Source organism: Numenius arquata, chromosome 14, assembly GCF_964106895.1.
Source record: "Numenius arquata chromosome 14, bNumArq3.hap1.1, whole genome shotgun sequence".
NCBI lineage: Eukaryota > Metazoa > Chordata > Aves > Charadriiformes > Scolopacidae > Numenius > Numenius arquata.
The window spans coordinates 11,905,731-12,049,909 of NC_133589.1; the positions used below are offsets into that span (position 1 = coordinate 11,905,731).

The 144,179-nt window shown below is 39.9% G+C and overlaps 3 protein-coding genes across 3 annotated transcripts; 2 read left to right on the forward strand and 1 right to left on the reverse strand.

Moving 5' to 3' along the window:
- Window positions 1–8,786: 8,786 nt before the first annotated feature.
- LITAF (lipopolysaccharide induced TNF factor) lies at window positions 8,787–11,267 on the forward strand. The gene is made up of 3 exons (XM_074158336.1): window positions 8,787–8,964; window positions 9,360–9,516; window positions 9,832–11,267. The coding sequence occupies exons 1-3, from the start codon at window positions 8,787–8,789 to the stop codon at window positions 9,938–9,940; spliced, it is 444 nt and encodes a 147-aa protein (XP_074014437.1). The 3' UTR covers window positions 9,941–11,267.
- An 8,601-nt stretch (window positions 11,268–19,868) lies between these two features.
- On the forward strand, window positions 19,869–111,723 carry LOC141472004 (uncharacterized). Its single transcript, XM_074158756.1, has 69 exons — window positions 19,869–19,929; window positions 22,077–22,127; window positions 23,699–23,859; window positions 28,591–28,728; window positions 29,320–29,509; window positions 30,547–30,674; window positions 37,090–37,193; window positions 38,715–38,880; window positions 40,286–40,468; window positions 43,523–43,675; window positions 44,969–45,113; window positions 47,703–47,861; window positions 48,555–48,557; window positions 48,610–48,728; window positions 49,804–50,085; window positions 51,108–51,263; window positions 51,711–51,895; window positions 52,691–52,873; window positions 54,260–54,351; window positions 54,544–54,713; window positions 55,982–56,141; window positions 57,223–57,302; window positions 58,499–58,679; window positions 59,797–59,952; window positions 61,916–62,049; window positions 63,043–63,201; window positions 64,291–64,471; window positions 64,714–64,925; window positions 66,638–66,826; window positions 67,718–67,857; window positions 69,258–69,420; window positions 69,531–69,617; window positions 70,664–70,783; window positions 71,563–71,780; window positions 73,515–73,708; window positions 74,341–74,643; window positions 75,436–75,665; window positions 76,715–76,876; window positions 78,069–78,353; window positions 78,947–79,303; window positions 80,357–80,707; window positions 82,561–82,692; window positions 83,646–83,795; window positions 84,273–84,389; window positions 85,817–85,990; window positions 86,797–86,896; window positions 87,692–87,804; window positions 89,223–89,335; window positions 90,369–90,450; window positions 91,049–91,186; window positions 91,924–92,086; window positions 93,856–93,977; window positions 95,297–95,437; window positions 96,720–96,833; window positions 97,222–97,350; window positions 97,849–98,010; window positions 99,124–99,288; window positions 100,389–100,554; window positions 101,882–102,066; window positions 102,675–102,767; window positions 103,049–103,253; window positions 104,199–104,386; window positions 105,118–105,215; window positions 105,626–105,810; window positions 106,844–107,046; window positions 108,084–108,273; window positions 108,933–109,042; window positions 111,019–111,138; window positions 111,580–111,723. The coding sequence occupies exons 1-69, from the start codon at window positions 19,869–19,871 to the stop codon at window positions 111,721–111,723; spliced, it is 10,893 nt and encodes a 3,630-aa protein (XP_074014857.1).
- Window positions 111,724–120,059: 8,336 nt separating this feature from the next.
- RMI2 (RecQ mediated genome instability 2) lies at window positions 120,060–122,253 on the reverse strand. Its single transcript, XM_074158705.1, has 2 exons — window positions 121,983–122,253; window positions 120,060–120,902 (listed from the first exon to the last, which is right to left on the reverse strand). The coding sequence occupies exons 1-2, from the start codon at window positions 122,251–122,253 to the stop codon at window positions 120,754–120,756; spliced, it is 420 nt and encodes a 139-aa protein (XP_074014806.1). The 3' UTR covers window positions 120,060–120,753.
- Between the last annotated feature and the right edge of the window lie 21,926 nt (window positions 122,254–144,179).

Genomic DNA, 144,179 nt, shown 5'->3' on the forward strand with positions numbered 1-144,179 from the left:
TGTGTTCTCAAATAGGTATATTTACATTATGTCTTGTGAAGTAGGAAAAAAAAAAAGGTCAGGTCCGCTAATAAAACCCAGCTGCCTTTAGACATCAAGATACTGATCCAGAATCTGGATTCTATTAGATGTACAACAGAATTTGGGCCAGAATGAGTGTTTAGTCGCCATATAGTTCCTATAGTTGCAGTCAGTCTCTGTACTTAGGATGAATTAGTTCTCCTCTGACCTGAACCAAGCAAGGGAGACAGCACAGCAATTAAGGCAGTTTTCTGGAGAATTCTCCTCATTGAAGAAATCATTAAAGCAAATGTTTCGTTTACATCATGACTTGTATCCTTTGCATCAGTTTTGTCATAACTTAGTATTTAGTCTTTAGCGTATGGATAAAAACATAACTGGATCTTTATAATCTTTTTCTAGTACAGTAACCTAACTTCTGTTTTCGGGGTTCTTATAGAGTAATTTAGATTGGATAAGGGATCTCCAGAAGTCGTTTGGATCAACTGCCTGCTTAGGGACCTGCTTAGGTGAGGTTGTTCTAGACCCATTGACTTCATATTCTGTTACAGCTTTCTATTCCAAAGTGTGTTTCCTACTTCTGTTCTTGTTGTGGAATTATTTACAGCCAGCTACAGTCCAAAGGGAAATTCTGTGTTATTATCTGACTGTACCTTTTGTTTGCTTTGAGTAAAAACTGTCAAGTCATAGCTTCTGTTTCCTTCCAACTGAGCCGTTCTTCACCCTTGTGTGTGTTCCCTACAGATTCTGCTGGTATTCTAGTATTCCCAGGGGGTGTTTCCTGGACTTAAAAGATCAGATACCACGGTCATCTATAGCCAGCACCTTTCTGCCCTGTGTAACAAACGTGCAACAATCCAAGTAAGTCAAACCTCTTTTTTTTTTTTTTTTTAAATTATTTTCTTAGTGCCTGAGACTTTCCCCCCCACCCCGATTCTCTCCCCACCCAGTGCAGGCTGTGCTGTACTCTCTGCTTTGAGGCCTGCTTACATAATGTCTTTCCAATTGAGGTGCATAGCGTCTTGGAATAAGCTTGGGCGGTGGGGATACGTAAAGGACATTATAGCCAGGAGGAGGTTGGTTGGGAATAGAGCAGCAGGAGTTTCTGAGACGCTGCAAGCTTTCGGGGTTGGATGGCAGTGGCAGGGAAACAGTGGCCTTGCTCTTGTGCTCCTGGCCACCATGCACATCTTCTGGTTTTGTTCTCTGTGTTGTCTATTCTCTCGCTCAGCTGAAGCCCCTTGCATGCCACACTGTGTTTCCAGCCTTCCTCTGGCCACATTTCTCCTGGCAGTGTCTCTGCTGTGCTTCCAACACGTGGTGCCCAGCACTCCGTCTTCATCCTGTGTAGATGTTAGTGTGTCCCTGCTTGAGATCTGCTGTCTTGCACCCAAATGTGAATGACCAAATTTGAATATGTCTTGTTTATTTTCATCCAACATATATGCCATTCAATAAAAGTCCACCCCAAAATGGAAACTGATAAGAAATCTAAGAAAATAATCACTTCTTACGCTCTCATAAAAAGTATGCTTTCTTGATGATACTGCCACCTTGTTCATCACTTGGATAGCCAGATGCAGGATTACTTTATTTTCTTGTCCTTGCCTTGTCTTGCACGGCGTCTTTGCTAGTGTGTTGGAAAAATTCTCTAGAAAGCAATTGGAGGTAATGTGTTCATGTAAATTCACATTCAGCAACATTCCTTACAGTGGAAGATAAAAATCAACTATGTACTTCTTTTCTAAGTCATTGTGATAAATGTGTGTAACGGAAATGTCCCTCCTCTTGCTGAGAGTGCATATATATTGATTCTGAGTTTTGGAATGATGCTTTATGAAAGTAAAAACAGATGGTCTGAGATGTTTGGTCTGGTTTCATGATCTGCTTACGTTCCCTTGCATTAGTGCTTGTTGCCATTTCCCCTTGTAACTCCAGCGTTTATGCTATTGTGTGGCTGGTGAGACTAAGGCACTGATGTGGCTGAAAACTCGCTCCTTAGTGGTAGGCAGCCAAAGTGGCAATTTTGGTCTTTCGTTTGGTAGAAACAGGCTTAGATTGATTTAGGACATTTGCTGTTGCAACGTTTTAGGGATGTAAATTTATTTTGATAAAAGCAGGAAAATTGTGAATCCATACCAAACAATGAAAGTGTTCTTAGTTCAAACTTTCATGTAGCTAACTATGCTTATCTTTTATAAAAATTTCTTATGACAGACACGCACTCTGATATAAACTAAAAATTATATTTTCTTTATAGTGAAATTTGTTTTGGAAAGACTTCAAGCAAATACAGACATAATTGTTTAGTTTCAGGGGAGTGTATTTAAAAGCAAGCAGGGTGTTTTTGATTTGTACCTGAGTGGCTAAGGAAGATTTCAGATAAGGAGAATTGTTCTTTAAGCTAGTAAGTGTATTTGCTCTTCCATTCTTAGAAAAGAAGTACTTGCTATTGCATTAAAAGCAGGTGAGGTTTGGCTGGGCAGGGAGAGAGGGATGACTACAGGTTTCTCCATCTTCTCCAGCCTCCCAGGAACAACACTTTGGTGCATAAGTTTCTCCTCGTGTGGTGTGTCAGTGTGGGGACTGCGCAGACCTCTTTTGTTCTCGCCTCCTGAGAAGGGACAGAGAGATTATCTACCCACAGTTGTCCTTGAGGTGATGTTGCTGTTACCTGTGTGCTGCTGTGGAATCCATTTCTACTAGATTCCTGTGCAGGTCAGGAAACCAGCTGGGATTAAAAAAATTGTTGCCTAATGATTCATCTGTAATTATTGGGTAAGGCATGAATGACTTGACTTACCTTTCCGCTTTTGGCTTGTTCCCCCTCCTGTTTTTTTTTCCATTTGTCCTTGGGCAAAAGGTATTTTTCTGCATTCTTAGAATACACATTTGCATCCTATCTTCAGAAAAAGGCTGCAGTTTTAAACTACGTAATGTTTACATACCGGTCTGAGCAATATCAAAAATTCTCATAAGTTGGGGGATGCATCCTGTGGTGAGAAAATGGTAATAAATATGTGTTCAGTTTTGGGTGTGGAGAGGACAATTTGTAGTTACGGTGATTATCACTAGGTGAAGATGCATGAAAGGCATATGAGCCAGACTCTGAGCCTGACTGGTCTGCGTCGTGAATGGAGCGTGAGGAGGGAAGGGGAAGATGACCACAGCCCTGTAGCTTTGCCGTTTCTAATTTTGGGAGTATGACACAGATAATGGCGTCCTAATGTTAGTAAATCTGCCCCTCGGGAGGAAGGAATCTTGAATGCATTTCCCTTTCTAGAACAGACAACAGCGTAAGTTAATGTGTGAATGTGTATGATCTGGCAGATGTAGCAGGTATAGGTTATCACAGGGTGTAGCTTCTGGACTGCGATAAACATACGTTCGTTCTTATTTTCCCTGTAATGCCTGTATGCATCTTGATGAGGAAGGTCAGAGTAAGAGTCTTTCTCACCTACACCAGGTTTTACAGTTTGATATTTCAATTAACATTCTGAAGAAGTTGCCCAACTTTTTACAAACCCATGTTGTGGGAGGGTGTACTGAGGAATGCTGTGTAGCTATTTTTAAAAACTATGTAGGTCATAGCCTATATTTTAATTAATTATGTAAACATTATTATTAGATAGTTGTCTTCTCTGATGAGATATAACCCTGCTAAATCCTTCTGCAGTGTGTTGCTGCCTCTGAGCATACTGCTAGTTTCAAGTCAAAGTTTTACTAAATCAAGTAAATCAAGATGATTTTAGTCAGATACAAACCCTGAAGCCCATGATAGAAGGCTGTAAGAATGTTGGCTTTATAATGAACGCTGGGTTAGTAAGTTCTTCAGATAAGTTACTCTAGCAGTTCTAATTACTTAATTCACTTTCTCCAATAGCAAGACAAAATGAAAGTTTAGCCAGGTAGTATCCTTTTTTTCAAGAACAGCCTGCAAATTCTCTGGCCGAATTAAAATGGGCAGTTTGGGTAGGGAGAAAATGCAGACCCTGATTCTGGTTTTAGATGGCTGCACAGAGTTAGAGTTTAGGAATTAATGTGGGTGGCGGTGGGGGGGTGGGGAGGTGGTGTTTGAATTAGCTGAAATGCAACAATAGCAAATACAACTAGCAAAATGCAAAACCCTGCAAAAACTGCTGCACACCATTGGGTGTTTTTTTAAGTATTCAATAATTTCAAAAGGCTTCCATTCCCCAAAATTCATGTGGCTTTAGTGCAGTTGTAGAAGTGACAGAGCCGTGCTGCACTCTCCGTTGGAGAGAAGGGGATTCATGCATCGGTCTGTTGGTAGTTTGTTACTTGTCTTCCTGGTTTCTCTGGCTAGCATAAGTAACTAATCTGGTTTCATTTGAATAGAGTGGTTTGTGAATGCTGTGGCTTTTACCAGCCTTTTTCCTGCCTTTATGCCAGCTTTCTTCTGTACGTAGAGCAATAGACCTCTGCAGAAAGGAATGAACTGGAAGGGTGCTTTGTTCCATGCCAATGTTGTTCCAGTATGTGCTTATGAAGGAAATGATTTGGGCTGAGAAGAGTGCTCGCAGCTCTAAGTACGCGTCTTTCTTTTTCTTGAGCGAATGAACAAAAAAGAAAAATCTGGAGGAGGGAGCTGGTGCTTTTGCTGCTTTATTAATTCTTCTCTGGAGTCTAGTGACTCATCTGCCCAAAGTCAGAGTGCAGCTGGGCACGGTGAGTCAATGTCCACCTTACCGTTGTGCACCTGGAATACAAGAGATTTTTTTTTATGAAGAGCAGAAGAATGATGTGGGATGGGTAGCTGGAGTCATTGGTTGTTGTCTGACCACATGCATTTCTAAAGACTCAAAGCAAATCAGTAGTGAGAGTGTGGGAACAGAAGCTAGAATTGCTCACTTCTCTGTGCTTAGTGGCGTTTGGATCTGAAACTTCCAGATGTGAATGGAAACTTCTTATGTATCAGCATAAAAGGCCCAGTCTTGCATTTAGTGTGCTTGTTGGTCTTTCAATGTTTGCATATCCTGGTTTGAGATAGCTTTAATGTTGCCTAATAATGGTTTGCATATTTGCTACCTCCAGATAACTTTTTGGTGTATTTGACTTCCCTGTTACCCGTCTTATCCTTTGTCTTTTCTTGCAGTCAGGTACCTGTCACCGAGGAGTCTTCCCTTTTGAATTATTTGGGAGCAGCATTTGAGAGTCTGCTTTAAGAAGATAAAACTTGTGAGCTCAGTTTCTGCTTCTGCCATCAACTTGCCTTTGTGCCTGTTCATCTTTCAGTTAGTAAATTGCTGCTGTTTCTTAAGTAGCTGGGTACAGCTTAAGGTGTTAGAAATTCAAGTCTTCCCTATCCTATATGGAGGCTTAAGATTCTGTATCACTTTTTATATGATTTGGGGTTGGTTTGTAATATTAATCTTTTCTCCTCCTTGTAACCAGGCATTATGCATTAGTTGCTCTTCCCAACATGTCTGTATCAGTACTATTTTATGTAAGAATGTATCCATAAAACGCACTATGGTTAAAGTTCTAAGCTGCTCTGTACCTATTTGCAGAGAGCAAAGTGCAAATGGAAACTATGGAAAGTCTATTGGTGCCTTAAGGTGATTTTCAGTTAGTTCTAGACCAGTCTTGCAATGATCTCTAGGGGCAGGAGCATGGTTTGCAAGCAGTTTGTTCAGGATTGGGCCTTACTTTCTTCAGAAGATGTAGTATCCCACTTCCTGAAACATACAGAAAAGCAGATGTTTACAATTAAAAGGCATTGCATTTATTTTCAAAAGCAAGTGTTGAAATAATAGAAAATTAAGTTGGAAGGGATGTGAAGAGGTTCTCTAATTCACTTAATGCTGAATGACATATAATTTCTGATATGTAACTGTCTTAAAACTTTCAGGAGGGAAGGTGTCACAACATTTGTCAATTTATGTAGTGCTTGAGTAGCCTTATTAATAGACAGAGTGTAAAGCTTATTAGTTTAAAGTTTTTCTTACAGTTTTCCTTCAAGTTTACACTCAGAGGAGTCTGTTCAGTTCTTCATTGCTACATGTCTGTCTGCATTATTCTTTCTGGCCTTTTGAAACTAAGGAAACTCAATTTCTTTGGTTTTTACTCAAAAGTCCTCTTTTCTAGCCTTTGGTTATTCTTGCTGCTTTTCTTTGGCATCTGTTCACTCATTTGTTTCTTAAATACTGTACTCCCATGGGGACTTTCCCAGATCAGCAGAACTTTTTCAGCTGTCATATAGATACTGGTTTTGCTTACACACCCCTGCATGGTGTGTGCCGTTTTCATGGCACTGTCAGCTTCTGGTCTGGTAGATCTGCTGGGTCCCTCTCTGCAGTCTGGCTTCCAAAGTGTTCGTGTTCTTCATTCAGAAGAACTGATATATTTATTGGGTGATAGGTGGAAAGGCATGCGTTTTAAACAGTACAAAAAGCCAGATTTTAGGAGACCAAAGGAAAAGGGGGGGTTGTTATGCAGTTCTTTCATAGGTCCCTAATAGTAGGCCTATATATGTTAATTTAGAAGTCCAGGATGCTTTGACCTCAGGGTAGCTGTTACACAAATGTCTTGAAATGGTGATGAGAAGATCTTTTTTCAGTGGAAAAGTTCCAGATCTGTGCACAAACTAGCTACGTTCTTTCCTGCATTGAATCTTGTTGATGCATTTGGTCGTTAAACTGGTGCTTTTAAGCACTACAGTATACTGAAAAGAGCAAATTAATTCTGTATTTCATCCGCATACATAAACAGAATAGGATGAGGTAATCTGGGAGAAGGCGGTTGTAGATGCATAGTTCACAATAGTTTTCTCTGCTTTGGAATACTAAATTCTCTGATACCGTAATCGTTCCAGCTTAAAAGTAAAAGGAATATTCAGGCCACTGTGGGGGAAACTATTGTGCACTTGGTCGTTGCACAAGAGTTGTAGGTTGGTTCTCCTCTGACTGTTGTTCCTCCACTGTCTGCTGTGTGTACGTATGGATTTCAGTGTGAAAGAAATTCTAATCTTCCATTTACTCAGGAACTAAATTCCCCAAAGGCAATTTAACAATTTTAAGGAGTAGCCAGGTTTTATGATGAGGTTCTTGGGTTTTTTTGGTGTTTGTCGTCCTCCTCCCCACATTGTCTTCTGGGCCAGAAAGCCAGCAAGGTCTTCATGGACAATGTTACTCTCTTTGATTCTTCACTCTTCTTTTGCTTGTCCTTCTGTATAATGACTCTGCATATTGGGCAACAAGTTAAAGCATACTTCCTGGATTGTAAAAATCCACAGCGTAGCTTGTGAGGTAAAGGATTGTTCACTGGTTGGCCTTGAGAGTTTAACCAGATCTGAACTTTGATCTTTAATGTTCAGCCTTCAATGAGCTCATGTCTGCACTTAACCACATTCCTCTTGGGTTTATTTTTGGGAGGAGGTGTCATTTTGGTATAAGGTAGAAAAGGAAGTTGGGTTGTGAACCTTGCAAATACTTCTCTGAAGCATGAGACTACCAAGTTAGCTAAGTTGTGTATGTTTAGGTCCTGTTATTACTATGCAATGCGGTGGTGTCCCAAGATGTGATACGAGCAGTGATGGGAATAGTTGAGTTTAGGATACCTGGTGTCTCACACCACAAGACATTGCATACATTCAGCAAGCTGCTGTTTTCAAAGCAACAAGCTTTGAAAGTAGTGCTATATTATTGTGAGTATTTTTATTTCTTAACATACTTTTTTTTCTTTTTTCCCCCCTCATCAGTGCAATTTATCTTACTCCTTTTATTCATACGAGTGCTATAATTAATTATAACTTCTATATTACTGTAAGAATATAGAATTAATATTCTGCATACAGGTTTCTCCTCCCAGATGGTACTGAGTGAAACGGCTTGCATGTATACAGAGGGATCGAATATGCATCAACAGAGAATGGAATGTGGTTCTCGGGGAGCTGTCGGATGGTCCTTAGGAGGAAGAGAAAAAGGGAGATGCTTAATCAGCATTCATGCTGTGAGAGTTTGTTGAACAAAGGAACTGGAGGGCAGAGAATGGGAACTGGGTAGGCAGGGAGAAAGAGAGGAAGTCTGCATTGAAATTGCAATCATTTCTTTCCACTTTGGGAAAAGGTAGTGGTTAGCATTCTTACACTCTGTTATGAAATAACAACCGGTGGAGGAAAGTTATATTCACAAACTCATTGAAACTTTGGTAAGCAGCAAAATTGGCAACCTTAGACATATTTGAGAGTTGTAAAAGCTTTGACTTGGACGTACTTAATTGTTTGGGGCTTCTTTTTCCTTCAATACAAACTTTTTAAAATTTCAAATAACAGCAGAGATATATAGTCTTTTTTAAATATTTGAGCTTCACCACAAATCAGACTTATGTTAGTTAGCGACTACTATGTGGCCTATCATACTCTTTGATTATTTTCTTTCAGGAGAACGAGAGGAATCTGAAATACTATTCTTGGAGAATTGGGAGAAACTGCCAGATAGCTTAGGATGCTAGTAAAGATGCCCCATGTCCCTGTTGTAGGATTTTTAATTTATAAAGGAAGAATTGGTGGTGTAAAAAAGTGCAAAAGCTACCCTGTGAAAAGGAAAAGGGAAAGAAGCAACAACAACAATGAAATCGAGGTTAATACTATCAGAAACAAATACCAGTCAATAAATTTTACGCTGGTAAAAGGTGCATTTTACTCTAGTTATCTTCTTGCTTTCTGTCTGAATAGAGCCTAATTAGTTGTCACTTGCCCTCGATGTCTTTTGTTATAACTTTCTCTATATTATATTTTAGATACAATGTCTGCTCCGAGTGGTGCCCCTGTCCCATCTGCACCACCTTCTTATGAGGAAACAATAGGAATCAATGTGAGCTATCCTCACCCCTATCCTGTCCCAGAACATGGCCAGAAACCAGATGGGAAGGGAATGAACCCTCCCCCATACATGGGACAGCCTGCAGCAGTGAATAACCCCGGTAAGCCTCAAAAACTCTGCCCTACCTCATGTTAAGGAGGTCTCAAGTGGCTGTGCGTGATAGGTGCTGTGCAGAAGATGAAAGATTGTGGTTCGCAGGCGCTTCCAGAAAATATTTTCAAAGGGAATGAGGTGAATCAATTCTTCGGAATCCTTCAGTGTGAACTAGTATCAATAACATCATTTGTCTTTCTGCAGTTTCTAATGCAGCCTTATTCTTAACAGTGTATTTCTGCATTAGGAAATACTGTGATGATTTCTCTTTATCATTGTGCATTTCATTGCTCTGAGCCTCAAATATTTCAGAGTAATAGCTGGCTCTAGCTCAGAGGAAGTTGATTAACTATCCTTTTTTCTTATTTATCCATTGAGTAAACAGCATGTTTCTCTGCTCAGTTACAGTTCAGACAGTGTATGTGCAGCAACCAGTAGTATTTTATGACCGCCCAGTTCAGATGTGCTGCCCCTCCTGTAACCAGATGATAGTGACACGTCTCTCGTATGACTCCGGAGCTTTGACTTGGCTGTCATGTGGTGGCCTCTGCCTGCTGGGGTAGGTTGATTCCAATTTGCACTTTATTTCTGTCTTCTTACATGATCATTATTCCTTAGAGCTATAAAAGAAGTTCTCAGGTTTGCTGCTCCCTTGTTCTGTCTGACCTGACCCTTTATGGTTTGAATGGCCTACATCTGCATTTGTCTTGTACAACCTTAAAGCAGCTCTAGTACACTAGAGTGATGTGCTCCATAGCCATGTGTGTTCTTACTGTAGCTTCATGGCACCAGTTTTACTGATGGCTTTTGCAGGAAATATATTTTTACCTTCTTGTGTATGTAACGCAGATTGTTTGTTTGTTTTTCTTTGCAGGTGTATAGCCGGCTGCTGCTTAATTCCCTTCTGCATTGATGCCCTAAAGGATGTGGATCACAGCTGTCCAAAATGTGGAGCTCTTATTGGTTCTTACAAACGCTTATAGGCAGTGTTTGAACACTGATAATTGATTGTTGAAGTTGGTTAACACCTCTACAAGACCTTTCTGAAGCTTCACGGAGACTTCTGGTTGTTTCTATGCATTCTGTCACTGGAAACCAATCAAAAGTAATGTTTATTGCTAGATTGTTTGAATAAGAATTTGCTTGAGCAGATTCTGATTTAGGTCTGTAAAAAATACATGTAATCTTTACGGGCCACTCAGTCCAGCACCAGCTGATAGCAACTAAATTTTTTCCTTTTCTGCTTTATGTAAAACTGGTTGGTGATGTTCTTCGGTTGATCTTGTCTCAATGATGTTGCACACTGGTGTGCTTGCTTACAGTCTCGGCACAGACCAAGAGGACAATGTCTGTGGAGACCCATATAATAGTCTCATGGTCGATGTTGATGCTTTTGCAACAGCACTGTTTACAAACTGGCAGGGAGCTGCTTGCCTCTGAGACAGGTGCCCCACTTTGACAAGAGAATTGATTTGTTGGCATCTTTTCACGAGCACTAAAATTCACTTTAAAACTTTCTTAGTTGAAAGAGAACCAAACCTAAAGGCTTCTTCCTTCATGGAAGCTGATTTACCAAATGGACAGCTCAGGTTATTGTGCATTAATGCTGATTCAATCTAGTACCTGAATTTCCTTGCCAGTTTCGAGTCCAGTCATATCTCTGCTCTGCAGTAAAGATTTTCCTACAGGAATTTTTAATAGATATTTGTTCAGTGAATTTTAGTTGGTTGGGTTCTTTTTACTGCTGCTTTATGAGTCTGTGAAGTGTTCTCTCCAGCCCAGTGGAGCCTTGGTTATAGCATTGGAAAACTTCCTTGTATCTTTACATAAGTCAACTGATAAATCATAAACAGAGCTCAGCCTTACCGTAAGGCTTGAATTCCACCTGTAAAACACAGATACCGGACCCGGGCTTGTTGATCTGTTTGTTAATTACTGTTTCTTCATTAAGAAAGTAACATGTTTGTTAAGAAGTTTCTCTCATGATTATTTAGACTTGTACTCTGATTTTTTTTTTTTAAATGATTTTTCTAAATGGGAGAGAAGTTCTGTTTTCAGAAACTTAAGATGGATATGCTTCTTTAAGACGATGATCACAAAAAATTAGGGAATGAGGCTCTAAAGGTTGAAGTATTTTACCATGTCATAAGCAGCAGACTTGGTCTAAGTAACATCTTGATGTATTTGAATGATACCTGTCTAGAAAAGGCAGACAGGTGATTGAACAAGGCTATGATGCTAGCACTGTATTAATCTCTGTAAAAGTAAAATGCTAAAATAAATACAAATAAAAATTATTGCATTTACTGTTCTTGCTGAATGTGCCTTCTGTAAATATTTGGTATAAGTTAACTTTTCAAAAGTCTTTCAACACTTCACATTTGAAATCCAGGAGTTTTGTGGACCACAAATACAACCTCTAGGCCTGGTGTTAATTAGTTTTTGGAAACTGCTGCTGATTGTGGGTCCATCTGCAAGTGGTTTAAGAGCTTCCTTATGCATTTGGAAAAGCTTTCTGATCATGTCTCCCTGTACCATAAGAATTTACATCAGTAGCTGCTAACTGGCAAGAGAATGATGGAGGTAAAAAGTTGGTAGTTTTGTAGCTTTTGTGTTAATGATGTGGCACTGTCTTGTGTGTGTCGTCTGCTGCAGCACCGTAACACTTTCCATGTTCTTGAAGGGCTGGGTGAAGCTCCATGGAATGTTCTGTTCTGATGTGACAGGCAGTGGTTCTAACCTACACAAGTCACGAGCGTTACTGTTGAGGAATATTTCCCCCCACTGGATTTCACAGAAAATGTAGTTCTTGTCAGTTTATTATCATAGCAAGACAGGAGGAAGCAGTGGAGCATGCGCTGTTCCCAAACTTGATGTTTGCTTGCATGGTGGGGAGGATTTTTAGTTGTTTTAGTACCCATGTCAGTCTGGCCTGGATAATCCTGCTGTATATTCATTTGGCAAGTCTTCAAATTGTTACTCCCTTAGGTCCCGTTTTCCCTGCAAAGTGATGGTTGGAAAATCTGAGGTGGTGGCACCAGGATGCAGAAGAACACTGACCAAAAAAGTAATTATGTGGGGTTTTCTTTGTTTTGTTTTATGGGCACAGTCCATTGCATGTCTTTAAATTCCCTGTATGGATTGAGAATAGGAGACATAGTGTTGGCAGCTATTCCATCTAATTAAGCATTCTGCAAAAGTTTCTGCTGCCCCTTCTATACTTAAATTTCCTTAAATACAAAGCCTATGTTTGTTCTCTTGTGTATGGAATTATCTACAGAATGCACCAAAGTAACTTGCTTTGCTAAACTTATTTTAGACAGACAAATGCAGGATATAACTTGCTTTGTGTGAAAGTGCATTGTGTTTGATTACGTTGAAGTTACTGTTTGTTTTTACGACTGATAATATTTAAAATAAAAACTTTGTCTTTTGTATCTAGTGCTTGTAATTGGAAAACTATAACATTTGGAATGTTTCCAAACACAGGAATGGCTGAAATGTTAAAACTAAGTCAAGAAATATAATTAGAGGGTGAAATTTTTCAGAGTCTCACTTGGGCCAGGTCTCTGATAAATGGCATTCTCTGGCCTGCAAACCAACTGTTTACACACAAAGCCACATCTGAAAATGTGTTGTTTTCCTGCAACTCGGGCCCTTTAAATATTTTTTTCAGTTAAATCTTTGGGTAAACCTTTCACTTGCAGTACAACTAAACACATAGATATGGATACGCTTTTACATACCTGTGACCAGCAGGGAGAGAATAGATATCAAATATCATGATGCTCAGTTGGAAAGAATCCCTATTAATCATGTGAGAATACCTTGCTTTTTTTAATGGCTGAAGCACTTTTTTCTTTCTTTTTTTCTTTTTTTTTTTTTTTTTGTGAGGCACAGAAAATATAGGAAGGCAAGATTAATACCTTAAACAATTTTGTTCTAATGCATTGATACATACTATTTTTATTAAGCAACTCTTTGGTTAATTTGTTAATAAGCAAGTAGAGTTGTGAACAAATAGTTTTTCCTCTTTGGATAGATAGAGAAGTGGTGTGCTGACGTCATGTGCTCATGCGGTTTCTACAAATAGCCGAGGAAGGGGCGTAGGCCGTCTGAAATCCTCCAGCCTCGAATGAGAATTTTGGGTGAAGCCTTCCCCTACTCCCACCTTCATTAACTTTCCAGGATGACATTGCTTTCTGTTACGCTTTGACAGTGTTATTTCCATTTGCGTTCTATGTTTAATTGACAGAAGTTGCGCAATGTTCAAACTTAGTTAATTCTGATGAGGCTGGAGCCAGAAGGAAATAAAATTTGTTTTGTCATGGAAAGAGGATCCAAAAGAAAAGCTGTTAAAACAAGTAAAAAGCAGCTGATAGCCTTACAAGAGCGAGTTGTTAAGCAAGAGCAGAGTGGTTTCAGAAAGCTGCTATTTATTGCAGCGTTTGTGAAAGCACTTCTGGCAGTCTAACCACAAGTTCTTTTTTGAAGAAACGAGTTGTGATTTGTGTACTCAAACCCAGCTAATTATTCTTCCTAACGGAGCAGCAAAAGGTGAGTAATGGAGTATACACTGTCATACTGGGAATAAAAACCAAGAAGTAGAAGCACTGTGACAAAGGTGTGAAGTGTTTATAGTTCAGGTGAATTGTATTTTATTGCAAATTAAACTTTGTGTTCCCATTTTCTTTATAAGATCCTGCAACGTGATACAAATTAATTATCTTTAGGATGGCTTTTAATGTCTTTTTGTGAGGTGAATACCCTTGTGTATGATGTGCTGGATGTGAATCCAGTGCAAATAAATTCTCTGATGAGTGTCTTACTACTTTCTCAAATCAGGACACCAAAAGGTGCATGTTCTGAAATCTGCTGATTTCAAAGGAAGTGCTTCTTATTACCACTTACAATTGATTTACTGATACAAATATTTTTTAATTTTTTTTAAAGAACCTGAAAATCTAGAGTCTGTTTGAACAGGTGGCTGTGTGGTTTGGAGATACTAAAAGTAGTCAAGCACAAGTCTAGAATAAACCAAGAGTGAGTAGGAGGCTTTTTGAAAGTCCTTTTGTGGTTGGATGTTTTGCTTCATGCAACATCTTGGTCTTTGCAACCAAGAAAAAAAAAAGAAAAAAAAAAAAAAGGAAAAAAGAAGTGCTGCTTCAATGAGCTCCAGAGGATTATTGCTTTATTGCTAGAGGGGTCTGGAGCACAAGTCTTATGAGGAGCAGCTGAGGGAACTGGGGTTGTTCAGCCTGAAGAAAGAGAGGCCAAGGGGAGACCTTGTTGCTCTCTACAACTGCCTGAAAGGAGGATGTAGTGAGGGGGGATCGGTCGCTTCTCCCAAGTCACAGGCAATGGGACAAGAGGAAATGGCCTCAGGTTGCGCCAGGGGAGGTTCAGATTGGATATTAGGAGAAATTTCTTCATCAAAAGGGCTATCAAGCATTGGAACAGGCTGCCCAGGGAAGTGGTTGAGCCACCCTCCCTAGAGGTATTTAAAAGACGGGTAGGCGTGGGGCTGAGGGACACGGTTTAGTGGCGGTTTTGGCAGCGTTAGGTGTGTGGTTGGACTCGTTGATCTTAAATGTCCCTTCCAAGGCAGGCGCTGCCATGCACGGCACACTCTGCTCCAGGATCCACAGCCCTGGGGCACGTGCGCGTGACAACGGGGACTACACAAAAGCATTGGGGGGGCGGAGGGAGACACAAGCCCAGAACAGTTTCCATCTCCTGTTCCACGAAGCCTGAAGCCCTTTCTACTGTCACGAGGCCTTTCTCCTGGCCTGGGCGGGAGGGGGGATGGCAGAGCCTGCCCGGCCCGCTCTGTCTCTCGGCAGCTCGCTGTACGAAAGTTCCCAGGTGGGCAAGATCCCCGTTTTTGGTGCTTTTCGGCGGCGGGTTCCGCGGGGGCTGCAGCCCCACCGTGCGGTCCTCGCTGCGGCTCGGGGCAGGGCCGGGGGCTGCGGCCCGTGTGGGAGGGCGGCCGCGGGACCGCGTCCCGGGCCGGGCCGCCTCAGCCCCAGCGCGGCCTTCCCGCGTCCTTCCCACGGCAGGTCTGTCGGCTTCCCCGGCGCCAGGTGAGGGCCGCCGTAGGGGTCCGCCCGTCGAGGAGGTTGTGTGGAGTGGGACCGCCGCCGCCCAGCGCTGCCAGAGCCCAGGGGAAGGCGGTTCGCCCCTTCATCGCTTCGTTTCTTCTTAGCAAACGGCCTGAAAAATGTACGTGTCTCAAAGTGCTTCTCCGTTTTGGGGCTTTTTTTTTTTTCTTCCCCAGGGAAATAATGTCTTTGGAACCCTTTCCCCGAAGCCCTGCTCCGGGAAGGGATCCGTTCTGTGAGGGCCTCCCCCGGCCGCGGGCCTGCTCCGGCGGCGGTAGGTGCGGCGGGGCTCTCGTCGGGGTTCTCAAGGCTCATTTTGGGGTGCAGAACTGGTAAAATCTGTCAAGAGAGCGAGCCGTTGTAAGAGCAGGTCGGCGGGCGGGCGCTGGGGGCTCGGGGGGCTGCAGCAGCCCCTGCCGCCATCTCGGGCGGCGTGTGCAGGTGTTGGCGCTTGGAGGCGCCATTTTGTGGCACGGCCCGGGGCACTTTGCACCTGCCTTTGGCTGTTGGGGTTAAAGGGGACCTTGTAGTAATATTAATTTAAAAGACCTTGTGAGGCCTTGTTAAAGCTCAGATTTTCTTGACAATACTAATGTAGAGTTTCCAGATGTCCATGGGCATCCTTACTCTCTTGTCTGCTAGATGGTATTTTTGATTAATTTTGCAACCTTGAGTACAATATCCATTAAAGTGAATTAATACTTTTCTCAGACTTACCGCCAGTATTGATCTCCTGTGTGTTGTTAACCCAGTGTCTTTGCAGCACACGTGCCTGATTTTCTCCAATATTGTAAGATTCCGTAGGGCAGCACCACGGTGGATATTTCTCTTTGGGAGATTCTTTGCCTGTTCTGGGGGTGGTGGATTAATTTTTTTCAGAAAAATCTTATCTGGGGGGAGGTAGGGAAAAAAAACGCTTAAAAAATGTTGAGCTTGTTTTTCAGTGTTGGACTGCATCTTGCACTTACCGGCTCCTCAAATGAGTGAAATTAGCTAAGTGCACAGGACACTAATGTTATGCTGTGTTTTATCTTAAAGATTTGGCTTCAGCATGCATTTAAGAGTCTACTGCAAATCAGACGTTTAATTTCTAGCATAGAAGTTTCAATGCAAAGGGCCCCAAATCTGTGATATACTGAAAAAAGCTATTTGAAATATTTTTGACAAAAAAGACCCTGGAGTTTGTTTGTGAGTTTCTTTGTTCTTTGATGTATGAAATTGTCAAGATTGAAGCAAGCTCAGATTTATAAATTCTTGGGTGTGCTCATACACCTGCAGTAAGATATTTTGCTTTGGTTTTATTAATATAGTTTCTTCCCTAAGAACTGGGAAGCCGCAAAGTTAAAGCTTGAAATTAAAATGCAAGTTCGATTATTTTGGAAAGTGAGATTTACAGCTGTACCTGACAAAACAGAGCAAGACAATTGGAACAAAATAGAAAATTAGATGCAGTTACTAGGTAGCATTGAATTATATTTTCTTTCTCCAAGCCAAAGCCCAAATCCTTGAGCTTCTCTGTTCCAGCAGGCCTTTCCATATATAACATACCTTGGGCTCACAGCCTGAATCAGAGTTTGAATGTGAGCCTGACCTGTGGGTTGACACGTAGCCCATTCCATAATTAATGTTTTTACATAAAAATTCACCATATCTCTTATTTTGCATCGATCTTCTATATCAGTATTCAATCTGTGGCTCCCAGTGTTATTCCTGGCTGTTGATCCTCAGCTTGGTATCAGGAAGGGAGAGTCTCAGCTTCGCTCTGGTCGTGCTGATGCCTGAAGCTGGACCTGTCCAGTTCTCAGACACTGGGATCACTGGTGTCTTCTGATGGAAAGTTCTGAATAGCTGCTGCTCTGTTCTTACAGGCATTTGAATTTCTCTTAATTCTGCTCAAGCATGTGTTGTGTGTCTGCCTTTATGTGATCCTTTACACCTAACAATATTGCTTGTGTATATATAATTGCATTAATGACCAATGTTTAGAAATGAAAACTGTTGCTCCCTCTTGAATCTTTTGAGAAAGTTTGTTTGCTGATCCTCGAAGAGAACCTTTCTAGGACACACCAGCTATTTTTGCGTGAAAATGTTGCTACTCTAGAAATTGTGATTGAAATGCTAATATCTGTAGCTAAATATTTGTCTTAAAGCTATAAAACACATCTTTTACTAGACACTGGCACCTTATCGAAAAGCTCATCAGAAGAGTCTGATTTTCAGAGTGTGATGCCCTTTGTGTAACCTCTTGGAAAGACTCGCCACGTGACAAGACATATGTGCAGTGGTGTTGGTCTACATGCGTGCAGCAGTTCTGAGGCATCCCCAGATCTAGTGTGCTGCAGTCTTGTGAACAGAGCTGACACATTTCGTCCATCTGGTTAGACCCTGCTTTGTTTCAGGGACTTTGGGCACAGACTGTCTCTCAGCAGAGTTCATACAACCATTCCTGGTCTCCCTCTTTCCTAAAGCTCCTTCCTTGTGGGAGAGGAGTTGCCCGTGACCTGCATGAATTATTCTGGGTGAAAAATTAAAAATGTAGCTGAACAAGAAAATGTAATTTTATTTTTTTTTAAATGAGAAACATGCCCACAGTGCTCTAAGGGAAGTCTAGCTATTTAGGGACAGAAGGGTTTCTGAAGGAGCTTCTGGTGTTTGAGTAGGGGATGAAATGACTAATAAAACAGCCTTGTTCCAAGAAAGCATTCAGATTTAAGCACATGCTTAATTTTTGGGGTGGGCTTATGCTTAAAATTAAGCACCTGTTTATGTACTCTGCTGACTCTGGACACTGGTGCCATCCATGAGACTAACATAAACTAAGTGGAAAACTTCCTGTAAAGTGCCAAATTTGTTAATGTATGGGTAGGGCTACAAATGCTCAGCACACAAACACTGCTTGTAATTTGTTGTTATTTGGCTGTGTGGTTCTTAGGAGAGCCATGATGAGGCAGAAATTCCCTCTAATTCCAATTTTGATATTCCCACTGAATACAGTATAAGTTTTATGCTTTTATGATATTTTGCAATAACTATGTGAAATATGTTGAAAAATCTTACTATATAAACAGTTAAAAGTCAGCCTACTGTGGAGAATGGGCAATAGTAGTGATTCAAGAAAAGAATTGTCACAATATAGCAATTTTCCAGTAAATTCATTGTGTTTTTATATTCATGCCCAGCTATTAACTTACCTACTTCTATTCTTATTGCTGATAGTAGGCCAAGAGCTGAATGACTGCAGGATGATTTACAGAGCACGTACTATGCCCAGATAAGCTGCAATCTTAAAATGAATCATTAGAATGAATACAAGACTGAGTAACTCAGCAGATAAAAATCACAAACCCAGTAAGTCGCAAGATTTCCATAGTGAAATCTCTGAAACAGTTTCAAAATTAAAATATTCTGAAAAATCACAGGGGAGATTGAAGAAGGTTTTTTCAGTTGCTTCTGTGGCTTGATCATAGGAAATCCAAGCCACTGTATGAAATCTGTAAGTTTTTTTGGTTTGTTTTTTTTTTTTTTTTTAAAATCCAGTTTAAGACCTCAGCTGTTGTGGAGTTTGGCATTTGGTACATCTGGGATGTTGATAGAGGGGGCAAGCTTTTGTCATGGAGTATTTTATTAACTCTTTAGACTTGACTTGCTCTCTCCCCTTCTTTGGTTATTGATCTATGCAAAGCATATGTGAGAAGTTGCTTTTTAAGTAAAATTCATAAGCATTTTGAACTGAGCAAATGTTACCTGATGGATAAAGTAAGTTCAGGCAAGAGACTGTGACAACACAAGCTTAGCGGAGGAGAGTAGTGGCTGGGATTGTTATCGTTGATTATTTCGATTTGTGAGTCTGGTTTGAAGCAAACAGTAGCTTGGGGTAAACCAGAGAGTCTTTACGGCAGCAGGAGAAAATAAATCTTTGTCTGTGCACAGCAGGTTCCCTCAGAAGGTCTGGCTTGCAAGCGTAGCTGAGTTTTGAGGGTGCCTTCGTGGTGTAAGCAATCACTGCTCCTGTTAGGTGTGGAGAGGAAATGTGGCCAAGGGCTGCTGGGGAAGGCGTGTGACAGAGCCCCAGTTCTAGGAGAAGGAGTCGGTAGGACAGGGGGTAGATGGTGACTCTCCCTCAAGCAGGAGTGGAAGGTCTTTATCACAAGTTCAGTGAACCCTGGAAGACCTATGACTGACGTATTGTAAAAACCTCATTGCTACCAGAAGGAACGTAGTTTAGTGGTTTTGTGTGTTATTTACATACAATTTCACCCATCTTAGGTTTGGGACTTTGACTGAAGGGATGATCTGCCTCACGTGAGCTTGCTTGCTCCCGATGGAAACACCTTGCATTCATCCCCAAAGCTTTTGCTTTCATCCTGCGTGCTTTTTCGTTGATTAATCATCAGGAAATGATTGCTAGGGTCATTTTAAAAATTATTTCTTTATTTTAAACTTACTGTGAGGAATTGTTCTGAGCATTTGCTTTGTTGTGATGCTGTATACTTAATTTATTTTCCTTGCAGTTTTGTGGAATTTCGAATAGGTTAGCTTTTCTCCTTTTTTTTTTTTTTGTAAAAAGGCTGAAATGCTGTTAGAGATTGGATAAATGTTTATGTATGTCTGTCTCTCCCCTTACTACGCACGCACACCCTCCCCTCTGCAGGCTGCCCTGCCAGAGCCCCTCCTCTGGCTGGGCGAGGGGAGTTGAAATAGTGAGCTCCTGCTTTGTGAAGGATATTTTCTTTACTGCCTCCCTCAGAGGTGCCTTTGAGAGGAGAACTGATGTGGTTTTTTTATCTTCTGGGCTGAGGAGGTGATTTCGATGGCCATGGAGCTGCACACCATCATTTTACTTTGTGCTGTTGTGGCAGGAGCTTCAGGGAGTAAGTAGAAGAAACTTTTTCCTCTCCTAAGATTGATTTCTCTCAATGGAAAATATTTCTGTTTAAGGAGTGATCTCACCAGCAAAACTTCTGAGATGTTGCAAATTGTGTTATTACTTGTAAGTTTGCAGTAATTCTTGTAGCAGCTTTGTCTTGATTTTCAGTGCAGTGTAGCAATTCGCTTTACTGAGCTCTCTGGGTGGTACTGGGCAGGTGGGAGGGCTCCCTACTTATAAAGAGTGCACTTAAATAGTGGATCTTCCTTTAGCGTTTCTAGGAAAAGCAACAGAAATAGTGAGATTGTGCCAGTCGATTCATTATCTCAGCTGAAACTAGCATGTTAGTACCATGTTCTAAAATTGTACTCACTTTGGTATTTGACAGATGAGGGATTCTGAAAAGCACAAATAGATCATGAAATGTCAACGGTGTGGTCCTTTGTTACTCTCTTCAACTGAAAAAAAATAAGTGCATGCTGTTTCTAGAGCCAAAATAAATTATGGAAGAAAATTTTAAATGTAAAAAGAACAAAGAGCAGAAACTCTAAATTTAGGCACCTTCACAAAGTTAACAAAGTGCCTGATTGTCCAGGGTGCTCAGCCACGCTATCTGTCTGTGATAAGCACATTTAAAAATTCTGAGCACAGCATTTGGGCATCCACACGGATGAGAGCTGAGAGAGCTCTTAAATGTGGTGCTGGAGAGGCGTGCTCAGTATCTGAAAAATCTGATGCTACATAACAGAGGTGAATTTTCCAAGTTTGTCTTACATATTTATTTTAAAGTTCTTCAATAAGTTGTACTGATTTCTTTGTTAGAAGCTATTAACTTAACACTACCTTTTTCTACTGTGTAAAAGAAAAGGGTGATCTTGGTAGCCTGGTCCACTTTCTTACCTCACCCACTAGATACTTAAGAATGATTTCTCCCCTCCCCAAAGAAACTGAGAAGTGTTTTCTTGGATCTGACTGATTTTGCCATGTGCATGTTCTTATCAATATCTAGGACTTGGGGTAACTTGTTTAGTTGAGTGCCAGGGAGTGCAAGGCACGTCCTGCAATGTGCATTTCACATGCATGCATCATGGGGCTCCTCTCTGAAAATTTCTGTAATTCACCTCAAGTTTATCAGAGAAGTTCTCAAGAAATTGGGATGCCAGAGGTGAAAGAAATCTTCAATGTTTCATGTACTCAAAAGTCTAGCCCTTTGAGTGCCCAGTCATCACGCTTGTAGAGGCAAGTGATGCACAGGAAATAGATACCCTGAAAATTTCACTGTTGCTTAACTTCTCTGGGAAAAAAGATTTTTTTTCTTACAATTCATCATGGGCTTTTATGTTGTCTAGCAGTACTTGCAATAACTGATGAATGTGATTCTGCTGGGCTTATTTAATGTCATTCAGCGTCAGAGCATTAGAATGTGAGTTTACTATGCAGATGTGTGTGTACAGAGTGAAGAGAAGGAATGGAGGCTCTGTATGTTGCAGCCTCAACTGTTTCCCCTGTTCATGCCAATCTGAATCTGAAGCAGTTCCATAAGTAAGTGTGTTCTGCATCCGTTCCCTGTCAAAGTCTGCATGAAAGTCATGTTGGAGAACAGGCTGTCCATTGTTAAAGGATATCTTAACCAATTGCCACCCTTGAGTTGTGATGTTTATGTGTTCCTTAGTGTGATGGTGCTGGAAAAGTTTTTCTTGGACAGTGAAGCTTGCTCTTGTTCTGCTTTAATACTTATGATTTCTTGAGTGGTCATGTGCAATAAAAATCTTAGCTAATTAGAAATTTTCCCTAACTGCAATAAAGTTAAAAGCCTATGAATGTGAAGAAGTGTGGTGTATAAAATGTGTATTTCTTTCTTGGATTAATAAGCCCTTCTTTTAATTTCGTTGGTAATCCATGGTATTGTTGCATTTCCATACCTACCACCATGAATACACTAAGTCATGTCATTACTTTATGTATGTACTTGTGTGGTATAGATGTGGGGAAAGGGACGAGAGCAGTCTTGTTCCTGTATACTTGGTAGCAAAACTTTCATGGATATTTTTTTTTTTTTTGAGGGTTTCAGTTATTTCATGGTAATGGAAAAGCAGTGGGTCTGTCCTGAGCCGTGCACAAATTTTCAGTGCTTTTCTATTATCATTGCAGGATCCTTGGAGAGTTTAAGTTATGGAGCTTCCTGTTTTGCGGAGTGTGTAGGTGAGTAAAACGGGACTGTGTTCAGACCTTGTATGTGATAAGGAAGGAGGGATTTGAAAAATTCCTTTTCTTCAGCAGGGATTTTGTGTTCTCAGAAGAAGGATACTTGTCCTGAGCGATCAGCATTCATGGCAGTAGCAGAGAAGTTCCCCTAAGCTTTACCAGGTCCAGATCTGCCTGAAGTTTCCATTGTATAGACTCAGAAAACTCATAGACGTTGGAGCTAAGCAAACTGCTAAACCAGTGCAGGGCAAAACCCGGCTATGTATCCTTTTTTTTTTCCAGTAGTACCCAGTGTTAGCTCCTTTCATGCTGAAACAGGCATGAGGAAAGCCTTATCCTTCAGTAAGCAGGCACAAAACTTACATTCTGTAATGCAGGAACAGATGGGAAGACAGGATATTGAGCTGACGTGGAAAGGTTTGGTTGGCTTGAGGTGTAATTTATAACTTGGGTCTCGTTTAAATTACCAGCAGGTACTTGAATGTACAAAAGTACTTCTCAGTGTACCAGCAAGGGGAACACATGGATGTTATGCTCCCAAGGATTTCTTGCCCTGGCTTCTTAGCTGCCTACTCAAGACAGTGAGGCTTAGAGACCCTTCATTTGTTCAACATTGCTTCATCTCTGTGTGCTTTGTCATTAAAAGTGCTCGAGTGTTGTAGTGCTGCTGTGAGGCAGAGAAAAAGAAGCTCTGTATTATGGGAGCCACAGTGGTCATTTTTCCTAGGCATTGTCTTCTTCATCTGAGGGAAGGGAGAGTATTTTATTTGCATTTTCCCTTTTCTGCACTTCAGTGGCCCAGTTGAGGTCGTATCATGATGTCTTATCTTTTAGGGACACTGTATTTGTTACATCATCCTTCTCCTCCTTTCAGGGTTAATTCTTGTGACCTGGTCTAGAAGAGAATCTCATTCAATTAGAGGAATATAGATACCATGTAGCACACAGAAGGATATTTTACATTATATTCGCTAGAAGATAGCGCTACCCATGGACACTTGCCAGGTCATTACAATGTCTTCATACAAATACAAATAATCATTGTCTTCTCATGCTTTCTTTTCCTCAACCTGGATCTTTTCAGGCAGGCCTTCAGAACCAGTTCTTTACTTAAAAAACACATCATTTAGTTTGTCTGCGTACGTGTAGCTCATAGCATGGGCATGAAAAGCACTGAATGCATCAGCAGATCTTTTTCATCTTGCTGTTGCAAAGGTCCTGATTTGCGGCTCTCTGAAAGGTGTTAAAAGAGCATCATGCTGTAAATGCATTGACTTCCGTATCTGCTCTTGGAAATTAGATTCCTGCCTCAATGGAAATTGTGAGGTTATGTGCATAGGAGAGAGAGGAATTCTTTTCACCTTCCATACAGGAGCTATCACTAGTGTACAGACTGCCTTCAGAAACCCAGTACTTCCAATTGTAAGTTCAAGTGGGAAAGGAATATTTGGAATATCCATCCCTTTGTTTAGCTGATTTCAGTGGCCAAAAGATTGAAAAGTGGGAAAAAAATAGGGGGATGGGGAAGCCTAGTAAACTAAAGAAGCATTTTTTGGTTTGTTTCCTAGGACACAGTGCATCGTACTTCCCCAAAAAAGCTAGATACAGCTACAGGTATTCAGCTGTCACCAACACATTCCTGCAGGGAAGTATTTACAAAAGCAGTGGCATCTCTCTGGAGAGCACAGTGATCATTGAGGTACTGGGGAATTGCCAGATGGTTTTGAAAGTGAGTATTGTCATAGTCATCTGAGTGATTGGGATGAGCTGACGTGGAACTGTATCTTTCTTTGGGGTTACTGCTACATTTAAAACATTTGTTTTCCTTGTAATTAAAAGCCAGTTCAATTCTGGATCTCCTAATTAGAGTTGCAGAATTGCTTGGAGGCAACATGGCTTCAAATTAAGTATTTGCCAGTTTTAAATGGTAGATTAAATCATTGTTTTCTGTGCTAAGTGGAACCACAGTTTCACTGTTTTGTCACATGAAGTGCGGAACCGGAGATGAAGCTAGTCCCTTTGAAAGGAACTTCATTTATATTTAAGCACTTTCTTATCTGTAGTATAACTTAAAAATGACAAGTGTTTTAATAGAACTTGAGAAACTTGAATGATGTGCTGGATTGGTGCCATTCCTAGCCCAGTGTAAAATTCAGTCTTGTAACACTCCCTTGATCTCGACAGGAGATCTCTCTCTCAGCGACAAGAGCAAAAGACCAGTTTCAAATTGCAGACCTTTTCCTGGGGTGAGCCCTGCGGTAGGCCAGTTTGAGAACTACAGTGCTTCAGCAGGGGGAGCATGAAAAATAAACTTCTCTCATTTGCCTTGGTTTTCCTTCAGGTTAACAGAGGGGATAATTCATGGGTTCTGCGGGAGGTTGACATGTGTGTACTATATACACATATACATGAGGCCAACAAAGAATAGGATACTTATCTGTGTCCTAACGTGGCCATATGGATAAAATTAACTGGTCAGTGGTCCCATGATTTTACATGAAAATGGGAATTTGGCTGCTGTCTTCAGATTGAATCACTGTCTTCTGCCTGGCAATATAGGTGGCTGGATTCCCCAACTTCTAGCTCTTTAATTTGAGCCTTTCTCAGATATTCAAAACAGTATGTACTTAAATGCTTTTTCAGTAAAAAAATAAAAAAGTAGAGGATACTAAGAAACAAAATTACTAACAGTTGCAGTCTGTGCTCTACTTAAAATGAGGCAGAGCGTCACCATTTTTGATCTACCATTTGAGAGCAGTTCTTCCTTACCACAAACAGCCGAACTGTAAGTACTTTAGGAAATTTTGTGATTAACTTAAGTATGCATTTTCTCCTCTGAAGTCAGTAGAAGTAAGCTATGAAATGGCTACTGAATACTGAGAACTTTACCGGCTACAGTCTCAGGAGTTAACTGAGATGTATAGTCATTTTGCTTCTCAACTGGAGTAGAAAGGACTTATGTTTATCCAGGCTCCTACTGTACCCCAGAGTAGATGATTGCTTCTGGCTTGGAAATGAAAGAGAGATTATAGTGCTGTATAAAATGTATTTAATAATGAGTGAAACTTATTTGTAGAAGAAATTTCTGTAAACCGTCTCAGATATGCAAGCTGAAGAGGAGGCTATGGTGGTTGTATTGCTTGTAGCACTAAGCCTTTTTTCATAGTCTGTGATATTCTATATAGATATCCTTATGTGACAAAGTTGCCAAGTTTCTATTGACAATGATATTTGTTGTTCTATAATCTTTCCTCCTAGGTGCAAGATGTGCAGATTAAGGGAAGTCTTGCATCCAGACAGGAGCCTCTGAAGGAAACAGACCATCTAAGGTAGAAAAACTAATCTGGTCTAGCTCTTGGGATTTTTGAAGCTATATGGCTTAGCAGCAGCTTCACTGGTCATTTTTCATTCTGTTTCATACTCTGTTTAATTTTAGTTGGGTTTTTTTTTTTTTACAAGTAAGGATCACGATACTAGCACCATCAGCAAAATAAGAGGCATTTGGTTCAAAAAGGTTGTTTCGAACCTAATTTTCATCCCTTTGTGTGTAAAAACATTTGGAGAGTAGACAATTAAAATTATTCTGGGTACAAATTATCAGGCATCTAGCCAGCTAGCAGCATGTATGGATTGCTCACTAGTTCTCAAAGTGGCAGTTGTTACTTGTACAGACTCTTGAGTTTTGAAGTGCATTTAGGAAGTTCTTGGTTTGGAGCTTTCTCACCATGCAAGACGTTGGGTATTTTCTTCCAGGATATTTAAACTGCATTTATTTGCCTAATGTAATTTTGTTCCTTTTATGTTTTTGTTTTTAGTAGCTCATTCATAACATATGTCAGTGTGTTTCCCTCTGACTTGCAAAAGTATAGACTCTAGTGAAGCTGCTGATACAAAAAGGTCTCTTCAAACTGTGGAGGTCTGGTATTTTCCCAGAGAGCTGATGCTTCTTGTGTTGTCAAAAAACCCCAGTTCTGTTGTCTGATTAAGCTCAGCGTTGTAATCTTCCTCTTTGTCCTGCCAGTTGGATTCTCAGCCTTTAAATGACACTGAAAACTGAGGTAATTGACTCAATTCAAAGGGTCAAAAAGATCAAGTTTGGAGTAAATGCATTGATTTTTATATTCATAAGGAAGTGCTTTGTGTTCCACAGTACGGGTAGTGATCTCAGAGTTCAAATCAGAGTACAGGCACATCTTCTGTGAAGTTATTTGTAGGATTGTCATAGAGGTAAAAGCAGTTGTGTTTTGTTCTTTGCAGAGAAGCCAAAAAATAGAAGTAGCAAAGAAAGCATTCAGTGAAGCTTGGCTATTGAAAATAATTACTCAGACGAGTGAACCTTATTAGCATTTGTCTCAGCCTATTGTGAATATACAGTGGTCTAGCTTGTCCTCTGAACACGCATGTAATTTCCACAGATAGTAGCAAAAGCAACCACAGTTTCCTAGGAGTTCAGAAACCCTTATCCCACGCGCACAGTGTTTTCTCCTGGAAAGACTTTATCCAGGTGTTGGTGCATTAAAAGTTTTTCTCTTGCATTGTCTTTGTGACACAGCTGATTAGATGAACAGTCAGTTCCACAGTTAACGTGCAGAAGAACTGTGTATCTCCCTGGATGGGAGCTGACACAGATTTCTTTCTTTTGATGGCTTATTTTTCCCCATTTAGAGGGGAAATAAATTGAAGTGCATTATATTAGGAGTGAAAATCAATGTTAAAAAGTGATCTTTTGTAAAAGTAGAAAACACTGGACTCTCAATCTGGGATAGCAAAAGAAATCAGGGGGTGGACTGAGAACAGAGACTGGGGGATAACTTTGGGATAGAGCCCAAGTATGTACACCTAGCAGAGCAGGAAGGTATAGGTTGATTGGAAAGCAGTTGTTCTTGCTTGTATCACAGCTGAAGAGGAATAATAGACTGCATGCGGCTGCTTTGCAACTGAGACATGCTTACTAATTCTAAAGGCACCCTGAATCATAAAATGAAATTTCTCTCATACTTTAAACAAGAATCATTGCCATTAAGTATAATTACTTGTAAAGAATGTACCAGGAGTTGGCTTTATTAAGCGTTACAGTCATGTTGAAGATGCTGTGATTATCTTGATAGGGTTTTTTTGTTTGTTTTCTTTTAAGGGCTCTTAGGGTCAGGGTGAATTCATGAATAGTAGAGGCTTGCTATAAAGAATGAAGATACAGAATAAGATAGATCCCATGTGGAGGAACGGCTCTGTTCAGAAAATCTGAGTCTAATGTCAAAAACAGACTTGCAGCCACTGTTTGAACCAAAAAACTATAAACTATTTTATTGCAGGGAAATACTAGAACAGCATCATCTTCATTTTTCTTTCCATGATGGGAAAGTTCTGAAGCTCTGTCCTGTGAGGAGTGAACAGACCTGGGCACTGAACATAAAGCGAGGCATTCTCAGTGTCCTGCAGACGTCACAAGCATCCACTGCTAGTGCAGTCGTTGAAGAGGTGAGATGGCTGGTAGACTGCAGACTAACAGCTCTAGGGTGGCTGTTAGTCCTTGTACACATAGAATCTATTCCCTTTTTAAATAACTAAAGGCTTTTGCCGCTTGGTGACTGGTCAGCAGGCAGTGGTGGTCATCTGATTGCTTTTTTAGTGAATGTTATGAAATTATCTATAATTTGCATTCTTGTTGAGGGTTGGAATCCACTACTTGGTTACCGGAGGAGAAGACATGTACTGCAGAGTTCTCTGAGGAGTTGTAACACCAGGGCTTGTGATTTACCTGTTCTCTGGGGAAAACACAATATTAATTATTCATGATTATTCATCATGACTTTTTTTGTTAATTTCAGGAGACTTTAAGATTAGGCTTCTTAGAGCTCTTGGCAGGTTTTTTTTTTTTTAAATACTTTAGCTCAAGTTCTCCTGTGTTACACTGAAATAATAGTCCAGAGTTACCCCTCTGTCACCTGTGTGTTTGCGTGAGTGCAGCTGAGATACCTCAATGGCTGCACTTGTGTTGTGAAGAGTAGTCTCTAGACTGACCTTCAGCATGATGTGCACTACCTCATTCTCATGCTATTTCTACATATCAGTGCTTAAATAGATGTTCTGCAGTAAGGCTTGGGACACCCATATGTAATTACATTTCTTCTGAGTAGAAATGCTCTTCTGACTTAATGCTTCCCTGCAAACCCACAAAATCTTAAATGAAAAAGCGTACATCAATCATCTGATTCAGAACAACACAGTGAAGTTAAACAGATCAATAAACCATAGCTATTATAAAGTTTGACCAAAGTCTTTAAAATTATTTACCTTTACATGGCTTTTGTGGTGAAGCCAGTGTCCTGCAATGGAGAATTTAAGTCTCTGGTGAATTGTTATTACAACAAAGGAATTATTAAAATTAATTGTAGTAGCCCATAATACCTGCTTGTATTGTATGTGTGTGTTTGTGACTGTATTTGTGACGTGTTACTAGGTGGATGTTCTGGGCATATGCCCAACAAGATACCAGCGAAAAGGTCCTATTCGTATGAAGACAAGGGACTTAAACCTCTGCTCTCATCGGTATTCTGGTTTTACTTCCATGCAGTCTGTTGCTCTTCCTCATGTGCCAGTAAGTGCTGGGGGATGACACTGATTCTTCCACAGGGCCTTTTAATTTCTTTGAAGAGTAAAAATATAAATGAAAACATTTTGAATAGTCATTTATGCTCAATTATACTTGTGTCTGCCCAAAATTAAATGCTTAGCAAAAAATGGTGAATACTGTTGTCCCCGTTCAGCTGTTCCCCAACAGCTTTCTACTGTTCATGGCAAATACAGTCAGTGTTTGTATCTTGTGCCATGTTTATTAGGTGCATATTGCTTGTTTCTTGTATTGTACTAACTGGTCATAATTTACCAGCCTTTTGCTTTTCTCAACTCTGCTGATCAAAAAAATTGGCATAACACTGATGTTTTGTGAACTGAAATGAATTGAGACCACTTGACACTGAAAGTTAGCAGTTGCATTTCATTGGTGGAAAAATTAGACTGGAAATAAAGAGCGTATTGACCTTCACAGGCTGAGTGCTGTCAAAGGTCTAGACAAGAGACTTCATACTGTATCACAGAACTGGAGTTCTCTTGTGAAGTTGGGAGAGAAGGGATTGGGCAGGCTGACATAGGTCATCAAGACTTTACCTGAAGTATCTGATCTTCTCAGTCTGAGCAGCAGATCCTGTCCTCCAAACTGGAATGTGTTCAGAGCATTAAAGATGGAGTCCTGGTGGAGGCCAAATGTACTGAGTCCAACCTTGTTACGCTATTCCCTCAGAAGGGCAGTGGGGCAAAGACGCAGACAGAGTCTTCACTGAAACTCTTTCAAGTGGAAACAGAGACACGGTACAACAAAGGTAACATGGATGTTTCTGCTAAAATAAATAAAATTTATTTCTTAGAAAAATCTTGAGACTGTCTTGCCTGTGAAAACTTTTTGCACCTGATATTTCCTTTAATATATGAAACGATGTGAAAGGGAATGTTTTTACAGGCAGAGCTACTGAGAGCTGTCCCTTCTTTGTGAGTTGGGACCTGCTATAACAAGCGTGGGTGGGTCTCCAAAAGTGACTTCCATAATGGCCAACTCCTTTTTACCTCCTTTACATACCTAGCCTGCTTGTATGCAGAGCAGCAGCTTTCTGGTGTCTGGACAATTCCTAGTTTGTGTACAGATGGAGCCTAAATAATTGCAAGTCTTAAGCACGTGCCATGTCTGAGAATGGTTTCGGTTTGTGCTGCTTCCTTGCTCTGTGTGCTTCTCCTTAGAATGATTTTACTGAAGTTAATGGGAAGCTTGCCTGAGGAAGGATTTTAAAGTCAAGCTCTGAATGTTGAGAACCACTTCGTATTATTTTTTTGTCCACTTCTAAATAATGTTGTATTTTTTTAAAAGGAAAATCTGAATTTCCAGGACACTTTTTGTTTATAGTTATGCCGACATAAGATGACAAGATTCTTCCACAGGAAGACATTAAGAGCCAAGCCATTTATTTTTCTTGGCACCTAGATCTCCTGTTGAGTTTTTGTGAGGCTGAAGTGTGGGACTGAGTGAATGATTAGACAAAATTAGAAAGGGTGATGGAAGTAAAGTAGCAGGGACATTGTAAGAGGCATATTGATGGAAAGCGTGACTTGTTTCATACGTGCCTTCTTTCTTTTGTTTGTCTGACTCTTTCAGGTCACACTTGTCTTTAGGCCTTTATTCTGTTGTGTTCTTAAATTCAACCTGACTGCAGGCATTCATATTCATCCCTTGGCTTTACTGAGACTGGAGAGATTCTTACATGTAGAAATAAAGGCTTGGAGAGAAACTTCCCTCTAGGGTTTAGGGTTAACCATAGCAAATGGCCAGCAACCACCAGATACCTGATTTTTCCTTTTGTCTTTCCAGTGGACTCCAAGGATCTGTATGTGACAAGCATGCTCTATGAAAGGGAAGAAATTGAGAGGGAAGTCACTGGAGGGGAAGTGACTGAACTAGTGTGGAAGCTTTGCTTAGCACATAGTGCGAGTTTTGAGGTAAGCTTTTACACATAACCTCCATTTCCTTGTAAGGCCCTTTGTGGTCTGAGAGTTCTCCTACACAGATAAGAGGTGACTAGGAGGGCAGCAGCTTTGAGATACTGAAGCCTTCCACTGCTTTGGGAATTTTTTATGTGGAATTATAGAAAGATAAAATGCTTTGAAGTGTCCTTTTCCTATGTAAACAGTAAATCAAACTGAAAAGAAGAGTCAAAGCATCACATGGCCCCTGAGTGTTTGGCAAGAGCCATTTTGAACTGTATTCTAAATGAACCTGAAAGAAAATGTTCCTAACTTTTCTTTTGCCATGGAAAAACAAACAAACAAAAAGTGTCTTGTTTGGGTTATCACTGATGGTTTCGATGCCTAATTCTAAAACCCCTTTTCTACAGCTTTAGTGTGGGATACTATCCCTGGTAGTGCTGTTGTTTCCAAGTTTATTGGAGTTCTGCAGTTCTCCCTCTGTTGCCTCATCCCCTCAAAACAGTTTGCACATGAAAGCCTTGCCTCTGGATCTTGGCTGATTAGTTCCATGTGCTTCTGATGAATTCTAGTAATAACTATCATGTTTGCTTGAGTCCAGAGGGAATCTTTTCTCACCTAAACCATTTTCTCTGGTGAATGCTGCTAAAATAGGGTGGAATATTCTGGTCATGTGGAACATGCAGTGCCTTAATTTTTTTCTATGATGACCATCATTCTAGATAAGGGTCTGCCTGTCTCCTTAGCTCACTCAAGTCTTGTAATTTTTGTTGATACTGGCAGCAGCTGGATCAGTTAGTATTTGTCACTATCTTTGAAATTAAGATCCCTATCTTCTGTGAAATTCAGAGATTATCAAGAACACCTGTTACATGCAACACAGAAGGATCAACAGATGATGGTGTTTAATTATTGCTGACCCAAGATGAATTGAGGGCAGTGACCTAAAAGAGAGGGCACTTCATATCTCGTTATCCTTCAGATGAGGTGGTTCCTGCTAGTAATCGAGTTCCTATATAGAACAATGGGGGGAAAATGTAAATTTGAAAATAGAATAACACACTTCTATTTTCTAATTTACACACTTCTGTTTTCTAAGTCATTCATGGTAATGAGGAAAACATTGAACTGGACCTTGGTGCCTCCATGAATTTGTGACTGATGAGTTTAGTCAGCTCATTCCTGATACCGTTCCTGTCCTCTGATGTTCTTGTTGTGTTAGATGGTTCATGCTTTGGAGCAAGCTTATTTCTTGTGCAATAGGGATGTGAAGTGATGTTAACAAAAAGCTTCAGACCTAGTTTAGAAGAAGGCACTTCCCCTTTCTTTGTCCAGGTTAAGTCCCACGTCAAAGAACAAAAGCTCTGCCTGTCTCTTCCCTTGGGGGGAATGGCTTTATGGGGACTGGAGAAGCGCACTGCTGGATTACTGCTCTGCAGGCCAGTGGTACCTCTTTAAAATCAGTATACTATGTATTTTCACGTTTCTCTTAGCTTTAGTTGTGATCAATGAGCAGAAGTAGGTGTTTGTGTAATGTGTCATGAGACTTTAGGCAAAGGGTGGAGAAGGATCACAGTCACAACAACTGAAGCGGGCAGCTTGTGTCAGCTAATATAAATTACAACCCTAGCAGTTACTCCCAATCTATTAAACGGTGACCATAGTCTGAACTTGTATCACAGCCCGACAAAGACCTCAGCACAGGGCTGAGGAAAAAGCAGCAGGTGGCCTTTCTGAAGATTTCTTTCTATGAGTTAAAAGCAAGTCTGCCATCTTTTTTAGCTGCACTCTAGGGAGATTGGGGCTATGGAGAGCTACAGACCCATAAACATAATGGTTCTTACTAATGTAAAATAAAAGTAGCCTCTTTGGGTACAATAATGCTTAATTCTATGTGGCAGTCATTGTAACAGCAGTATGTAATGGCATTTAGGAACAGATTAGAGGGCTACATACTGCTTGGAAAATGTTGAAAAAAGAAATTATTGCAGCAGACCTGAGAAACTTTCTCTAAATCCTACCTTCTTTTGAACACCCATAATTCAGTGTCTTTGAGAGAATGGTAGATGATTTTTCCCAGTAACAGTGGGATGTCACTTCTGTCTCCAAAGAGGCCCGCTAGCTTCATGTGTGGGAAATCTGTTTTGTAAATTACTAAGATTAGCACAAGTGGCTGCTGTCTGTGCCACTGCCTAAAAAAGAGGTGAATTATTCATCATATTCTTATCCCAGCACAGGGTTTTATTGGTTGTCAGCCATTTTCACTGTTCCAGGGTGTTCCTTCTGTGTGACAAGACATTTCAAAGGGGATCTTTATTATCCTTCATTCCAACTGATAAAATGTCCTTTGGGCCAGGAAAGAAGTTATGGGAATGCCCACAGGGTTGCTTGGGAGACAGCTCTGCTGTTATGCATGTGTAGCTTGTTTGTCCCCTTATTGTTTGACTCTGAATGAGGCGAGATTATGCGTATCTTTCAGAACACAAAACCAAGAATAAATGGAAGGCAAAATCCCCAACTCCAGGGAAAACAGTGAAGGGATGAGAAAATGGGGGTGGAGACTGTGTCATTTCCAAGGAAGCAAAGTTGTTGTTTAATTTTTTAATGCTATTATGAGACAAGATTGAATTTCAATGTGGATGTAGATTAGCTAATGGACCATTAAGTGAACAAGCTGCATACTGACAAAGAATGGTCAAAGGGATGGGAAGGAGGGACCCTCACTTCAGAGAGGCTTGAAGGAAGCCTGTCACCCAGCTTCTGCTGGGGGCTGCATTTACATTGGCTGTCTGGATTTGGATGCTGGATTGGTAGTGAATGTGTTTGTGTATGCATTAAGCACTGTGGGCAAGAGTATGTCAGATTCACTCTGCTCGACTCCTGTACCCCAGTCTGACATTCTAATTGCTAATTACTACCTAGTTGAGTGTTAGGGTTTGCATGTTTCTAACTTGTGGGTGTAGGGGGTATAACAGTACTTCCTAGGTAAGGAAAATGTTCTGATTATCAAGGTGAGTTAAGATACTGTAGTTACATGGATGATTTTGGTTTTTGAAATTCAACTGTTCTTTTTGACTATAATAATAACTTTACCAGGAACAGAAGTCTTTGCTTTGAATTGGAAAACCTTACAAGATAGTACTGGGAATGGCCTGTTAGGTAACTTGAACCTGGTCCATGACCAGGCACAGTTGCATCCTTCTTGAAATTGAGGGTGATAAAAGGTTCACTGGCAAGGTAGGAAACCAAATAAGAAAGAACTGATGAGGATCAGAAGGAAATGAAGTTACGCCATGGCAGGGAGAGAATAACCGTAGCTGTTCAACCAGTAGACTTCAGGGACAAGAGTGTCGCCTCTCCATCTGATTTTACGCTTGGCCTTCAATTCAAGGAAATCACTTGTTCTTTAAAACAGGTATAGTTGAAAAAAAAAAATCAGACAGCTGAAAACCAGAAATTCTGTACAGAAGAGACAGCTATGTAATTCCAAAGATGTATACTAAATTTACTGGAGAGGACTTCCATTGAGAACATAAATTGGTAGGCAGAAACAAAGATGTTCATTGAACACATTTTCAAAGCAACCTCCCTTGTGATTACATGGCTTATACTTGGCAGCAAATAAGGTGTCAAGCTTTCGAAGAGTAAGTGTTTGTATATATCATAAATAGAAACACTTTTATTGGGAAGCATTTTGCTACTTTGTCTTCCAATCCAAACTGTTACCATGTTTATACTTTCAGAGGAATTTTATTTTTTAAATAGAGCTACAGTATGTCTGCAGATAGAAGGAAAAGCAAGCTTCTATGTAGAATAAAAGCCACGCTTCTTTATGTTCCATTTAGGAGTGGGAACAGGAGCCAAATTTTCATGTAGTTTGTTATTATGATACTACAAATAGAGACATTTACAGTGAGGTTATTGTTTATCTGACAGCTCAATTTCAGTGCAACCTACCTTAAAAAATAAAAACAGCCCACCTGACCGGACAGTTCCCTCTGAAGCTTTATTATTAGACAGTAAACATAGCTGTTTCTCTGTGAAATTTGGCACTGAGTTATCAGATGGAGCTTGTCTAGTCAGCAGGTGTGAAGCAGAATAAAGTCATTCTACAGTCTAAAATTATATCACCTGGAAATATATCAGTCTGGAAACTTTATCTTGAACTGTGCTGTGGCCTCCAACTGATGAACCTACCTGAACTCACCAGAAGCTGCTACCACAGCTCCTTTTGATGGTATCTGTGAGGCTCCCCTGCTCCCCTGATCGTGCTGTCTATAGCGCATCTGCATGTGTAGAAATGCACATAAGGCCTGTGTTTCACAAATCCTTTTAAAGAACTTAATTAAATACAGTTCTCTGAATATTTTATAGACCATGAAATGTAATCTGTTTCACTAGCTCCAGAATCTTCAGGATTTGGTAATTTCTTTTTAAAATAGACCTTAGAGGTAATGATGGTATGGTATATAATGGAATGAAATACATGTGGATCTAACTGAATTTTAGCTATGGAATTATAAATGTTATTGGAATTAATACCTAGGTAGGGCTTCATGTATGAGAATAAATTTTGATTTGATGAAATTACTATATTAGTGCTAGAAGAGAAACTTCAAAAGAACAAGAACATAAATAATGTTTGTATTGGATCTGACAAATTATTCCCTCAGCCTATCAAACAACATGGTAAGAAATTACTCCATCTTCTTACTGAAAGACAGCTTCTTTTACTGAAAATGTCTTGGCAGTCTTAAAATCAGATGCTGGCACTGAGTTATTCCAATTTGTTATTGCTTTTGGAAGCAGCTCCTGGAAGGAAGGTCAGGAAGTCAAAAGCAGGTCTCTCCCCAGACCTTTGGAAATGTTACTTAGTGGAATTAGACTTTGTTTGTATGATTTCTACATGAAGAAAAATGTTTTCTTTGGAACCAGAGCAGTTGTCCTATGTCTAAGCCTTTCACATCTGAAGTGAGTAAAGAGTTGAAGTGAATCTGTATGACATGGACCACAATTAAAACTTGTATGTTATGAATTTAGGTTAAAATGAACATGTAAGCTGCAGTATTTAACATTCTGTTAATTTTTCAAGTATTGAGACCTATCTCCCTTCTTGAACTTTTGAACAGGTCTCAGAGGAACTCTGAGCCTCTACAGGCTATTTATGCTTGAAAATACCATTTTCCAAAAAGCTTCTACTGAGGCCAAAATAACAATGTGATGAATAGTGATTGTGCAAATGAAAATAATCTGAAAAAAGGGGAAAAAGTCATCCTTTCTCAGCAGAGCATAGGCTGGGTAGGTAATACAGAGCCTGGTTTGAGTAAGGGTGATGCTGAAACGTTTGTGCTCCATAAAAATAGAAAGGCTTCTATCATCTTGATAATATGTTCAGCTCAATTCAATATTTGATTGATTTCCAGCATCACTTTTTTGAAAATAAAAATTATTGCTGGTAACATAATACGCATCCAAAAGTACCTCAAGACAGTAGTTTCTGAAAAATACTTGTTTCATCTGTTAGGAAACTGATACTGCCATGTAAGTTAAGTGGCGGGTGGGAGTGGTGATTTTTTAAATGTAAAGTCTAGTACAGGTAGCTACTTCACATAACAGAAAAGTGTTGGTCTGCTCTGAATTGCTGTTAATTTCTTTCATCTGTGCACATGCAAATAAATTATTAAACAGACTGAAGTAAGGGGCGGCTTGTGAATGAAAGGCTAGAGTTTATTTAAACTGAAAAGTGTGTGTGATAACGTACTGCAGGTAAAATAGCTGCTGTATGTTGTGGCAATTCAGCTTAGCCAGGGAGAAGAGCTCTTCTGCTACTACGCTTTTAACTAAGCCCATGCTTCCTGCAGAGGTAAGAGCAGTTATGCTTGGGCTTTTCCCCGGTAAAATGGGATGTTTTCACGCAGCACCAGAAGTACTCAAGCAAAACCTTGAAGCGTCGTCCAAACCTCAGTTAAATGATCTTTCTCATAAACTTATAATTAATATGAAGTTAGCTTGCCTATTGTTTCATTTTGTGTTAAGGCTATGTCAGCAGTTCTGGTCATAAATCAGGATCCTGCTGTACAAACTCCCGAGGTTATGGCCTTCTCTTCTGGATTGTAACCGCAGTGCTGCATTTTGGTTTGTTATTCATTTGTATGCTAGTGGTGCGCATAGTGGTCCCTGAGCACTGTTGCTTGAGGGACTGACTGACATGCTTAGTGAAAAACCTTTCTCCTTACATGTTTGCAGCCTGAAGAGAAAAGCAAGGGAGGGGAGGAAGATAGGGACACAGGGAAGGGAGGGGGTTTTACTCTCAGGTTACATTGTAAATCAGTGGCAATGCTGGTATAACCCAAAGTTGCTTCTTGTGTTCAGTTCTCTAAAGCTGGTTTCCGCACAGCTGTAATATTACATTTGTTGTGCTCTCTTACAGACTGCAGACCTTTTCATGACTCTTGTGTTTGAGCTTCGACATCTTTCTCTTGAGGCCCTAAAAGCGGTATGGCAAAGATCTTCATTTAAATGCAGAGACAACTGGTAAGGTGCCTTTAGTAATTACATTTAAAAATATATATATAGGAAAGAAATGTTTTGTAAATATTTAAAATAGATTAATGTTTTAAATCCAAATGTTGGATTTAAATTTGGAGCACTTTAAAGAAAGAATGTGTATTGCAGATCTTATTTATGTGACAGAAGGATGATATTCTCTCCTCACTGAATGAACATAGTGTACAAAAGAGACTTTCCTGTCCATGCTTATTCCCACAGGCAGACTTCCTGTTTCAGGAACAATGTGAACAGGAAACTTGAGTCATGGCTTAGGTGGAAATCAGTGCTGCTGGTTTTAAGCATCTACTGCCGTTTGTTATGAAAAAGCTTACCTGGGTCTGTATCTTCAGTGCCCTTAGTATTCCTGGGGGAGAGGAGGCAAACGTTAGGCTGGGAGTGTGGATGTGGTGGACCCACGTCTTTCAGTAGCAGCCTGATCTCAGGATGGTTTATACCCATCATTGAACTGCAGCTTTAAAGATCAAGGCTTCCACTTCTCTGCAGTCAGGAATATTCTGATCCAATAGTTGGAGCCTTTCAGAAATACTAATCCAGTATTATTAAAATCAATATAATTTTTTCTCCCTCTGAAAGCAGTATTCTGAAAAGTGTAAACAAAGAAACAAGTTTTTTACTTGGTTTCAGTATGAAATGTCATCAGCCTCTTTGAAATTAATCTAATGTTAGGTTTTATGTTTGTAACAATATCTTAAACTTCAGGCAAAAGGGGCAAATTTTGTTTTGGCTTAGGTTTATTCTCAACTTTTGACAAATAGTCATGCTAATATTCTTAAATATTTATTAGAAAGTAATCTGAACTACTCTGTCTCTTTCTATATTAACTTTAGACTAATTTTACTCAGGACAAGGTTATTAACTTTAGGAGCTAAAAAGAATCCCATGCAGACTACTTTCTTTCTCTGATGTAAGTGCTTTTACCCAGTTTAGTTTAACTGTTTCTTTGATAATGCAAAAGTGTCCATCCACCAGTACAGGAAGTAGGTACAGAATATTTACAGAGGGGCTCTTAATGACTGAACTTTGTATTGTCTATCGTGCTGGTGTAACCTTTCCACTTAGGTAAGGTCTAAAGAAGCGCAGGAAGTAAAAGCTAGTCAATTCAGTTTTAATAACTTCGTTTGTTATTGGTGAAATTAAAAAAAAAAAAACACCTTAATAAAAAAATAAGTACTTTAAGGTACCTCAGTCTTTACAGTTCAAACTTGGGATATGTTTTGGCTTCATTTGCAGAGAAAGCAACTGAATATTTTCTTAAAAGCCTGGTTACGTACATTTCTTGAAACACCAACACACGCATCTTAGTTGAGGCATATTTCCATAAGGTCACTAAACCAAAGGATAATGTTGATTTCTATGGAATCTGGCATTTTCTAAGACAGTGGACTTTTACTTACTCTGAAAGAAGCCCAACCTCAATGTGTTTGTTATTTGATGATTGAGTATTCTGGTCATTTTAGATTTGCTGTACTTCTTCTTGTGTTACAGGCAGCCGCTAATAGACGCTCTCCCATCTTGCGCTACAGAGGCATGTGTTGTCCTAATGAAAGAAATTATAGCTTCTGGAGAAGTCGAGGAAGACAAAGTGGAATATTTCTTCTGGTCGTTTTCATTCATTCCTAAACCTACCTCAGGCATGATCGAATCTCTTGCTGTGAGTGGATGCTGTTTTTTCTTTTTTAATTATTGTCAGTCTAGCTGGCTCATAATTTTTGTATTTTACAGTATTAGTCTTTTTCACAGATTTGTACAAAACTCTCTATCTGGTTAATTTTAGTGGTACAACTACTGGCTGTACTAGCCTTGATTTCAAAAGAGGATGCAGTCATGTTTGGTCACAGGAGGTTGATTTGCATTTGTAGCCTAGAAACTGTGAACTACCCTGTGGACTCCAGAGTCTGTTTTGGGCTAATTAGTTTTGAGGTTCAAGGTCATGTCAGTGTGAGGAGAATGATGCTGTTGCAGTTACTCCCTGTTTAGGATAGAGAGCTTTATTATCCAGTTTGGTCCATTACAAGCTTTATATTTAGCACCTGGAGACATTTCAGTCCTTTGTACATGTAGTGCTATTGCAGGTTTTGACATTTTTCTTTAACTAAGTTAATTGTATGCAGAGTAATACTGGCTCCGTTTTGTAGTATATTTTTCCTTTAAAGATCTATTGTTCTGCTGGGCTTATACAGTATAATCTGTCATGCTTTTGGAGTCTGAAGTTGGACTTGCTGGGGTTTTTTTTGTGAAGCTGCAGTGTTCTGGGTAGCAAAATCATAGATAGTCTTGTAGCTTAAATAAGGCATTAAGAATATTTTTTTAATTAAGTAAAATGCTATGCCTGCTTGGTGTGTGTGCTATTGAACCGTTGATCAGCCATGGAGAATCTTGTGGAGTGTATCACAACTTGCTGTTCCCAGTTATACAGGTGCTGATCAGGATTACAAAAAACAGCTCTCGGTGTTAGCAGGCTTTCCACAACATTTGAGTGAAGTAATTCATCTTGAGTTCACTTGGTTGAAGTGGTGGGATTTTCAACAGTAACAGGCTTACTTCAGAGGGTACAGAAATTTGAAATTTGGAGGTTTATAGGACGGAAAAACTCATTTCATTCTAAAAATGGGTAAACTGCCCGTGACTTACTGAACTGTCAGTGCTTTTTCCTAAATATTGAGGTGGGACTGTTTTTTGCTAAGTATTGAGGAGAAACTGGTGAGGGTTTAGTTATTTTGAGGGTCTTGGAAAATAGTTTTGTTTTGTTTTCACACTCCTTCCTAGCCATGCAGGGCATGAGTTCTTTTCAAAAGAACTGAGTTCTATATCATGTTGACACTAATTTAGCCTGTATGTTTACATACGAAGGTGGAAAAATTTTCCCCTAAAACTCTGCAGGGTTGTCCTTTTTTCTTTGTTTGTTTAAATCCTTTGAGGGCTGTTTGAAAATATGCGTTGTTCAGATTGAGTTTTAATATGTAAATGTTTTGATACATTTATTGTCTGTGGTGTCTTGCAGTAATTTTGAGAATGACTTTTCTGAAACACCCTGTTCTTTTTGTGCTTGTTTACAGCCTTTGCTGAAGTCACCGGGAGCAAGCCAGAGCTGCTTCTTAGGAGTAACTGCTCTCTTACATAGCTTTTGTTCAGCTTACAACTCCTGTGATGGTGTACCTGCTGTGCAGAGTGTGATGAGGACTCTCGGGAAATTTTTGGGGGGAAACTGTTCTGCGCAAGATTCAGAACGACTCAGCGAGGTATCAGTCATACAGAAGCATATGATATAATGCTTTACTTTCCTATTCCCTTTATGATCTAGAACTTGTTTGATGAAAATGGCATTCAGGGGATTTCCAGAAACCCATGAATACAAGCTTTGTAAATGGATATTCTTTGGTAGGATGGGCAGATAAAATTTTGTAATCCAACAAGTACAACCTATCAGCATGGGATTTCTTGGGTATTTAAATAAGGAAAAGTCTTGGGTCTTCTGATGTAGCAAATTTCGTGCTGTTCATCAGTATGAAGAGCACCCATCACTGCCCTGTAAAATGGCATGTTGATGAAAGTTTCCTGTTCCTTTGTTGACTCAAATTCATGTACAGTGTTAGCTGTGTTATTGCTGGCTAATAAGTTCTGCTGAGTTGCAGTTACTGGCCGTAAGTCAGTCATGATATTGGGAGACTAACAGGAGAGGAAAATCATTCTTGCTTTGTGTGATCCTGAGTTAGGAGTAATCCTGTCACAGTTCTGGGACTTTTTATCTTTAATTGACACTTGCTGCTGAAGGAATATCTTTTTACGTTGTGCTTGATGATCTACTTACCAGTTCTTCCTTATCATGCTTAGAAAATAGAGATACTGGTGACAGTGTATCAGATAGCAGTAAGAGCCCAAGAGCTAGGTTTATCTCATATATTTGTGTCTGCTTAATTTTCCAGTGTGCGAGATAAACACACGAGATTTGTATTTTTCTTCATATAGTGTGAGCAGTCCGTTCACTTTTAATTATTACCCCATTTATTGAAGGAATAACTTAAAAAAGCAGATTTTATGTATTGGGAGCCTTGAACAGATTTTTCATAAAAAAACAAAAAGAGGTTCCATTGCTGAGCTGCTTTGTCTTCCTGTTAGCCATAGAATCGTAGTTTCTGTGTATGTTTTCAGTTTCTTACTCTGTGCTATATGAAATTACCTAGTTCATTTTTGTAGAATTGGGATTTTACATGGTTTGGGGATACATTACTTGCATTAGAAAAAATTGGAACAGATAATGTATCTTTTAAGGTCTGTGCTCTCCATTGGAAAGAGGCAGCGCTGCACTGGTGAGTGGTCTCGTGTCTCAGAGATGCGTCACTGGTCTCTACTGAGCCCTTAGAAGTATTCCAAAAAATCGAAACAGCCCTTAAGTTGTCAATGATGGATGTGGAGTGGGATTTTGAAGAGAAGGTTTGATTTCAGTGTCTCTAATTGATTGTCAGTGGGATTGGTATTGGCACCTGAGCATCTGCTCTCTTCCTGCTGCTTCTTGCACCCCTTGCTGCCAGCTGGGCAAGGAGAGTGCCATATGGGTAGTTCCAGGCTGGGATTGTGCTGCTGGACTGGATGCCAGTTTGCCAGCAGTTGACCAAAAGAAACAAATGTCTATTCAGTTTATATTGCAATCTTTCTCTGTGAGGAAGGGCACTAATTTCATGGCTCTATTGTGGTGGATCAACCCAGTTAGGGAGCTAAACACCACACAGCCACTTGCTTACTCCCCCTGCTGGGATTAAGGGAGAGAATTGGAAGGGCAAAACCGAGAAAACTCATTGGTCGAGATAAAGACAGTTTAGTAAGTGAAGGAAAAAAAACCCAACCCAAACCCCACAAAACCCCCTCAAAATTGATGCAAAAGTGATTGCTCACCACCAGTAGACTGATGCCCAGCCTGATCCTGAGCAGTGGATATCTTGGAACCACCCCCACTCCCTCCACAGACGCAGTTTTGTTGCTGAGAACGATGCCATATGGTTTGGAATATTTCTTTGATAAATTCAGGTCAGCAGTCCTGGCTGTGTCCCCTCTCAGACTCTTACCCACACCCAGCCTGCTTGCTGGGTGGCATAAGAAACAGAGAAAGCTTCGATGCTGCGCAAGCACTGCTCAGCAATAGCTAGAACTTTGTTGTGTTATCAACAGTGCTTTGGTCACAGATCTAAAACACAGCACCGTACAGCTTGCTATGAAGAAAATTAACTCCATCCCAGCCAAAATCAGTACACCCACCCAATTGCATGTTTTCATGAAAACTTTGCTTTTTTTAAACCCTTTTTGTCTTCCAAAAAAATCTGACTAAAATTAGCCAAGAGATTAGTAAATCAGAACAGGAAACTGATTAAGAGGGGCACAGTGAGAAAGACTGTCCAAGTCTCATTAACTTCTTGAAAATTGTTCTGTAACTTAACACTGAAACATGATTGTCTGGTGAATGAAGAGCAGCCTCTTGAACCTCAGCAGGTAGCAGTGAGTGTACAGATGTGTGGGAGAGGTACCTTAGACTATGATAACTTTACTAAATACACAGAGCAGAATAGGCGAGACTTCCCATCTGATGTCCCAAACCAACAGTGAATGGGAGTCTTTGACCTAAACATTTGTGGAAGGTTTTTGAACATTTTAACTGTGCTGGCTTCGTTATAGTTGTTTCTAGGGGATTGTCAGCAAAAGGAAAATCAGGCACCATATTGCATTGAAGTGCCTCTTCTCTAAACTTTAGTACAGAGCTTGTCATTAAAAATTCATTGATTGTCAGCAGTAATATGCTTTCTGGGTTCTGAATTTGCACAGGATTTCTACATGTTTAGAAAAGTAAACTGGTAACATTTTGGCGTCTGTTGACAAATTATTATTTTCAATTGGTTGTTATGTCCAGAACTCCATGCTGGATCACTAAAAGGTCAAAATATTTGTGCTCAAAAGGGACAGTATCCAAGTACTTGGAAAACTTTTACTGGACATCAAATCCATGACTTCTGCTTTTTCATTGCAATGCAGGCTTTTTTTAAATGCTTTTCTATTCCACCAGGTCTAAGCCAGATTTTACTTACGAGTGCTACATGGCATTAGAACAGCCATCCGTATTCCTGTGAGTCTTGTTCTCACGCTATAGCCAGAGTATAGCTGGTACAATAGGGGCTGCAGTAACCCTCCCAAATGATCAGCAATCATTTTAAACAGAATTTTTACAGCAAATGTTAATGCAATAAAATTTCATGTACAGCTAACAACATGTGGAGAACTTTTTATTTTACCATACTTTGTATTTACAGATGCAACTGGTGTTAAAAGCTATTGGAAATGCAGGACTGGCAGCAGCTTCGTTAGTTCCTGTTTTGAGCTTGTGTGCTTCCCTGAAAACTAACCCGATCGAAATTCGTCTAGCTGCTGTCCAGGCCTTCAGGCGCATTCCCTGTTCTGTCAGGGTGAGTGATTTATTGCCAGCAGGTGACTGATGTCTTCCTGGCGCTATCCCCAGGTTTTAACTTTCTGGAATAGTTATGCAACGTGCAAGCAAATAAGGAACAAGTGTAAACATGTCTTCCAGCATTGCTCCTCTGCTGTTGGAGAGGTTGGTAGGACAACCCTGATAAATGGACCTATGATAGTCCTGTAGTTGAGGTAACACAGCCAGTGACTGAGGTTTATGACTTCTTAGAAAGTTACTTCAGTTGGGTGGCTTATGTCTGTGTGGGTTATGGCTGAAAACCCACAGTACTTGATTTTTCCTATAGTTTGTTCCACTGTATCATTCTCTGAAATGCTAAGTATTAACGTGAGAAGCTTGTTGTGATTCGCAATATGCTGTCATAGTTAGAACGTTTTGTTAATGGTTTAATAGAAGAAAGCACAAAACTTGTTTATCTCAAGTAGCTTAATACTAAAAAGAATGGCAAAGCCAGGAGTGCTAGCCTAGGCAAAGCTGGCAGTCCTGCTCCAGAAGAACAAGAGGTTCTGCATGGACTTGCACTTGGAGAAACATTTTCTATGGCGTTTTAAAATGTAACTGCTGCATGGATTGGCATAATCTGCTTGTTCTGTAGTTATGAAGCTCAGTGTTGCTCCTTAGACCTGTTGAAAGTATGAAATCTCTATGTTGTCATATACCCCATCATTGGTGGCTAAACTGATACCCTGTGGGTGGACTGGGGGTGTTAAATGCTGATAGAAATGCTACTAGAATCAGTCATCAGCGTCTTGATTCCTGGCAGTTCACTGGACAACTCGTATTTGTGGATTCTTGGGAAGTTTTGAACAGAATAAACTTGTTACAGTCCTACCCTTTGACTGAGACCAGAAGTAATGATCTTAATGGCCTGTTAACAAAAATGTAGCTATCGTTGTCTGTGTATTAGCCGTGGCACATGTATGAAATAGAACAGAACAATTCTCTGTGATGGAAATAAACCCATAAATAACAGTTGTGCTAGCAAGTGAGGCTCTGTGTTGCAGGCAGTCCTGTATAAATTAGTCAGTAGAGGCTTCAGGTCATAGTGACAGTTTCTTCTGGAAAGTTGTGGATAAGGTAGTATAGAGAATATATACATACATTTATGTACATGTTGCATGAAGTCATTTTGTCAGGTAGAAAGCAATAGCTATCTCTTTCAGAAGTAAAAACCCAGCTATACCTGAAAGTGCATACATGAGGTGTTTTAGGAGAATAAATCATAATTGTCTTTTTCTTTTTTGGTTATCTTTTTATCTTTTTCTCTCAGAATGCTGTATTAGTTCAACTGTATCAAGCACACAATGAAGATGTGGAAATAAGGATTGCTGCTTATTATATAGCAATGAAATGTCCACATGAAGAGTTATTTAAACAAGTACAAAAGACTTTGCAGAAAGAAACATCCAGTCAAGGTTAGCCAAGGAACTACTGAAGTCTTGCACATTCCTAAATGATACTTCAGTGTAACATTTGCTTTACAGGTGTAATGATACCAATCTATATAAATTTTTATTTAATCTTAATACTGTGTAGGTTGTTTTTAAAAGATTGTTTGTATGATTGCCACATTGTGTATTGGAATTGTGATACTGTTATGTTAGCAATAGTCAGTAAGAAGTACTCTTCATAGAATTAGTTCCCTCTACTGGCAGCATTTTGTTAGCTGCATGCTCTTGAGAAAGAGATGCATGGAGCGCCTTTGATGTTTAGTGCATTAGAAATACAAATGGAAAACTGCAAATTACATTTTATTAAGTTGAGAAAGAAGCAAGTAGCTGATAAAAATATTGCAAGCTGCATGTATAAAGTAAACTATTTCTTAATTACCTTTTCCATGCTCCTAAATTCTACATTTACTATTCATTTACTTGATATAATACAGTTATTTATTAAAAGAACTCGCTACCATGGTCTTTCTTTGGTACTGTCCTCTTTTGCAGTTATTTTACATCAGTTTTGATATGATTTTAATATTGAACAAAGTATTTTAAAGAGTGCATTAGACAGAAACTAAGCAGCTCTGAAGACTGCAAAGAAAGGCCTGTTGATTTTCTTTTAGATGATTTTAAGATACTTAGGAACTTTGAGGCTTCCTGCAATTACTATCAAGGCTTAGTGGGAGGTGCTTCATCACTGTGCCAGAAGTGATTCTTCAGGTCAACTGAAAATCCTCTAAGGATCAGAGTTCTCAAACCATGGATCTAATGGCAAACAAATGACATCAAGAAACTGTTTATAACAGAGGGCAAAAGCAAAATGTGAGAACTGGGGCATGTTATGTTAGGAATGTCGTGAAAAGAACTTTGTGAGGGGTATTAATCATAAATCCAAATGTATAATTCCTGGGCAACAGTGTAGCAATCATTTAGAGAGAAGGGTCGCATAATTTCTAAATTATTGATAGTTTGTTTTGATTTATGCTTCCTGCTTCTGTGGCTCAATGATCAATTACTGTCTGATCTGAGCCAGATTACTGACCTGAGAGACTGAATTGAGAACTGATGCTGAGTAGAAAATCTTCTATACTATGTTTAAAAATACTTGTTTTATTTAAGTAGCTTATTTGAAGGAGAAGCTGTTTGGGCTAGTATGAACTGGAACCCTGTGTATATAAGAGAATACAGAATCCTCTCAGCCCTTTCAAACCAAAGTACACAGATGTTTAGGCTGATCCCATATTTTGGGTGAAGGAGGGATTTTTTCTAAATAGTTTCACCACGTTCAACAAAGAATACCTCTAGACTATTCCTTTGCTTTTAAATCTGTCAAGAAGGAGCAAACATAAAAGGCGTATATATAAGGTTGTTTGCAGGCAGATGAAAGCAGGCTCTGCACTCCGATGTGTCTGGATCCTGGCCAGCTCTGAACTTCAAGCTGTGTATCCATTTTATCAGGATGTTATGTCCAGATCAGTATATCCTGCAGTGATTATGAGTTTAGGCTCAGCATTGTTTTCACCTGATGATGTGGCTTGTGGTTTGGAGGGGACTTGTTCCCCTCTGTTCAGAGTTCAAATAGAAATTTCATCAGCCTACTGTCGAGGTGGGTGTACCCTCAGTGACTCTCTTCTCTGTAGCTCCACGCAGAAGAAATAAATTGTCTGATTTATGAAGCAGCTCTACAGTCCATCCAAGATGTTATATGTTTTAAACAATGTGGTACTCATGAATTTTGTTAATTTCATTCCTTTGAATTTGTTTGATGTAACACCTAAATAATTAATATAATAGACTTTTGAGAAACAGGTGCTTTTGGAGCCATGGAGCACATACTAGTTTTTAGGTGCCGCATTCAGTCCACCAATATTGCCAGTATTCATGTAGGGTATCTGATCAATACACCTTCCTATATTTAAAGTTGCTTAATGCTTTCCTTTAAAAGGCTATGTTTATTCCTGTTTATAGTTTTTAACTTGTTTTAAGATTTTCATGTGTCTGCTGTCTATCCCAGACTTTTTTAATGTTTCAGGACAATGGGTCAGTGAATTTTCAAGAAAGAAATGAGTGATGCTGCCAAATAAGACCATCTTTTAAATAATTCTGCTGCATCTGTTCTTTGAAGAAGGAACAGAAACAGTCCAATATTATTTGAGCTGTACAGCCTGCCTCTAATGTCTGTATTAGAGTTGTATCTTTTTTTTTTTTTTTTTTGCAGCATTCCTTTGAATTTACTATAGAATATCCTTTGCAAACAGTAAATAAGTAGGTTAACGTTACCTCCTTGCCTGCGTGGGTTAGCTGAGAGGTGTAAATGGAACTAGGGAGTGAATGGCCTCTCACATCCATATTGGAAAGAATAAGACAGTATTTTACCAGTTGACCGTGGTAAAAGTAGATGCATCAGACTGATCTTAATGGTACTGAAAGTGAATGAATTCTGTTGTGGTCAGGGGAATGGTTTAGGATTAATTCTGGTATAAATAAATAAAAAGGGTGCCCTGTATCAGTTTTTAAAACTGTTTTAATTTTTCTCTAATTTCCAAATGCTTTTCTTTGTTTAAGTGGGCTCCTTTGTTTGGAGTCATCTCTCTCAGCTCCTGGAGACGGATGATCCATTGAAGGAGCATCTTCGAGATTCTATTCCCGATGAAATCCTCAGCAGAGATTTTGAGCGGGAGACGTGGAAATACTCCTCATATTCTGATGTCACGTTCCACTCAGGTATGTGGAGTTTCAGAACTTAATGATTTGTGGCATATGGATTATTAAAATCCCATGTGGCTTTTCTGGTCTTTTACATCTTGCTCCACAAAATTTTAATTCTAATGACTTAATAGTACCCAGATATGCAGACGTAGGCTTGATTCTGCTCTGACCTAAATTGGAGTATATCAGATGTAATTCCAGCAAGCCAGATAACATGCAACTTTGCCTTTTATGAGAGAAGAGAATAAGAAGCAGTGAACTTTTTAGATTATTTTTGAGAACACCGTTTTGATTCCTTCCTTAGTGAGCTTCCTCTGTAGCAACAGGGGATCAGGATGTATTTTTTTTTCTTCTGATTCATGTGCTTTCCTTGGTACAAGAAAAGATTCAGACTAGTTCCTTCCTGTTTTACTATCTGTTCATCATTTGTTTTTGGCAAAAATGCTAGATAATGTTTTTCAGAGTAATGTTTTGATTTTCTGTCCATCTCTTCCAGTGCAATTGTGTATGATATGTATTCTGTACGATATATGTATGATATATGCTCTTCTTTTAGTGCTGGTTAGATGATAGGTTTTCAGTAATGTTCATTAAAACCTTTGCTATACTAAAAACTTAAATAATTTCATCTGTTGACTTAATGTTTTATTCACCATCTTCTTAAGGAGCAAAGTTACAGTTTCCCAAAGAGTGGTCAGACTTGCAAAGTATGTGAGAATAGCTGATCTCCAAATGACAGACATCTGATATTTTTCTGTTGCAGCTGGTGCAGGTGCAAATATGGAAGCATCAGTGGTCTTTTCTCCTGCGTCTTTTCTACCGCGATCAGTCGTGACAAATTTGACTGTTCACATTATGGGTCAGGCTATAAATCTACTGGAGGCAAGTTTATGGACTTTTTTTTTTAAAATCCCTCTTCTCAAGGGACACTTGGTGTATTGAAGTAGAGAGAACTATTTTCTACTTTCCCATTACAGTTTGTTTAGCAAGGTGTGCTTTTCACTGCTACAGCAAAGTTGCCTCAGACTGATGACTCCTTTGTGTAATGGACTTAGTCATAATAACCCAACTTTGACTCTGATAGTACCATATGCTAGCCGAGTGCGTTATATTCAGCTCTTATTGTTGATTTAAATATAAAAGTCAGTGCTTTCGGAGACACTGGTCTAGCTCCTGTTTAGGATAGTAAGATTCCTTCGGTTGACTTCCAGTGGAGAATGGATTGGCTTGGGTACACTGTTCCTTTAATACAGGAGGTAGTCATATATGCCTAGCTGAAGTCGCTGTGTTAGTCCCATTGAGCATCCAATGCTTGGGATATTTAGATGGCTTGCCTGCAGCTTCATCATCTTTAGTTGTGTCTCTACTGTGCCTCCAAGAGAAAGCGATGTTTGGCGTATGGACTTTTCATTGCAGGTAAAATGGTGTATGCGAAAGGAAGAATTTAATGTAGCCTTCAGATCTCAAATTTAAGCTTGCAAAGGAACAAAATATTTTTTTCAGTGTCATATATTCTGGATTTATCTGTGTTAGTAATACTAGTTTAGTTAAACTTCCAAACAGAATCTTATTTCAGGAGCATTAAAAGGGTGTGTTATTGTTTTCCAACCAAAATTCTCTTTGTAACATGCTAAAATAGCAGTAGCTTAAACTGTCCCATCATGGTGTAAATGAACCAATACCTGAATGAAAAAGGATTTTTATTTTGTACTGAGCTTCACATAATCAACAAGCTTAAAGAGTTTTTACTGGAAAGGTTTAATACAAAAATATCCCATATTGGATGCTGCATGAGGCAGGATACTAAACTTTGTAGACCATTGTGATCTTGTATGGCAAATCTTTCTTTGTAGAAAAAGGTTGCATCTGGATGTATTTTTTTAATTTTTGGCTATAGAACTGATACGGCTTACGCATCTCCTTGTCAGGCTTTTCAATGTTGTATGCGTTCCCCTAGGTTGGTGTGCGATTAGAGAATGCTGAAGCTCTCGTACAGAAGATTTTTGGGCAGAAGTCTGCTACTTTCAGTGACTCTTTTTTTGCAAACAGTAACGAAAGAAAACACAAGTCAGAAAACCCAGTGGAAACAACAGGAAAAGTCAAGCAGAGGAGGCTGAATTCGAAGCAGTACAGCCCTGCTGATCATCTTGTGACCAAGTCTGGCAAGCCAAAGTTACAAAAAGATAACCAGAATTGTCCTGGTAGAAAGTACAGTAAGATGAGCGAGTTAGTCAAGAAGGTAACCGTCTCTGTATATCTTGGAAAAATTGATGATGTTCCCTGGTTAAAACATAGGGCCTCATCTACCATTGGACAACTGTTGTGTATTACTGTGACTCCTTTGCATAAAGCATATGTAACTTGTTCCACTCGCAGAGAACTTAACAGCTGCATAAAATACAAAGCAACAAAGAGCCAGATACTCAAGTTTTTCAGATTTTTTTTATTGTCTCAAAACAATGACTCCCAGCCAGGGGAGTATGTTGCCTGTGTTTTGGGCTTCCTCTCATTATTTTGAGCTCTGGTTCTCTTTATACTGATGTCCTTTTGTCTATTGACTTCACTTCTGCAACACTGTAAACAGTTGCTTGATGTTAAGTTCCTGAGTCATGCTGTTTGTGATGTGACTGCTCAGTTTGATGTCAGATGTTACATTGATCCTTTGTGAATTTACCCATGTTTGGAAAGAGCTATGTTCTCCATACAGAACAGGAAGGCTTTGGGAATTGACTTCAACTGTTGATGTATTATCTGGAAAACTTGGGCCCATGATTTATTAGTCTTAGACCATCCATCTTCTTGGGACTCATCTTCTTAGAGTTTCTTATTACAGTGTAAGCTTGTGTTCATGTTGTGTTACTGTTGTATCGATTCATAAAGAGGGAAAATGTAAATTTTTAAATTCTTAGCAGTTTACTTAGCAGTCATGGCATTCATAATGTTGTATTAATTGAGATTGTATTTTTCAAAGCGTCATCTGTTTGTGGGTATGTATTACTATACTCCTCCTTTTGTCCGGTCATCTTGGGACTAGACGTTGCCTGTGTTCATAGTGAAAGCTTGTGTGGTAGGGAGCTAAAGTTTAGCTGGAAAGAACGGGTGCTAATCCAAGGTCGTAAGTGGTCTTGAAATATTTATAAAAGGGGTCTAATGGCTGTCTACTAATGATATAGCCTGCACTGACAAGTTGTTTATTGTGAGTTTGAAAGGAAATTAATACAAACATCATTCTCTTCCTGATTTATTTCTTTATCACGTCAGTTCACTGAGAGAACGGTGAGAAAGGAGGTGCTGAAATGTGAACTAAGCATCAAAATCTTTGGAAGTGAACTTAGCTTCTTGGATTGTGAAGATTTACGAAAACAAATGAAACATTATTCTTTAAATCTGGCTGAGTTGGCTGTCAGACTTCTGAAGGTAAAAGGAATGTTTTTTTCTAATTGAAATAAATGCCTTGAGAAGTTACTCTCTGACAGATATGTAAAAGATACAAAATATTACTTATTGTTTCTCTAAATTGAACTCTAAAAGACACCAGTATATATTGGGTTTAAACACCATTCAGTACATTAGACAAGGACTTGTTCTGTTGTCTGATGGTTCGTTATCTCTTGCTTTTCTCATTCAAATCCGTCCATGCTTAAATGAAAAATAATTATTTCTTTAACTGGGATAGGACTAGTGTCTAACTCATGCCCTGGCCAGATGCAGGCTTTGGGCTTCTTTCTACCTTATTTACCAAATCACCTCAGTTAAAAACACCTTCACAGCAGACAAATGTAGGAGATAGTTATATCTTGAATGGTGGTTTTATTATGCAAAGCAAAATTCCGCTTTTTGTTTGTTTGGGTTTTTTCACCACAGGGGCAAGAGGTCCAGTTTAATAAAAGGCTGAGTTTGGCCACTGAAGAATTGCAGTTTCCAGCAATTTCAGGCTTTCCTGTTCAGCTGGCAGTCAATGCCTCAGCAGCAATCAACATAAAAATCAAAGGGAATGCGGATTTCAAACAACAGACAGATTTCTTTCTAAATGGATATATCAAGCCAAGGTAATAACTGCTGCAAATCTGTCACTTTCACATATTCCTGATGTCAAGTAGCAATTCCTGATGTGAATGTCCATTGTAATCAGTTTGGAGATTCCTGAAGAACTCAAGCAGTCATCAGCCTTATATTGCTGAATGGTTGCTATGCTATAAGGACAGCAGTCGTTTCCTATCCTGCCTGTCTGATTTTGAACTCTGTTGCTGTGCTTTTCCAGTACTGTTTTAAGCTGACCATTCCTCCCTATCTGTAAATCAAATTCCGAAATGCTTGCATGCAGATGATATTTTGAATGCTTTACCTGTTAAAGGGATGGCATTTTGGATTTTTCTCAGGATCAGACATGCAGTTACAGGTTAGAGATCTACAAACCAATGGGTAATTTAACCCTGGATTTCCTTACCTGGCTATTGTAGCTTTTTATACATCCTGAATACATTTACTAAACTTCACTAAGTGCTGTACAGACAGAGACAAAAGTTACACCATGATACTCAATCCTCATCGCTTTCCCTTTCCTGATATTTCATGCTGAAGTCTGAGTTCAAATCCCTTACTTGGGAGATACAGTAAAACTGTACTTTAATTCATTTTAGAAAGTGTATGTCTGTGTAAATATAGTTTTTTCAGTGATTTCCTAAGACAAAACAGTTGCCATTATATTTTAATCTTAGAATATACTGTGTTACAGCATCAAACGCTATATATTTATTGAAGAGGATGAGCAGCCTATGGTTTAAATTAGGTGCTTTAAAAAGAAAGTGCATTTCATAGGAAAACGTACATGACTCTTTCAACAGTGCGGTTGTCCAGCTTTCTGTCAAAATGGGAACTGTGGGGATTCTGGGACAAACTGGCCTAAGCTGGTTAGCAGGAATGAGGACGTCTACTAGTCTTGATGGGGGAATCCAGGTGAAAAAGGGGCAAGAGTTCAAAGTTTTCTTGAACACTCCAGAAGAATCTATGGAGATAATTAATTTCAGGTAAGATTAAGCAAATACATGTTCCTAAAAGAGTAACTGTGATAACTTTCTTACATCAGAACTTAACTGGCAGGCTCATTACTAGAGCAGAAATACATTTTGTCAGAAAACAAACTGTTTCAGTCTGACTCATAGTCCAAATCTGCTATTCAGAAGAATAGGAAGGGGAAATTATTCTGTGCGTTTTACACTGTTTTACCATAAAAACATACAATCAAATCAAAGCTGTATGATAAAAGTTGTAAATGAATTTTTTGTACTCCCCTGTTACTTCCTACTGAACATCAGTGCTGTTTCTGGAACTTTAGTGTGCAAAGAATCTAGTTCAGGGTATAAAAGTGGTGGAGGAAAAGCTTAGCAGTGCTTCTACAGATAGTATTTAGCAAAACACTGGAATAATTTGGAAAATAATGTTAATGAGGTGTGCTCGTACCCTTCTGGTGAATTTTTAGTTAGGTTCTTTAATGTTAGGTAGAGATTACATTATAAAATGCCGCCTCAACAACTGTCAGATGTAAACCAAATTAATTACTTGTATTAATGCAAGCTAGGCTTTTTAGCTCTTTTTTCTGCTGGCTTTCTCTTTTCGTTGGACTCAGATTTCATAGAAGTCCAAGTAGAAGGCACATACTGTAAATGACATGTCAACTGCATGCCCCTTAGAAATGACAGCAGATGAATGAAGTATTTGCAGTATGTGGGTTGTTGTTCCTTTGTGTTTCTCTTGATTTGGGACATTGTGGAACTGTAGGATATGTGCCTTAGAAGAGGCACAAAAGGCTCCAGACTTTGCATTTAAACCATCCATTCCCTTAGGACTTTGGGAAGCTTACTGATATAATTCTGTTTCTGTCAGCTAGGATGGATGACAGACCAGAGCGAAATTCAAAATAATGACAAACCTGTACTGCGCATTATTTGAACAAAAGACTGGCTGTAGAGTCTGTTAGATACTGCATTAACTCTCTTGCTCCCATCAAGTGCAGAGACTACGATTCTTGTACAAGCAGTTTAGTGAAGTTCTGGAAGAACTTCAAGACTGGAATGAAACTGATGTCCATAGCCTAAGGGGGGAAAAAAAATAACGTCTAGAAGCCAGAAAGTGAGTGGAGTTACAATAAACTGACCATATCAAATTGCTCAGAACAGAGAAATCTGATGCTGACTATGAAGAACTGCAGAAGAATCTCAACATACTAACAGATTAAACATGGAAACTGGATAAAAATCCGTGCTTATTAGTAGAAGTGTAGACTGACCATAGCAGAACTTCATCTTTCTTGTTTTTCCCATCTGGGAGAAGATACAACTGAGAATTTTGTTTAAATGTTGCTGTAACTTTAGTGTAATTGTTTTTAAGTGACTGTTTGAAATTCTTGGTTGTAGCTCTAAACTCTATTTCACAATGGTGGATGGGACAGAAGATACAGATGTTTTCCAAGACCATGCAGAAGCCGCATCTTGCGCTAGAGAGGAAGGTGAGTCTAGCTTTTATGTTTGTCTTAGAAAGCTTAATCATTCTGAAATATCCCTAACTGATCATTTTATTCAGTAGAGTTTCTTTTTTACATATTAGTTCTAAAAGGTCTTCAGTACAGTGTTCATTTGCCATTTGCATGTTTTCTTTGGTTGTTATTCTCTCTGAATGTTCAACTGTTTTCTTTCACCAGTGTCTGAGATTATTGGCTGGCAGCTGTGTTCTGAAATGTCGTATCCTGACCCAGCCAGCGGTTTGGTTTTCCCCCTTCCTGGACCTTTGCGAGTGGCTGTCACATTAACTAAGCGGGACAGAGGCCTGCAGCAGTACGTTGTGGAAGCTGCGTATAACTATATTCCTCAGGTACCATTATGGCATGCTTTACTTTGGCGTTAGTTTTGCTTTATTATGCTGATGAAAGAATGGTATATCTCAGTACTGTATATTCAACTTAACCGGCGTTCAAGTTCTACATTATTACTATTATTTCCATTCCCATTATAGTGGGAAAATATGCTGAAAACAACTTACTGATGTTGATGATAGGTACATACTATTCCTGTATACAAAACAGCATGCACAAATCATTTGGTTAGATAGTCCTTTGGTTAGAAAAGACTGATAGATCTGGAAGTAGAGACTGGGATTTTTGACTTGGTGCCCAGTACTAAACAACCTGGCCTCATTTCAATGACTTGTTTCTCTTTGTGACAAAAGAAACCTCAAAACCCAAATCATTAATTTACATTAAATACCATGTTTAAAAGCAGAAGTTAGGCTTCAGTGAATCCACTCCAGAACGCTGTCGGTTGTTCTACTATGTTTGTTTGGGCAAGGCTGGGGAAGGAATGCTTTTTTCTGCGGGGGACAGTAAGAATTTGACATTTTCTAAAATGATAGTATAGGTGTTTAACGCAGGCAGTGGTTGGGGTCTTATCTTCTATCACAGACCAAGTATTCTTTTTACCGGGAGACAATTTGGGCTTTAACTGTATTAATACACTGCTTAGTATCTCTACAACAGTGAGATAAGAGCAATAAGCAGAGTAGCTTTCCCTTCATTATTTTGTTTTTTTGACTTTCTCTAATAAAAGCAGGAAGGGGAACAGCCATTTTCCTCTGCCAGAGAGTCTGAGGTCTGTTAGCAGGGCAAGGCTGAAACTGTCAGTTTAAGGCACCTGCTGTAGGTTCATGGTGCTGTGTACCACATCTCACGGCTGACACCACAGTGTAAGTGCTTAAGGCAGCCCTGCCAAATTCTGCTCGCTTAAGCCTGAGCTATAGAGTTTAAATTTATAACTGGAAGTGTGGTATTATTTTCCATAAGTTTTGGCAGGATTCAGCATAATTTCAAGAGGAGGTCAGTATGCTGTGAAATTCAAGGTGTTCAGAGAACGTTCCCCCAAGACAAGCACTGGATAGGGAATGGAAAATACAGCCTTGGAAAAAAAGAATTTTCTTGCTGAAGGTCTTGAAAAGCAGATAGGTCAAAAATTACTGTGGCAGTGAAGGTGTCCATGATCGTGTAACTCAGTGTAGTGAAGGTGTCCATGATCGTGTAACTCAGTGTGACAGGTTGTTTTGTAATTGCTGTGCCAGTTGCAAATGTGGTTATTCTTTCTTTCTTTCAGGAGAATTCATGGATCCCAAGTGAAGCTGTCCTTCACTTCTTTATTGGGACTCCAGAGTCAGATGTGAAAAGGGATATTGGTGTTGACCTAAATTTTAGTGTCCCACAGAAAAAATTCAGAATCCAGTTTATACAACCTAAGAAAAAAATTGAGATTGATGGTAGGTTTTTCAACTAAGAACCAGATCATCAGTTAATTTCAGTTAGAAGAACTTCGTTAGAATTAACAGAGAAATACCAATATAGTTCAGTCAATAATCTAATGCTAAAACTGCATTATTGTGTGATAGCCATTCAGTTACTGCTTTAGGTAACACCCATTCCCAGTGGTTTTTGCGTCCTGATTAAGACTATTTTGCACAGTCGGACGTTCAGTACCTGATTCACAAATTCGCGTTAAAGAGAAAAGCTGTTACCAGGATAGATGAAGTTAAGGCTAAGGAACACAGTGAATTGTTCTGTAATCTTTTACATATGCTGGACTGGTCTTACTATTCCTGAATTTTAGTTTGCTGTATTTTGTTAGTTCTGATATGAAATTACTTGTTGCCAAATCTATGAAGTACTGACTGTGATACTGCTGTGCATTGTAACAAAAAGTAACATTTCAGTCTCAGTGGAACATAGAAAACAAAATCAACAAGCACATTGATGAAATATAAACTGATAAATATATGATCTATAATAATATAGGCAATATATTTCAGCTTCTTTGACATGCTGGACAAATGATGTTTTGTTTTGTACGGTATAATACATCAAACCCACATATTTAGAACTTGTCCCTCCATATTCTTACTTATTTTTTCTTAATCCCAGTTATTTTCAAATGGATTGCATGGAAGATTTACCTACACTGTGCAAGGCTTTGTGTGCACAGTGTTCTGAGCTCATGAGGTATCTCCACAGCACAACACAGCTTACAAGTTTTAGCACAGGCCTAAAGGAAATGTATAAATCACTTCTAGAACTAAGCTGATTTGTTGGAGACAGCTTTGTTGCCTCTTCTTAATTAGTATTCTCAGAACGTCCTTTCAAAATGAAATGTGTATTTTGAGGGTGCTTCAATGCCTTTGCAAATTCTGTTCCTAAATTTTTTCCTTTGCTCTGATATTTATTATGTTTTAACTTTGTAAATATATTGCTCATGACAGTGGCAACTATCGTTTTGGGTACAGTTTTATGAAGCATCACTGAACAGTATACATCCAGAAAAAGTAAATCGTTTTATTTTTCTTCAAGGAAGAATTGAGTTTTCTAAAAATTCACGAATTGGACACCTGGAACTGATAGTAGATGACAGAGATGTGTATTACATTAAGGTATGTTTTCAGGTTATGAGATCTCATACTAGGATGAATACTTAAATAAAAGCACAGAAAAGAAAGGCAGTGAAAACCACACATATTGATAAATAGTTTTGTGAGCAGTCCATCAGAGAAATTACCAGTTCTCTTCATTACATCTTTTTGAGACAGACTCAGTGCTAAATCACTGTGCTTTAAAAACTTTTAAGGCATGGCTTCTGCAAGTAATCTAAAGCAATTTTTCACATTCAGATGTACTCAAAACTTTTGGGTTGCTCCCAGAGTTCAGTCAGTAGAGGAAGATCCATTGACTCCTGTGGACTTTGGCTCATTATGTGCACACATAGCCACGGTTTTTCAGGCCTGTGTTCTGACCATGTGTAAAGACTCTGAGTAAGTCCAGGCTAATTTCTTCACTTTTGTGGACTCTGTAGACATAAGAATCTGTAAGATACTGTTCTTCATATCACAGAAATTGTGTGTTTTTTTAAAGCACTGGGGAATAAGGAAGATAATGCCAGTGTTTGAACTCTGAAATGAAAAAGCAAACAAAAATGCAGGTGGGAGTTTATCACTGAAACTCTACTGACATTTTTGTTTATATTCCAGGATTTGAACATTTTTTTCATTATGCAATTGATAAGACATGGCAATCAGCTATGGGTATGTGGGCCTCCAGTTGATTTCAAACACTGCATTTTCCTACAGTGAGCACATTATTTAATAGATTTTTTTTTTTTTCTGGAGTAGTATTTCAGCAAAGACTTTCTGGATGTTTCCCACGAACTCAAACACTAATTAGCGTTGCATCTAGTCCAACCTAAATCTAATTACCTCTGTGAGACAGCCAGTATTTTCAGTAACACCATATAATTTTTTGGCCCAGTATTGTAACATTCTTAGTGATTTCAATCACTACTGAAGCCAGCAGGAGGTGAAAGAAATAGTATCTCATACCACTGTGATTTTTGTATAACCGGAAAAACAAATCCATCCTTCCTCCACAGTATTTACTAACAGCAAGTTTTATGGTTTGAGAGGTGGAAGGGTGTTTGTTGGGTGTATAGAAAAAAATCTCTTTTCTTAACTCCTCTCATCTCACTTCTGAAATGCCCAAGTCTATACTATTCCTTTCTCAAATGTTAATCAGTTTGTACTGTTGAGTGGCGTGGGTTTTGATTTTGTTTTTTTTATTTGTTTGTTTATTCTAGGGAATGACAGATTTGCAGATGCTAAGTGGAGAGCAGAGGTACATGATCCAACTGGAGGTAAAGCTGGTAAAGCAAAGCAGTCCTATCATTCTGTCAGGAAACATCACTAAACAACTTGGCAAGAAGATAGCTTTTTCATTATCCCTGAATAATTTATTGAAGGATGCTGCATTTCTTTCAGGTTAGAGGACAATAAGTATTTGCCATATAAATGTAAGTTCTGGAGCCCTTAGCTGTTAGGGTTGCCTCGTTTTGGACACGTATTTCTAAAGTTACTTTCAAATCAGTAGGACTGCTTTTAAAAATTATTAGCCTTGATAAATTAGTACTAATATGTATTTCAGAATAATAGGAGTTATAAAATAAATTGTTTTCTAAGTGTGTTTTTAATTACTGTTTAATTACCGGTGGAGGAAATAAGATGTAAGGGATCGCTTAACAAAAAAAATGCCAAAACAATAACAGCTCTTAGAATATTTTCTGGTTTTCACTTTTCTTAGTACAAAACAGTGCAGAGGCACATATAAGTAGCTAAATGTCTCTTAAGATCTGATCTAAAAATCTTGGAATATTTTTTTTTCTCACAAATACAAAAAGAGGAAAATAGAAGTATCAGAAAGAGGGCTTTACTATTTGTATGACATCAGTTTGCTAAAAGGTAAACTAATACAGTGGAATAAACCAGTAATTTAAGTCTGAGGCTCTCATTTTTTCGTTAATGTTTCTTACTGTAGTCTCCCTATGGCAAAGACATTGAAATGTCATAGGATTACCCAATATTTCCAAATAGAACTAACTTTTAAGGAATGCAGAATGCCAGTTTGGTGAAATCTCCATCCTTAGCTTTCAGATGGATTGCCAGTGCCTGCATCTAAAAACAGTTCTGGTCTGATTTCAAACTCTTATTCCCTGAGAACTAGGCTGCACCAGTTCTTTTGTTGCAAAGCCACAACCTTGCCCTGACTTAATGTAGAAGTAAATATCCACATGTTCACGTTAGGTCTTAGTTTATGAAAAGATCAATCTATTAGAATTCATTTCCTTTTAGAAACAGCTTTGGCTAGATTCATTTTGCTAAACTTTAAGCAGTATCTGAGAAATGTGGTCTACAGGCTGTATATGTAGTGGGAGAAAGAGAGTGAACATCCAGCTCTGTTTACTACACAAAGAGTATATCATGGGGTTGTTCAGTTAGGATGAAACAATGCATTTGTGTTTTTACCACTGTAGTATTCCTTTTACTAGCTGAAGTAACTTCATGTTCTACCACTGCATAATCACTTCTACTCTTTTTGTAGCATTTCTGGAGAAAAAGGTTGATGATAAGCTGAGAAAATACTCAATGGAAGGGGAGACTTACCTTCCAGGTGTTATTGGAGTTCACGTCTTTGGTCTTCTCCAGCAATGTGAGGGCTTATGGTCTCATGGTTTGAAGATAAAATATGGACTCCTAGGTACAGTGAAAAAGAGGGAAAGTAAAAGCATTCTGTTTGTCTCATTTTTATGCAAATTGTTTGCCTGTACGATTAGGACACTCTCTTTAACAAGAAAGACTTTGGTTGATTTTTAAACTGTCATCTGAGACCTAGGACAGGTTTCTCTTTCACTTGGATAAACTTTACTCTTCGAGTATGCATACAAAAAAATGTTCATTTTTTTTAATGTGCTTTTCACAAGCATGTTCAACATTTGATTAAAAGTCACTTTTCAGTGGGAATTGCTCCTAATTGATTTGTGTTCTTACGTGTTTATACAAAACGAATAGTTGCATATGTACTCTTAAAAATATGAGGGACTGTTTCTAGGAAACAGTCGGCTGTGTTCTCCTGGCTGCAAAGTATGAACTGGGTGTTAATTTTATTAGACAAAGCAGGAGAACATCAGTACAATTATATCAACGTATTGAATACTTGTAGTAGCTAATCATGATAAGCATTACGGGGTGGTTGTATATGTAAAGTTTGTTGCACCTTCAGAGACAGTATGTAGCAATATGAGCGGTAAAGTTTTCTTAAACCTACGCAGGTATGACCCCCAGAATTTTGCTAAAAGTGGCATAATGATCAGAGTATTTTATGTACACAAAACCAAATGCTTAGAACAGTACTAGATGATGTCTAGCTATAACTATGTGATTCTGAAGTTATATACTTAGAGCCTAAGTTGTATTTTGATATAAACCTGGTTTGGCAACTGTTCCACCTGAAGCGGTCAGCAAATGATTCCTTGTAGAAATACTGGATTAAAAAAATCTAAAAAAAAAAAAAAAAGAAAAAAGTAAGCCTACTCATTGGATGAAAGTTCAGATTAATTATTTGAAGCTTTTTCTCAGTGACCACAAGGGCTAGAAGTGCATTATTGTTTTTTGTTTAAGACGTAATGTCATGTAATGTCCTGATGTTGGGAGCTGAGTGGTAACAGAAAATCATCAAATATTGTGAGACCGCAAGAAATCTGCAGAGGTTGGTCATGATTAGTTTGCAGTGCTTTTACTTCACCCAGGTAAAATTCCATTTAACTAATAAACTGAGTGAAAGAACATGGAAATATGATAAACATCTAAGGAGAGCCTTTGGTTTTTTTCTTAAACAAACTTTTCCTAAATCATTGGGTCATTTTCATTCCATTCTTAATACAAACTAGCTGTTTCCCATTGTCTGAACTTAGAAACATCTTAAATTTTAATCGAGTATAAAGTAAACAAAGTGAACAAAGGTATAAAGTAAACAAAAAAACTTACGTGCAAACCCTGTAACATGGTTGTTCCTAGGATTTTCATTTGTAGTACAGCTTCTGGGAAAAAAAAAAATTTGCAATGCGTAATGCATTTTCCCAAAGTTTTACAGATTGTTTTGCATATACAGCATGTCTGTAGTTAGAAGTGCAAAGCTATTGACTGCTGTTAGGTTGGACATACGTGTATTGGGAAATTAAAGTCAGGTGTCAGAAACAATGTTTTCACAACGTTGTAATCTGTAAAATGTGTCTAGATTTCAAGCAGATAGTGAAGGTAATTCTTGAGCTGAACTTCATGCTAATGTAGTTACACCAGTATTGGTACCAATCTTCAGAAACTTTGGTCAGTACCTTTAGACTGCAGAACATACTGCCAGATGTTTTACATGAATTACCGACTTGTCGTTTACTTTTTACTGTGGTAGTATTTTCATAGATGTAAATCACTTCTCTAGCAAATGCAAATTCACTGTTCTTAAATGCAGGTTCATTAAATGTGTGCTTTCCTTTGGATTCTTAGGGTAAATCAACAAGTGTATATCTGTAAAAATAGACAGATCTCACTTTGATGTTTTTGAAAAATACAAACCTTGAAGCCAGCACTAGATTTATGCTATTAACATTTTGAAAGTTTACTTCTGATTTATTTGAATAGGTTAACTTTGTGATTTAACTCAACAGGAGAGGCAAAAAATCTTCTTCATGAATGCAGTACACAGCAAAAGATTAAAGTGGAGACAGGTGCACACAGCGTCTACAAACTTGATATTGGGCATGAATTTCACTGTATGCAGGCTCCGACTTACAATCACAAGGTAGAGATACTGACCAAAGCACTTGTGTGCTGAGTACCCTTGTGTCACTCTCATACTGAGGGGCTTGGACAGAGCAATGCCCAAGATGCCATTTTTGGATCAGTCTTTTTCTTCTGATCTTGTTTCGTTGCTTTCTGTGTAGACAAAGGTAGCTAATCAAATTGCTAATTTATGCAGTCCATTACAGCTGTGATGGAACTGTCCAGTGATGTAATTTTTAATGTATTAATTCACAGACCTTCTGCAGAATGTTTGTTGTGAAAATTTTTGTTATATTTAAACAATAGTATTAATAAGTTTATGATTTATCTTGTACTACTTGTAACTAAAAGTCAGGAACTCTCTTTGCTTATTCATCAGAAGCTGTATGTCTGGAAAATAAAGCATTTTACAGTGTTTTGTATTAATTTTCGGGTTCAGACTTGTATGCTTGCTTATAAATTTCAGTGTGTGTGACCCCTTTCGTGCAGAAAAGCAGATCTGTTGAAAATAGCTTCCTTTACAGACTGCCTGAAGACAAAGGTTAATTTAAAGGCAAGTGACCATTAATACTGGGTATTTGCTGCAGAACAGAGAGCTGGCGGAAAAATAAGCTTCTGAATTAAAGGGAAATTTTGTATCCTTTCAGATTTGCTTTTGGTCCAGGTTGGACTGAAGCCAAGAACTGCTAGGATTTCCCATGAAGCAAGATCTTGGCAGGCTTTGCAGCTGCACAGTGAATCCACGTAGGGCAGTCCATCAGGAGTTACCCGAATCCAATTAACTTAGCTTTTGAGAAAAGCAATTTGACCAGCAGTGCATAGATTAAAAGTTTTGGGCATTTTACACTGAATTTGTATCTTCTGCTGAAACATGATTTTTCTTTGGAAAATTTGCAACCCTTGCTGCTTTAGTCTTGCTTGCTTCTTGGGAATATTTCTACAGGCAGTTAAGTAGCAGTGAATAAAATAGAAAGCATGGTTTACAGGAAAAAGGTGTGTTTCTGTTCTTTAGGTTCACCTGAAACATGAAGCGAGTGCATCTTGGCTTTCCTCCCAGGTGGAAGTAAACTATGGGAGACACTGGGATGAAATAAACAACAAGAAGAAACTGCTGATCAGCCAAACATTTAAGAATAGTTCCAGTTCATCTCTAGTCAACTATTTCATGGAGGTAATCATGGTTGTTGGAAGAGTAAGACCGTCAGTTCAAACTAAGAAAAAATTTAGGATTAATTTATTTATTAAGACTTTTTGTTTTTCCTAACTGTGTTACGTATTAGTAAGTCAGATATCCAGACCCAATAAGTTTGAGTTAGGTAAGGTCTTTACCCAGCCACGTAGATATCACTGACATTTAAAATGAACAAGAGAAAGCCAGTATATGTTTTTTTTTTTTTTAAACACTAAAAGTGTTTGAGTGTAATGTGTTCTGCATTTTTTGCAGAGATTGTGCATATAAAACGATTACAGACTTTTATGAAGGTTACTTTATTCACACAATGTGGAAGGAGGGTGCAGGTTATAATAACTCAGAATATGACAGCATTTAGGTGGAAGTTGGTATGGAATGCCGTAGCTGAACTAAGATCAGACCTGGATTTTTGTGGTTTTTTTTTTTTTGTTACATACATTGATTTCTGCCATGGATCAGTAAAAAGTTTTCCCATGTAGTAAAGTATAATTACAAGCTTTACAGGAGGTTTATGCCTTCTTTTGAAGCACGTTCTATGGGCTACAAAAAGAAAAAAAAAAATTATTACCCTGTTATGTTTTGGATTATATGTAGAAAGTTCTTAGAGAAGCTACAGAAACTTATTCCTATAAATTTTTGTGTAATTTCCTAGAAGTTGCAGGTCTTATCTGTTACTATCTTAGAACAGGTAACAGTTTTCTCAGGTGGGTTGTCATTATTCTATTTCCGTAGGGAGTACCTGTAAGCTTAGAATTTATCTGTGATCCCAGCATAGACTGACCTAGACTTATGGTCTTCTTTTTTTTTTTTTTCCCCCCAACAAAGTAAATGATTGAAAAATTAGTGGAAGTTTTCATTTTTGAATCTCCAGTAGATGTAACAAGTGTGTATTAAAGAAATCCCGATCCGTAATTGGTCAGCATGCTTGAAAAGCTATAAAGTGAATGGCAAATGTGCAGAGCAGAGGCACTAGCTGTGACTTTCCTGCTGCTCTGTGTGTGTGTTAGCTTAAACAGCTCTGAAGATGGGATTCTGTCTTCATTTGAATTTGCTTTGCTTGTTTTCCAGTTTACGATGCAAGTCCTGGAAAAACAGGTGAATTACAGAACCCAGCTGCAGCACTCGCACAGCTCTCGGGTTTATTTGCAGAGCAGCACTAACTTGGAGGTGTGCTATAATGACCATGTGCCATTTGTGGCTGGGCTGCAGTGGAAAGACGCATCTGGGAGTGGCCTGAAGAAGTGGGAAGGTGAAGTACCACAAACCATTTCCAGTCTGTGATTAGAAAAGCAGGCATTGAAATTTGCTGCTGGGATTTTATGAGGTGGTTTCGCATAGGTCAGAATCATAGAAATACTGGTTGGAAGAGACAGATTCTGGAAGTTAGCCTTGTTCCAAAACCCCAGTGTCTTACCAGCTTTATTGCAGAGTTAGAATCTAGGTAGCTTGAAATCTCACTTTTCTGCCAGCTTTAATATATGTTCCCTCCAGGTGCATTCAATATAGACACCCCATGGCTATATCTGTATGCAGCTCACAAACTACATCAGCCTCAGCATTCTACTTATTTATTGACTATGGAGCTGACAACTGGAAAAGCTCTCTCCATTAAGAATCTTGTAGTGGAATTATTTTATAAAGATCAAAGCAATGAAAAGGAAGGGAAAGTTCACATTTACACGCCAGCTACCACATACCTGCAGGTTAGTAACATGATGCTTCCTATAGTTTATGGCTTTGATGATATAGAGCTTTGTGATAGATACCCAACAGGACTGTCATCATACTGGAATAACACTTGTTCAGCATGCTATGTGAAGTAGCTTGTTTGAGAAACTCATGCAGTGTGTGCCAGGTTATGAGAGAGGATCTTGAAATGCCTATGTACATCTGTTTTCTGTGCTTGAATGATGAGCTATTCTTCCTCTGGGCCAGCCAAATCAGTACAGCTGGGGTCTCTTAGCTTTAAAAAATGTTAGGGCCACCACCCCTGCCCCTCTTTGGAACGGGAATCCCATCACTCCCTGCACAAAGCCCAAATACATGATGGCAGAGTTCTGCCTACGAGTGTACAAATAATAATTACTATTTTAACGTTCTCTCTCTGCCCCTGCCATGAGCTAACAGTTTCAGGAAGTAGGAAAATTGGATCATCGTGTAAGAAATGTTTAAAACTTCTTCCTTAGTGATATGAAACAGCTGAGAGTGTCTTTCATTTAAAAAGTAGGAAGAACAATAGCAAAACTTCTAAATTAAGAGCCTGGTCATTACAGCATTCAACTAAATTTGAAGCATTAGATTTAAAGGCATCCTCTGCCTGAGAAGAATGTTACCTGCCTCTTCCTGGAGAGTATCCTGCTCATGTAGTTCATGGGCACTTGCTGCCTCTTGATATAGGCACCGTTTGTAAAAATTCTCCATGAGTATTTCGAGCTCCATTAACATTAGAATTCTGATCTTGCAGAACATCAGCTTTGCTACTGAGGTGCTTTTGCTGCTATTCATAGAGAGTAGCACCCACTGTATCTCTACAAAATGAACAAGTATCTACAGGTAATTCTGCAATATGAACAGATTCAGTAGGAGAAATGGTAATCCTTTTGCAGGCTAGAGTATTGGATAGCCGAGTGGTTCGGAACAATCCTGAGAAATGAAAGGTTATTTCTTTTGTTGTGACTTTAGAGAATGACTCCAGTCTCCCATAAAACCTGTGAGAAAACCTTCAATAGCAGGTTCTCAAGGTGATAGTCTTCTGCCTTTTCTGTTGGGATTCTTTCACTTTCTATACATTAAATATCCACTGAATGGAATCAGTGTGCCCTGAGTCTTAATTTATTTTAGACTGTGGTATGCCATAGAGGTTTACAACTGATTTCATCACAGTTGCTGTGCATTAAGCAATAGGATAAACCTCTATCACTATGCGAAGTGTAGATTTATCTTGGAGAAGCTTAACTTCTTGTCTGCGTCTGTATAAATGAGGTGAGAGCCTGGAATTTGTGCCTTTTTTTTTTTTTTTTTAAATCCTCTGCAATTGTCTAAATCTTTAGCTTAACGTGTTCCTTTATTCTGAGCTGCAGCTTTCATTCGTTACATCACTGCTGGTTCAGGCACAGTGTGAAGGATTGTGAAAAACATCCTTGAATGAGAAAAAAATGTTTGTCAGCTATTTCCTTTTCAACTATTTAGCTTTTTCTCTCTCCCTTGCGTAGAAGGGATAAAATAAACTTTGAGATCTTTATGCCAATTCAGAGTATTTTGATAATGGAAAAGCTGGCACACTATTTCTAATAGTTCTTGTAATGATTACCTCCAAGAAAATGTGTTCTTTTCACTTCTGTGCTGTACCGTTGGCACAGTAGGATTCTGTCTGTCATAGCTCAGCCAGACTAATGTGTCTATCTTTGTTTTTCAGGCATCCACATTTAATCGTCTTGGGAGAAATGTTCTGCATAGCTATAGTGAAATGATATCTCTGTGGAATCAGCTTGTGAAAAATGAGATTCATTTGGAGAATAATGAACGAGCCAAATATCTCTGCTTTAAGATAAAGAATACAAAACAGGAATTTAACTTCACAGGCAGCTATCAGAATCTGCCAATGGTATGAAAGAAATACAAATACAATTTCCTTGATTCAGCACTGTGGTCTGCCACCTGCCTGAGAGATGCTCTTGCTAGTGTTGAAACTTAAACACTTATATTGCTGCTTCTGTTTCTGTCTGTTTTGACGACCTGCAGTGTAAAACTAGGTTCTAAAAGAAAACAAACAAAAACTTGGGTGGTGTAGTTTTGAGTACTTCTCGCCTGTTTGGGAGGCCAACTACAGATAGAAAGGGAGGAGAGGACAAAGAGAGACTACATGGCTAGAAAGAGAGCTGTAGATGTGATTACTTACATTTTGATGTAGATGTTTGGCAGATGTTGAAGATGCTACTGTCTTGGAGAATCAAAATATCTTGTGTGCTAGTGGGCATAGTAACAGCCTGGGTTTATGTGCTGTTTTAGCCTCTACATCCCTTCCAACCTTAAAATCATTTTTGTTTTGCTTGGTGTCTGTAGCGCAGGAAGTGTATGTAATCAGCGGTTTGTTGTCCAAAGGGACACTTGGATCGGTTACTTTGGTCAGTTCCTTGCAGGACTTAGAACAAAGTGTTTTTCTAGTCGTAACATTCCATGCTTTCAAAATCCAATTAGTTTTTTTATGTCAATGTACTCGTACGGGAGCTAAAGCTAGCTCATAATGCAAACAGGTTACACTCAAGTGATACATTTTAGGGCATTTGTCTTCTGCTGAAGGGAGTTTTCTACTAATGTCACTTTTAATCCTACATAAATGGATTTAAACTGAAGCAGAAAGGGGTTGATCTGTGAAAGGACAGCCTCGTTGCAGCCTGTTGAACAATGGGATTTCTATATTGATGTTCCTGAATATGAATGCAGTAAATCTGATGCAATTGTCCTGTTCTCTTCTGGTCTCATGCTCTGAGTGCAGCCTAAGAAGACAAGCTTTTCTGTGAAGACTGTATGGAAAGATTATAAAAGTCGACCTGTCGTGCTGCAGTTTGAAGGTCAGATAGAAGAGCTGAAGAAGGAGAAGATGCTTTATCAAAAACGTGGAACCCTTAATTTCAGGTTCAGTAGTCTTATTATTTCTATCTCTGAAGAATGTTTTGGCCTAAATTTAGTGTGCGTCCTGATGCTCCTGGGAAACATTTAGGACTTTAAAAGTAGAAGTGCCACAAACCCTGTGCTTCCTCCCATCTGGCTCTCTGGACTTGTTCAAGCACACCAACTTTATGGGCTGGTTTTTTTGCACCCCTTAGCTTTTGCCCTCTTTGTTGAAAGGGTAGTGAGCAAAGTTGTCAAATGCAACAGGCCATGTGTGCTGTGGCAGCGTGTTTGTTGGCAGCTCTATTGGCCATGTAGCCTCCTTTCATGAAAACAGCAGGATTTATGGTGTATCCAAACTTTGAAGTGGTGAGAAGTTCCAAAATGCAGATCTGATCACCTGTGCCATCTAGATGCCTTTTTTCCTAGTCCTTAGGATTAATATAGCCATTCTAAAGCCAAAGGTATCCCTCTTAAAACACGTAACAAATGATCTTGTTTAGATTTTGGAACATGTTCCATTTCCTGATGAGAATGAGTGCACTGCTTCTAATGGTCTGAAATTTCTCTTTCATTACCCATTATCAAAACACAGCTTGAAGGCCTTGGTAAAAATGTATGTTCAGACTTGAGACATCTGGATCATCTCTGAGGACATCTCAGCTTTCTTAAGGCACAGTAGGGTCAACAGGAGTGCAGAGGCTCCCTTAGGAGCTACTGTGCATCTTGAAGATAGCTAGAAAACCTGCAAGATGCCTTTTCAGTAATGGAAAAAAGATGAAAATGAAGAACAAAGAGCTGTACCTGATATCTTAACATGTATAAAGGCAGTTCAGTATCTGCTTATTAAAGCTAATGCATTTTTCCAAGACATCAAGCTAAGTAAATGTGTGGAAATATTTAATAAAGTGCATAAAACATTACACTGAAGTAGTAAACTACTCTGAGAACTTTGTAGTGGCTGAACATCTGTTGCATGGGATTCTTGGCATTCAGATATTGTTTCTACAGAAAGCGTAAAATGTGGCGGATAAGTGAGATTTTCAAAGCTGCCATAATCTTTTGGACAATGTCCCTGTTTGAAATGAAGTCTTGGCCTTGCAGGTATATAAAGAATATGTAGTGGTTATGCATGTCAGAATTTTAGAGCATTACCCTCTCCCATGCTCTTCTAAGCCTTTCCTGAATTCAGCATGGAAACTGTACCAGAATTTCTGGTAAATGTCTGTAGTTTGTATGGAGTTGTAATTATGCTCTAGGAATTTCTTAAAGGTCCTGGTCCTATGTGTTTTACTTCTGTACCTAACATCCTGATGGCATCTGCAACTGAAAATTTTGGAGTTCAAGTTGAACTCTGCACGATTTCTTTTTCTAGTTGTCTATTAAGATCTTTTATATTTTGCTTGTTCGTTGTTTTGTTCCAGGCATCCTTTTAAAGTGCCCATTCTGCAGAGCTTCCTTCTGCAGGAGACATTTACTGTTGACAAAAAACAAAAGCACTATTTATTGGAAACAAAAGTTTTGATAAATGGGGTGGAGGAAACAGTTCAAGCTCTTACACTTGGTTACCAACCTGAAAACCCCTATGTGAGTTATACAAGAATTTACTTTATTCTGTCATACCAAAAAAACCAGCAAATGAGTGACTTGCTCTATGTGTCTTATGTTTCTTGCCTTTTCTCTCAAACTTTTTTTAGATTTGTGCTAGCTTAACTCATCCTTATAACTACAGTTTGTTCCCCAAAGATGTTGAAATCTGCATTTTAACTCAAAGTCACCAAAATGTGAGTAAATTTTCTACTAAATTCAGTTAGAAGGAGAGATTCGTTACCTGTTTATTTCCAGTTTATTGTCTTTTCAGACCTAACTTGCTATAGGTCTTTAGTTCCTCACCATGGAAATGCTGCAACCAAAAAGTTCAGAGGGCAATGATTTGGTTGGTGTGTCCCTAATACAATGTTTTGTATAATAATATATAATAATTTGTTGTGTAGTAATATATGATAATACATAATACAATAATACTTAATATATTATTTAAAATATTATGCATGAATATTAATAATAACAGGTACTGGGAAGGAATGGATTCAGGGTTCTCATCTAGGTGTATCTATTAATCTTTCTTATCAAATGCAGGGTTTTTTTTCCTCCTTTGCTCTTTTTTCATTCTGAGTCACAATGTAATAGTTTGCAACTCTTTCATTTTTCATAATATGTAGGGATGACTTTTCTCATCTTTCATAATATACAGGTTTAATATTCAGTGCAATTCATTTATTCACATTCTTAACACATAGGTGACGCATGGGCTTGAGGCTACCTTGAAGGTCAATAAGGAAGATGTTTTCAGCTTTCTAGGGAGGTATCAGGACAAATCCAGTGAGGCAGATTTTAGACATCTTTTGCAAATGGATGTGACACATTCATTCCAGGTATTGATGGTTTTCATTTGTGGCATTTTATTTTTTATGTCTTGGTTGCTGTTTTACTGCACTGTCTTAGAATTATAATTGTTTTATGCTTATAAAGTTCCTAGTTCAGTAAAGTTTTGGCCCTGACAAAGAGCCTAGGTATCTCAGCAGATAAAATCATAATCTCTGTCAATAATGTCATGTAAGAAACAGACTGCCCTTTCGTTTTCATACCTTTTAACTGAATTTGGTTTAATTTTCAGTGTCTTTGGGTAAAACTGTAGAATTTTATACATACATTTGCTTACACATGTCTGCCACTTCATGCTGAAAGTTCAGACGTGATTTGAATGCATGATTCCCATTTGATTAATAGGAACGCGGTAATTATGTTTACATTTAACTTTGTCAAATAGCTTGAGTTTCCACGAACAATGGGCCTAAGCGGGGAGCTGTTTTCCAGGTGGACTAAACTGGAACACTTTGACTACAGTGTGAATATAAAAGTCATCATCAACAAGACCGTGTCTTCACAGGTCAGTTCCCCAATTGTTACAGTCTCATTGCTTGAACTTGTGGCTTTTACCATTGATGCAGTCAAACCTGTGTTGAGTCTCTTGCTTGTTGCATGCATTAGGAGTACATGTCAGCCTGGGAGCTGTTTTAACTTTGTGCTATAAATTGCTTTGAAGCTACTTTCAAACATGGGAACACAAATGTATGTGTATACTACAAAGTGGGTCAACTCGGAGAATTCAGTGAGTGTTGTGAAGAGGTGTAAATTGTTAGGGAAACAGTTAACTTTTTATGGTTAGAGTTTGTTCTCATTAGATGGCTACATGCGGTTGGAATAGGTGGCTTGTGTTTTGGCTGAAATTAAGAAAACTCTGAAAGTCAAGTTAAATTGTACTTCAACATAGTTCATAATGTTTTGTTGAAAGCTCTAGCCTGGTGGCAGGCTTATATGCAAAATCAGGTGTCCTCTGTAGCTTTTATTACCAGTGCCAAAGGTTCCGTCTCTAGGATTAACTTTGTCCTTTGTGGTGGTTGAGATAAAGACAGGGAGATCAGTTACCCGTTACCTTCACAGAAAAAACGGACTCAACTTGGGCAAAATTAATTTATTGTCAAATGAAACTAAAGTTAGATGGTGAGAAACAATGATGAAAAATAAAAACACCTTTCCTGCTCTGCTCCCCCTCCCCTTTTTCCCAGGCCCAACTTGTGTGCAGTCTTATTCCTCAAACTGATGTTTCAGTATTCTGTATTATGATTTGAGACCCTTAATGTTCTGTTCTTGTTTTTCTGTGTGTAGGCCCAGGCAGCCCTTAAGAGTTACAGTGAGAGCAATTTCAATGGCTCTCTTTACCTTCATTCCAATGGAAGGGACATGCTGATGGTGGAGGTTGATACAAACAATGAAAAGAGGAAGAATGCCAGAGTTGTTGAATTGAGAGCTTTCCTCCATCAGACAATCCTGACAAACCCAGAATCAATACAGTTCCAGATCATGGGCAAAATATTTCCTTCAAGGTAGAGAAATCAGAATCTTGGTTAATGGAGCTGAAAAGTGTTCTGTGATACATATTTAAATGTAACTATTTTCATACAGCTGCAGCAGAAGCCACTGAGCAAATGCCATTTCATGTGTTACCCCTGTTACTGAAGTACTTTTGCTCTTTGTTTCATAGGTTGGTATAATAAGTTATGTTAATGTTTTCTAGTTGCTTCCCTAGGACTTCATATACAGATAACTTGAATGAACAGGTGGTACTATTATATTGGCTTTAGATCAGCAGTTGGTTTTTTCCCCCGATTTGAGTTTGTCCCCTGAGAAGTAAGGGACTAATACTTACAAGCCATGCCAGTGGAAGAGGGCACTTTACAGTGTTTATTATTTAAGTATTGCGGAAAGCTCTGAGGTGGCAGGTGTGGGAAATAGAAATTTGACTCTCCCGAGTTTCAGCTGTCTTCCAGCTGATTTTTCAAATTTCACAGATGCAAAAGTGTGCAGTGAAGGAGTTGATGCTTTTGTAGAGACCTCAGTGTTTAGCAGTTTTGGAGTTGGATAAAGAGAATGAGGAGACAGAGTTAAAGAAATCAGAAGTGACTACAATTTAGTTGAAGCTCATTAGATTTACTAGTAAAAGAAAAAATAAAAGATTCAAGAAAGATATTTCATGTGTTTCTGCAATTTACTTCCAGTTCTGAGCTTCCAATAGTACATTCATTTATTTAAATACCAGGGTAGGCTGTAACAGAGCAATTTATTGCAGCTCACTTCACAGGAAGTAAAATAGAACACTTAAAATTTCTGGAATGACGATTTAGTCAGGATTTATTTTACAGAGAGAAAAGAGAAAAAAATAAAAGATTGAGTATTTCTGGGGAATTGCTAAAAAGATGCAGTCTGTACAGACTTGAGTCGCTGACTGATTAAATGAGTCTTACTTCCCTGAATTATGTAGTTCAATTCTTTCCATCAAGTGGATTTTCACTGAGATTTTACTCATCATCAGTCTTTCAAAAGGATTCCAATACCTAGGAGGGATGTCTAACAATATGAAAATATGATTGCCTCACTTCTAAATATTTTATGTAGTATACTTGAGTCTAGAAAGTCAGACATTTCAATAGACAGTTTGTTGAAGGCAATGTGAAAATTGTGTCTCAGTCTTATACTTGAAACACTGAAAATTGACTTTGTTGTTGCTCCAGTAGGTTTCCCTAAAAAGCTATGCTGTGTTTCTCCAACACTGTTCAATTCAGGGCCAAAATACAAAGAAGCAATTGTTGGTTCATTTACCAAACTCAAATGGTGGTGGCATTTGAAATTATTCTTTAAGCTGAATTCTCAATGCTGCTTTTGAATTGGCATTGAAGATAGATTTCATATTGTGACAGAGAGGAGTTTATTTCCAACCCTGTCTTTTCCTTTTATTAGAGATCATGACAAAAGCACCCAAGAAATTTGAAGAAAAACCATTCTGGCAATCTGTGAGACTTATACTGAGTAGCTTTATAAACATCTGGTGAATAGCATGTACTTATTGCAAGGCATCTGATTCACTGATCCACGACACTGGAACAAGTAACCAGAAAGTTGATGGAGTCTCCATACTTGGTGATACTCAAAACCTGACCACACTCTCCTGAGCATCCTGCTCTCATTGATCCTGCTTTGAGTGGGAGGGGCTTTGTCTTGACAGTCACGAATTAAGCATAATAATAAGATCTTACTAGCAATTTTTATCTCTGGCTTTTTAGACTTTTGATATCTTCTGAGATGAAGCTTAATGAAAATAGGCTTCACGTGGATTTCATGGGAGCCAGGGAGCAGAAAGTTGGTTTTATTTTGTCCCTAAATGGAAGAATCCAACACACATTTGCTGGATTAAAGGCCATACCTCATCTTCTTTCTCTGAATGGATTCCTGAAGTTCAAAAACAACATTCATGATGGTACTTTTTCACTTTGTGTTTTGCTCCCAAGTCTGCAGCTATCTAAGGAAGCTTCTTAATGTATTCCTTACTGAACTGCATATAATGCAGAAGAGAGTATTTAGCATGCAAAATGGATCATTGGTCATTGGGTTGAAACTACTTTTTAGTGACATAACACAGTTTGATAATTTTCGTATTTTGATTGATTGAAGGAAATAGTGGGTGGCATCTTTCTTATGCCGGTCTTCTGAACTGTCAGGGGGGGTTGCAGAGCTCGGAGGGATTATTTAGCCTGGAGTTACACAAGTAATAGGTAGTAGTCCTTTTGTAAATTTTCCTTTAGAAGGCAGTGCAGTGTAGTCCGTGGCCTGAAGGCACAAGCAGCTTGATGAATAAAAAGAAACAGCTGCCAGAAATACTATTATGTAAATTGTTTTAAGCACAGATACTTCTTCTAGTGGAGAAACTCTCTCTCAACAATAAACTGATTCACTCTATAGATTTGGCTAAATTATCTATTAAAATAAATGGAAATTCTTTTACCTCTTTCTGGTATTAAATTAATGGTTAATTTACATGTTGCTTATAAAATTCTGGTTATTTCTGTCCCAAAGGACACTGTCCACAGTAATAATTTCTGCCTGTTACAGGTAACATCAATGTGATGGTCAACAAAACACTGTATGGACTCCATCTCAGGAACAGAAATGTGTTTGGGAATACCACCGTACACAATGTCACTTTTGCTGTGTTTCAGAATGGCAGTCAGGCAATCCCAATGGAGGCAAAACTGAAAGGACACCTGGAACTGAGTAAAGAGATGAAAAGGGGGCTAGCTAGCTTCCAGGTGGATGAGGAAGCCCTTTCTTTAGATTTTTCCAATATCATGAGTCCTGGGCACAGCAGAGTCAGTGGAACTTTCACACATAATATCAGCTTTTTAAAAAATGCAGGTATGAAGAAAACTCTGACTTGATGGTATCATATAACAAGGTATCAAGTTTACCTAAATGAACGCAGACCAGTGGAAATAGATGAGTTGCATTTTCTCAAACCAGAACAAAATATGATGCGATCTTAGAACATTCTTTTTAATATTGTTGAGAAAATACAATGAAATGGATACAAAACTATTTAAAAACTCTTTGAATTACTTCGGACTAATTTATTTCTTTCTTGTACATCTGTATTCCTGCATGCTGATCAGTTCCTCTAAGCATATTGTTATGCCTATTTTGATTTGGGACCAAATTGAAACATTGAAAGTCATTAAATAAATCACACTTAAGACTAAAATATGCCCAGTATTGTTTCCTAAGCAAAACCAAGGGTTTTCATGAACTGAAGTTATCAATAATTTTGAATGGGTAAATTGCCTTTGTCCCTTTGGACTGAAGAAACCTTGTTTTGAAACTTTCTAACAGCTGACTACTGGAGTTGGACACAATGCCCATTGATAGATATCCTTTATTAAGAAAAGCAAACATCCTTGACTTCCAAAGTGCTTGCCACATTTTAATTTAACAATCCTTTTTAAATATGATTTTCTTGTGGTAGGTAATGTCCTTTCTTACTATAAATATCACTAAGTGCAGCTACCTGGATGATTGCACTTTAAAAAATGGTCTATCTTTTCCTATGAAAAACTATAGAAGGCTTCTCTTAATCTGTAATACATCTTTTCTGTATTTTACAATGACAACCCAGAAGTATTGCATTGTTTTTGTTTCTTTCCCTATCGATAGGATTGCCCTTGGATGGCATTCTTACTGCTGTGTGTGACCGTGGCACAAGAAATCACACCATCACTATAGCCCTACAGAGTGCCAGTGAAAGGATTACTGCTGTGTTTGGAGGTCACAGACTGTCCACTGAGCCTTCTAAATCCCAGCTATCTGTGAGTTTAAAGCACAACATCTCAAAGATAAAGAGATATGGCATCCCTTTTATTGTGGAAGCTGCTGGCTATTATGAGGTAAGAAGAGTTCTGCTTGTGATTTATTTAATTTCTGGCAGAACCATTTCTAGTAACTGTAGGTTATTCCTGTGCAGTTTATTCCAAAAGCATCTGCATTTTTGAGATGTACTAAATTACTATGTGAAAGAAATATGTTTTCTGGCTTCTTGTCCTACTGTGTAGCTGTCAGCTGAAGTCTTGGAGCTGAATCTAGACTAAATGCAATGCTACATTCAGTTCTCATTTAAGTGAAGTGCTTTGCTTCATAGAAACAGGAGTCTTGTCCAATTTTATTTCCCCCTATAAATGTGAAGTGGACAAGCAGCCCTAATTTATGTAGCCATTAGGTAATTGTCAGTGAGCCTAGGTACTGTATTGCATCTGGTACTGGATTTAACTAGTTCTGATGCCATCCTTTGGATGTCTGCTAAAGAGTGGAAGACTGTTTAGCATGGCTTTCCATTTGGAAGTCTCTACCCACAGAGGCATCGTGGATCATGTTTCCTGGTACAGTGTTGCTTGGTCCCTCTTCTCTCTATCTGCATTTCCACTATAGATCTGTGAACAACGTATAGCTCTTTTGCATCTCAAATTACCCTTCCATAAAAGAAGGGTTCAAATATTTTCCTTCTTCTAACATATGCTGGAAGGCTTGAGTCACTAACATACTAACATTTGTGGTGGGTTCAGCCACTGTGGTACAGTGAGACACAGGTGTGTGGAGGAAGAACTCTATACGGTTCCCCTTGCCTTGCTTACTAGTAGTTTCACTGCTTTTATCGTGTGTGCCTTCGGACTGGAATCCTCCAGGGTACTGAATGCACATAACGTGTTGTGGAGCCAAAAGGAATTATTGGTACACATAATTTGGAAGGTCTAGCATAATGGGAAAAATCTTTATTTGAAATTAAGCCACTTTGATGAATTTGCACTTTTATTTTACCAGTGCTGCTGCCCTGACACAGACTGTGACATTTAAGCATGGTGAAACAGACTGTGCCTTTGCCAGTTGTTGCTGGGATATTGTTGTTTGTTTCTTTCCATGATTTGGTTTCTTTTGTGCATAGAATTTCACCAAGAAGATTGCTGCAGGGATAACAACCACAGTGGAGATGGAACAGCTCAAAATTGAAATAGAGAAGAAAACCACTGGCAGTGCTATGGAAGTTTCTCTTTCGCTTCACCATGATGTGGGAGGACTGATTGACATCGTTCCACGTGTGCTAGAGGTCAGCGAAAGTCCTGCTACGTAGTGTATTTGATGTAGCTTTCTGCTGTTCATTCTCAACTGTTCAGAAGTACAGCTTGAGAGCAAACTAGCAGGGCAGATCAGAAGGGAGAGAGATTTTTGTCAAATGAGGCCAGTACAGAAAGCTTAAAAATCGTTGGCTTAGCAATAAAGAGCAGGTTTTCAAGACATGGTGGGTAACAAAACGTTTATGTCATGTCAGGCACAGTAACATGCAGTCCCAGCTTTTCCATCTTGCTAAGGCAGGGTGTGCAGGGGGGTCACATGGATGTTTGTGGGTGCAGTGGTACTGGCAGCAGAGTGAAGAATAATGGCGGTAGTTTTCATACAGCGAACAACACTCCCCAATGACTTCACTTTCTGCAACGGAGGACACGGTTTGAAACACTGAATGTTTACTTGTGACTGTGGTATTTTCCATACCAAACATTAGAAATACCACTATCTTCATGCTCTCAATGTGCTTTGTTGATAATGCCAACAGGTTGCTTGCAGTGGAGAATCTGCTAACAAACAACTTTCTGGCCTTTGCAATGCAGCAATTACATTTCATCATCTTGAGGTACTGGCTTAATTTATAAACTCTGCTGTCCACAACATACTGTCTTAACTACAACTAAGGGAATCTAAGTACTGAAAGGTGTCAGAGGTGTAGAAATGGTTTTGAGTTAGCTGGAAGCTTTGCACAAACTTTCAGATATTTTCACTCCCTTGATATTCACAGATTCAAACAGATCAGATTACTTCTCTGTCAAAAATTGTAAAGTCCGCGGGGAAGGTTGCACTCAGTTTTACCATCATGCAGTGGAATCAGAATTGTCAACAAACTTGCATTCACGTGATCCAGATTTACATCTGTAGTGCACAGCTGTGCAGAATACAAAGTATACAGATAGGGGATGGGCTCAACAGGTGCAATTTTAAAAGTGATATTCCTTTGTCCTACAGCAGACAGTCAAGTTGTGCATCTAAAGAGCTCAGTACAAGAGCTTGCACCTAGCAAAAAAATAATACCAGGAGACAGAGGTGTGCACCAGGCAAAAGGCAAGAGTCACAAAAAGGTGTCAGGGTAGTAGAGAAATAGTTCTCTTCTAGTAACATGAGCATTTAAAAACAGTATGTGGCCTGAGAGGAAAACAAACTTGACAACAGTTTTTCCTGTAATTTTCCAGACTCCAGCAAGAGTTTCACTGAATGCGTCAATGTTTACCAGCAACTTTACTGTCATCTCCTTTGGACGTGTTTCTTTTCATGACATGTTTGCCTGCCTGCAACTCCATGCCACCACTAACATCCAGCCTCATTTAGAAGTTGACTTCCAGCATTCTTTGCCTTTGCTTCAGTCTCTGGGAATTGCCAGAGAGAACCAAGTGAAGGTGTCAGCCATGAGAAGTGACAAGTATAAGGGCATGCTTGGCATTGTTCTTGGGCCTTGCAGTTTAAAAGCTGATGGAGAAGTAAGCCTAGCAAGCAACGAAACAGATACAGAATGGGTACTTACTTTTAGAAACAAGTGTGTCAGTCTAGAGGTAAGCCTAGATTGTTTTCTGTCTGACATGATAGTTTGGCTATTTCGGATAATTATGAGTCACAGAGAACTATCTCCTGACACAATTATTTATGGAAGGGATGGTTTTGGTCATTAAAGTTGTTCAGAGCAATGAATCAGAGCACTTACAGAGGGAATGTATTTGAAGATGAGAATGTGGAGTAATACAATGGTAGTTGTTACTGCCGTTGCTGTAAAGTAGTAAAAATTTTGAAGGTTTTCTTCGGGGTTACGAACTTTTTCTTCAACAGTACTTAGGAAAAGATTCTTGTAGGAACTTTTGTTTTCCTCTGTACCATTTATTTTTGCTTTCTGGTTTCTTTTTCTCTTGTTTCACAGAGAAATTTCTGATTTCTCTGTGAAACAAGCTGTCTTGTGTGGTCCTTTCCAAAAGCATATTGGTTCAGAAAGAAGAAATGCTTTCTCATTAATTAGAAACAAATGAGGAATACAGTTGCATTACCTTGTGTGCTTTAAATATTGTAATCTTTTCTGTTGCAGAGGATGGGATTGCCTCATGCTGTAGCCTTTGGGGGCTCATTTCAACAGAACATCTGCAGTGTTGGCTTGTTAATGAACTTCCAGTGTGATGGCAGAACAGTTGATGTGCAGATAGACACTTCCTGCGAACACGAGTATAAGCTCCAAGGGATGCTCAGGCATTCGGTTTCCTGGCTGAGTCAGCTTGGGCTGCCTTTTGAAAACTCTGTCCTGTTATCTGCAGCCACAGACTCCAGCACTGAGGGCGTTGTGTTGCTGCAGGCTGGCAAATGCAAACTTAAGGCTAGAGGAGATCTCTGTATTCAGAATAAAGCTGAATGGACACTGGAAACAGAAACAGAATGTCAGCTTCTGCAGGTAGCTCTTGGAGTCTTTTAAAGAGAGGTTTGGGATGAAATGCAGCCTGTATAGGGTTTTAGCTAAAATAACGTTGAGTGTTGGAAAAGCACTCTAGAGACACACCTGCCTTACAGCATTAGGCAAAGAAAGTGTCTAGTGTATCCTGTTCATAGATGTTCTTTGTAGACTGAGATTAGTTCAGTCTTTGCTGCCTTTGCAGACTGAGACTGCCCTCGTAAGGCTGAACAGCAGTTTTAATTTGAACTATTTTTCAGAAAATACATTTTCTGGTCTGCCTTTTTTATCAAAGTAGAAGTTGCAAAATTTCTTTAGTGTTTCCATGTAGTCTCACTGACTATGTTAGAAAGAATGACTATTGCAAATTTAGGGGTTATTTCCAGATGCTCATAGGCTCATGTTTTGCTTTTAACTCCTCAGTTCTAACTTCTTCAACTACAGTAGCAATATAAACCAAAAATGACAGGAAAGTGTGTGTCATCCGCAGTGAAGAGGGAACGAAAACCACCTAAATACTAGAAATAGCAGAATTGTCAGTGTTTTTTACATGTACTTTGAAAGAACGAGAGGCAGCATTTCATTTAGAAAATTGCACAAGACAAGCTTGAAGTTTTAGTATTAAAAACAAATGATCCCATAACACCGTATGCAAGAATGTCTGTTAGGCCTATTATTATTTTTTGGGGTTAGTTTGTTTGAAGATGGAGATTGATTTGATCTGAGTGAAGCAGAGGATGTTCAGTAAACTTCACCATGTTGAAGAAATAGGCATTTTGTGTTATTGTAAATGTAAAACTTCACATGGATACAGAAGTTGTAAATTCTGCAGGGCAGTCCTAAAATCTTCCCTCAGACCTTATTCAGGCAAAATTGCCATCTTACTGTTGGAGGCAGAAATACGACAGTGCAGAGATTATAGGTTTTGTCTTTGATACTCTGACATAAAATCTCCTTTCTCATATGCTAAAGGGAGAAGAAAAAAGACTCAATACTGACTTGTCTTAAAGCATATGTATAATCCAAAGGATTTTTTTTTTTTTTGTACCTTGTTAGGATCTCAGTATTCCAACTCAGTCACGGATCACAGGGTCTATTCAGAAGGACAAGTGCCAAGCAGAACTTCTCTGTGTCCTGGAAACAGAAGGCAAGGCTGCCCATCTTGAAGTGAGAGCAGAGTGCAACCCAAAGATTACACTGGAAGTTCAATTCAGGCATGACCTCCCTCAACTGAAGGAAATCCCAAAGGAAAATAAGCTGTCCATTGCTGCACAAAAGCAGTTAAAATATCATATTGGAATAGGAATGAAATCAGGTGCTTGTGAGCTTCAAATGAATGGTGACTTTGACCCTGAAAAGAAGCTTCAGTGGAAGATGTTTATAGAAAACAAATGCCAAACAATTCAGGTATTGGAAAGAATTTTTTTGCTTTACTCTTGAATTTATACATCTAAACCAGGATCTTTGAACCTACTAAAAAGAAAATAGTCATGATTTCAGTGGTAGGAGAAAAACAAGAAAAACATTCTCTTCTTTTAATGTTGCATCCTACTTTTGGAGCCAGTCATTCGCTGAATTCTTGTATGGTATAAGCCAAGTTTTCTATGAATCAGTACCTACATTTAATGGACTTGCTTGTGCTAGCTCTGACATTTCTTTTTAAAAGCATGGTTGAGAAATCTGCAGTGTTTTAATCTTCAGAAATAATGAGCATTCAAAGTTGTCTTTGGCTTTATCAGCAATTACAGTTTCTCAGCAGTTTGACAGCCAGACTCTGAAATAGTTTAAAAATATATAAAGTAAATAATCTTCAGGTCAGAAAATTTTCACTTATCTTTACAGAAAATTGAAATTGGTAACAATTTAAAACAGTGAAAAAGCCAGTGTTAAACAGCAGTTATGATTTCTTGTGCGACCTCAGTTGAGAAATATTTTGGGGAATTTAGTTGAAAAACAAATGGTGACGTTTTGAACAAGCTGGTTTGGACTGCCTTGGTGAGCCATTTCTCTGTGGCTGTTGTCCCTGGGATGAACCTTAGCATTTCCAGTGCCTGACTGAGTACCTACCGCCAAATCACATCTCCTGTTTCATTAATGGGATTTAACTTCTGAATTTGGTGAGAATCTCACTATAGACTCTGAGTCTGAACAGCAACTAGTAAGATAAGAAAAGAAGTTATTGCTTTGTTGGAAAGATTTAGCCAGTAGTGAAATCTGGAGTTCTGTGGAAGGTCACTCCATAGCAAACGAACGTGCCATCATTTGCAGTAGGGTCTCATTTCTATACAAAGCACAGGAAATGAAGCCCTGTGTCTGGGACAGCTGACCTGGTTGGCATCAGATGTTCTGGGAGTCCTTATCTCTGAAGGAGCCTACAGTGTTGCTGCCTGGGAGAATCTGTCTGAGCTGGAGAGCAAGGTGGCTTTCAGAGTTCCCCAAGTGAAGAACGGCAGCGTGCTGTGATCTCTCTCAGCTAGTTAGCATGACACGCTGAGCTCCTTTTGCCTTTTGATGGAGTGAAAAATGGCACTTTTGCCCTCAATTCTTGCCCAGTAGTTTGTTTTCCGAGGCTGGACTGTTGTACTGTAGGTAGGTGGAGGGGGAGAAATTCTGCAGCAGGATTTCCTGAAGTAGCAGTTCTAAATTTAGCTGGAATCCACACGGACTCTTCCTACTGAAAATTTGTATTGCTGTTGGAACTCCTGATATCACAGTGCTTGGCCTCTCACCGATCCCACCAGTCAGTGCTACATAGGCAGGAATGGAAAGGACAGGAGAAGAGTATGGAAAGTTTGAGAGATGTTATCGCAGACTAATCTGTGGATTCGGTATGCAGGTCAGAGTGAATCTGAATCTACAAAGACGAGATTCACCTGCCCTCTTCCAAAAACAGAGCTGCCATAGTACATCTATGTATACTGTCTGGTTTCACTGGATTTATGGATGCTTTGGGCCACTGGAGCAATGCCAAGCATAGAAAAATAATTGACTTTTCACTTTTGCAGAAAGAGCTACCACATTGCTCTGTGTTCTGTTTATGCGTGCTCACTTATCAAAAATATGTCATACATACTCAAAAGAGACAAAATGTGTAAAATGTAATAAAAAGCTGTCAAAATTTCAGAAACATGGATATACTAGATTTACAGCTAGGTGCTATTAGAGCTACCTATTAGGAATAAAAATTTCCAGGTGTATAGTGTATCTGTCGGTAAGTGTAAAAGTGGTGAATTTTTTTTTTTTTTTTTTTGCCTGTATAGGAGCTTGGAACACCAGTAAAAATTGACAGTTCAGGCTATGTTTTGATGGATAAAATGAACCTAGATTCACAGATGTTGATCACTGTTGATGAAAGTAAATTACAAGGACTCCTCATTTTAAGAGTCACTGATGTAAGTATGCTGCAGACCATTAGACTGCATGTACAAAGTACTGTGTGACTTACTCTGAACTATTTTACTGGGAACAAATAGTCAAGCTTTAGTAATAAATGCCAGAATAAACATAAAATCTTTGGAAATCTGATACCTGTAATGTGCAGTGAAACAGATGTTATAGGATAATAGGATACAGACTGTGGCACTTCCTGAATCATTTCCTTGTTATGCTCTTTTTGTGTGTGTGTATATACACATGTATTTTTTTTATATTGTATTATTTGATGTTCCTTATATTATGTGGCAAATATGATAAGACATGCCAACCCACAAATGCTGATCTCACTCCAGATATACAACAGGTACCCCAATATAACACTCTTCATTCATCATGAAACTATACAGCAATGCACAGGAAGAAATATGATTGTAATTTACAGTCATCACTGTGATTTACATTGCAGAATAACAGGCAGTGATTAATTGAGACACTGCTGTTAGTTTCTTCAGTAAGACAACAGCACAGGAAAGGCTTTGTGTTTCTTGCTTTCCTGTTGACAATTACGAGTTTGACTTCTCTTGTCATGTTGTCAGTGCAGGAGAGTAGAGTACACACAGAGAGAAGTATCTTCTTCCTTGTGATCATTCACTTTCTTGCTGTAACTAGTAATTTCTGTGTATTTCTGTGCTTTAGAGAAACAGATAGCTAGTGGGAGTTCTTTGCCACCAGAGAGAAACATTGACACCTTTTTCCCTCTTAGCTGAAATACTTTTTTTTTAATTCTATCTATTAGGCTTGATTATTTTTCTCTTTCCCAGTGTAACTTCCCTAAGTTCAGTGCAATTTGCTTTCATTAGTATTACGTGTAGAACAGTCAGATTTGCTAAACGTCAGTTTTGAGCTTTGTATTGCGGCAGGCTTTGAGTTCTAGACATCCTTTACTACATATGCTGTGAAATATTAACAGGAAAGACAAGAATTGGATGCGGTGCTAACCCATAACATCCAAGGAGCTGCTGACATTGGCATTCCTATGAGGATGTTAGCTGATGTGATATCAGAAAAAACCAGTGACTTCTATAAAAGACTTACTCACTTCTGTGTGGACAGCAAGCAAGTAAGTGTCTCCTCCATATTAGTAAGATGTGAGATATAGGTTAAAGTGAACTAATTGATATGGTAAATATTGTTTCTCCACTTGAAATAGCTGTTATGAGGCCCTTATAGGAATACTTTGCAGGGGCTGGTTTGGTTTTAAAGGCCTTAATTAAGTGAAGGTTGTATCTTTCAGCCACTCCTGTGCAATCGCTTCTAGCAACAAATTTGACATCAGCAATGATCCGTGACTCCCATTTTCAAACTGTATCAAAACTTTCTTATCAATTATCTTCACTTGGTGCAGCATGTTCCCTGTTACAGTACAAAGTTGTGGCCTATAAAAAAATTAGACAGTTCTTCAACATAAATTTTTCTTAGTTTTCATAATTTTACTCTTAAGCTGTAATTAGTACAATAATTACAATTAATTAGAGTAGTCTCAATATCAGAGATGTGCCACAATTAACTTTTGTGATATTTTATTTGGACTGAACAGATTATAGAAGAACTGAGCTTTGTCCAGAAGTTGGATGTTGTGTCTCTTTACTACAAACTTACTCATAATATACTGGCACTGAAGACTTTGCAAATCAAAGACAGGATTGAGTTGCAGGTAAGTCATCAGTCAGTGACAGGGGAGACATGAATCTACTCTGGAATCATGCCATGATGGAAGCAATAGCTGTAGAAGTCACATAGCAAGAGCAGAGGGTGTCAATGTGACTTTGTGCATTTGCTGTTTAGGTGAATTTTTTGGGTCTCTGTCAATGTGGGTAGAATTTTACTCATTCAGTTGTTAACTTTGGCATCTTTATCATCTGTTCTGTTTTACCATCTTGCATAAGATCATAGCACAGATTTCAAAGTTGCTTCATAACACTGCTTCAGTTAAAAGTTAAGATTTACACAGGAGAAAAAGCTTTATTGCTACAAATATAGCTCAAGTAGAGCAAACCACAACCATAAACAAGCTACCTAATGTCACAGGTACAGGTGGGAAAAATTGTTCTCAACATTTTAAAATGCAATCTAACTTTCAATAAAGTATCCTTCTGATTTAAGGTGTCTGTGTTGTCAAACCAGCTCAGCTTTTGTTCTTATTTATAATTATTTCTAGACCCATTGCTCTTCTTTACCTATACTCTACTTAAATTGAGCCTTCCTTACGTTTAAGTAAGTAAGAAGCTGCCAGAGAGAGCAGCAGTGTCTTCTGTCCTTCAATATGTAGTGAGATGTGTGGTAGAGTATTCATCGTGAAAGTGCACTGCAGGCCATGTGAACTGTAATTTGGGTGTTGTCCCAATATACATAGGTCATACTGTCTGCTTCTGGTTTAAAGACATTTATATTTTCTTTTTCTCCCTCCTCCCTTTCCTTGCTGCTCTCTTTCTCTCTTTTTTTTCCATAAAGTTCAGAGTTGGGGGGAGTCCAGATGCTCACTTTGTTCTTGAGGGGAGTCCAGAAGCTCAGTTTGTTCTCAAGGGCTTGGGAGAGGAGCTTGCTGGACCAGAACTTTTCATAGCAATAAGGGGCTGGAGGTTGGCTCCCAATGTGTGAACAGCCCAAGCCACAGCTGAGTTTGCAGCATGCACTGCACAAGGAGGGCAGTGCATTTTAGCTCATAAGCCTAGTCTGGCAGATCTGCAGTGTGCCTTGTATAGACTAGACAGAGGTGAGTACTGATACAAGTTCACGGTTTACATTCCAAATGGTATTTTCCTCCCAGACTCTGATTACTTGGCCTATTTATTTTTTTTATCTGAGGTACACAAGCCTACAGCACAACACTGACTCTTTATTAATCATGTAGCTGCTTGAATAGGGTTAAGGCATGACCGTACTGGAGAATATGTGTTAAAATGTTGAATTTAAAAATAAAAGAGGCATCTGTAACTATATTGTGTCATAAAATTATACAAGATTAATTTTTTGAACACACCTTTGAGATGATAGTGCCTGAACCAAAAAAAGAATCGTGACTAACAGGAGCTTTACCTTTTACAAAGCTCCCCTTTCACAGTTTACCTTTGTTGCACACAGGCTGTCTTGAACCTTAAAGAGATCAAGAGCTTTAGTATGAAAGTGCATTATGGTGCTCACCTAACAGTTCTCGAAGGACAAATCCAGGAGTTTGAAACAAGTACCAACATAACTGGGAATTTCCATCATACTTGGCCATGGCTGCTACAAGCCAGGGTCCCATCATCTCTACAGGTAGGTTCTTTTTTTTTTTTTCCCCATTAAAATTATGTCCTTTATTATAATGTAGTAGCCTATGGCTTGAATGAAAACTACTGTTTTGTAAGGTACAGGATAGAAGTTGAGATTTTCTGATATTTAAAAACTATGGATGGCTAAAACCTCAACAACTGAAGTAGAAAATTTCTTTTTGACTGCTTTCTGGACCAGATTATTCCATTCTGATCAGTGTTAGTACAGTGCATGTTGTTGATATGTAGCTCTACAGGTGAATAGTTTCAGCACATTGCATCAGAAATTGGAATATTGCTCCTGTGTTCTTTAATGGGAATTTTACACATGAAGTACTTTAGGTGCTTGCTATTTTCAGGGAAGGATTGGAGTACCTACTACCTGGTAAATACTGGCAGTATGCATGGATCAAGGATCCTTTATATAAAGGGAGATGTGCTTCTGTGGGATAAAAGAGAACCTAATGAGTATTTGACATAAATCACTGAGGCTGGCACGGTTTGAAATTCATTAAATTGGATGGACTTCATGCTGGAAAGTCATAGATGATTAATGAAAGAATAAGATTTTTTTTTTTGTTAATGAATAGATTTTTGACATAAGTATAGACTAGAGAGAACTTCAATTTGTCTTCTGTTTTAAAATTAAATAGTATTTAAATGTTGCTTCAAGAACTTTACATCTACATGTCATTTTTTTAGATAGATGTGGTTTTTCAAGGGAGAAACACTACTCAGGAGAGATATATGCACATTGCAGCTGGAGAAACATCAATCACATACATAATAAACTCCTATTATGTTGCTCAGCAAGTGGATATCTTTTGCCAAAGTGTACATAGTAGTGAGGCACTGCTGGCAGCTGGCTACCCTAAGGCAATCAGCTTGATTTTCAGTTTACAGAAATCAGGTAGGTACCTGCCGTTCCTTGTAGGTTTCTTGTTGTACCATAGCCATAACTCTTTGAGGGTTTTTCAACTATTCCTTTAACAGCTGCAAACTGACTAAGATTTACTGGTAGTACCTAAAAAGGGGCTTTTTCTGTATATAAGTAAAACTGTCATTCTTAAACTGCATCTGTTACTAGTTACATTACATCTGTTTTTTTAATTCCAAGTGACTTTCAGGGCAGCCTCCAGATCCGTCACTGTGTGATTGCATACGCGTCTGTGACTTTGTTTTCTCCATAGTTTCGGAGTTTCACATCTCTCATGTCACTTTTATCTCTTAGCAGTCTGTATTTTCTCTCTCAAATATGTCAATCTGGTAGAAAAGCTGGGAAAAGGTTTTCGAGTCATGTTGTTGAGCAGTGTTGGTCTGCTGTAGCTGGAACTGAAGGAGTCAACTGAAGAGGTCAGAACAGCTCGGAGCACTTGTAGAGAAATGGCCACTACCTGCCCAGTGCTACAGGTGGCTGTATAAAGTTAGTAACCTCTAGCTGCAAAAATACATTACTGTTGGGAACTGACTTGTCACTTAACACTTGTACGTGGGTACACAAGCTGTGTTAACTCAAGACTTTGTATGTTAAAGGACATCCAAAACAGTCTGCACTCCAACCACAGGCCAAAGCTCTTGTCATCCTGACTTTGTCATGATGAGTGTCTTAGCCCAAAAGCTGGCTGGATTGATTTTATGCAGGCAGTACTGAAATTCCTTGAAAATAATCCCCTCAAAATGGCACTACTTTGTTCTCGCTATTTAGAAAGAAAAGCCAAGAGTATCTGTGAAGTCCAGTATGATGACAAAGATTTAACTGTGACTATGGATGTTGACACAGACTTTCAGCTCTATGGTATATTTGAATTCATGGCAGAGGTGAAGCATTCGATATCACTTCTCCATCATCTGGGACTTCCCTTCTTTTTTAAGGTAATAAATCGTAGATCTTTCATTGTGCTTAGATTAGAGCTGTCATCTGTGTTACCCTGCTCTGAATCCAGAGCACTCCCAGTGGCCTCAGTGAAATTAGTCCAGGTTTATACAACTGCAGATGAGAGGTGACATGGCCCAGTTTATCTGAATACTAGTTTAACTTAAGTACACAGCTAATGGTCTGTTTCCAAGGAAACTCAGCAGGTATCCTTTAATTAATCATTTCAGGAAGGCAGTAATTTACTGTCACTTCCTAGCTGATATGGCTTACTGAAGTAGAAAGTACTTTTGGTAGAAATCGGTGTCCTTCATACCTAGAGAATTACTTGGCTTAGTTAAACCATTTGTAGCATAGATACCTAAAAAGTTTCAGTGTTGAATAAACAGAAATAAATTTGTATTCCCAGCTACCTGATAGGCTCAACAAAGGCTATACATGTTCATCCCTTGGGAGAAAGAAGTATTAGTTGATATGTCTCCCTTAATTTTGGAGGGTAGTACCCAGAACAGCACATCCAAGTCATCCATCACCTTCTCTTAAAATAAGAGGCTGTGTAGCTAGGAAACAAGATTAAAGGTAGACTTTTCTGAAAATAAACATTAGCTTAAATATTAAACCTGCATATTGTGTCAGTGTTTCAAGTGAATATTTAATGACAACATTTTATTAAAAGGTATTAGATAAATCCCCTGCTTCTTCCCCCTTAATCTTTAGTGGAATGTCTTTTGTTCTCTAAATGTTTAAGTGAAAAAAATTAAAACAGAGATGCTAATTGTTCAGGTGCTTTTATTCATGTAAGGTATGAGTGTAATCATGGGACTTCAGAAATTTCTGTTCCCACAGACTTTGGCAAACACAACATGTGTTGATATTTAAGTGTGGGAGACAGTGCTCATCTTCCCCAGAGGGATTCTTTAGCAATTTCAGGATAAAGCTATAGAGGAACCAGCAGCTGTGGGAGGAAGAAAATACCCTGCAGTAAACAATTTGTGGAGCTCCATCTGTTTCATCTAAAAAAGAAGGAAAGGCAGTTTCTTTACAGTATATGAAAAAGAAGAGTAGAGGAAACATAAACAAGAACCAGTGGCTCTAGACTTAAACCAAATAAAGGTGCATTGAAAGTAAAGCTAATATTTTTCAGTAATGCAAATTAGTAGCTGTAGAAACATACAGAAAAAAAAAAAAGACATCTCTTGATGCTTTTGGTTTAGGTCTAGAGAGCATCTAGAAGGCCTGTCTGGAAGGTAAACTTCAGTCAAGGTGATGGTTTTAGTCACTCAAGAGTTTGTGCTCAGTTTAGGTGAAATTCTGGGTAGAAGTTATGGCATGTGATTACTTTATTCTTTTTTTCTCCCCTCAGATGACAATCCAAGAGGTTCTGACTGAAAATGAAATTGAAGGAGCTCTGAGGCTGATCTGTGAACAAAACACCAACTTCTCCTTTAGCATTAGTAGGAAAAAAGACCAGCAAGGGTAAAAGTGTCATTCTCAGCACTGTAAAAATGTCATTAGGCCACTGTGATTCCATGGAAAAAGTTACTGTTTTAGTCACCAAAGCACTGGTGAAATGGATAACAATCTTTGATAAAATGTATAGTCACAACAAACAGTCTGTATAACTCAGGAAGTTTATGAAGGGCTGCAGAGAGACCTTTTGCCTGCCCCCACAGCATCGAAGTAGCAGACAGTGAAACAATCCAGAAAACTCTAGGTCTGAGCCAGACAAGTACTTAATAACATACCTTAACTTGATATAGCTGCTTAAGTCTTATTAAATAGTTTTGGCATGCTTGAACCTTGTAAAATTCAGGAGACTCACTCTTCTAAATTGCTATCAGTATGGCTGTATCTGTAGTTTTTTCTGTCTTCTAAAAATTTTCAAAGTTCTTTAAAGAAAGTGAGAATGAATGGAGTAATTCTTTATTCAAAAGTGTCTGATAATCAGTGTCTAAACAGAAATATTTGGTACAGCATATAAAAAAAACTCTAGGGTTTTGAGGGTGTTTAAGAGGTGTAATATTTTCAGCACTGGGGTATTTCAGGTATTTTTTCTAGCAAAAGACCTTTGCACTGAAAAGCCTTGTAAGTTCTGTTAAACTCTCTAATAATTGTAAATTTTAAGTCTGGAAACCGTGACAGTGCTTGCAAAGTCAGATTCCAAAATACTTATCTCATTTGTAAAAAGCTGGTGCATTTATTATAGTTAGTAAATTACCAGACAAAATAATTTCTGACCTGGTGGGCCATGTTCTGTCCCTGGGTTGCATATGCAGATTTTTCACTGAGCTCAAAGATAGCACTGCTGTTTGGTCTCCTTTACCTCTGCATGAAAGGATCAAAAAATGTGAGCTGGGTAAGCATTCAGTGGAAGGTACTGTCATTTGTAACTCCAAAAGCTGTGACAAACTTCAGTGATTACTTAGAAGTGATTATTCAGATGAACTTGTGCTGTCGGTGAGAGTGGACTTTCTGAAATGTTGAACAAAAGTACGTTTCTTCCCTTTAGTGAAGAGTTGAATATAAAAGCGCTCCAGACTCATCCCTTCTTTCTACGGTACTTCCCCAGTGCAGCAGAACTGTCTTCTAAGGTAAGCATCTGCCAGAGAACTGCTACAGACATCACTATAAATTAGAGTTGCCTAATATTTTAGGAGTCAAGCTGCATCTTTTCTAGTACTGGTATCTTTTTATTGTTGTTCAGGATGTTTTCAAATATGCTAAAAATCTCACCCTACTGGAAAGGATTTGTTCCATTTGACTCTACTTCCTTGCATCTGCATTAATTATGACTTCTAGTAAGCTCTCAGGAACATTTTTAATTATTCTGGCTACTAAGAAAAGAGAGACTGGGCAGAAAGCAGTCCTGGATATTGGATGTTTGCAGTGCAGAAATAGCAAGGATAGGCGAGGAAGATGAATGGGGTTATTTGTCAGTCAAATGCAGCACAGTTACTCCTGCTGACATAAAAACTAATTTCTTATGCATGTTACTTAGTTTACACTGTTTTGTAGCTGTGCCTTCTAGAATGTGAACATAAGAGAGAAATGACAAATCAGATCTCTTTTAGGTCCTGAGGACTATAATATAATGTACTGTGTGAAGACTGCAAGCACAATATTTGTTTATTTTCTTTCTCGCTCTTTTCTTTCTTTCTTTCTTTTTTAATTTAATGGGAACTTGAAAAGGTAAATTACGACATGAGTGAAGCAAAAGGCAATGTCTACCTCAGGATGGAAAAAGGGGATTTCAATGTTACAACTAAGCTAATATTCACTGGAACCAGCTACGCTAACGTCATTGAAATAGTCCAAACAATGTCCCAGGTTGGTATCATCAACTCAAGACAGCAAAAGGCAAGCTGTGACTGTCCCATGTCTGTGTCTGGCATTCAGGATGCTGGCTGCCAAACAGTAATGGTCAAATACAGCTCCAGCTGCTGTGAGGTGTTTTGCCCTTGATTTCTCTAGTAGTGTGAGCAAACATTCAAGTGTAAATTAGTTGGGTGTCCGATGGTATAACCTATTGTTTGATTTTATATTTGCTTTTTCCTATAAACAGATACATAGGATATGTAGATAATAAGAAAAATAATATATTATGAACTGACCAATTGCCCATTTTTATTATGCTGGTGCTACACATATTTCTTTTTCTAAATAAGAAACAAAAGATGTCACAAATAGATATTATTGTTTATGCTGTCTGCTGGATTTATTCTGTGATAGTGGGGCTCTTGATGTTGTAAGAATTATTGAGTGAGACAAAAGAGATAAAAATTCAAAATATATAGTAAGCAAAGACTATTGTAAAGGGGATACTCAGTTGTTTTTATATGTTCTGTTATGTGAGAAGATGACTTACTGTAGAAAGGAAGTCAAGTAGAAATTAATAACTGCTTATATGAAACCATTTAGTTTTAAGGTATCATTGTACTTGACTTTTTATAACACATTTCTAAAGCTAAATTCCATAGGACTTTACAGTGTCAAAATTACACACTTAGGTTTTAAACTTTTCAGAGAACATGGTATTTAATATGTTTCCCATCTTTCGTTTTTAGTTAAAAATTCTTCCAAGGCAGTTTACGTTTATGATGATTTACCAAAAAGGCAACAGAACACGTCTGCTGAGGCACAGTGCTCTGTGGGATGGCAAAGAAATCAAGGTAACAGGCACTTACACTGGACTCTTCCCAAAGTTGCCTGGAGGACATGATGTTCAGGGTAGGTTTCTCAAGTCTTTTGCCAGTGTTGATAGCAGAGTATAAAATAAACTAAACCACATAAATCTGATTTCAAAATGCATAATCAAATGGTTTCAATCCAGGCCTTCTAAGATCATATTTGTTTTAAGTTCATTGTAAGTCTGGCTGTTGGAAACGGCTACTTCAGAACACTACTGCTTTGTGGATATGGAATGTAAAGCTTAAAAAATGTTAGTAGTGCCAGGGAAAAGTTTGGCCAAGTGAAAAGTCACCAACAAATTAAAACGTCTGTTGTTATTTTACAACAAATTTCAGAACTGTTGGATTAAATGAAACATTCAGGTTTATTTTTATATTTGCTTTTGAATATTTTGAGTATTTAATGAGAAGCAAAGAAAACCTAGGAACTAGTTTTGGACTAGATACCATTTGTAGACAGAGAAGAGTTAAAGTATTGCAGCTACTTTGATTCTAGCCAGGGCGCAAGGATACTTAGCTGGGAGGTGGCTGACTGGGGTTCATGTCTGCATTTGGTTTCATTCAGAGCAGTGATTTGAATGAGAAATCCTAATCTCTGAGGCTTTCCCTTTCTTCTTGCTGATGGTTCCATTTCAAATAAAATAGTTCCATAGTTCTGTGCCAGTGAACATTTTATTATTTTCACAGACTCAAGCAACTTTGGTAGGAGAGAGGGAAGAATACACGTAGTATGAGCAGCAGTACACTCTGCAGTGTAGATCAGGGTCTTGGTTCTGGATGCAGTTGGAAAGTACTCCTTGCAGGAGGAGTCAAGGCACTGAGGAGGAGCTTTATAGGACCTGTAGTCTTACTGTGCTGTGAGGTTGCTACACGTGAGGGGTACACCTGGACTTGCTAGCCAGAAATCCTCCCAGCTCCACAAGTGCACATGTAGCTTGAGAAAGATTCAGCCTTGAAAACCCAGTAATCCGGTGGTCAGGGTTGCTCACTATGAAATGGGTACCTTAATGCAGATTTCTCCCATTTGAGAGAAGGAAGGGGTTTGAGGTGACCCATGTCTCAGATTTGTCCTTCAGTCACTGTACTAGAGGTATAGAGACACATCCCACAGCTAACATCTTTTCTGAATGTTGCCCAAATATCACCTTGAATTTGGAGAGTAAAACCATTTCAAGTTCATTTTTGTTTATTTTTCTGTTTTCTTCTTCCTTCATATGTTTTTGCCCCTACTGAATATAATTTTATATTTTGTTGTATTATTGTCACCCATTTCTGAGGCTTTTTTCAGAAACTGTATTAAATTCTGTTACTCCACTGGGTACTGTAGGAGAGCACTGGTCATGCTGGCCACTATCTTGAGGTGCTGAACGCTTATGTTGAGGCTATGTTGTCTGAAAATAGAGAAAATAACTCTACTTCCTTGTTGGAGAGTTATAAGTTGCTCCTTGTCCAGTGTAAGATCATCTCAGCTTCATAAAGATTACTTTCCTTCTTGGCTGTTCTTGCTGGAAGTCACTTTGGGTGTAAGCATTAATCTTTTGATTGTTGAAGGTAATCACTGTTTTGCTGGTAAATCAAGGACTCCTGTTTTCCCTTACGTTTCTTCATATTTGGCAGAAATCAGCACACTAAAGTCATTGTGGCTGTTGTGTAGGTGCATGCACGTGTGTGTATGGGCAAAGACCATGATTTCTCTGGGAATCGGCTGCTACCCTGTTCCCTGTGGGAGAATGTGTCCTATGCCTTTATCAGAAAATGAACAGTCATGATTTGTGGTGGGGAAAACTTACTTCATTTTTTCCCTTGTAGTGGAATTTTTCCATCCTCTCTCCATCGCCTTCCCGTGGCATGCCAAGGTCAACTTATATGTGAAGCATTCAGCACGCAGTCACCGGGATGATCTTACTGTCATTTGGAATGAGAAGGACCAGGTACAGCAGCCCAGAGTAAATACATGCCAGGGAATGCAAGTAGGAGGCAAACTGTCCTCCTTTTAGCTGTGTATATGGAAGATGAGCAGCCAATATTCTTGTTGGAAGCATTTTCAGGCCACACTATTTTTCTGTTTGCAGTAACCCCACAGCTTGCTGCATAACCAACAGCAATGAAATGCATATTGGTTCAAAGCACTGGAGAAGGGCCATTCCCGACACTTTCAAAGGCTCTAGGACAGCTTTTGAGAGTAGATGAAAAGAATAGAACAAGTGTCATGTTTAAAGAAGCTTAGGGGGAAAGAAATAAAATCTAAGATAAATGAGTGTGAGCATTAGTGTGAGTCTGAAAAGGATGAAGAACCTCCCTGTTGTGTGGATATATGCTGTCTTTACCCACACAGAAGTGTGACACGTTCCTGTGGTTAGCATTTTCAGCATTACTGATTCAGTTGAAGCTCTTTTGTGTATCATTCTTTCATTGTTCTCTTTATTAGTGAGAACGACAACTTTGGCACAGTTCAAATCAGTTTTTATTTTCTTAAAGTAAGTCAGCATTAATTTTTAAATATATAAATAGTAAAAAAGACAGAAATAGAAGAACTTCAGTTAAGTTGATTTCCAAATGTGGCTAAAGGGGGAAGCTTGCTGTCTTGCAGCTAACTGTGCTATCTTTATATGTGCATCTGAAATGCAGCACCTTGGCTGAGTACTACATTATTTTCTGAATAAAGGAAAGACAAAAGACAATGTGTATAATGTTGCCATACAGGAGCATAAATGTGCCTGCAAAAAGAGTTAGAATTTCTTAGTGTCTTTAAGTGCTACAATTCCAAAAATTACTTAGAAGTTGTATAGAATGTATTTTTGTACTACTACTTAAATGACCACAATTATTTAAATGCCACTACTATTTAAGTTGCCACAAAACCACTTTGCTCCCAGCAGCATTACAGAATTTAGTTCCCAATTCTGCAAATGTTTTTTTTGTGCTTCAACTTGGCAAGCTGAGTGTAGGCACTCTGCAGCAGTGGAGCTCACAGTGCCGAAAGGTGACACGAAACTTAAGCATGGTTCATGATTTCAGTAAAATACAGAGAATAGTTTTACTTTCAGCTGTGCCATGTAGGAAATTCAAGTAGCTAGAATGTCCTCGTTTGAACATTAATTTGCCTTATTACTTCAAACAGGACTATATAATGCACAGAATTCATCTGGGGAAAAGGTATGGGGAAATCTTACTGGGTATATATTTGAGGTTACTATGTGAGAGGTGTTTTATTTCACAAGTTCCTTTTACATCTGTTGACGTGGATCAGATATCAGTGTCATCTTCTCTGAAGTTTGGAAGAGACCGTACGAACTACAGAGCTGCTGTTGTCCACCCATTCAATTACACTCTGAAGCAACTGGAGGTCCATTCCCTGTCAAAAAGAAGAGGCAGAAAGTACAACCAGCAGGTGAGATCATGAGAAAGGGCTGCAAAATACAAAGCTGTAATACTGTATTTACTGTTAGTGTGCCTTTCATCTCAAAGAATTGCAGAACCAGATACCATCCTGAAAACTGTGAAGAGCACCAAGTGGTATTATCTCCTTGTGGCCAAGCCACCAGCATTGTTTCCTTTTCTAAGCATAACTTGCTGGCTGACAGTATCTGTCTTGCAGTTTAAGCGTTGACCCATTTTGGATGGTAAGAAGCCAGAAGTGCACAGGAACCAGCCTAGCAATGAAAACAAGGCAAATTCTGTCCACAAAGGAATGAACAACCTCCTATTCCACAAAAAAAAAAAAAAAAAAAGCCAGAAACCCTTTGATACCCATGTAGCGCAAACCTAAATTTTTGGACTGTATAGGAAATTGCAATGCAAGTGTGAAAATGTGCGAGACTAGAAAAGCTTTAAAATACAGTTGTGACATGCGCTTGCAAAGCATATATGCGGAAAAAGAGGAAGAACTCCACAAAGCGTCCATCAAGATCAAAGACTGCAGAAAATTTTCTGTCTGAAAATGCATTGAGTGGACCAGGATGCTCCAGTTGCTGAGGCTGAAGACTTTCTGCTCAATAATGAGCTGTGCAAACCGTGCAGTGTTCTGTTTGTTCATCTGGAGTCTTTTTGGTACTCACAGTGCTGCCACAGAATGCTCTCAGGTTGCTTTCACTGATTAGTCAATATATCTCAAGCATCGTATTCAGAGGAATAAATTCTCTTGTAGTGTCATTTTTCCACAGGTGTCATTATTTGCTGTGCGTGACAGACCCAGTGCAGCTTCCAGAGAAGGTAACAGGAAGACTTGATAGAATTGTAGAATGGTTTGGGTTGGAAGGGACCTTAAAGATCATCGAGTTCCAACCCCCCTGCCATGGGCAGGGACACCTCCCACTAGACCAGGTTGCTCAAAGCCCCATCCAGCCTGGCCTTGAACGCTTCCAGGGATGGGGCATCCACAGCTTCCCTGGGCAACCTGTTCCAGTGCCTCACCACCCTCACACTAAACAATTTCTTCCTGATATCTAATGTAAATCTCTTCTCTGTTGCCTATGTTGTAAAAGTGCAGCTTGTCTAAGGTCCTGAGCTTCCAGGCCATGTGGATTTCAATGGAGTTTTAACATCGTTCTGTCACAGTTTTGTGTTTTTTTTTTTCTCTACTGGGTGGAGAACATTCTGCTAGATCACCCTGCAGGCTTTTCTGCTAGTTCTAGTCTTGCTTCACTGGACAAGTCCTTCTCTTCTGGTTTCAGCTGCAGCTCCGAGGGAATGGTGGGCAGCCTGCTGACATCCGACTGGCCCTGGAGGATAAATCAAAGGTGAACCTCACTGCCTGGCGTGGCTGTTTGACACTCTCTTCAGGGCAGGTATAAGTCTTTGAGTCTACAAAGGGATGGGTGTAGCTAAATTTCTGGGTTAGAGTTTCACAGAAAGAATTCTTCAGAGGGTTTATTTTTTTTCTTCTGACACACAAAAAAGTTGACTTCAAGTAAAAGGTTTTAATATGATAACAAGTGCAGAAAAAATTCTATTTCATGCTGTCAGGTATGTTTGTATTCGGGATGCAACTTCCCCTCAGGACAGAATCATCTGTTTCTTGGTAGAGATTGAAGCAACTGTTTACTGATACAGACCATTCAGGTGTTCTCACAGGGCTGTATTTTTGCCCAGAAAGCACACTCCTCTACTAGAGGCTGAACACATATTTTAGAAAATTACTGATACGTATATCTTAATTTTTTTCCCCTCTTCCAGCTTCAGAGAGTATTAAGTATGGAACGCCTGCATGCATGTGGGTCTCTAGAGCAAAGATCAGCGTTGTTTAACGAATATCTAGATCTGAACTGGGATGATAAAAAATTCAAACACAATTTAACATATGAGGTAAGAAAAGGCGATTGTATCTGTTAACTCACCACTTTTTGTGGAAGCTGTTTGTAATAGACGGGAATTTACTTAGTTTTTATATGTAATTTTGAGTGGATTTTAAGAAAGCTGCTGTAAAATACCACTTTCTGTGAAATGAAAAGTTTCATTTTACCTTTTACATATTTCTCTGCACAGGAAGAAAGCTAAATGTAGCATAATTAAGAAAAAATGAGCTCTTACAAACCAGACGACTCACTTGTGCCCTAAATTTGCAAAACTGCTGAGTTAATTCTGTAGGATGGGGACTGTTCGGATGAGCCAAAACGTTGTGAAATGTTGTCAAGTGGAAATGTGATGTTTTGAAAATGTTATGTTAAAACCATGAAGCTACTAGAATGAAAAAAAAAGCCAGCACAGGGACAGGATGAGGTTGAGAGCTGGAATGAGTGGACACGGAAAAGTGTCTAAGATTGTGTTCTCACATTTTAACTTTGTTTTCTTGGTTCATTGCAGAGAAATCAATTCTGGTATCCTGATAAATTTCAGTTAGAAGCTGTTCTGGAAAATATTTTCCTGACCTCATGCACCAAACAGAGGATTCTGGGTAAAATAGAAACAAACTACTCCTCTTGCCTGGACTATTATATGAGCTTTGAGCTCTGTGACCTTCCAGATGTAAGTCTCGCATAAACATATTGAACCTTTTTCACTTCAAATGTAATTACGGAGACTCAGTTTTCCTCAGCTGCAACTTTTCGCAAAAATTGCCATCCTTCTGTAACTTAACAAACCATAAATAGTGTTTTTTGATGGGTTGAGGCAGAAAGGTTGTGTTTGCCACTGTAGTATATTCTATGGTTCCTGTTACAGTTGTAAACCTTCCCGCTTCCTCTGTGTTCCTTCTTTCCTGTTCCTCTCTCAAAGGTCTTTTAATTCCATGTTTGTGGAGAACATCAAAACAGGCTCACAGGTGATCAAAAAGGAAACGAGAGAGGAATAAAAGTTTTTCCTTCCCCTGTAGGTAAAAGTTCATTGGTTTTTATGGCTGCTCTGCCAGTGATGGATTTTTGAACCTTAGTGTAACCTTATAGTTGTCATTTATTTTTATATTACAGATGTAAACCAAAGACCTATTCATGATCTTCCTTAGGTGCACGCTGGACCCCAGAGTTGCCTGTAGATATTCACAACAAACACAAAACTTCGAACTTGTAATAAATGTGATCTCTTTCTAGTTTCCAGTGGCTAAAACACATCTCAGTTGGTTTCCTTGTTTACTGTCAGAGCAGGTTACACCCTGTTAGCGACAGGAAACAGCAGCCAAATTTTGATGCCAGTGAAAACTTTTTCCGAGATCAAGATGTGTTCGAGCCTGTTAATAATGCAAAAAATGTATATGCATGTGACTTCAAATTCAGGTGCCTATGTATTTTTGTGGATCCTTTTCTTCAGAGGCATGCATCAAAATACCTAGCTAGAGTAGCTGAGAAGCATAAAAAAAAAAAGTGGGCTTGTTTTAATAAAATACAGTTATATGCCAGCTGTTCCTCTTGTCTTAGGCTGTAATCACTGAACACGCTTTGTTACACCACAGAAACTGAAGATGTAATGAAATAAGACGGTGCTGCGAGAAGGAGGATGCGCTCGTTTCTGGAACTACAATTTTTGTTCATCACTTCATTATCTAATTTCACAAGAATGCTAACATTATATAACCTCTTACTACCCTATGCAGAGCCCATTTTTTTGGAAGAGTTAAGCTTTAACACCTGTTTTGTTCATACACAGGTAATTGTTTTCTCTGGAAAACACCAGCTCAACAAAGATGACATCATTTTGCAATCAGAGGGCAGATTCCACTTTGGTGATCGTGAGGGAGATGAGGGGTTGATTGGAGTATCCTTAAAAAATCAGAGTTCAGCTGATATGAAGAACTATTCCTTGGAAATTGAAGTGAGTTTTTATTTTATTTTAGTGGCACTGGGGTTTGGGTTTTGGTTTTTAAAGGCCTACCGCCATCTATCTTCCAAACTGATCAGGTGCAGCCAGTGGCTTTAAAACAGCAGGCCAGGCAATGTAAAATACTCCTGGTTTTTTAGTTCTGTTTTTAAAGGCACAGTTATGCAATGTACATGCAGTATGATCAAGGAAGGCACCAACACTAGTTATCTGCAGAGTTCAGTGACGAATATAGTAAGTGTATATCAACTGGAGTATGTAAAGGTTTTAAGAGGCTGTGTGTTTTTATAGCTCACCTTCTTCAGCAAGACTGGGGGCTCTGGTGAGGCATATTTTTTTGCACCATAGGGAAAAATAAATAAATAAAGAGGGAAACAAAATGTGAGACCCGTACAAAGCATCATTTGCCAGAAAAAAGAACTGGCCTTAAGAAAGGTACAGAACAGGCAATATGATGCTCATCCTGAGGCAAATATCTTCCTTTTTCTCTCCCCCTCTATTTTGCATTTGCTCTTTATTTTGTGGAATGAATAAGGTAGAGAATCTGATGGTGGCAACAGAGTGAGGCAGAAAAGTAATGTGGTCAGCACCATCCAAACTCTTCATTAGATGGCATGTGAGTAGTCAGTCATAATTAACTGAGACAATGGGCCACCTTTTAACAAAATGATGATGATTTAATACCTAACAGGCTAAGACAAATACTAAATTATTTTTCCCTCTCTTTGGAAAGAAGGGCGATGAAAGAAGTATCAGCTGTTCTACTTGGATTTTCTCTATTCTTTCTTTTCAAATAAATGGCACAAATTAGCAGCCTCACAGGGAATTGGCTGTTATAGTGTGTTCTTTCATTGCTACCATTGAAATGTTGTCCACAAGCCTTGTGCTGTCCAGTCATTCAGCTCTTGAGCCAATCATCCTAATGCTTGTGCCTCTCTTAAGAATGAAACTCCTGTGCAGTGCACAAGCACAGGAAAACACTTCCCTCACCACTTACCCTTTTGTGGGAAGCACTGATATTTGAGCATCATCTCTGAACATTCATTAATTTTGTGTGGTGGCTTTGAATAAATGTTTTTCCTTTATGGCTGCAGTTAAGAGCCTTTGAAGATATTTGGCTAGGCCTGACAGGAACTGCTACTTCCTCATCCGTTCAGAGCCAAATCCTGGTAGAGGGGATTATTGATCAGAAAGAGAAAGTAAAAGTGGCTGCTTCTAAAGGAAAGGAGTGTTTTCAGTGCTACATGGGGTATTTGAAAGGTACGTACCTTCATGGATGATGCTCTTAGTCATTTGATTTAGTTTTAGGTAGTCGTGCAAGGAGTAGGGAGTTGGACTTGATGATTCTTATGGGTCCTTTCTAACTTGAGGTATTCTGTGATTCTGATTCACAGCTGTCATAGGTATGAAGAGGCAGGAAGAAAGGCTCCTCTCTGGTGCCAAGCTAGCTCAGTTTCATGGTGGATCAAGCTATGGTCTTTCAGATAATGAAAGCTGAAGCTTAAAACTTGTTATTCAAAGGTCAGTTTGGGAGACATTTGTATGATTACTAGCCAGGGGAGGATTACAGTAGATGGTGATCAAGATAGGATTCATTTCATCTTGATTTAGCCATCTTAAAGTTGTGTACCTTGTTTAAGATAATCATTACATTCCAATTTCAATGAAGGGAAAGAGAGAGGCACCTCTAGAGGCCGACTCTACCCCACGCTGGAACAGATGTATGAAATCACCCTCTGCAGGTGACTCAGCGGCAGTCAGTTCTGACTGACAACAGAGAAGACACCAGGCTGCTGGCTCAGACTCTGCCTAACTTTTAGAAGACTAAACTTAGACAGAATGAGACCTGCTGCAAGTGTTTTCGGTTGTGCCCATCCACCTTTCAGCTACATTCTGTTTGTGTGCAAACCAGGTGGATTGGTGGTATGACAGTTGTCTCAAACTCATGTTGCTGACAGTCCCGGTTCTAGTTTCAGTTATGGGTATTCCATATATATATATATTCCACACTTCTGCAGTGGAATTTCTCGCAGGTTCATGGCCTTACTTTTAAGTGCTGTGATGTCTTTGAGATTGAGACCATTAGTTAGTGAATTACTGAATTCAGAAGTTTGTAGAAATGATTCAGCTCAACTCTCTCAACCCAGATTCTGTGTGCAGTTTGGGAACCATTTCTGCTCATGTCATCAGTACTTGCACAGAAACAAGTTGTGTGTGTGATGGGTGGATGACTGACTGACATACTTTCATTTATGGTCTAAGCAGTTTTGAAACATCATCAACAAGGGACAGTGAAAGACTAAAGTAGAAAAAAGGCTGCAAATCACTGCGACTGAGAGACTTACTTAGATTTATATTAATCCAGTGCTCGCTTTGCAGTAGCAAATCTGTATTTGTAAATCATTCACAGGCCACACATAAGAGAAAAATCAAACACTGACACTGATCTAATTTTCTCCTGTTTATCTCTTCTTTGTTTTTTTCACAAGCACCTAACACAGACCCCAAGTAATTAAAAAGCTGACTTTGAAACAGTGTCTGTCAGTGTTGTTCCTGTAAGCAGAGCACTCTCTTTTAATTCTCTAAGGCAATTTGGAAGAAGGAATGGAAGTCAGTGCTTGTACTGATGGGCAACAGATGGCTACCATTACTACCTATCTCAACATCAATGGTGAAAGGCAAGAAAACGTGGGACAAATGACTCTGGCAGCCGTTAACGGAAGCTTGAGTTTTCTGGCTCATGGATGTGGGGATCCGGTTCTTAAGGCTGAGGTGAGACCCTTCAGCAGCATTTAATTTCAATGTGATTTTTCCAGAATATTGTTGAATCTTGGCATTTTGATGGAGCGTCTTCCAGGTAGGCTTCAGGTATGAATTTTGGTGAGTAACCAGGCAGAAAGGAGAATTATGCAATTTTTAAACTCATAATGACATTATTTTTCACTTGGGTGCAAAAAGATACCATGGTGAGAATTAAAAAGTTGAGCCATACCAAAAGTTCAACATAGAAAAGAAGGGACCCTCTCCTAAAGGGTGTATCCTGTGAAGAGGGTAAGTAAATAAAGCGAGAGCCGCAGTAATGTGCCAGGGCTGCTCAGCATCTTGGTTACAGAACTCACATTAGAATTCTTGAATGTGCTGTTACTTCTAATAGGGTTTCACATACTCTCTGCTTGAAGGAGGCTTTTTGGTTTTTCATCCTTAGACACTTCTGTTCCCGTTTCTAACCATTGAAGAACACAGAAGTCATTTCCCCTGGGAAATGGGAGGCCACTGTGGATCATTACTGGCATTTAAGCTGCTACAAACTTTGAGTGAGTTGGACCCAGCACAAGCAATTCTAAGTCATAAATTCAGTTTTTTAAATCATCTTCTTACAGTACAAACTAAATGAAATTGGGAGCCTTCTGAAAGCCAAGCTGATGGAGAAGTTGAAGAAGTTTGATGGATATATGTGGAGATTGAGGAGATCAGTAAGTATCTGCACGTCATCTGTGAAAGCACCATGAAACTTTGATGCAGTGTTAATTAAAAATCGTATTGCGTGCAGTTGTTTTGTTTTGCATAAACGTTTAAATGGTTAACCCTGTGCTAACCTGCAATTCATACGTAGACAAAAAGCCTGTTTCATGGTACAGATCCTATGTCTCTGCACCAACACTGAGCAGTTCAGAATTGCCTTGGAATGGAGTCAAAGCGTTGGTTGTCATCACTATGTATTTTGATAGTTCTCCTTTTTTGGGAACCACTGTAGGTGCAGCAAGTTGACTTTCTTTCGGAAGCAGCGGGCTGGCCTTCAACAGCCTTGCAAAAGGCAGCAGGATTTCTCCGCGGTGTGGGTAGAGCTGTCGCCCAGGTGTGGAAGCAAAGTGGAATCAGACACATACTGAGAAGCAAAGTCCCGCTTTACCTGGATAAAATTCAAGATGTTGTCCAGCAAATGCAGAATGAATTGCAAAGTAAGCAAAACTGTGCAAAGCAAGGAGAATATGGACAATGTCGGTGCAGGGCAAAACAAACTTGAGTATAAAAGATGCTGAGCAGCACAAATGTTTCTATTTTGATGTAGCAAAAAGTGCTGACCTTGACTTAGTTTACAGAGTGGGAACCTTGATGCAATAAGCTCTAAGTAACCTCAGTGTCACCACCTTCCTAATGAAATCGCTGACGACTCCTCTTGGACGCGGGAGTCTGGGTTCAATTGGATAAGAACAGAGCCCTAATTCCTAAGCTGAAGCATTTCTGCTAACAGTTCCCTGGCAAGCATTTCCTCCCAAAGGACTGTTCATATCCATCCTTGAGTTCTGAATGCTTGTACTAATCGGATTTCACTTCATCTGTTTTTTCCAAGTCTGTCCAGTAGCCTCTAACTCACTCTTCAGCTGGACTATGGCCCATATCGCAGCCATTGAGAAATGCGGTCAGCTGTAATTAGCTGAGAGCGCCTTCAGTTCTCACAAGATTAAACCCTCACTTTGGGCTACTTATCTCTAGACTCTTTCCACTCAAAAGTGGGATTTAGTTGATAAACTGGGTTAGAAATTAGTTGTGACCGAACTGTCCTCTTATTCCTTGAGCAGGTGCAGGCTGAGCTGTACAGCTCTGATGGTGTCACGTATTGCAAAGCATTCCTTACGTTTCTTTTGGAAAGCTGCAATGTATTTATGAGGTGTATGAGTGGATCAGGGTTATAGCTAAATACCTCTTGTAGTTTTTCATAACGCTGTGTCCGTGCACGTGGCTGTTGCCCAACTGCCATGAAAACAAAGCTGCCTTTTCCTGTTCTCCGTGTCCCTTCCTCTTATGCTGGAAGCCGTGGGGAAACGAGGAAACAAACAGCCACTTTGTTAAAAAGTGTTTTGTTACTTAGCTAAGGTTTGTTTCATGTAACCTGTTTGCTTCAGAGCCACTAGCGACTTTGAAGGATGCCTACTACGATGTAACCTTGAAGCCACTGGATGAAGTTTGGCAAGAGAAGACGGAAGAGTACCTGAAGAAAATCCAGGCTTTTTTGCCCAAGATCATAAAAGATGTGTGGCTAATGGAACCAATCCAGGTGGCATTAAAGGCTGTGAAAGCAGGCTTGGATATGGTTGGTATAACTCAATTCTCCATTTTAAATGGTTTTAAAGGCAAGGCCTATAAATTTAAGTCTCAGCTTAACTGAGGTTTAACTTACCCATAGTTCAAACTGTGGGTACACAAAAATAGTTAAATGTTTTTGTTTATGGAAATAATGTGGTTATCTTTCCACATAACAAGCTTGTGCACGGCTAATTTGCTGTTGTTGAAAATATTTGTCCTGCTTTGAAAGCAGTACTTTTTCAGCTAGAGGAGAGGTTGCTTTTCTAGTTTTGGTTGAAATTGAAATCGCAGGAGCAGTTATCTGTCAATTGTGTAGCTTTTGCTTTTCTTCCATAGAGAGGGTGGATTGTGATTCCAATAAATAACGTACAAATAGTTTTGGGGTCTTCTAGTTTAAATGCAAAGTGTAAAGAATATATCACGATGCCAATTTATATTAACAACACTACCAATCCTTTGCAAGCTACTGAAGCACATTACTTGAAGTATACCAATACTTCACTGAGTTAATGTTATTTTAGGAAGGACATATTTCTGTCCGTTATTTGTTGCTGTAGTTACTAGTGACTCTCCTCTGGATATTAACCTCCAAATGACAAGATGCTGTCAGGCAAGTGACAAATGCAAGAGAGGCTAAAGTGCTGCTTCACTGACTATTGATTTAACACTCATTATCAAGTACTGACGCTGCCCTGAAGCTGTACAGTTTTGTGATCTCCTTTTCTGGCTCTCCAACAGGCTACACAGCAGATGCTCAGGTGGGCAGAAGCCGTGTTTTCTAGGGCTGTGAGCAAGATCCGGAAGCCTTTACTCAACCTTTACAGTTTTTCAGCCAGGTAATTGCTGGGTTTTGCAGGATCCCTGCTGCTGGGTAGTGTTCTAAACGGGTGTGTGCATAGTTAGTCTTTGTATCAGCTTGTGTGCTGAGCCTTGCGGGCAACCACCCGACCATGCTTTGCTTTGGGCACGTGGCATAACACCATAATGTCCACTTTTGCTGGCTACCGGGACAGGCTGCATTTCAAAAGAAACTACTCAGCCCCAAAGAGAATAGCAATAACTGTGTTAACTGGCCTTATACAGTGTGGTGTATTGCAGGTCTTAGCCATTGCATAGCTTTGGTTTGCCATTCTAGTCAGACTGCAGTTCTTACGAATATTTCACTTCCACATTTCTAATAATAAAGTGACTGCATTTCATCAGCTTGGCAGATAAGGGCACGTGCTGTTTTGTTTGTATTCCACAGGAACTGTTCAGTGGCAGTAAAACTGCCAGTACTTCCTAAAGCAGACCGCTCCCTGGATCTGGCAAATATTACTAATTATCTCATTGAAGAAAAGCTAATGAGGCCTCTCCAAGACCTCTACAATATCAACATAGTTGCAGAGTATTATAGATTCAAACGGAGGATGATGGAGAGTCCCTTTGAATGTAAGCCCTTTCAAAGTACTGCTTTGTTTTGTAACTGGGTCTATTTCCATTTAGTTCTAAATTTTACAAATTGTATTTGGAATACTCATTTACGTAGTATTTAAAATTAATAATTTTCTTATAAGCTTTATACTTTCTTGTAGAACAATAATTGTATGTATAATATCAGCACTTTGGGTAAAGCTGACATGCAATAAACGCTTCTACTTGATATTCATGCAAACTTTGCAACTCTCTACACTTCCTACTGCTGGGACTAGAAATCAGCCGGTGGCATTTATCTGTTTTATCTGTTACGCTCCTGTGAGTTGTTGCTCTGGTTCAGTGCCAGTCGTACCATGGACATTTTGGCCATACTTTGAAACTGGTGACATCACTTGTGTTGACTTCAGGATGAAAAAGCTCAGTCGTACCAAAACTTCAGAGACTTAGAGGTATTACCTGAAAAAGCATTGTTAAATGCTAGAAGGCTGCGTTAACAGTCCCAGCTGTACCTTATAGATAATGGCTTTTCCAGAAAGAGCCATTTTTAATGGCTTCCTCCCAGTAGGCAGACCCAACGGAGGGCACTGAAAGCAGGTCCTAATGACCAAATAGAGAAAGTGATGTATCAGCAGGGTATCCTGGGCTGCGACTGTTTGATGCTCTGGTTTGCCAGGGTGTTTTCTGGAGGCCGTTAATATTCTTGCCGGTTTCTGCGTAGAAATGTATAATGTGTATGGGGGGGCTTAAAAATAAAACTGTCAAGTAGCAGGAGTACAAATGAAGATGAGCTTTGAATCCTAATTCTTGTTTCTCAAAGTTTTAGGACACTCAGGTGGATCTATAATGAAAAAGAAATTATTAGATTGCTCCCTTTCAGGAGAAATTTTTGTTGCAGAGCAACTTGTAACTAATTAAAATGTAGTAACAGCTTGAGAAACTATTTTAAGAGTACGCCAGCCAGAAGCTGTTTGTGTTGAGTATGCAAGTAGCAGCACTTACTGCTCTGTGGAAAACTCACTGATGCCACTTCTGAAATGTCATTCTCTAGATCATGCCGTGTTAATGGGGACCAAGCATCTTATGACTTTTGATGGGAGAATTTATGATTTAGCATCAAAGTGCAGTGTACTTCTTGCCAAGGATTTTGTTCATGATTCTTTCACTGTAATACTAAACGAGGAAACCGGTAACTCAAGATCACTGTATGTGGAGATGAACCAGACCGTGATCAGTATCTATCCAAGACTGAAGGTAGGGGGGAAAAGTCAACCATTTTTCCTTTCCAGACCAGAAATTATCTTCAGCCAATCAACAAAACGAAGAAAAAAAAGTCTTCAAAATATGAATGCTCAAAACATAGATCAGAACAGCTCTCAGATCTAAGTGCTAGAAAGTAACCCCTTTTTAATCAGGAAATAACTCAAAACAAAAACAGTTTTAATTCAAGGGCTGCCTTTTTGCTCACTGGGTGCTTTAAATGAGCTGCTCAATGAACTTTTCAGCTTTTCCTCTTACATGGGCTTTTCTTTTTACATGGAACTGGGCATGTTTAGTTTGGAGAAGAGGAGGCTGAGGGGGGACCTCATTGCCCTCTACAACTACCTGAAAGGAGGGTGTAGAGAGGTGGGTGTTGGCCTCTTCTCCCAAGTGAATAACGACAGGACCAGAGGAAATGGTCTGAAGTTGTGGCAGGGGAGGTTTAGATTAGATATTAGGAAGAATTACTTTACTGAGAGGGTGGTCAGGCACTGGAACAGCCTGCCCAGGGAGGTGGTGGAGTCGCCATCCCTGGAGGTATTTAAGGAACGTGTAGACGTGGCACTTCAGGGCATGGTCTAGTGCCCGAGACTGTTGGTTTGTGTCTGTTTGTGGGTGGGGTGGGGTGTGGGGTTGTGGGTGTTTGTTTTGGTTTGGTTTTGGTGTTTGGTGTTCTGGGATTTTGGGGGGGGGGGTTGTTTTTGGTTTTTTTGGGGTTTTTTTTGTTGGTTGGACTCGATGATCTCAAAGGTCCCATCCAATCAAAAATACTCGTGTGATTCTGTGATTTTATGGCCTAGGAGAAATGCAGTTAGAGCAGGCCGGAGAGCAGGCTGGACCCATAGCCTCAGTGCACCTGGGAGGCTGTGGGCTTTCCTGATCTTTCAGAAGTTTAACACAACCCTGCTCTTACTCCCCAACTCTGGGCTGAGCAAGGTTGACCCCATCCCACCTGCAAAGCCAGACTGACTTTGCCTGTCATTGAACTTTCATTGTGACGTATTTGAAATTGTATTTTCATTTTAAAACAGATATCTAAGATGTATAACTTTTCCTTTATGGAAGAGAACTGCCAAGTACTGGATCAGTCCCTTCAAATGAATAGCACTAATTCAAGGAGAGAAACCAACAAAATAGAAGTGTCTAATCAGAAAGGAGTCTCTGTCTCTTGTGACTTTCAGTATGATCTGTGTACTGTCACTCTGGCTGGCTGGCACCATGGTGAGTATCCATCATACAGCTTCTGTCAGCTGTTACTCATTTTTTCTGTATCTCTTGAGTTACCATCATCTGTAGTACCAGCATGTGGGTTGTCTTTCACTTGCTTTTCCCCTCTTCGTTTACACACACCCTGGAAATGGCCTCAGGCGTTCCCAGTTACTGCCAAATAAAGCACGGTATGTACTGCTCCAGTGTTTACCTCGGCTACTATTGTTCCGGTGCGATAAAGCAGATAGAAGGGGGGTGGATGTGATGCAGTCAGCCCAACCCCAAACCCTGCCTGAGAATCACTCCTCTGTAGCAGGCTTATCTTGTCAAACCTGCAACAGCACAAAGGAGGGAGGCCTAAAAGCTTCCAGGGCTTTGGTGTACTTGGAATACATTCCTCTCCATGTCCCCACGCTGTTCTAAAACTCAGACCCCTGAGATTACAGAGAATGTATATGATGTCTTGATCTGGTCAGGAGCAGCAAATGAACAGTTAACAAATGAGATGGCAACGCATCTGAGAAAAATCCATAATGGATGCCTGGGCACACATTCCCTCTTCCACATCACAGCTGAGCTCTGCTGGACAGAATGCTCAGAGCCCAGAGACAGCTTCTAAAATGGTCCTGTGTCTACTTGTGATAACTTCCTCCATTTCAATTTCATTCCAGGTATTTCAGCCGGGCTTTTTGGTACCAATGATAATGAAGCTGGAAATGAATGGATGCTTCCTAATCGCTCCTTCACTGACAACGTGCAAGAGTTCACGCAGAGCTGGCAGGTAAGGAGCTGAAGGGCTTCTTGCTCTGCAGATACCAGTGGTGCTGGGGCACGAAGGCAACGTCCGGCATACGTCCGACATGTGGCTTAGATGAACTAAAGCTAGAGAGTGAAAACAGCAGCAAGCTGTATATAATTTGTTTTCCTGTGTTTAACAGGGAAAGGTTGCATGTATTTACTACAAACCATACAAGAATTCCCTGTAGGTGGGCGTTGAGCATTTTTGGCCTAAGTGGTAAGGTAAAACAGCGAGGCTGCTTCTGCTATTAGAAGAAACTGGTGTTGGAACCAAGTGTCTTTGATGTTTTCTTACTTAGAGCACCTCTTTCTGGAATACAGAGCCAGGCGGTACTGAGTCTGGGACAAATCCGTATGTTCATCAGTCAGGTCACAGTTTGTACCTGGGAGTTTTCCCTCCTTGGAGTTTTCTTTAGAGCCGTTTGTTGTAGCTGGGTATGTTGAGCCTCTTCACTTTTTTTGTTCTTCCTGCTTTTCATTTTATCAAGAAACAAAACTTCAGAAGGCAGTAACTAGTAATGTTGTTCTCCATCCCCATATTGCTAAGCGCGGAGACTTTTTTGGCAGGTTAGCTGCTGCTCATTCACTTACTAACTTGCATAAAAGGAGTTCCTATAACTATCACACATAAATGTGGTAACTCTTACATCAGTAAGGTTATACCTCTTTACTTCAAAGAGACTTAACCTTCATTCATGTAGTTTATCATCAGCTGAAAATAATATAAATCCCTTGAAGCCTAATTTTTAGAATCTGTTAAAAAAAAAAAAAAGAAACCAGCATCTTATTACTACTAAGATTTGGTGACTCTCCCCTTCACCTTCTCTTGCCAGAAGGTGTCCAGGTTCTGGGCACAGAAATCCTGCTACTTTCAGCTTTATGTCAGTATTTGAAAAAAAAAAAAAAAAAAAAAGAGGATTGCTTCAAGTATCTTGTACTTTTCCTTGCCGTTGGAGAGAGATATCTAATGAGTTTGTAGCCTATGTTTATGTTAATAATGGGGCGGGATCATGACATGACTGACTTTATAGTTTTCTTAATTGCTCCAAATACTAATTTCTAATATATTCATAAAAAAGCAACCATCTAATGCAAAACTACCCAGTGACCTTGAATTAAAAATAATAATCAATCAAAAGCAATAAAGTTCATGTCATAAACTAGCTGGGTAATCACGTATGACCTTGAAGTGGCATAATGGCTGATGGCAGCATGGCTGCGCTGATGCTGTTGGTGGGTCTGTTCCATTTGTAGGCCGTGGCATCTTTGCAGTGCTCTGTACTGCCACCAAAAATTCTAGACCGTAGATGAACTCTGTGCTGTTTGCAGGCATACCCTGTTCAGACTGACTGGCCAGAACGTACTGCTGTCACACACCCTTAAAGCCATGGCCAGAAATACAAATGTGCCAAGTCAGGAGTTCGTGCCAAGTCTTAGAAACGTTGCTGAAGTGGTAGGAAGAGACGATACGGTGGAAATGCCCAGTTGAGGCAGTGTATTCAGCTGTACCGATAAAAGGGAGCTTGCAAAAATCCATCCTGAGCAGAAGTTTGAGCACAACTATATGCAACACAGAAAGCGAAAGCACAATCAGGTTAGATCTGGGCAGGTATTTTAGCCCGAAATAAAAGCGGTCAGTCCCTCTGTGCTGCCAGTGTCCCCTCACGCTGAACTCTAAACTCAGACTATGTCAGCAGCCACACATCAACATCCTTCAGTGACTAAGAAAATCAATAGACAGAGGAAACAATGTCTGTAATCTGTACTATTTATGAGACATACATTTTTGTTTATGAAGAACACAAGGTACTTCTTAGTATTAATGTAAATGTTAATCAGAGCACTGTACTGAACTGCCTGTATCTTCCATCTCACACTGGGAATATGAAGAATTCATGCAACACTAATGTTTAAAAAAAACCCCACACACCCCCAACTTGAGTAATTCTGTTTTCCCAGGTGAGCAAGTGCAGTCTCGTACAGAAGAAAGCGAAGCCATGTCCAATTACCGCTAAGCAAAACATCTGTGAAGTGTTTTTTGAAGAATCACATTCACTTCTTAGGAACTGCTTCAAAGTTGTAAGTATAAAGTCAGCCACCAAAGGACTGTCTAACAACCAACTGTTACACTTCAAGGGGGCACGCAGAATTGTTGCAAGGACCTAGAAGTTTAGTTGCGGATAACTTTAGAAGTAATCAGAGCAACAATCCAGTCAGGAAAAAAAAAGGTGCTGTATCACCATAAATATAAACTGAAGGTCTTTGACATCCACAAAATGGTGGTATGGCTTTGCACCACTCTTTAGCGTACAGGTGTCTACAATTTGGAAATACAAATAAACCTCTCAATATTAGGTAAAGAATAAAGGTTTGTGAATGGTCCTAACAAGGGCTGTGGGGAGGGAGACACAAATCAAACTTGCTCTTCAGTTCCCCTGCAGCTGTATTACCAGACTGTGGTCTCCAGGAGAGGCACAGGCCTGCACCCTGCTCCTCTGACCACTGCCCCTGGTGTCACAGGTGGACCCTGAACCATTCTACAGCATGTGCAGGTCTGACTCCTGTGGCTCCCGGGCGCTGGAGGCTGCCTGCAGCTTAGCAGCGGCTTTTGTTCATTTGTGCAACCGAAATTTTGTCCCTGTGGAAATGCCTCCTCAGTGGTAAGTCTCGTTTCTTTCATCCCAAATATTCTGACTGCATTGCTCCAGTAGTTACATCCCTGTTATTCAAGAGCACATGAGAAACTAAAACCATAGGCACGAGCAAAAATGGGCCTATTCCTGGAATTATTATTCTTGCTCCTTGTCTCTCCCACCCCTTCTGCTCTTCACACAGAGGCACACCATAGCCCATCCCATTCGTACTCTAATGACTTTCTTAACTTCTTCCCAGTTTCCTGTGTAGGAGGAGGCAGAAGGATATTTGTGGAATATGCTGTGATTGTCCCCAGGAGTTCCACTTCTCATACTGTGTTTGTTTCAAACCTTTTTTTGTCTGAATAATGCACCTGGATTCAAATTAACAGCAATAATATTATACAGACACACTGAACATAGTGACCTATTTTTGTACTTTTTAGTCTCTTTTAATAAAATCTATCTTCCTTAATCTAGACTTTCAAGGTTATCAATACTTGTATTTTAATGCAGCTGTCTTCCAGGAATCTGTTTAAAAATGCAAAGAAAGCTGAAAAGCCTGAAAAGAGCAGGAGTGCTGGCTTGAAACTTTTGGCATGACAATCCATACCCATTTCTGTTGTTGTGGAAATCCGTTACAGATCCCAACACTTTTTGGTTATGATGAGCACACTGCTGCATTGCACGTTGCTGCAGAAACTAGATGAGGACAGGTACCGCTCTAAAATAGACTGGAGTCGTGCTCTGCTACCTCCATCTGTGTTACTTGGGAAGGGTGGAATTTTAAGGAAAGAATTCTTGTGTACAGAAAAAAAACCTGTTGAAGTCCACAGCCCCATAATACTTGTAATAAAATTTAGTCCCCTTTTATTTATTTTCTTCAGAGTCACTACATTATTATTATTATTATTATTATTATTATTACTACTGCAGAGTTACTGCACAGTTCAGCTGCCCAGTTGCCATTTCCAGGCGGCGTTACCTTACTCCAGTCCCAGTTAGGGTTGTGCAGTACCAGTACCCAAGGAAGGAACAGCTGGTGGTGCCGGGAACTGTGGTCATCTGAGACCCCTTACCATTGAAGGGTGATAGCAGCTGTAGATTTTGGCATTTTCTCTATTACGTCTATTCACTAATTTGCACTATAGATCTTTCCTACAGGTTTTTTATTAAACTCTGTCTCCATTGGATACTCTGCATTCAGTACCTTCTTTCAACTTTGATATTTATTGACTAGAAATTGCTATATAAATAATGATACATCAACAATGATAACTTGTACCACTTCATCCTATATTGCTGTCTTAAGAGATGACCAAGAACATCCCTAAAACTTAGTATTTTACTCATCTGCATTATGTTATTCCTTAGTTTAGACCCCCCCCCCAAACAGGAGCCTTCTCTAAAATTTGCTATATGCTTGTATCTTTTTGTGTAAGGAGAACATTAAAGGAAACACATACAAATTACTGTCATACTGATGACTGACACACTTGCCTAAGTAATAGCTTAAGATGAAATAACATTTTTACAAGACTCCAGTGGAAACATTTACCCTATGGGTGAATGATGGGATCATGCAGAAGATACAATTATGCCTTTGCTTGAAATGAAGCACTTGGGTTTACATTCCTAACTTTTATGCTCCGTGCTTTGCTAAAGCTTGGTAATGAGAATGCAGCGTGGGGTTTCTTAATATATGCAATGAATTATTATATTAATTTGCATTTGTAAATGTACTACCACCTCAAAAGGGTGATTTGGTGACTACAAACATATTTGTGGTATGCCGAAAAATAAAATATTTAGAAGTATTTGCTGAATTCTCACCCACTAAGGAAGGGAATAGCTATCAAGTGTCTGTACATGCCTGTTAGCCATAAAATAAAAACCTAGGAAAAGAACACTCACATATATGTAAGTGCACCACATGCATATGTTCCCGTCTGCGTCAGTCATGCCACGTCATCATCTGCCTTACAGACTCAGCTCGGCCGGTGTGTAAGCAGGAGACAACCATGAAATTTCTGGGCAGTATCTTCTAGGCAGTAAGTGGGTTTAGCTCCAACAGTTCCTATAAACTCCTCAACATATTCTTGTGAAATACAGAAACAAATTTTGTTAAATTTGAGCCTGACTATTCAGTTGAAAACAGAGTTTTAGAATAGCCAAAAGACTGAAGTCCACTGGTGCTGCTAGTTTACATTATCCCATTTCTGAGGAAAGGGATTGGAATTACAGTGGATCACAAGCTCTGTTAACAACAATAACATGCTATTAAAGCATGCTATTAAACAAGCAAAGTATACTGGGATGTAGAGATGAATAAACATATTTAAGACAAGAAATAATTCTTTTCTATTCAGCTTATGTTATGCATCCAATTTTGGACACCATGTTGTAGTTAAGTTCTGAACCAGCTGAGTGAAGTCCAGAGGTGTCTCTAGGAGGAAAAAGAATTGAAGGGCTGAGGATAGACATGAGTTCAGTAAGTCTTTTAAATAAGTGAGCACACTAAAGAGAAGGAAGTGAAACAGCCCAAACTGCAGTAAGGGAGAACCAGGTTTGATATTGTGAAGGAATTTGTCATGGCCAGGCTAGTCACACGTGGTAACCTCTAGCCATCAAAGGTCATGAGAACAAGAGAACACTTCAGTCAGTAACAGCTGCCTCTGCACTACTTTCTAGAAGCTCACTCTTACCAAGACCCTTCCACTGGATAGTTGAACTAGCCAAAGCCCATAAACTTTAGTAATAATGCCACTCTTTTCCTCCAAAATGTGAATTTATCATCAAACAAGATAGAACCATACACCTTTATTTCAGTTTCATGCATCTAAGATAAAACTGTATCTAAAATGCTAGAATACTTTTCCCCATAGCTTTTTGATGTCATAAGTAAATGTGATACTATTTTTCCCTACACAGATTTCTCATAATTCAGCATAACAGCTTGTATTACACGTCGCTTTCTACTTTCTGTCCTTTAAGTACTTACTTACTAACCACTTACCTGGATTTCATCTCTTCTTCATTTCAGCTTGAGCCAGTTCTCGATGGCAGATACCAGCCCTGAAGATGGAAGAACCCTTTCAGCACCCAAAATAAAACGGCTATTTTAGGTGGACAAGCTAGAAGCAATAGTAGGGAGAACAGTAAAAAGTGAATGAATTAGTGTTAGGACTATGAATATAAGCTTTTCACCCAGAAACACCTGAGGGTAAGAGGAATGATTTCAGTACAGAGACAAGAAACTGTAAACAACCAGAAGAAACTGGACTAATAGTATCAGTTACTTTAAAAAAAAAAGTTCTCCCATTCATTGGCAAAGTAGCCTCTTCGCAAGCCTCGAGCCATAGCGTGAACACTTTTAAAAGATGACAAAAGGTCTTTCCCAGCTCAGATTAAATACAAGTGTTTTGCTCTGCGAAAGCAGCGTATCAGCTGTGAACCTGTGCAGAGATGCTGACTGCTTTTTTCTCCAGAACTGAAACCGAGCTCTTCAGTAAATTCTGGAGAAAGTGCCCCTTTTCCAGGGAAGTGACCCAACATGCAAGAGGGCTAAGACAGAAATAGGATGGTTAAATAATTTAAAGCATTTAATAATTTTCTCATTTTTATGCTGCTCGATTTTTCCCTTATTAATGTGTACCTTGTTAAACGAGAATCAGCCGCCTTGGGTTCTGTTCAGCAGTTTCACATTCTGCCTTTGTGTCTTTAGAACCCCCTTCTCAGAGCTCAGATCACATGCTGAGAAAAGGTGACCGATGCCTATCCTAGCCATAAAGCAGTCGTAAGGTGTCACAGACACTGGTGTGCGAGTGTCTCATCTGCTGAATTACTTTCTATATTGTAGGTCTATTGATTTAAAAAATGCATTGCATTTCTCCCCACAGTATTATTCCTTAGTAAAAAAGGTAACACTGCAGAATCCTTCAGATGTCTTTGTATATTATGCAAACATTGAAATGGTGTTCTGAACTATTAAATAATGCTAATAAACATCTGACTTCCTTATTTTTATGCTGGAGTATGTTTTTACTGATCGCTTGTAAGAATGAAGTTGTACTGACCAGAGTTCAGTTCCCAGAGCTGGAACTGGCTGGGTTGAAACGGCTGCTGTAGTTCCCAGAGACAGAAATAGCAGCTGGCCTCCCTTCTCCTCTGTTCGCTGCTTCAGGCTGCGCTTGCTTTCTGAACACTTACACTGCAGTTCTATACAAATACTAAGTAAAACAGGATTCCCACACTAGTCAGGAAAATGCCTACAATTGTTAGGATTTCCACACACATGAGATGCTGTTATATAAAACATGGTAGAAATCAAGTCTGCCTGTGTAATAATTTTATGACTCCTTACCTACAGAGGTGTTGTACAATGAAGTATTTTTGACAGAGATGATTTATACCAGTTGTTATTGATTATAAAAATGCATAGTCTTCTCGCCAGTCGCTCAATGCATGCTAAGCGCACTGAACACCCTTCAAAAAATACTGAGGTGACAGCTGCAGGACCAAAACAGAACATCAGCAAATAGAGCAAAAGTTTCAGAAAAGCTGCCTTACTTTTCAGCTAATTGCAGTGCCATTAGGGATAGAGGAGAGTGGAGAGTTTAACTACGTGCCAACTGTAGACAGCAAACCTGAAATGGATGCAGGTACTGGCTGCCCTAGAAGCTGCATAATAACATAGCAGGGGATAAAGAAGCCATTTAAACACCAATAAACATTTTAAACTACAGCCATAGTGCTCAGCATGTTGAAAGATGTCTGGAGATGGGCCTGGGTTATGCAAATGCACAGTTTGCCTCTGGATACTCATTAGGGGCAAGAACTCCATCAGCCCCTCCAAACCGCACCTGAAACCCATGAAGTTCAGCAGGAGCCCGGTCAGGGTGGGCAAGGGGTGCTGCAGACCAGTGTGGCTGGGTGAGGAGCAGGGGGAGCCAGCTCCTGGGGCAACAGAAACATCCAACCCTCCAGCCCTGCTCTTCTAAGGGCCGTCCCCAAACACTCCACTGACCACAGCGACAATAAATAATGCGTCAGACCAGTAACGAAAGTCTGCAAAAAGCACCGTTTCTACAGAACAGGATGAACAGAATGATGATCTGGGGGGGAGTGGGGGACGAGAAAAAGCAAAAAATGAACCACGCTTCATTTTTCAATACCTTGTTCATAATTTGAGTTTAAATTTGAGCATTGATTTATAGCTTTCATTAATAAAGTCACTTCTCCACTTTTTTGTATTGGCAGCTATACCTTTCCCATGTGCCAGACAGACTAGTGGAAAGGCAGTCTTTCATGCCTGTTCATGAAGTTAACTATCAACAAACATGCAGTAGTTTGTCCCAGGTCAAGAGGTTCTTCAAATGAACTTTGTAAAACCTTTACTGAAGCAAGGAAGCCATCCATCCCAGTGACTTTCAGCCATGTCGTGACCACACTGCACAGCAATGTCTCATCTTGGGAATTAAAAAATGGAAATAATAGACACCCTCCCTGCCTAGCAGAAGTCAGATGTCAGCTACGTTGTAAGGCAGCTCGTATTAGCAAGCGAACCACTAACTAGGATGGTGACAGAGGATGATGTGGGGAAGCACATTCCAGCGGTCCCTGAGGCTGGATAGCAGCCGCCCTGCCTGCTGCAAACTGACTTGCTCCTGCCGGGAGCCTGCCAAGACGAGGTGTGACGCAGCGCACAAAGCATCCCTCAAGCCAACTAAAATATGTTTGTGATTCCTCATGGATGTGATCCTCCAGGAAGGATCCCCTTGGCAGGATTTCACTGACTCATGTCTCGGGTTGATACTTTCAGAATTGCAAAACTGGTATTTTAATCTGCACCATCCCGGCTTTACCAGGACTAACTGTTAGTATAGAACTACTGATGATACTGTACATTTTACACCACCTTGACTGAAGTAATCTGAAACACTTACGCTTCAGATGAAGGTAATGCAGCGCACAGGCTAATTGTCCTATGGAAAATGCGTAAAACCCACTGAACAGCCACACATCACATAAATGGCTCTGACCTTGCCTCCTGGCTTGCAGGAGAGAACTCCTGCATCTGTAACTCATACCGCTCAGAGCACTTTGAACACGCCCACCCACACCCACCTGTGGTTAAGTCAGTCTTCCAAGTGTATTTTTTAGTGCCTACAACTTAACATGTCCTTTATATATGTCATAAAAAGAAACTCCAGCTCTACAAAGTTCACAGACATTTATGCAGACAATGCAAACACTTATGCCCCAAAACTTAGTAGCAAAGTTGAGATTTTGAGCATCTATCACAGGCTGAGAAACTTCTGACTTTCACAGAGCCTTGTGTTTCTGCCAGTTGAGTTCCCCAGATACTGGTATGTGCTCAGAGATAAATCCAGATTTGTTCCAGTTATGACAGAGCTAACACAGTGCACAGAAGCCTTCCTGCAATCTACAGCCATTCTCCCACCCTCTTCAAGGTCCAAACACCAACCACTCTTAGAACAAGATCCCAGCTTTGGCCTCCCCCTTCGAAGGCAGGGCTAGAGAAGCCCCTCACCCTGTACTCCTCAGTTACGTGCTCTGCTGTAGAACAGCAACAGAAACAACAGACAAAGCCACAAGCTACTGTAGAACTCAAGACACGAGTTACAATGTGCAAAACGGAGAATTCCCACTCCCCAGTAGAGCCCTGCAGTGCCGAACTGGAAACCCAGAGACCAGGTGCTTCAGCCCGACCCGAAGCCCCAGGTGGTGCAAGAGCCACAAGCAACATCAGTCACTCCTTAGGTAAAGTACAGCTAAACTCCAAGCCAAAGCAATCACTACAAGTCTTTTAACTAGAAGCTCAACATTCAACTTTGCTAAGAGTGTCCTTTGCTTCAAATTCCTAGGAAAGCACTTTTTAATGTGAGCTTTCATGCAAGCATCCAGTCTTGGCTTTAAACCCCTTGAAAGTTACTGTTTTACTAACGTAATTGCAGGCCTTTCTTAAGCACTACTTCAGGTCAGCAGCTGATCTCCTTCCAGTCAACTGCCAAGAACATCTACAGCTTTGTACTCATCAAATACATGGAACTTGCTAGGGGGTTGGAACCAGAGTTTGTGTCTGGGTTTTCAGTGAGGTCAAGTGTACAGTACAGAGACAGACAGATACTGAAACACCCTAAATCAAGCAATGAAGAGATTTAGATCTTGTTATTCTTGGAAATGACTGTTAGCAAGTGAGCAGAGAAACCCCAGATGCTTTGACTCATGAGCCCCTGGATGGGAGAAGGTGGTGAAAGATGCAAAGAAATTCTCTGCAAATCCAATCCAGTCTTACATAAACACAATCCAATATAGATACAACTTTTCAGATGCACCCAGTGAACATGCATCACTGCCAGGCAGATCAGCAGTAGCCTCACTCCCAACAGCCACTGCACTGTGCACCCACCAACTGCCCAAGGCAGGGGCTACAAACCATATTTAATTCTGCTGTAAATTTACTGCCACTACCAAGGATGCAGCAGACCTTTTAGCTCTTTATACCCAGGGTGTTACTGCCTAGTTAGAAAGCATGGCAAGGTGAACTTATTTGGAATGAGATTCAGGTTCCTGGAGCAAGCATTCAGATGGAAAAGGATCTATTGCCAGATAAAAACAGTTGCCAGCCAATACGCTGACCACATGGATCATTTTTGAAAGGCTAGAGCATTCCACAAGTGGGTTTCTTCCTAGCATTAAAAACAATAAATAAACCCAGACTGCAAAAATTCTGTATGTGTGTTTTGGCATTTCATAAGCAGGGGCTCAGAGCACAGGGCTTCCATTATACAACTGCCTCTGATGTGGTCTGGTTTGGAATACCAAACTCAAGGCTGGAATTGCGCTCTGAAATCCAGTCCTTAACCTGTGAAGATGTCATTTAAAGATCTACTTAAAAGATGGTATTTAATTTCCGTATGCTTTGAAAACATAGTCCCATGATTTTAAAATTTAGTTACCACCACTTGATTGTTGCCTTAAACTGTACGGAGTACAAGCACAGATAATCTTCCCTCCCTATATGCATTCCTAATTGACACAACTGTATTGCTGGACAATACACTCCCGAACTGCAAAGCCAGATCACATGGATAATGCAATGTTTTCTGTAGGATTCAAGTTCTCTTTAGATAAGAGGGGAAAAAAAGAGTATCAATAGTTCTGCTTTTTAAAGGTCTTTTCAATTTGATTTCATGGTGGTTGGTTTTTTTACAGGAGAAAGAAAGAAAGATAAAAATAATATATTTAAGAATGATCTAAACAACTAAAAATAGCATACATCAGAAAAAGAAAGGAAAGCTTGAAAGAGAAAAACACACAGGCTCAGCAAGCTTGTTTCATGAGGTGGCAGTAGTATTTGCATCTTGAACCTGGAGAACCTATTCCAAGGAACCCTGCATCGCATCTTTTCAGTTAATTTCACTTCACTGAACAGAGGGGCCATTACTGCACCACTTTCGGTATTTCAGAAACACAGAAACCAGAGAGGTATTTAAGTACAAGACTCTGCTTGCAGTTGAAAGAGACACTTGTCTTACAAGTTTTCTGACATGGTTATTACTGAAAGAGAAAATGTGTTATTTCCAACCACAGTCTAAGAGGACCGAAACACACTTTGTCTTCATTCCACGTATCAAGTTCACTTTGGTAACATGATTTCTGTGCAGCCCTTGCAGCCAAGAGTACACTGCTATAGGAATGACTATCTAAACACATGTTCCTAGAAACAGCAACTAACATATGTAGAAACACGTAGTATTTATTCTTGATAGCATAGACGTTACTCAGAAAGCACTGAATAAATGTTTCTCAAATCTGTTGGTACAGACTGTGAAAGAGACAAACACTGTGATTATCATCGGATATGCACTGATACCTCCACTTAACTCTGAGCCTGACTTCTCTTTGGTTTACTCCAACAGTAGCTGGTGGTCATTTGAAACCACAAATACACAGAATGACCCAATGTTCTGCACAGAAAAGAAGAAAAAATAATAATGTACATTTCCAGGTATTTTAAGAAGAAAAAAAAAAGTATCTAGGGGATGACTCTGTGCAAATCCTCCACTTCAAGGGTCCACATATTCTTATGCACAGGGTTTTCAGAAAGATCTGTCATCTTTATTGCTCGAAGAACAGGCTCAGGACTGCAGGACCGCACCACGCCCATCACCATTACATAGTTCCCTAAAAAAAAAAAAGCATGAAATTTAATTAACCTTTGTATTTTCATTTTATTTTTAATTCAGAAAGGAAAATATTTAAAACCAAGTAGTTAGTTTGAATTAAAGCTGCCAATACTTGCAAGAAAACTCAAGGAATGATTGCTTAGAACTGAAAAAGGCTTCATTATCCACACAGCCATTTCTATAGTAGATTTTACTAGATTTTCACATACAGTAAGAGTCAAAACCAGCACACAATTCCTTCTTCTGCCACAGAAGTGGAGGGAGGACAGTTCAGAAGATTGAAAATTAAGCAACGTTACTATTTTGTACCACAACTGCAATGCTGCAGTCCAGCACTTCTTCAGTTGAATTAACAGTACTGATGATGGGAAGGAAAAAAAAAAAAAAAAAAAGAAGAAAAATCCCTATGCTTGTTCCTAAACTCACAGCTCTTCTCTGCAGCACCCCACTTTGATCACACATTTCCTGTAACTGTGGAGAACTACAACAGGCCCTATCCTTACTGGAACTCATATGGGAAGCCAGCGCAAGTCTTGGTACTGACAGCCACGCACACGCTCCCCTGCTGCAGCGCACGATGCTCCTTCTGCGACTGCTCCAGCAGCACAGCTTTTTCTGGATGCCTCTTCTACAAATGGCGCCTGTGAAAGCATGCCCTCCCTGCAGCTGTGCGCGCTCACCGTGTCCCCCAGCCATACACAGGCACGAACCATCCGAACACCCCACATAGCCAGGGGGCCTGCAGGCCTCTGCAAGAGCCTCCTGCCTGCAGCCACGGGGAGCATCCAGCAGAAGCACCGTGACACGAGCGGCCCAGGGGAGCCGCATGAGGCCCACGGGGCGAGCGAGGACGCCCCGGGCCGCCCTCCCGCCCGCAGCACCCACTGCCCCGGGCAGCGCCGCGGGGGCCGTGGGCCGTGCCCTGCGTGTCCCTGTCTCACCCGGGGAGTGACATCCCCGCAGGCCCCTGGACGGCACCAGGAAGGAACCTGCTGAATTACTTTAAAACACATATGGGCAAGCCCCGGGGGGAGCCCCCACGCCCTTGGGCCACTCACCGCCCACCCCCGGCCGGTACCTGCGCTGAGGCAGGGCCGCCCTTTGGGCACCTCCTCCACCCCCAGCACGGTGAAGGGGCCGCTGCCGTCCTGCAGCCGGGCCGAGCCGCCGCGGGCGCCGCCGCGCTCCACCTCCAGCACGGTGCCCTGCATCCAAACCGCCCGCAGGCGCAGCGGCGCCCGACCCGCCTCTGCCCGGCCCAACTCCCACGTCCCGCCGGCGCCCCGCACCGCCCCCCGCAGCTGGGCTGCCAGCACCTTCACCGGCGGCCCCGGCGCGGCCCCGGCCATGCTGTGGCGCCGGGAGGCCGCCGCCGGCCTGAGGCGGGCGAGGGAAGGCCGCTGCCCGCGGCCGCTGAGTGAGGGAGGGGAAGGGCGGGAAGCGGCGCGCGGCCGCCCCGCCCCGGCGGCAGACGTTGGCGGCGCCTCAACGGCCGCCACCTGAGGGGAGAGGCGGGGCGGGGGGAGCCGTGGCGCCGCCCGGGAGGGGCCGGGGGATGGCGGAGAGCGGCAGGCGGCTTCGGGGCGCGGAGGCGGCTGGGGGTGGCGGCGATACCTCAGAATAACGCTAGGGAGTAGCGGTCTGCCCGTCTGTGCGGCCCGTTTCCCTTTCGCCCGAAAAGCGGCGTCAGCAGGAACCCGGCGGTCCTTCTGCCTGCCCGCCCGCCGCCGCCCCCTCAGCGGCAAACGGCGCACGGAGGGCGGGGGGAGCGGGGACACCCTCGCACGGCCCGCACCGCTGCCGCCGCGTTTCCTGCGTTAAAAACAAAAATGGCCTCTATGCAAAACAAAGTGCTTAGCACAGGTGTGCTGGTTTTGATGTCCGTTGCAGACAGGTTACTCGGGGGGGGGGGGTACCCGGCCCCACCAGCCAGCCGTGCACAGCTGCTGCGCAGCCCCTGACTGGGTGAAAGGGGTTGCCGTTCGCCAGCCCGCTCCGGGCCAGCACCACCCCTCCCCCCAAGAGCCTCAGCAGAGCTTCAGAGCAGCTGGTTCTCATTTCACCTGAATTCAGTTCGGGATCGAGTCCCTTACGTGCAAATCCTCCGAGCGTAACATCTGATTCAGCGGCTTGGTTTGAGCAGAAAATACTTTTTGCGGTGTGTCAACTTCATCCGAGGAGAGCGGCCCGGCAGCCGGGGTGCTGCTCTTTGCCCTCGGTGCAAGACTTGCCAGACACCTCCTCCCAGGCTGCTGGAGCCGTCTCAGATATTTTTCCATGGTATTTCTTAATTACTTACCAAGAAATGATCACTTAATGTTTACTGTTTAGTTGAAAGATCCTCCAGTTCCGTGAGAAAAAAAGAAACTGCACATGCTGGTTTTCTTAGGGATGCTTTCAGGATATCGTTTCATTGCATATACTTATCTGGAAATCTGGAGCACAGTGCAGTGGAAGTATAGGCAGCTTTCAGCTGGGAGACTTTAATTCCAAGGCCTTTAAGAATTTATTTGCTGTCTGTTTATATTACAGAGAGGCTAATTTGCTTTGCTGCAATCTGAAATCCTTGAAATGTTGTGGTTTCCTTTGGGTGGGTGGGTTGACATTTCCTTTAGAAAAGAAGCCGAGAAATAAGCTAATGGAAAAGCAGGAGGATGGAACAAAGAAAAAGAAAAGAATCAGGAAAACCAAAGGGATGGATTCCCCAATTTCCCAAGTTCCATAACCTACAAATGTGCAAAATGGGTAAAAATGCAGAGAGAACTGACTCCCCTGCAATCATTCTTCTTTAAAGCAGATTTTGTTCTCCATTAAAATAGCCAGTTACTTTATTTTAAAAATCCAGGTTTGTTATGAGTAGCAAAATATATCAAAAGACCTTTTTTTTCTACTCACCCATCATGTTTTGAATTATTTATTCAGCCTATCTTTTTTTCCACATATATTTTCTGCTCAGAGACATTCTGTAAATGGGACTTTATTTCTTTTATAGTGTAAGGAAGCAGTTAACTTTTGTTACCATTTACAGTAAGAATAAAAGATAATATTGGTAATAACAATAAAAACACTGTCGTCTAAGCACAATACAGAATCATGTAATCTGGCAACCAAATAATATGGCTTACAGGAATAGAAAGACATTAGTTGGTTACTGTATATGAATGCAAAATCTGAGCGAGGCTCACAGGAGAAGAATATTTGTAATTTATGCCCCCAAGCTGCAGTCATTTGACAGCATCAATATTTAGTTTCACATAAAAAAAAATTAATTGTGCCAAATATTGATAGAAGTATTGTATTCCTATTTGTTACTGTATAATAGGAGGTTCTAATGCTTATTAAGCCATTAACTCTACAGATGAAGGCAAGAACCCTACAAGAGTGTAGTCTCCAGGAGAGACTAAAAGGTCCCTTTTAAAACATTTCCCTTGAAGAAATTGTGTTATGAGAAGAAGGGCAGAAGCAAAGGCAATCTGCACCAAGAAATGGATTTGTTTTCCTAAACCGGAAAATCCTTATCTCTCCATAAAATGCAAAGTTATATTGAACTATCTGCAACGGTCTTATCAAAGAACTGTCTCAGCTCTCAGACATGTTCTGCAGCAGCAGGAAAATGTCTGATGCCTCCACAGACTGTTTTCTGGAGATGGTCCCACAGCCATCACCCTCTGGTTTAGGAGTAGCAGAGGAAGCTCAGCACACAGTTGGAAAAGGCAATGGCTTGCTGGCTGACAGGCTGTAAATTACACTGGATTACACTTGAGCCCATTTTCTGAGAGCATGCTGGATGAGACAGAGTTTTGGTTTGCGTGGATTCAAAAGAAGGAATCAATCTTCTTCTGCCGGCTACCATAAGAAGCGCCTTTCTTCAAAGCAGTTTTCAAGGACGTTATTCCTCATGCTGACATGCACGTGAGGTGCTGTCGCAGTACGGGTAAAAAAAGGTCAGACTACACAGAGATAAGATAGTCCAGAGCATAGCAGGAGCCAGGTCTCCCTCAATTACGCTGGCACTGTTTTGTTGGCATGGTGTCAAGAGAACTTAGAAAAGAATTTGACCCTAGACCTCCATGAGAAGAGATTTCCAAAGAAGCAGCAACTTGAAATTTTCTGTCGAGCTCGGATCTTTTCACACTCTCACTGACAGTACTACTTAAAATGGAAGCAATTCTCTGCTCCCCTTACCTTGGTAAAAGGCTGATATTACAAAATCAGAAAAATCCTTCTTTCCCTTGGGCAGAAATTCTGATATTTTACAGTTTTTCATCCTACCCAAGAGCGTTTTAAAGATCTCTGCCCCAGGCCATTGGTTAATGCGGACAGAAAAAGTTCTTCAGTTTTCTTTCTGTTTCTCTTTCCTAGTACTGAGAAGACACTAACTAGTTTTGGTTTGTTGTAATTATTTTTTTTAAGATTCGGAATCCAAACAATCAAGATTTATTTTATTTTTAGTATTTTCTAAGTACTTGCTTTAGAAACAGGGCTCCAGAGACGAATGCAAGAAAAGTCACAAAGTGTGGAGCTGATAAACACATAGATCATAATGGTAATGTCTGAATGGCCCACAAATGTCCATAAAACAGATACTATAGAAAGACTTGTCTGTGGCAGGTCAGCAGCTCAGGGGATTCAAGTGTGACAGGGACAGCAGCTCTCCACCTGCTCTGTTCCGCAAGCTGCTGGCAGGTGCTGCTCTGTGCGAGCATCTCTTGCAGGCACTGGCTGCCCTCAATCACAGAAATTATTGTGTCTTTTATATCCTCCTTCAGTAAAAGGAAGCAGCATAGAAGAGCTAAGCATGACAAAAGCAAGATAAGAAAACAATACTTTATAAAAAATGCATTACTTCGTAAGAGAGAAGAGGGATCTGCCTTCCTTTCCCTGGTATTCATATGAAACTTCACTGAAGGACAACTTTTAGCAAGGACAAGAACTGTCAAGTTTCACCTTTAAGAGATCCACCCTATTTTCTCATACTGCACACAGAACTATACGAAACAATCACAAGAATATAAAATTCAATTGTTTCCTGGTCTTTGTTTTATACTGCATAAAAGATGCAATGTGGACATGCCGACATGCCGGTTAAGTCTGGAAAACCATCCTTCGCAGTTTGGGTTTTTTTCTATGCTATCTCATCATCACTGAATTTAATTAATGATTTTAAATTAATGGGTCAGTGGGTTGGGATTAATGGGTTGGAAGTCTGTCATATTTGCATACCTAATATGAAATTCAGCTGCTTGTAATTTCTGCTTTGGGATTGACCAGTCTGGCACATGGATGCTAAATTACCTTTGCTGGGCAATTTCAAAAGACCTGGAGCCAGATAAGTCATCTGCTGAAACAGCAAATCTCCAGGTGCAACCTACCAAAGTTTTAGTTAGCAGGTAGCTCCAAATAAGTGACATTTTAGAAGTGACTTGGACAAGGCAGGTAAATGTGAGTGACAGACCTCATAATACTACTACTAACAACAACAAGAAGAGTCTGTCCTCTCCCATAGTGTTGTCCTGCCAAAACTGCATGGGAGTTACTCTAAGATAAGATGAACAAACCTTTGTGGCAAATGCTATCATTAGCAAGGCACCCTCTCGTGCAATTTTTTCTTGAGAACCTAATACAGATGTTATACCTTGCATGTCAGCATATGCTTAGCGGAATCAGTAAAGGATTACGGTAAAAGTCTTCCTGCAGCTGCCAGGAGCTGCCAGCCACGGTGTGTGGCAGAGAAAAAAAACAGCATCTGGCTCAGGCACCTCCTCAGAGACGGTGGAAACCTTAGTTTGTGCAGCCAGCCTTAACACGAGATGTTATTTCACTGCTGTCACCGTCACGCAAACTTAACCAATTCCTGTCACTCATCACACATCCCTAGAGACAGTAGCCTACAGGCTATGAAAACAGTGCAATGCTCTCCAGCTTAGCTGACTCATTTCTGTTACAAAGAATACTTAGAGGAAATGCTTAGAGAGCTCCAGTTGCATTCTGCAGAAGTGGGTGTCACCTGTTTATTCCTATCCATGCTATAAATATGCTGGTATGTAACTGAAATAAAATTGCATTCTATGGAATAGAACTATGACACGATGAAAAAAAATGAAAAAGGAATTAATCATAGTCTTTACTTTACCAGTATTGCTTGCTGCTCTGGAAATACTCTGCAAAGCTGGCTTCCAGATGGGCTTATTCAAACTCCTGCACCAAGAAAAAAAGAACTCTATTTATACAGGACATATGAATGGCATTCAAAGCGTTAGATCTTCGTCCTGACTGAAGTGAAGCCAATAGCTTGGAGACTTCAGTCGTTCAGCCTTTCTGATTTCATTTCACTTCATAAAAGAATTGGATGCTTAGGAGAACTTTAACAGGACTGGAGAGCCCCTGTAACCAGTGTAGGGAAATACAGACCACAGTGTCCTCCCTTGACAGCTGTCAGCTTTGCATAAATATACTCTAATTAACATCATCAGCATCCAGTTCATCCAGGAGAGTGAGAGCAAAATAATTTTCCCAAAGAAAAGTAACCAGAAGAGTGGCATTTTATTTTTGAAAACTTAAAATCTGAGATGTCAAATATTAGAAATATACCTAGAGGCCGGTAAGTCTGAGAAGTTAGAGCCCTTCCAGAGCGTACATCGGCATACATCATGAAATCATCATGTACATCATGTACAGAGCGTACATCATGAAATAAATTTCTAGTGCTTAATAGGGAGGTGCTTTTACTAATAGTCAAATTTTCAAGCAGGCAAGATTTTTCTCAGGTCCAATCAAAGAGACTATGTCTCCCTAGGAGCCTTATCTTGTTTAAACCAAAAACATCACAGCTGTACCACCACCAATCAAGGTAATTTGAAATTAATAAAATGTTAGAACAGAATTAAAAGGAGTTCAGAGTTTTAATGTAATGACTCAGGAACTTTATACTGGTCTCACACTCAGCACATACCTGCATTCATCCAGAATAAGATTAACATCAAGCTACTTGAAGAGGAAAGTTTGAGGTGAGCCTCCAAGGGTTCATAGGGAGCAGGAAAGGAGAAGGTCCACATCTCTGTTGCCGTGTGAAGGAGTATTTTGCAGAGACTTCAGGAGACAGACATTTGATAGCAGGTTTTGTAGCAGCTGCAGGTCACAGGTCCAAACAGACCAGTCAGCTGTTTTCTAGTCACTCAACGAAAAGTGAATGCTCCTCCCTATTCCCTATGCTGTAGCTAATGTTTTTCACTTGGAGTACCAACTAAATCACAGATGTGGTGACTATCCTTAACCAAATTTTGCTCTGGGATCAGAAAATCTCCATGTAAAATGGCTGCATTTACTGTCTATGAAGCTGTGACTAACGCTTTGCAAATGGGGATGCTGGATGAAAAGAATCCTGGACTGGACACAGGGCACTAGCAGCCGTGGCATCCTCTTTAGAAACTGCTTGTGAGCAACTGGTGTCTTGACTTACCTGGTGCTGGCAGTAATACTGGGACGAAGAGCAAAAATGGCTTTGAACGGGAAGAATGGTGCGAAGCGCTGCGCAGGAAGGCACTGGTATCGGCACGTCAGAAAGCAAAGGCTGAAATCATAGCTGAAGGAACAGCTGGCCTTGTGCTTCTCTGCAGCAGGGAAAGAGAGCATGAATTCAGAACAAACAGCTGAATGACTGAAAAAGCAAAAATAGAGAGGAAATCAACAGCAGTGAAACTTTTGTTTAAAGCTGCTCAGTAATAGCACTTATATGTTTTTATGTACTTAGATGGACTGGGGCCTAAATAAACTTGATTTTTCTATTTCTTACATTATGGCGTGCATTTTCTAAAGCAATGTTCAAAAATAGAAGTAGTTACAAGTCCAGACTTCGAATGTATTTATTGCCATACCATCTCCCAATAGCAGCTCAGTCCCCCAACCACTGGCATGAATGATGCATGTATAATAGCGTTAATTTCAGATGAAAGTAACATTAGTGTATGGGCCACACAAGGCCTATTTATCTCTTAATAGGGATAGAAATCTCTTAGAAAATATCTTCTCTAAGAGAAGATAGAAAATGGTAAGTAAAATCACAGAATTCTTCCTAAATCAGGACACTCAATATAACATGTTTTCACATTCTTAGGCTTCTTTAATTTATTAAAAGAATCAAAAGATACAAGATTCCACAAGCCAACTGGGAGACGCCTCATCAGTTCAGCTTAGAAAGACCTCCACGACGCATAGGGAAATGTCACATTTTAAAATATAATTTGAAATCAAAATGTCACAAACTGCCTCCACCTTTTGATTTAAGTGATTTTAATCACTGGTTCTAGTTTGTGGTCTGTACAGCACCTTATATGAAACACTGTATTGAAAATCTCTAATTAAGACGCATCTCTTTCCACTAAGCCCAGAATATGCAGGGTCAAGTATGAATTTGATGGAATCTATTGCTGGCATTCAGAGTCTTGAACAACTGTCCCTGACAACTGATCCGTGAGCACCTCATGGTACTCGGTTTCTGTTAAGATAAATAATCTACTGGTGCTAAAAGATTTTCAACACCACATTCCAGTGAGACTCTAGGCCCTGTGTTATGAACTAAACAGGAAAACAAAATGAACCGGAGGAACGTACAATGAAATTGTGAAAAGGACCCACTTCAAGGGAAAATATTAAAACCACTTATGTACGGGAACCTAACCTTTCTACTGAACTAGTCGTTGTGATGAAGGCTGCAGTGAGGCAATTATACAAACATTTATTTATCTGAATAAATGTAAAAAAATTATTAAAGAATTATATTAAAAATATATTTATTTGGCTTTTTGTAGATGGCTAAAATGCACGTAGTTGTGCACCTTGATGGTTGTTTCTCAGTGTAGCTCTAAATAGGGCAGTCCTCTAAACTAAACAACAAAACTTGGACTTGGAATTCAAATGCAACCAGAAAGCGCCTCTTCAGGCATTCAGATATATTGAAGCCAAAAACTTAGCAAGCTTTCAGCTTGTCATGAAAAGCAGCAATAAATGATAAATGCAAAACCAGTATGCCTTATTTTCAAAACCTGGCGAGCCCACAAAACCAGGCTTGCAGAAGTGCACTCTATTGCAAAAGCCAACAGTGCTTGTTTATTCAAAATAGAAACTGTCAATACTTTAAGAGCCAACAAGGAGACGTCAGTTCAGTGTAGGTGGTGCCTAAGATTCAGGCAAATGTCACATAGCACAAAGTGGCTGTGCAGAGCAGGCACGACAATGTGTGCATGTTTTTGCTTGCACCTTTGTAGTTTTGACATTCCAAACATCAAGCACTTATATTGAAATAATTTCAGATTTTGTACAGGAGCATTTGAAGATCTGTAGCTCTGCTACGACTTGAGCTGATATGAATTTCAGGCAATAGACACTTTAGAATGGAAAAGGACAGCACAACCTCAGATTTGCAAGGCAAAGCTCGTCAGGAGTACTCGGGCTTGGCTGCCGGTTACAGCCTCATTTACAAGAAACTGTGCAGGGTGAAAGTGAAAGGCACTTTTTCTTATCTACAGATATCTTTACTCTGATTATACATTATCTTTTAAAAGATAATACAGTGATTGCCAACAAAAAATCCTAACAGATGTGGGTTAGGTATTTTCATTGTTTTCATAGATTTTAAGGCAGAGGGAAAATTGAATAGTTGAACCTACTGTCTGACAGAGACCACTGATTTATTTGCATTCTGGTACCTCCAGCTCTTCCTTTGCTGGAAACTCGGTGGTGTTTCGGTCCACCCCAAACCCACAAGAACCTCCAGCACTCACCAGTGGAGCTAAGGAGGCTGAAGCACAGTCAGTATTGTGTTCGTGCTGTCATTTAATGCAATCCCTTTTACATTTATTTCTGCCAAATCAAATACTTGGGTAGACATCTGGGCACTGGCAAAAATATTCTCCAGGACCCATTTTTTTCCTCCATCCAGGTTTGTCAACCATATTGATGACAGAATTCATCACTTAGGGCAGAAATTTTTCAAATGCAACTGCACTGGCCCCAATCACTCCCGAGTTCCACTGCTCTGCCCTGCCTGGTAAAATGAAGCAGTTATACAGGTTAGATTCACCATATATAATGGGATAGAGTTCATAAAATGCTTTGGCTGGCCCAGTTAAATTACAGTATATGCTACCTATAAAACCAGCGCTACTCATTATCAATCTACTGATTCTTCTGACTTGGGCCCTGTTCTGAAAGGTACATAATGCCTTCTGAGACATACCATGTACTTTAAGCCTTCTTTGGTATCAGCCTGAGTAATGGTTGTAAGCGACTTGCAAAATCAAGGCTGGGAGGAAGAGTCCTTATTAATAAAATCCCTAAAGTTCACAGTCATGGGAGTGTTAATTTAAATAGTCCCACATTTTACTCAAAGGTGGCAGTACTCAGTGAATGTCCCTTTTGCTTATGGCTACTTTCCCTTCTGTTTCTTATAAATGTCATTGTACTACTTTGGATTCTGTCTGGACGCATGATCATCTGGGGAAAACAGAAATTCCAACCACAGGAAACAGAACTGAAAGTAATTAGAGAATCTTTTTCATTCATCCTCTGACTTGTAAAATAGATAGATGCATTTCCTTCTAAAGGCTGCATTTCCCAGCTGTAAAACAATAGAGCTCCCCCCACCAGTACTTCTGCAATCTTCGTCACACAGCTGTGGAGTGTTGCAAACTATTAACATCTGTAAAGAGTACTTGTAAAGTCATAAAAGCAGCAGGGCCGCCAAGTTCATACTCCTAAACTGTGGGGAAAGTTTCAGTTTCTGCTCTTGAGTTCAAGCAGTTTGCATGTTTTGCAATGATAGTTTATGGTCTGTAATCTTGCATTAAGCCCCGTTAAATTCCTGGTACATGAGTAGGAAAGGCTGTACTGCTGCTCTGTTGTTTCTTCAGTAAAGTTACAGGCGAATGCTTTTATCTTTCCTGGTAGCCATTTCTCATGCAAGCACATACCGAAGAACAAGTTTCTATCATGGTTTTCATTTCGCTGGTTTTCATTCACACTTATATTAAATGTCTGAATATACAGCACCTCAACTTAATAGCTCTAAAGTTGTATCTTCGCGTTGCAGCTCTGTGTAAATGCAGAAAGTATTTCAGAAAGTAATAAATGAACAGACTAGACATGAAAAGGCCTCTGGGAAGTGGCAAGTCACATCCTGGGTCAGCCCTGCTCCTCTGTCCCACTCAGGTAGGAGGGAGCTTCTGCCTCCTGTTCCCAGGTTTTACCAAGTGCTACAGCTTGGTTGGCCACAGGTTGGCCTCTGTGGAAGCAGGTTAGCTTTCATCGTAGAAGCACAAGATTCCTGTGAAGGTGGGTTGAGATGTCTAGATTGCAGCCCTAGAAAACTCTTGAGGTTTATCTAAGTTTGGCCAAATGCCTCAGGAGGAAGGAGTGCTCCCCTGGCTGCAGAGCTGTCTTTGATTGTCCACTGCTTGGGACCAAAGTACTTCCTGCTCCCCCCCCCCCACCCCCTTTCTTCCTTCAGTGTGCACAGACCCTGGAATAAAACCTTCTCATTCAGAAGGAAAGGGGACTCTCTGTTGTGCTCCAATGATAAAGCAACAGGTGACTTAAACCTGGGCAGCTGCATTTCAGCAGACAGGAAATGTTGCACAGTCGCAAAAACTGAGACTACTTGTATTTAACCCTCTGCCTTGTGAGTGAAGAGGCTGGGTATACATTCCAAACAGGGTCGGTTTTCTAACTTGCCTAGAACTCAGGGCAATTTAGACTTATTTCTGGTCCAAACCTCTTGTTAATTTTAGCATTTATTGGCTAGTACAGTTCTACAGTTAAGACTGAACACTCATTTAACCTCGCTGGGATATATGCAATATTTACAATGTATTCTAGGAAATTTTAATTAGTTCATATTTTCATCTGAAATACAATTGCATAAAAAAGTATTTTTTTAACAGAAACCACCAATTCAGTATGTTTTTCCTTCCCTCAGTTTTCCTACAGTTTGATTCTTATGGGACAATTGTCACTATTTTTTCAAACTGAATGAAATAATAGAGCTTTGAAATAGTTCTCATCCCTTCAGAGACTTCATTAAAGACATTTTCTTTAAAGGGGTACCATCATCTTTTTAACCTTATCAGTTTTATCCAACAGTTTACCAGTGAGATCATTTGTGGGAATGTGGGCGTTTCAGACTTAAATGTGGGAAATTCAGGCTCAAACCTTCCTGGCATAGAGAGGCTTAAGGACATGCTAGTCAAGCTCATTTCGAAATGATGACCTCACCACAAGCCTATGTAAGGAAACATTCTCTGGTCTTCCCGTGAACTAGCTTTAGTTCACAGAAAGCCATTGGCCTGGAGAAAGAATGGGACTTGCCTTCAAGCCTGCAGACTGGGGCATTGATTTGAGAGAGGTGAGCGACTGAATTCTGGCTTAGCGTCAAATACCACTTATGTAGCTTATCTAATAACTGCTTAATGTACAAGATGTAACAGCACTCAGAGGAGGCACCAGAATCCTGTGTTTCCCAGTCACAGGTGAGTGCTCTAGCTGTTACGCTCCAAGTCTCTCTTGGCTAACAAATGCTCCTCCTTCCTTTTCAACGAGAAGAGAGCTCTACTTCGTAGTTAGGATACCTTCCAAAAAAGGGAGGAACCAAAGTTTGACTGCCCTCTTGCCAAGCAGGGACACAAATCTCACTTTTCCACATACTGAAGAGGTCTTCTAAGTACTCATCAGCTGCTCCAGCAAGTGTCTCTCAGCTTGCTCCATTTTTAAAGGACTGCCATTCTTCAAAGACTGATTTTTGAACAAGCTCAAGAGGGGAAAAGCTTCAGACACACCTCTGTAGGCAATAGTTCCTTACTGGCTGCTTGCACGGCATACTGGCTGATTTGGATCTCCTTTCAAAGAACCTCAGCTCTCAATGTGCACCACAGAGGATCATAATACGGGTCCAACACTTTATCTCAGAAACTTCAACATTTTCTTGGGCAATGCTCAATGTTGTGGCACACGTCTTTTTTAGCTTTTAGCCTAATTAATTAGTGCAAGGTCACCAGGCAGTCTGTTTCAGAGCACGGCTTAAATCCATGTCCTAATTTAACACTCAGGCTAATGGATTGTCTTTCCTTGCTGGGCCTATTTCCTGATCTGTAAATACAAAGCTGGTCCCTGCAAAAGGCTTTGCAATACACAACTGACAAGCATGGTTTAAACAGCACATTGTATTGTCCTTCACCTAGCGAACTACCCTTGTCACACTTCAAGCACAAGGCAAAGCGGGTTTTAGACATATTATGCAAGTACACTCTAAATGCGTGCAATGAGATCACTGACAAAAGAAGTAAATATTAGAGATACAGTGGGAGTGAAGAGGGTGGACACTATGGAAAATAACTTGCATGATAAAATAATCAGATGACAGGATGAATTTTCAACAGACTGACTGAGTACTCAATCAAATGGAGGCATTTGAACACATTTGCAGTGATCATCCTGACTCTTCTCTAAAGCTCAACTCATGACAGACAGCAATAGATAATAATAGAAAGACCGTAATGATCTTGTGAACCCTGAGCCTCTAATTACTTGAGCAGTGATAAGCTGGAGTGCTTTCACTAGATGTCTTCAGCATGCAGGGATGAAAACATGATTTTTCTGTCCAGCAGAGGGGGCTTGGCAGTAAGTTTTCTAAACACAAAACCAAATTAGTTCTTTGGAAATTGAGTAATACTAAAATTAAACTGACTTTTAGAGGAACTTGCATAGTATTATAGATAAAACCAGAACTTCCTACAAACAAGAGATTCAAACATAAACAGACACAAATCAAATTGAGTGTTGTTCTGGCTATCTTTGTTTCCCTTTCTTCTCAGTGTGGCTTTTCTATTTCAGCAGAAAGACCTTGCAGTTATACCTGACACGCACAGTGTGCAAGTGAAAAAGTTTTTGCTCCTAATTCCTTTGAAAAGCTGAGTCCAAGTTCCTACTAAACCTGTCCCTGTAAACTACAACAGTACATGTACAAGAAAATCACAGGGATGACATTGAGGTAAACTCCTGGTGGAAGGTTTTCCATGACACCATAAAGCTGTGTATTTGAAGGCAGGACATATAATCTGAGTCCAGGAGTTTACAGCACAGTTATCTAATTATTTGAGGCCACTTTGTAGTTTTAAACAGTAGACATAAATCTGGGTGGCCACAAGAGCCACTGGCAACCTCACAATATGGGTGAGACGAAAAACATGGATGTAATCCAAGGTGGTGGTGTACAGAAGCACATTTAAATCTAATGCTTAGTGTTAAGTTGCACACAATGTTACGTTAAGACAAAAGAATGACACAAATTTCTCTTGAAATGAAAATGGGTGGCTAGTCTTCTGGTAAAATTCCTCTTTTTCATGGTTAATTGGATTTGTCCCCCAAATACTGTTTCCTTGCTCAATTTCCACTCACATAGAAGAGTGCAAGCAGATGCATTTGAATACCTGGGAATTATATTCACTTGATTACTTCTGATGAATATAGTTTGACTCCATGTGTAAGCACTCGAATGGCACTGTTCAGTGCTGTTCAAAATACAATTCTTTTATTTCTAGTGAGAACTAGCTGCCAATTTTAATTATAGATTCTGGTAAATGCAATTATTTTCGCCTCTGTGGCTCCAGCTTCTGGTGAAGGAAATATTGAAAATAATGATGCACTAGGGTAACTTAAAATGAAATTCATGCCAGATGTAGCAGAAGGTGCAAATGACTCACCATGACCAGTAAGGGTGCAACACTTTCCCTCGCCGACATGGGTACGGGCTGTCCTGTTCCACGCGCAGCAGCAGTCCCCATGCAGGAGTGCTGACGGATGCAGCACCCTGCAGCAGCCTGGGCTCTGCCTCCCCACTGCCCGTGCCGGCCATTCTGGTGAGCTCTTCTCAGAAGGCAGGATCTCAGCAGATGCCCTGTGTTTGTGGGGTACAAGAGTCACCACCCACCTAGCCCAGTAATTTGCCTTAAGTACTAATATTCTTCAAAAAGGAGTATATGGGGGAAGAGGAGGATGAGAATTCTGGTCACCTGGTGAAATAAAATCATCATTCAGTGTGGATATCAGATTGTCTGTTGAACCTTCTATTTGGAAGTGGATATACTGTGTACTGACAGACTATACATCACCATATTTCTCATAGTAGAAAAAGATGGGCTCTGAGGGTTACAGCAGTTCATTGGGAGGAAGCGGGATGCAGGCACTGTGTGCCCTCAGCCCCCAAACCAGGATCTCAGTTAATGGCACTGGCTCTAGATGGTGATCCCCGGCCCTTCCTGCCTTTGAATCCCCTCATCCATACCACATCTGCAGTGCTTCCACCCATTGCTCTCAGTTCCCCCATTCTCTGGACTCATCCTTTACCCCACTTCTCCAAACCCATCTCAAAAACTCTCCCTTCTCTATAGAGCTGCCTTTCTTCTCACAAAATTAAAATACCCAGCCTTCCACACCAGAGCATCCTCTCCTTGATCCACCAACCCTGGGCTACACGTCCTCCTTGGACCTTCCCTTTCCGCCTGCCTGGAATCACCCCAGAGCATTTTTCTCATAACCCTCAGGTACTCCCAGTGCTGCCTCTACCTTATGGCCCACTCCCCAGTGTCAGGTCCCCCAGTGCCAGCCACTCCCTGGCTCCCTTTGGCCTCAGCAATAATCTGAGCTCCTTCCTGGCACCAGCTCCTTGGGTATCCCCTCCTCAGGTGCACTTTGTGAAAACCTTGACTCCTGCTTTTCAGAGGGAAGGATCTCAAAACATACCAAATCCTCCACCATTCACAGCCGTAAGAGCAGCAGAAAGACTTGTCTGAGGGAAAGCAACTGGGCGTCAGCTTTCATAAAGCAATACCTCGGGTAGCACTGCTGTATGTGGTACTGGAGAGGACTGAGGAAGAGAAAAGAGAAGAAAGGTGGGCAGTTATGGGAATTTGCAAGAAAAAAAAAGAAGCTACTTTGATGTTAATGACCTGAGTCAAAATACAAGGAGGCTGAACTTCCCAGAAAGGAAGTTCACTAACAAGGAACCACAGATAACCTTCAGCTGCTAAACTGAAAACTCTGGAGGAGAAGGTAGACTTAATTCTGAGAAAAAAAAACTGTAGGAAATATACTTAATGTCAGAGAGAGAAAGAAAGCAAAAGACAGAGAGCATCCTGAAACTAAAAGAGGTATTAAACAGAAATTGCAGGAAGAAATTAGAAAACATCAAGCTGGAAAGTAGAAAAAAGCAGAGAGTGGAGTAAATTTTAAACCTGGGACACTGGGATTTGTTCACACAGATGAGGTCAGATGGGGACAAACTTCCGGCAGTATTATGGAAGAAGCCAAGAAGGAGTTAGCTGGGACTAGCACAGAGGGAGTACAATAAATCTGAAAAAAAAAAAAAAAGAAAAGGAAAAGGACTGTGAGCTGGAGGAGAGGAAACAGGCTAGAAATGAAAGAGGAAAGAAAGAAGCAACAAAATAAATATTGTATAGGATACAGAGAGAAAAAAGAACAGAACAGCCCATTCTAGCTCAGGTCATGGGAACCTGCAAATCTCCCAAATCTGCTTTATTAATTGCCAATGCCCAGTTTAAAGCCATGTGGGTACAGAATTTTTCACATGGAGAGGCAACTATCTGTGCAGGTTCAAAATGGACAAGGGAAAGCATTCTCTTAATTGCAAAGGATGTTCCAAAACTAGGAGCCCAGAGGAGTAAGATGACATCTGACAGCTTCAGACATAAAATATTCTAGGGTAAGTGAGACTCTAGATGCTGCTGACCTAAAAGCTACTAGACATTGCTACTGCTGTTATTTTAACAAGGGTGTAGCTTCTTCCAGCTCAGTTCATCTTTGCAAAGACGCTAATGCATTGAAGGAACAGTAGGTACATTAGAAAATGCATTATAAGCAAACATGTAATTGTCTCCCTTCCATTCAGCATATTTACACACATACTGTTTAAAATAAAATAAAAAAAACCCAACAGTCATTCCTGAGTGTTCTTGCACATGAAATGAAAGTAATGAAAACTCAATTTTTAGGCCATCAAGAGATGCAGGTAAGAGCCCAGTTAAAGCATGTTAATGTAAGTCCCAAGAACTTTCACATGAAGGTCTAACAAAGATCCAAGCAGACCGACCATTTCCCAGGCATTGGTCATTGGTAATCATACAGCTTAACAAGAAGTCCAAACAGTCTCGTTGGTCTACTGTAAGATCATCACCTTAAGACAACAAAAAATAATGGGTCATATTGTCAATTCGGTTCCTCCAGGGATGAATGGAGTCCCTCTTAATATGGTGCAAAAAGAGAAGTAAAAATACCCAACTAGAAAAGGGTGTCTGCGCTGAGTTCCCAGTGACTGCAATGGCTGAGTCACAGTGGGTTCTTGGACATGCAGGGGAGTTTTAGCAGGAAACCGCCCACCACTTTATTTACAGCTCCACTTCAACTATGCCATTCGACTCAGCTCAGTAGATGATTTTTATCACTCTAGATGTTGTGGATGCATTTGCACAGAGACACTTTCCAAAAGGCCACATATGTTTAGCGTCAGTTTTTCATGAGGTTTCTATATATTCACTTCGGATGGAATAAATACTGCCCCTCCTCCAGTATCCACTCAGATGCGTTTGAGTCATACCTGACCTGCAGGCATGCTTTGCATTACTGAACTGCATCTGTTTGGAAACTAGTCATTGTATACCTTATGAGCGCAGGCAGCTACAGTAGCACAAAAGCACTCACCTTTAAAATCTGGACAATTCTGGTGCCTCATCATTAGTCTTAAGTAAGGCAGGAGCTCAAAGATCCAGAAAAGGTGGGGGGAACCACGGTTCTGCCAGCTTATCCTGCCTCAACTCAGTGATCTCTACATTCAGCACCTGGAGACAGAGTCCTGCTCTCCCACATACAGCACACTATCTTTCTGGCAATTAGCATAACTAAAACAACAATACGTTTGTATCAAAAAATCGCTCTGGAATGCTAGCAAAGTTTCTTTTTATACTTTTCTTCTTTGTAAAATACAGAATTATCTTTAAAAAACTATGTTAAAAAATGTAATTGTTTCCAAATTCCAGACCTTAAAATTTATTCCTTGTCTTTTCCTTCAAATTCTGTCCTAGCTTTGTGAAAGTTAATATCACACATTGTGGATGCCCCATCCCTGGAAGTGTCTAAGGCCAGGCTGGATGGGGCTTTGAGCAACCTGCTCTAGTGGAGGTGTCCCTGCCCATGGCAGGGGGGTTGGAACTCAGTGATCTTTAAGGTCCCTTCCAACTCTAACCATTCTATGATTCTATGATTTCACCAGCACCCCCGCGTCACTCGGTGCACAGATGTGTGAGTGGCCAGATTTCAGGTTGCATGAGCAAATGTAAATCTGATATTGCCCAGTTTTTCAGTTCTTGGCTTTGTAAACCACATAACATCAGTGCAGTGTGCGTGCAAGACGGGAGGAGGGCTGTGGTAAGTGCTGTACTGAAGTGTAAACTTCAGTTTACAGCTAACTAGGAGAACAGAAGAGGAAATGGGGTAATGATTCTCTGGAACAGTGATGGGGTCTCTGCAGTCTCATGATTGCACCAAACTCCTGATTTCAGGGGGGAATGGCTGCTGAATCCCCAGTGATGAGGACTTGTCTCCATTTGGTGTAGTAAAGCCAGCGGAGTACCATGCCAAGACACAGACCCTCCCAAATCTGCTTCTTCCTGCAATCGTATTTCCCCAGCCCTGAAAAGGGGACTGGGAGGAGATAAGAGACATAAAGACAAGAAAATACTTTGGTTGGACCCATTTCTCTCTGCATATACCAGTATACAGAAAGGTTTATGCAAATTAGAATCAGTCACAGGACTTCTGGGAAATTGCCAGTGATTCTCAGTGTATGAGTGAAATTAAGACAGGGAAGTCTCTTAAAGCTGTTTCTGAATAGCTAGTAAAAACATCCAGTTCCGTCCAACAGCAATTGCTTTGGCAATCTGCCCTGGCAGCTCTGGACACTCAGGATCACTTTTTCATGTTGCACAAAACTGTGCTTGCAGCTCATTTTTTAAAACCAGATTCAGCTTTAGCCCTGCCTTTCAAGTACACATTTGAGAGATCATCACACACGGAGCAGAGAAAGGATGCTGAATGAATCACAAGAGACTATCTATTTGCCAAAGACTCGCAGGCTGTACCATTCTTAGTATTTCATGCAGCAAGTCTGTCACATGAAGAGGATTCATATGAGACCTGAAACAACTCAATGAGTGCAACGATGTAAAAACCAATGGGTTTACCTCCCCAGTCCCAAGTCTAGTGTTTCCCTATCCCCTCATATCACACCCCTCCTACCCTTCCACCACCACCACAACCACACGTTGGCACAAAATGAACAGAAAATAACCACACTCAGATCTGCCTGCCACCCGCTAGTGGAAACTGGGAATTCACTGGAATTCAGGGAACTGGAGGCAGGTCACATGCATTACACCCTTGATACCGCAATTTATCTGCACAGTTGATATTTTAGAGTTTCATGTATATAGCTCAGTTTCCCTGAAATTAACCTTTTTTGAAAAAAAATAAATAAATAAAAGAAAAACCCACAGTCTTTCAGGGGGATCAGAAACCAATTTCAGGAAACAGTACCAACTTTGATGGTAAACGCAGCCACTGAGAGTAAGCCACTCTGTGTGTGTGTATTGGACTAGTTTTTTATTGAGTTTCATATAGAAACAGCGGAGGAAAAGTATAGAATGCTACGCAACTTACTGCTGGAACCACATTGCTATATATTGCAGACTTATCAGTGGTGAACTTATTTTTAGTACAGCCCATGAGCAAGCAAAAAGTGAGGACGTATTTTTTCCAGTGCTTGAACCAGGCAAGCTGCTTTTTCCAGCCCTGACCCTGGAACCCCCCAGTGCAGGGATGCCTCGGCATTGCTCCGCTGGCACGGTGCACAGCATCGCCCTGGGCTTCCCCAGTCTGCAGCCCAACTGCCAGCGACTGTGTGGGGGAAAACGGGACACCAAGGAAGTAAGGGTAAAAAATACGAGGAATGAAAAGCCAGAATGAAGGGAGGAAAATGGAGGGAGTTAGGTGGTATCCTTTCAGATAATTCAAAAATTTGTAACACAAATGTATCTAGAAGTGAGCTTCAAATGTCTTTGTTTTTCATCTCGTAAAAAATAAGCTATTTTTAGCAGTAAAGCTAAGGTCCGGATCCCACTGCTCTATTCTGGGTGCAAGTCTGCTTTTCCATTTTGCTAAAAAAATCTACTTGGAGATCTTTGCCCAACTGCCACTAGCAGCATCAAGTCTAACATGAAGTCACATTTGCATCCTTCCACAGCCACAGCATACCCATCACATTCCCATTAAAGAACCAGCACATTCTACAGAACAAAATGTTCACCTTGCTCAATAAAGAAAAAAATTCCTGAAAAACACCCTAAGATCACAGACGTCGTAGTATTGTTACTGTGTTTATATTCTGCTATAACTGGAAATCTTCTAAAGGGCTCTGATGAAGCTCCTGCCAAGCCTTTAGAAAAGAAATCTAAACTCAGAAAATATTTCCTCCTGACCAAAGCATATACTGCAAGTATGGACTTGGGAAGATACCGGAGCATTTTCATGTACCCGGAGATCCTAGGTCTCTGGCAGGCCTCTGAGGCTAAGCAAACCTCTCAGGACATGCCAAACCTTGTCTCTAAGTGCTCCACCTTCGCCACGTCTAACTCATGGCACTGTATGAGCATTAAAAAGGGACAGAGTTCTCACTGACTAACTCGAAAATCCATACTCCCTGTCAGTATTTTAACCTTTCCTTATAGACTCAGGGAGAGAGGATGTAAACCTATTTATATGGGAAATCATTAGTGAGAGCACAGGATTTAAATTCGCATTCATGTTTATTGGTATTTCTTGGTATTATAGTAGTAGGTGCTTAATTGCATCAGTTTGTCTATAAAGTTCTTGAGGGAAAAAGCCCCAACACTTGACATTTGAAGAATTATATCTGCTTTTTCTTGACAAGTTAGCATTCAGCTAATCTGAATTTTTAAGCTGGTGATTAGAGAAATCTAATTACGGAACCTCATCTTAGATATATACTAAAACAGCAATCACCTGAAGGCTGCATTAATTTACGTTGAATGGGGCTGTAATATCAGGAATATACAGATCATTCTGTTTAGAAGTAAACCTGGAAAGTCATGGAAAGTCAAAGACAACCTCTGCTGCGGAAACTGAGAGGTTACTCAGGCCATACTCCAAGTCATGGTATGAGACAGAGCCAAAACGGGACAGCTGGAGGAAAGATCTACAGAGAAGCACAAATTTAAACTCTGCGCATAAGAATAGCTCCAGCCACCTTACCAAAAGGTTTTTCTGTGAGTAAAGTTGTATTAGAATGACTTGTGGTTTGAGGTCATCAGATGTCACTACTCTTATGTTCAATAAGTTTTTGAAGGTTACCTTGGCAGGCTCAATTCAGTTTGTGTGCGTGACTAAGTCTAATGCTTCCTCTAGACTCATTATCAGACATTTTGCCAGTATTTTGACATTATGAACTGAAATAGATCTGCAATTGAAATATAGCATAGCATTTCTTTCCAGTTTAAGATAACTGATAATAGGACTTCTCACAGTGTCAGGGAACAGAGCCACCCTTAAAAAGTGAGTCACCACAGATGCCAAGCCTCCTGACAAGAACAATTCAGAGATGTCTCCAGAACTACAGGAGGAAATCCTCCAGGCCGGGCACTCTACCCACTTTCATATTCTCAATTGCCTAATTTATTGATAGGGAACATCAAGGCCTGCATGGTTGCACTAATTTTACATAATGTAATACTTCTTCCTAATTAATCCAAAAGTCTGTGTGGTGAGGTCCGTATCTAATATAGGTCTTTCTAAAATAAGAATGCTTCATTAGTATATTTGGATTATGTTTCTGATTTACCACTTTAACAAGAGATGCTAAAAATTCTACATTTAAAGGACTTTTGTCTTCTGTCAAAAATTGCCAGTTTATTCTCATGATTCCTAGAAATTCTGCTGGAGTTGGAATATGGTGAAGCTAATCTATTCTGAATACAGCTTGTTGAGTTCACATCTAAAATTGGCTGAGGTTTGCAATAAATCTGGAGAGGGAGAATGTCTGAAGAAAAAAATCCAATTCTTTTTCCACAAGAGCAATTATGGTGGGGTTTTTTTCCTTTCCTTTTCTTGGCAAACGAGGAATTAATACTTGTATTCTGAAGTAGACTGTTGAGTCACCTCTCAGGACCTATCCTTTCTCCAGGGACAGGGGAGGAACATAAATCTGGCTTATTTCTCAACACTTTGAAAACTGAGAAATTAAAATTCTTATTAGCTATTTCTTGCTTAGATCTTTGCAGATGTAGGTTCCATAAATAGCCGAGGCCATAAGACAATATCGGCCTATAGAGGAGACCTATATAGGATCTATCTGTACAGTAGAATAAAAGATGCATATTCACTGGTTTCTATTTGTTGAGTATAGAAGTTATTAGATACTGTGTGACCCTAATATTTCATCATCATAAGAGTTTGGGTGGTTTATGATTTTGAGATTAGACTGTAACTGTAAAAAAGATCTGTCAAGAAAGATTACAGTAATCACAGTAGGAATATGGAGGTCAGAATATCATGCAGTAGGAAAGCCCACAAAATATGTTTTCTCCAGGCCAAGTATTAATAGTGATTTCTTCAGATCCAGGTTTGATGACTTCAGATATTAAAAATCCAACCAAGTCATCTGAAAGTGTCTCAGTGCATTGTGAAAGAAATACGATTGTCCACCTGGATCTGGATGCAAGATACTGCTATGCCATCACCTTCTGATTTCTCCATGTGCTATGTCTGTCTCCTGTAACAGCACTGTATCGGTCTTTATTCACTTTAAGGACAAGACCACTTTTTTCCTTTTAATTTGTACTATTGAGTCTCTCTACATTCAAGGAAATAGAACTGAATCATTTGACCATGCTAAGAATGAATTTTAATCAGTTTCTGTGGACTGAAAACCAAAGGTGAGGGAACATTTGAGTCATTTGCTCCACCTCACCCCAACCATAAAAATCTCCTCATATGTGGATTATACTCATGAATGAAATGCATCAGAAACTGATTCCACAACCTTCAAATTACTTCAGCAGAAGCTCAGCATTTGCACGTGGTTTGAATAGACGGAATCATGGGAGCACTGGAAAGGGCATCAACACCATTCACCTTCAGCAGC

Coding starts and splice junctions, on each gene's coding strand:
- RMI2 (XM_074158705.1), bottom strand. CDS start 122,253: ATGGCCGGGGCCGCGCCGGGGCCGCCGGTGAAGGTGCTGGCAGCCCAG. Junction 120,903..121,982: donor GCGGCCCTGCCTCAGCGCAG/GTACCGGCCGGG, acceptor TTTTTTTTTTAG/GGAACTATGTAATGGTGATG.
- LOC141472004 (XM_074158756.1), top strand. CDS start 19,869: ATGGCCATGGAGCTGCACACCATCATTTTACTTTGTGCTGTTGTGGCA. Junction 56,142..57,222: donor GAAAAAAATTGAGATTGATG/GTAGGTTTTTCA, acceptor TTTTTCTTCAAG/GAAGAATTGAGTTTTCTAAA. Junction 84,390..85,816: donor AAGACAGGATTGAGTTGCAG/GTAAGTCATCAG, acceptor TGTTGCACACAG/GCTGTCTTGAACCTTAAAGA.
- LITAF (XM_074158336.1), top strand. CDS start 8,787: ATGTCTGCTCCGAGTGGTGCCCCTGTCCCATCTGCACCACCTTCTTAT. Junction 8,965..9,359: donor TGCAGCAGTGAATAACCCCG/GTAAGCCTCAAA, acceptor TTCTCTGCTCAG/TTACAGTTCAGACAGTGTAT. Junction 9,517..9,831: donor GGTGGCCTCTGCCTGCTGGG/GTAGGTTGATTC, acceptor TTTTCTTTGCAG/GTGTATAGCCGGCTGCTGCT.